Source organism: Rhipicephalus microplus, chromosome 6 (assembly GCF_043290135.1).
Source record: "Rhipicephalus microplus isolate Deutch F79 chromosome 6, USDA_Rmic, whole genome shotgun sequence".
Lineage (NCBI taxonomy): Eukaryota > Metazoa > Arthropoda > Arachnida > Ixodida > Ixodidae > Rhipicephalus > Rhipicephalus microplus.
Window position 1 is genome coordinate 118,513,382 of NC_134705.1, and position 141,722 is coordinate 118,655,103.

The 141,722-nt window shown below is 44.4% G+C and overlaps 1 protein-coding gene across 1 annotated transcript; it reads right to left on the reverse strand.

The window, feature by feature from the left end:
* Positions 1 to 8,822: 8,822 nt before the first annotated feature.
* LOC142766005 (uncharacterized) lies at positions 8,823 to 85,956 on the reverse strand. Its single transcript, XM_075867816.1, has 21 exons — positions 85,829 to 85,956; positions 71,407 to 71,468; positions 71,067 to 71,289; positions 66,095 to 66,245; positions 62,920 to 63,035; positions 61,513 to 61,624; positions 58,202 to 58,369; positions 57,113 to 57,229; positions 54,784 to 54,937; positions 38,100 to 38,168; positions 32,342 to 32,348; positions 31,722 to 31,816; positions 29,459 to 29,541; positions 26,712 to 26,976; positions 22,470 to 22,683; positions 21,280 to 21,457; positions 18,235 to 18,359; positions 13,473 to 13,590; positions 12,354 to 12,527; positions 11,191 to 11,298; positions 8,823 to 9,022 (listed from the first exon to the last, which is right to left on the reverse strand). Exons 1-21 carry the CDS (start codon positions 85,954 to 85,956, stop codon positions 8,879 to 8,881), a joined length of 2,811 nt encoding a protein of 936 aa, XP_075723931.1. The 3' UTR covers positions 8,823 to 8,878.
* Positions 85,957 to 141,722: the final 55,766 nt, after the last annotated feature.

Below are 141,722 nucleotides of genomic sequence, written 5' to 3' on the forward strand. Positions count from 1 at the left end.
AGGCGACATCAACCAAAGATAGCCAGCTGGCTTTACCTCAACGACGTGCCGTAATTTGTTTATAAGTTGCAGAACATATAATAGAAAAAGCACCAAAAAATGTAGAACCTATACCCATATACACAAAACATTTCCAGTGTGCAACAAACATCACCGGGCACAAAATCCGACACTAAAAAAAATATCCTTGTCCGCTGCTCGGTTAAAGACATTTACTACATCAGAACATGGACTACGGGGCAAAGTAAAAATGATATAAGGGTTTCGTTTGGAACAACACACTTTTGTTATCAAAGTCGGGACTTAATTTTGTCATTTATGCACCCAGTGGTCACTATTGTGCTTCTAAGAATAAATACACAGATAATTTGCAATTTCTCTCTTTGGCTAACGTGGCTGCCATCGCTGATGGTTTAGCTAATTTGCTCTATTTTAGCCGCACTCTCCCTCCTTATTGTAAGCTCTCATTAGCGCTAGACTACACTGGTGGGTGAAAATGAAATTAATAGGCATAGTATTTATCTACGGAAAAGCAAGCCCGGCAAGAGACTAAGCTATTTAACACTAACTTGTAGCTATTCATACACTGAAAATCCGAAATACAGGTGCTATTAAAGAAATCCTAAGACTGGAAGGCTCCTTGCACTCGGGTTAAACTAGTCTGAACATATTTGCTGCTGTGGGGGTCACATGGACGATAAACAAATACAAGAGTAAGACCCTGCCTATACGTCACAATTCGCAGGATTCAGCCTTAAACACTAATATTTCTTACTTACTGAGGGCTTTGGGTTCTCTCGAAGACCGGCAAGAATAGAACAGGGCAGCTCAGACGCACGCTAACTGGTTGGTCGTCTTTCTTTTCACTTTAATGATCGCTCATACCCGCCAGATTAAATAAACTACTTTCTTCTGACAATAAAATTAAGCTATGTTTATAATAAGCTTGTTATTGACCTAAACAAAATAAAATCACGGCAAAATAATTTAGACGAACGTATTTCGTGAACCGCCATAAATTAATTTCAAATTCTCCTATGGCCGAGAGATATTGTGATTCCGCACCGGAGGAAGCAGGCACCCAAGAAAGAGTTTGCGCCATATAAACGCTTTTCATTGGTTTCAAACCACTTTTGAAGACTTGGCTTGAGCAGAGGGAACTGATGAAGAAAAATTGAATAAAATAGTCTCCTATGAGCTCCAAATATCGGGCCCAGTGGCAGTAAATCTGTACCAGCAGAGTGATGATAAAACGTGGAAACATATACACGAATACGCACTTTGGTAAAATTCCTTTGTTTTGCTTGCTTGAGAAAAGAAGTCGTCAATATCAGGTGGATTGTTCTCTCTTTTAATTTTTAATGGATGAGCTGTACATTACCACTTCAAGGTTTGCCCAACGTTTAGTGCGAATGACCCCAGTACTGCTCGCAGAGACAGTCGCTCTTCAATGCACTCGATTGGCTGGACAAGCAATTTCTTTCGTGCGCCACGCACAAAGCAAAACTTGGGTTTTCGTTATCTTCCTGGGTCGGCTATTGCATGAATTGACAAGGAGGAGGAATTAACTTTATTATTCAAAAATGGGAGGAGAAACGGGGAAACCGAGTTTCACGGGGACGAGGTTGGGGCCCAAGGGGCCGCAACACGAGCAGACCAGTCCGCCAGCTTGGCTGGTATATGCAAATTTGCAAAGAGTAAAAGCGAGCATGGGTACGCCACCTAGCGGTTGTCTCACCCTTCCTCGCTCGGCCGCGAAAAGGCTCGAGTGGCCATGCTTTCTGTATGTAGTATATTACTTTAAGCGAATAGTATATACGCATATACACTATAGCGCTTACAACGCATAAGCACATTCTATGGGCACAGTCCAGTTTACACAGCGTGATCACATCGTGAATGAAGTTTGTACAGATAATGGCAAGGAGCTATAATAACTGAAATTCAATAATTTTTTGTCCCATCGAGAATATAAAAGGAAGGCTATATCAACAGTAGTATTTTTTGCAGTAAATCATGTATGATTTAAATCACAAAAAGGTCAAATTTCAAAGTGGTGTGCAAAATCACACATTATACAGTGCCACCATGAGAACACACAACCAAACAATTTCATTAACAACAAAATCATGGACGAGATTACCGCTAAATAACCATTTGAATGAGTCAGTGATAAGAAGGAGTATATATATATTAAATAAATAATTGTAGAAGAATAAAATAATCACCAGACGTCACGTGATGCCCGTGAATGTTTTTAAATTGAAATTCCCACCCACTACAAAGAGCTAAGCCACGTATATACTCAGGTATTTGACATACAATCGAGAAACGCATGCCAAAGTTTTATTGTTGCTAAAAAATAAAAATTAACCATACATGTTGGATAACATAAGGCCGATCGCACTAACATCAAGCTTAGTGAAATCGATTGAGAGAATCATCAATGTACGAATTAATAAACTAATTACCATGAGGTCAATTCTAAGCCCCTGTCAAATTGGGTTTAGGGCTGGTTGTTCAATCTGGGATGCCCACGTTGATTTAGAAAGTCGGCCTCAATCAGCTCAGCTACATAAAAAATATGCAGCTTTAGTTACCTTATACATCGCTAAAGCATATGATACCATGGAGCACTGTAATTTGATAGATCGATTAGAATACCTTGATTTTCCATCATACATAGTAGCGTGGGTTCACAATTTTCTCGCCGACAGGAAATTTCATTGCTTTAAAGATGGAAGAGGGGTTTTCATCATCTACTCATACCCAAACGAGGGGAGTACCGCAAGGCTTCGTGCTTTCCCAGGTGCTATTTATTTACTAATGAGCACCATTCCACGTAAAAAGGATATAACAACTTATGTTTATGCATACGATTTCGCATATTTTGCAATGGCAGATAACACTCAGACCTTATATGGACTGCTTCATACTTACCTTAATGTATTGGAGAGCTGGATCGATGGCAACTACTTTCTACTTTTTCCGAGTAAATGTGCCCTCCTTGTTTTCTCGCTGCAATACCATGTGAAAAACTCTCTGTCTTACCATCATGAGGACATACCACAGGTGTAATCTGTTAAATACCTTGGAGAAATTTATCACACATCGCTCAACTGGTGACCTCATATCGAATATATCGCCGGAAAAGGTGTGCGGGCCATTGCCATATTACGTAGGCTAAACAACTACCGCATATGTATGAGAAGTGACATATTGGTAATGATATATCGCACGTACGTTCGTCCTATTTTGGAAATTGGTCGTGTACTTTTCTCTGGAGTTCCAGCTTACAAGTTTCGGCCTCTCATTATTCTGGAAAAAGAAGCTTTGCGCTTATGCCTTGGCCCTCCCAAAACAGTTTCTAACAATGGGTTGTATATGGAATCGATGTTCCCTCCGCTTTCCTGTAGAATTCGCCTTCTGACTGGTCAGACATTTTTAAGAATTTATGAATCGCCATTACGACATTCAAAAACAGGCTTTATTTCCACCCCGGAATTATTTTTTGGTGCTAGATGGCCGTGATTTCACACCCCACAAATTATATTTGGGCAACATTTACTGGAGCCTCTAAACGTACGTATATGCGACATCATGCCGAGTCCTGATAATTCAGCCCCGGTGGAAATCCCATTTGACGACATTTTTCCTAATAATGCCGAAAAACCTTCCCATAATATTTTGGATAGTTTACTACAAGATCACCTGCGCAATATCACAGTGAACGTTATTTTTGCTACAGACGCATCGCAATATGATGAAAAATCAGGGGATGGTATTTTCAGCCTGATTTCGGATTGAATATATTCCCTTCGACTACCCGATTTCATACTCGTTTTTATGGCTGAATTTCTGGCAGTAGTGCTTGCCTTACACAAGTTAGATACAGCAATTACATCAGCTGTCATAATAACAGATTCCCTATCTTTCTGTGCGGCGCTTTCTGTTGGTGCTGATAATCAAGTAACAAAGGCGTTACATGCACTGGTACTTGCGCATTTGAGAAAATTACGATTAGTTTGGGTGCCTGGACATAAAGGTTTATTTTTAAATGAAATAGCCGATTCCATAGCTAAGTCGTCGGTCAGCGAACTGATTCTACCACACTTTCCATCATCGCTTATGTGACTGCTGCTCGATTCCGCAGACGTACGCTCATGAAAGTCTTTAACGGTTCAGCACTAACAAACTCTACAGAATATCACCAATTAATATATCCCAGGTGAAGAGACTTTTGCCGCACTCGTAAACAAGAAGTAGCTATCACAATGCTGCGCTGCCGGGTACTAAATCTAAATTTCTAATAGCACAGGTCTGTAAACACAGAACGCGCACTTTCGCCATTGTGCGCATTCTGTGATGAACTGGAAACAATACATCATTTCTTTTTGAACTGCAGGTGGTTTAACACATTAAGAAAAACCATTTTAGAAATACCTTTCCGTGGTATTGGTATGGACTTATCTGTGCCTGTCATTTTGTCTTTTGTAGCTTCTATTTCTGGTTTCTCTAATGCGACAGTATGCGCGGCCGTCCGGAAATATATTGATGAATCTAATTGGTTGACTAATTAACCAGTTCTATTATCCTAACATGTCCACATAATTATATACGTATAAAATCAACTTATTGCTCTATTCTAAGAATAAATTTGTTTATGTAAATATTTGTATGCACTACATTAAGCACCACACTTTACTAGGCTATCAGTAATCTTTCTGTTTTACCTCCATTATTTCAAATCTTAACAGTAATTTTTAAACCCATTCGATTCTTGGCCAATCCCCCATAGTGGGTATACGCCACTATCAATAGGTGAACAAGAACAACAACAAACGCATATAACGCGTTGCAGTTGTCTAGCAGGTGCCTCGCTTCTCTGCAGCCTCACGAGTAATAACACAGTGGGTACTACCATACTTCCCTAAAATATGATTAATTACGGCATTGGATATCTTGCTTGCCTGTACTTGTAATATTCCATCCCATGAGCGTTCACGGCAAACTCCATTATGTTGTTCCTCCAGTTTCGGCTGTAACTGTGCTGCGTGTTTCTCACAGGCGTACCATATCTTATTAATTTCGCTGTTTACACGTACTCCAAAAAGTTCAACTGGAAAGGAATTCCCCGTTTCAAGTTAAAAAACGAAACGTAACTTTGTCGTGAGAGATGCGCAAATTGGTTGGCGTGGTGTTTTTGAAAACATATCTTATAATAACAAAGGTACTAAAAGCTTGAACATTATTATTCCTGGCAATGACATTGAGGATAGTGGAAAACTTGTCCCTGAAAGGACCGTTTTATATTGTGTATTTTTACAGATGCACCGATTAAAACAAAACAGTAGACGCAACACTCACAATGCAATTAGCCGCCTCTTTTCAGTGGTACATATGCTGAAATTGGTAGTTTGCGACGCCTATACTGCTGTAGCACACTTTGAAAGAATTAATCACAATACAATTTTCTTCTTCAGACCAGCGATTGCCTCCTCCACACTTAATTCGTAGGCGCACCTATAAAGGTCAATCAGACTTAATGTATTCATAAGTCGCTTAGTTGCACGCCTAATAAAATCAACAAATAATCAAGCCAAGGAAGCTGTGGCATCAGCATTTCATTCACCTTCACTAAAATTTGACTCATCCATGCACTTCCAGCCATGCCACCCTCGTAGGTGACCACCTCGACGAAACTGGAAAGGAAACTCAGGGACGCCAACAATGAGTCCACCTGAACTGTTTTCGTCAAGCAGTAACAATCTGATACACCTTATCTGGGACACCTTAATGTTTTAAGATGACGACTAAGGTGCCTTGCGCCTGGAACAGAAACACGCAGCACGAGTTATGGAAATGAAACAACTACTTAAATTAAAACGTAGGTAGCATCTGAAGTCGTAAGTGCCGGCCGGCAGCCCAAATGAACGACGCAGTTGCGTAAGAACACAACCCGTCTGATCGACACTTGTTTGAAAAGCCAAACTTTTTGGCGTCCTTACTGCGGCGTTCATAGGCGCCGCCAACTAGCTTGAAAAATAACGTGAATACTGGAAACACGCGTAGAACACGTGATCACTTCCAGCCAATAAGGGCCCGGCGGGCCTTTTGAAAGTACGCGTTCGGGTTCCTCGCGGAGAATGGCAATCCAAGCCAAGTTTGAATCCAATAGATCCGACCGTTCACCAGCGTAGCGGAGCTCACAAAGCCAGTTTCGCCTCTACACGTTTTCCTAAGAAACTTCATTGTCCTAGGTATAAAGCTCAATACAACAAATGAAAAAGGAGAAGTTCTTGGTGGGAACAACACTTTAGAAGAGCTTGCGGCAGTGACGCTTCTTTGGCAGAAGGATCGGCTATCCCTGACGAAAGTGTGCACAGAAAAGCTCATTCGCTTCGGTCACTCTACCAGGTCTATCTCAACAAAATTCAACTTAATTATTTTATTCAAGTATAAGCGAGGTCACACTTTGGAAAGAGGACTATAGACGTTGGCACCTGAGTGCGTCATTATGCCTGTAACAACAACCGCCCACTCAGAGGCACTGGCAAAAAAAATTAAATTGGCCAAAAGTTTACATAAAAAACATGCAGAAAAATCGGGGGACCCTTGAAGAGTTGAAAGCGATAGTGATATTCTGTCTCTACTGCGTACCTCAAACACTTGGTGTATGAAACCTTTTCGAACTTGCTTGCACCACCTACGTGGCCTTAAAGGTGCAGGAGGGTCTTTCACAAGCAGAGGCATGGCTGTGTGGTATAACACCCGCTTTCCACGCAAAGACTCGTGTTCCCCCTCTAACCCATATATTTTAATAACTTTATTTGAATCATTCTTGATTTTTCGGTCACGCAAAGTATCTTTTTCACTCACAACTAACGACACCAATATCTACGCCGAAACTTTTGCATAGCTACCTGTTTAACGCTATCGCGGTAAAATAAGGGAGCGAGTACAAATTTGATCAACATAGAATAGCCGACGTATTATCATCGCCGCAAACACAAATCACTGAACACAAACAAAAAGCAATACTCATTGCAACACCAAATAGCTATAAAAAAGTATATGATTTATTATCACTCCATTTTTCCTCACTAGCAGTTCTTCCTTTTATACATTTGTTGTTCGACAGTTTTTAATATGGTAGTATAGCATTTGTCAACTATAGATTGTCTTGATCCTTTTATTGTTATTGATAACATGTTCCTTAGTAAACTTTGGAGGTCATCAATATTTTGAAATTTGTGAATATTTTTTCTGTTCAAATAATCTTTCAATAGTGTGTTAGTTTGATCACAGAGTGTTTGTGAACCCTACCTTCTCCTATCCCTATTATTTCTGTATTTAACACGTCGGAATGTATGAAGCAAATTTTTTTGCTAGTCGTGTAAGGTGAGTGAAAAGGTAGTGTTATTAGTGAGAGATGTGTCTCAAAACCCAGCAGCAATGTCTTAATTCATGTATGTTAACTATGTCCAGTTTGCTTAATTGTTATTGAACAAACTGGCCGGAGGACATTTCTACGACGACGAGGTAAAAACGACGCAACAATCTGCCACATTACGAAACCCCTCGGCAAGTTGTACCACCTAACGAGAAGACGAGCTAAGAGAACGACAGCTTTGAAAATACTTTGGCTAACGTAGTGAGGCAGTCTACCACAAGGCTGCCGAATCAAGTAAGGCAGCCGTCATGGTAATTTGCCGCATGCCATTGAAACTGTCGCGACTCTGCTTGAAACAACCTGTACCACAAAGGTGGCATCCGCGGCTACTGCTCTAGCCGATAGAAATAACGAAGTCTAAAACACCTCCACGGTAGTCCTTTGATTTGCTAGAGGTCTATAGATTGTGTGTACGTGGTAGACAACCGAATGTCACCTCGAGAATGTGCAGCGTCAATCTGTTACAAAAAACAAGTCATTAAAACCTTCGTAAAATGTATCGCTCGATAAGCTTGAACCAACACAAGATAGACACGATGCAAACCCAAAACGCATTACTGTGCCGCTGAGTGAAGCTCAAACTTTGGGTGTTGGTTGGTTGGTTAGTTCCTCAACACCTTGGCGCAGCCCACCCAGGGGGATAGGCCAAGAATGGGACGGTCCTTGCTTTTTAAATTATTTCTCTTCTTGAAAGGGAGGGTCGGATTAATTAGGTAATATAGGAAATAATTTCAAGTTGTTAGATTTTTAAAAAAGAACCTTAAAGAAACATAATAGGCACACAAAAAAGAAAAAAGAGTTCTATACCTAAAACCACTGAAGTTATCTATTTTTAGCATTCAATTCTTTTAGATTCTCGACGCTGACTATGGACGCGGGTCGGTGGCCTCGAAGTGCGCCTGCCAGTTGACTGAAACTCTGACGAGTGCCAGAGAGAAGACAAAAGATGCGATTATTCGATGCCACCCTCCAAAAGTGGTTTCATGAAAAGCAGCTGCCGCAAAATAAGACGCCACTAAGGTGCCTACATTTTTCCCTGTTCTTTCTTTAGTACCGACAACCATCGAGGAACCTTAGAAGAATCTCATTGGCTAACGCTCATTTTCGGCAATCATGGTCTTCTTAAGCCTTTGGCAGCACGTGGTGAAACGATTCCTCTGCTCACCGGAGGAGAAAGGCACATCTCATTCACTTAAGGATGCGTCGCTAATGTACTTGGACATAGTTAAACAGATAATTGTGCCAGACGCTGGCTGTGTGTGAGAGAAGGCCGAGAGAAGATGCCGTCTTTGGTGCTTAGGTAAAAGGGAAATATCTAGGGGCTATGAAGGCGGCGCTCACACGTCACTTACACAGCACCAAAATCACATTCTTCGTAAACCTTATATTGATACGTGCCATTACGGGCACTTCCGTGGTTAAGGTTTATGATTTGCTGGCCAGGTGGTCCCGCAGCTTCCGCTCTCTGTCCAAGTTCGAAAGGCACGTTCCGGGAGTCATAGAGAAGTGCGTGTTGTACAAGAGCCAGGCGATCTTTGGTGGCAATTTTAGGCTCAACACAGCGTCTACCTGTCACAAGAAGTCGCAACAGAAGCAGTCAACATGTAATCAATCATTTTTATGTTAGTAAGGTTTAGGTAAGTAACGCTTCGTTTATTCAAACCTACATTTGATACGAAATTGCCGTGTAAGTCTGAGTAATTGCCTGACTATAAAAGTGGAGCCACATCGGGAGCAAAGCAAAACGAACACATCAGTGTACAATATAAGCGGAGAGTTCAACAGTACATATTATTCTACAAGGGTTCCAGTGTCAGAAATAATGGTGAGTAGATAACGCGAAAATGTAAACACATCTCGCTATAATGCAAGCATAATACAAAAATGTGTACTTTAAATAAAATAAACAGTAAACATATCCTTGCTGAAAGTAGAATGAATAAATATATAAACAGAGCTCTCTTTATATACTATATAGAGTGATCGCGATCACTCGAAGTATTACTGGAGTAAAATAGCGTCATATATTATACTACCACCACTACACTCTACTGCAGGGAACGTCTGTCGTGAAATGAACTACCTTGACAATGAGTCAACACAAAAGCATATATATTGTAATGGAATTGCTGGCTGTCAATGTCACCCCAAAATTATTCTGGGATGCTGCGAACAGTGCTAAGACCTGGAAATTTCGGTCACCAGTTGTTTTATATAAGGTCCCCATAGTTCCCGGGTATCGAGCATTTTCGTCTTCATCGCAAATACTGTAGGGATCGAAAGGAGTGTAAATAACAGGGACCCTGAAAGCAAGGCGACAGCGTGCGTCCTCTTCCCCTTTATTCATTGGGACTTACCCACTATTGTTGCCTTGTGCTACCGTTTGGATACTGTGCCATCTTGTATCGCATCGTTGGACCCTATTTTAGCATTTGGCAATGGGTCCAAACAGTTTTTTGATCTATCATGTTGGAATTGGAAATAAAGTGAATTGAAATGAAGAATGAATTAACGAACGATTCTTTCTTGAGTTACATGCCCAGACGCTGCCTGGACTGCGAGCCTTGTTCAGGCTGTCACCTGTGTAGACTATTTTCCGCAAGGCAAATGGGCGCCACCATTTTGGGCTCTTAAGCCCATGTTTTCGTGTTTTTGCACTTCGCGACGGGAATTAATAAGCCCATGAAACATCATATGAACGAACCCAACTGTTTCTGTGCGTATGCGCCTATTCTAACAATGTTCGTTGAGATGTTCAACATACAAAACACTTAGGATAACAAGCCACTATGGCGGCCCACACACACATTCATAAAATAGTCTATATCTGAGCCCTCGCTGCTATCAGGCTTGGCCTAATAAATAAGACAATACTGACACCAGTTTAATTTCAAACTTCCTTAGTACGAAAGTATACAAACTACTAAAAAATGCGCTTGTTCTAAGGCTGCTTTTCTGTCGCCATATTGCCTTTTCGGAAGTATATATTCTGTTCAGCAAATGCAGCCTTTGTCCAAATCTCGAGAGCAGTCTTTTCAAAGGTCATTACCGCTTTTGTCACAATTGGACGCATAACATGGTCTGGTCATTTCATCCTTGAAGCGATGACTTAAGTATCCTGATTTAGCAGCGTCCATTTTTTAAATAGAGAATTTCATGCGTGGAGTGAAATACAGCAGTTGCAGGGATCCAGTGTTAGCGAATTTCCTCATATATGTGATATTATTGGCAGAAAGCATATTTATACCCATTTATTTAATTTATCGAGAGCATGTTTAAGATGACTGTGACACTTCCTGTAATTTCTCAAAGTTTATGTGCCACATCCGCAGCTGCCATGTCACCGGTAACTATTGCATTAAAGCCACTACTGTGCAAAAAGGTGGTTTGCGTTGCGAAAAAATTATCACAATCTTTTGTGGAATACTTGAAACTCTTCTAAATGCGAATATAGCGTTTAAAAAGCAGAATCTTTTTTGCAACACAATAATTTTCCGGTGTCATTCTAAACAGCTGGAATTATTAGTGAACATTCAGATAACCAATTTTTTTCGAATTTGCTCTTTCATCTTCTTAGCTGCATGCATACATTTCAGTTTTCGAAAAATATCTCAAAAAACAAAGTCACCATATTACTAACTTAGTAATCTTCATCTTGAAATATCTAAATTAAGCAGCATAAAAAAAGATCCATCAGCGCATGATCAAAAAACGTCTGCATATGTTCGCAAACTCACCTTCTTTTTTATGGTATCCCAGCTGTCGTAGAAAAAGACATAGTTAGAGACGACTCCCGATTCAACGACGTTGTTAAGAGTTTTCAGTCTCACGTGTGGATCACAGACCTGCGTGTACAGGTATAGGGATATCTAATCACCGACTCTGTGGCATTAGCCAACGCCAATTTAGGCAGTGACGATGCGTTTAACGCCAATCCGGAAACACGCAACTTTTTTGGCGTTCTATGCAACATCGTTCAAGCGAAAAAAACGCATAGGGCTGCGTAAAATTCAGCGTGTCAAAACATGATGATAACAAGAAACAAAGTGCCTACGCTGTCTAAGGAGGAGCCCATGATGAGCTTCTATTCGACATTTATGTCCACGTTGTTGGCAATAATTAGTCTTGCTTCTTGTCAATCAAACTCTACAATAATATATGAAATGAACGGACATCGCCTACTCGATTTCAGCACTAAGCTTCGAAAAAAAATCGTAAAGAATTTAGCATTGAAAAAAAAAGAACGACGTAGTCCAATGCGAAATTCAACACGGTGCGGCGTCGAAAAATGTTATTGTCTGTCGGCAGAAGTTTTATTTTTCAGAAGTGGGTGTTAATTTTCGGTGTGGCATCTCGATACGAGCGGGCTCACGATGGCGGTTTTTTTTTGTGGAAGTTGCTTGGCACTACAAAATTTCGCTGGCCTATTTCAGCGTAGCCGATAGATAGCGTCATTATCAATCTTCACCGCACGACAACTACTACGCTGCCATTTATACAGCGTGGCTGCACTGTACTGAGAACATAACAGACAGTTTCGAAACATGCAAATTCTGATATTCATTTTACGTATGGCAAGGTTTCCACGGCATAGTATTGGTACACTTGCTCCCTGTTTCCGTAAACTACACGGGCACAGCTGAACACTTTCAATTTCACGAAAGTGCCTCCTCCTAAAGCAGGCCTGGTCCTGCTCACACGCTGCGTGAAAGCCTCGAAAAGGGGCTCAACTAAACCGGACCAGTTTACACTGCTGCGTTCTATATCATAGCGATATATGACTGAGCATACGTCATGCGAACTGGTCAAACTATAACATATGTGGGGATCGCTTTACTATTACAGCGCTTTCATATGCCATCAGCGGCTCGACCGGGTCAAGCAGGCTCTTTACACTTACCTGCTCATATCCGACTTGCGTGTACTGATCGCACGGAGCAAATAGAGCATCCTCTATTGCAGTATCATTATGCGTCAGCTGGTACAGATTGACCCCCATCTCGAACGAAAGGCCCACGTACAGACTGCTTCTCGGGTAATGCTGCGAGTCGAGGAGCAGCTTGGAATGCCTCTCCTGCGAAGGCGATAATGTCCAAGCTGACAGTACCCTTCGAACTGGAACCCGCGTTGGCGGCACAACTCGTTAGAATATGTGTAAGGAAGGTACTCGCACAAAAGAAGAATAATTGGAGATCGCCTGGGAACCGTATTATCCACGAATATCAAGAGATATTCGAGTGCCAGGATTGTTGTTCCCAGATATTTTTTTTCACTAAGAACATATTGCTACCAATAAGAATATATTGCTACCATTAATGAACGAGCCCCTGTGGCTCATGCTCGTTTTGGGGCCACGAAGAAGAAGAGAACATTTGCGTTGCTCTTGTTCAGGTCTACTCAGCACTTCCATCAGTAATGCCACGAGCAAAACAAGACCTATAGCTAGGAGTTCACCTGAACCAGAACAACCAAAATGTTTTCTTCTTCGCTGCCCCAAAACGAGTATGAGCCACATCGGCTCGTTCATCAATGGCGGCAGTATGGAAACATGGTGAGCCCAGCCTACTTTCTCCTCAATAAAACTAGAAACATAAAAGCTTATAAAAAGTCAGAGCTACAAAAGTCTTCAAGCACAAATATAGCGACAATCATAGCCAGAGGCCGAAAAACGCGGCCTCTTCGATCTACCGTTTGAGGCGTTGCGTGTTTCATCACATAGACCATTGTGCGCTTGATGGGAAACCATTGCCACTTGTCTACTTTCGCCTACCAGTGTGCGTTTGCTCGTCTTCACTCAAAAAATAAAAACAAAAAAAGTCATGAATACCTTATCCTGAAAGTGCACAGTGCGATCTTCAAAGTGCGCTAGATAGTGCGTGTGCCGTAGGTACTATTTATTCTTGGCAATAATTCGCCAAATAAACAGGCGTAATACGAATCTGTAGGACAGATTATATGCTAAAAGTATGATTTTTTGTGGTTATTCATCGGCGGAGAGGCAAATTTTGCGGGTACTCACGATAGAGGAGAAGTTCGTGTTTGTAGTGTTCCAGACGCTCGTCGGTGCAGCGTAGCGGACCTTGTCTCCTATCTGACCCTCTTCACTGGTAACCGCGATCAGGATATCCACGTCGTAGCTGTTTGTCATTGCGATGGTAGGAAAGCAGAAAGAAATAACAGCATATTTGTCAACCTAAAAGGGCTATCGGAAGGAACGCTTGAGTTTGTTTGTTTGTTTGTTTGTTTGTTTGTTTGTTTGTTTGTGTTCGTGTGCGTGCGTGCGCGCGTGCGGGCGCGCGCGTGTGTGTGTGTGTGAGAGAGAGAGAGAGAGCGTGTTTGACAGATTACGAGATGAACAAAGAACGCCGCTATTGGCACATCGAAAACATGCACTGAGCACACTGAGCATCTTCTAACTACAATACAGAAAAGTAAGATCTGAATAACCAATGAATAATGACGATTCGTCATGCTCCTGATTTAAACACATTCCGTTCTTTCCAGCTTTGTAACAGAAATGAGAAGAAAAAAATACAAAACCGGAATCAAACTTTGTTGTCTCATAAGTTTATTGTTTACTGGAATGCTGTTTTATTTAAGAGGAGTTATGCTTAATGCACCTCAATTTTAGGACGGTTCTCTGCCCAAGGTAATTATAAAATTTTGCATGATGTACTTTAGTGTACCCTAAGAAAAAACAAAATCAAACTTTTCCGTAATAAGTTGATTGTTTACCGGTACACTGAGAGCTATGCGTACTGCTCCTAATTCATTGTAGGCTCTTTGTCTGGGGTAGTCAAAACGTTTTAGATATGTTGTTGAAATACCAGTACGCCACATTTGCCTTCTTATAAGTACACTTAATCTGCTACACCTGTAAATTGCTGCTTCTTGCACGTTTCCTAATTACGTGTACAGTAGTATTTATGCTTTAGGCGGCACTCAATTCATTGTCAAACGTCACAGAGCAATCACCGCTTTTCTACCCTGGAAGATTTCGCCGTTTGCTGCTACTTTTTCTGAAATAAATGAGAAGATCAGGCGCTGTAAGAAGGCATGGCACAGCGTTGACTTGAAGTTTCGTACATGATGATCAATTAATGAAAGAATAAGGGGTCCTACGTACAGACAGCGTTTCATTACATCTATTTCCGGATGGCATAAGTAACATGCGGAAAAACCTCGGCGTAGGATGCCTCTAACTGTCCTGCGAACAGCAGTAAGTTCAAGGGAATCAACAGGTCATCGCTAACATAAAAAAGCGAACTTAAATCAATAAGCTCAAATTGAATCATGCCGAATTTCTTATTATTCTTTGATTGAATTCAAATCGCTGCTGAAGAACACTGTTTAAAAAAATTCGCTGTCTAAATAATTCTTTTTTTTTTGGTAAGACAAACAGTTGTACACTGTCGTTTTTTATGAAAGAGAACACGCGAACGCGTGGCCTGCGCTCTGCAGTGGCTGCCTACAGCACAATATACCGACAGCAAAAGAAAACACGTTCCTTTTCAGCGTCATCTGTTGGCAAAAAAATAACAGCATATCCACGGAGAGAATGATGGATAGTGGGGCGAAGCATCCGTCCGTTTGTTCGTTCTTGCTTCCGTCCATCTATGCGTGCGTCTGTGTGGCCGCCTGTGCGTCCATCCACCCGTCCATGCGTGCGTCTGTTCATGCGCCCGCACGTTCATCTGTGCGTCCGTCACTGCTTTCTTCCATGCATCCACGCCTGCGCTCGTCCATGCGTCCATTCGTCCGTGCAGACATCCGTGCGTCCATCCTCCATCTGTCTCTGTGTCCATTCGTCCACCTAGTCAACACTCTAAGTACAACAATTTTGCATCTTTTCATCATATATTCCTCATATAGAAGCACCGCCATCCAGCGGACATTCCAAGGACTCAACGAGAGGAGGCACACGCACACTTTCTCACGGCTTGCGCTTCGTGTCTACTTCCCACCTTTAACCACCTCAAGTTAATGGTATATACTTGTTCACTGTATTCATGGCACTGTGGCCCGACACTCGTTAAACCTTTCTGAAACCTAGCAGGTTACGCCTAGCGAGTATAACGTTGCAAACCTTTCGTGTCTTCTATGCGTTGTTGAACAATAAAAAATTCGCAGCGTGTGCGTTAACTAAAAGCCGGATTCTCCTGTCTCTCATTCCATCTCAGCAGCCATTGGCATGTACATTGAGCACTATCATTTATTGTTCAACAACGCACAGAAGCAATCTCTCACCGGCACCACCTTGGAGGTCAAAATTTATACTTGTTACACACTACTACTACGGCCACGAGGGACGAACGGGTGCCGCCAAAAGTAGTTTTTTCAAGTGATTTTGTTACACCAGATGGTTGTACTCATCTGAAATGTTGTTACCAGTTTGCAATAAACTTCTCTGTTTCGCCCCTAAACATAATTATAGTGAGTGATGGCGGGTAGACAAGCGCTGCGAGATTGCACTTGCTCTCTGCTCACGCCTAGCGTAGTCCACTGCCAACGTATCAAATATCAAACGCTGTGCTCGGCTACGGCGCAAGCAGCAGTAATCGCCCGATATCACTCACCACGCGCGGAGGAAGGGAACGTAATCTAGCAGCGCTTGTCTACTGGCCATGACTCGTTACATTGCTTGGCAATAGAGGACGCCAAAAGCGAACGTGCTTTCTTCACTTGTCGGTTGATGGTGCTGTAGGCAGCCTCCGCAGAGTGCCGGCCACGCGTTCGCGTGTTCCCTTTCATAAAGGACGACCATATATAGACATGGAAGGCAAAAAAAAGAAAGAGCATGGTTGCGACTCTAAACCTGGGTGAACTTCCAAGCTCAATTAAACTTCAAAGAAAAGTCTTACCGGATTTAAAGCTAGAACTAGATATAACCAAGCTTAAATTACAAAGTTTTCCATCAAACGCAGAAAATGTCATTCCCCGGTAAATATCCGTGGGATTTTATGGTCTCATCAGTAAGCATTAGTGAAAAAATGTGGTCAGCAAACCTACCTAAACGAAGTGCTTTCTTGAAACAGCCTCGAAAGTGAATTCTGCTTAATTTAAAGAGAGACCGGTTTTTCTCCGAGTCAACGCTGTAACGTTGTCGCATTAAAAACGTCTGGGCATCCTTGCCACTGTAGTGCTTTTACTTTGACCATGCTGCACGCCGTATACATGAAGAGAACACCGGACTGCAGATCAATAGCGTTCGTACGCACCACATAATGCTAGAGGCTACGGTGACCTCACTACCCTGATGGTCTGTTTGCAACTTTCTCGATCCATCTACTCGCAAAAGCATCCGTTGGTTTCTCCGCATCCTGGCATATCGGCTGACTGTCAGGGCTTTACATGACTGACCTGCATTCACCTGACCTGCATTTCCGAAGCAGGCCGATTTCGATCCTTGCTTGCGGAATGGGCCCTGACGCCGCGTTCGCTTTTCGAGGTCGGTAAGTTACAATTGTACGGCGATTTTCGTTGAGAGGGCGGGATCACTCATAAACGCGTTTGCCAGAGTGTGTCAGCATATTTTGGGGCTCAACCGGAGTATATGTACTCGTTCAGACCACCCTCGCTCTACCACCGCCACTCAGTGGCAGAGCGAGCTAGAGCACTTTCACGCCGCCAAGAGTAGAGGAGATCAACCAAGTGAACTGCTCTCGCCTAAAAAGCGTAGTAGGCACGGAACGAGAGGGACGACTTGAAACGCCACATTCATTTCACTTTTCTTAAGTTTTTGTGCGGAGGCAATGCGGAGTGCGGAGTGCGGAGGCAATGGTAGCAACCAGGTGTAGTTCGACGCCGCTGAGGCTGGCCGTATATGCGCCATTTGTACGGTAGCGAGGATGACGGCTAGGAATAGTACGCCGATGCTTAAGCTGTATGCGTCATTCGACAATTGTACTACATATCTGTGCATTAAAATAATGGCTAACATCTGACTGGCCAATTATATGCGTACTTTTCTGCTGTCCTGCAAAGAATGCCGGGGCTTTGAAAGTTTTCATCCCATGGTATATTTCACTCATCACCCCTCCCCCCCCCCATCTGCTTTCCCAAAGCATGCCGCGTTGTAGTGGCACATTGAGTGGTCATGCTCTCAGTGACCTGCCAGCCACCCCTCCGTGTACTACAAACTCCTGTTCCCTCAATAAAATTTGTCACTGAAAAAAAGAAACAAGTGACTGCTTGGGTAAATCTGCACTACTTTCATGGCAGCAGGTACACAGAAGTGTGCAGTGTTTGAATAAGCATATATGGTACGTGTTAATTGTAACAAGACGAAAGGGGAGGTCATTGAAGTTTGTACTAATTTAACGGCTGCAGTAGGCGTGTGTGGAAGCGCTCAGCTAATAAGAAATAGCATTGGTCGATAGCGCTCGGCCAAAAAGTATTAAATCTCATGAATAAAGCAAGCTAGCGTCGGTAGCTAGGGCTTCCCTGCGCCTGCTTCCTGATGTCTTAAGTATATCAGCGTAAATAAATCACTACAGGCGGGTTAGATGTGGTGTGATTTGTATGGAATTGTTCTTGTCTGGTCCGGTGCTTCATAGCTTTAAACAATGACGGTTGATTAAAGTTCTGCATTTAGAAGGACAAAAAAAGTTTCCGTCTTGATTCTACGGAATGAACAATTTCATTAACAAAACGACTTGCGAAGGGCGGTAATTTCGTTATTGGGACTTTTGACTGTACACTGAAAAACTATAGCACATCGTTTTGCGGGACGTAATTCTGCAAATCGAACACCTCTAAACAAACGTGCGTGATGTCCTCACTTTCCAATTTCCTGGAAGTACCGCCGATAATACTTTGTCCAGTCAGAAGAGACGTTGACTTGGAATGCGCCAAAGGCCAGGACAATCACACTGTTCGGGTCGCCTCTCTGCAGCGATCTCATTTTCTGCACATGTAAAAAAAGACGCACGGCGCACGAGTCATTTCCATGTCCAGCTCTGGCTTGGACGTTGCGACGAAAGCAGTAAGTTATGCGACATCATAAACTGTGAATGTCAATGCCACCTAACCAAATCACAAGAAAGAGAGGGCAAGAGACGTTTATGCCAAAGTATATGGATGCTTTAACTGTTGAACTGTAATTGGGAAAGGATTGCGGAGGAAGAAAAATCAACTTGCCGTAGGTAGCAACCGAAGCTTTATAGATTTGACTACTTTGTTTCCTAATAAAAATAGCTCATTTTTTAGTTCGTGGCAGTGTGGATTGTGGTAAATGAACTGACGCAGCAGTACACAAGTATACATACTTGAAATCCTAACGACATTATTTTTTACGGGTGGCAAATCTTGTAATTATAGCATTACTGTAATAAAATGATTCATTTCACTAGATCTGTTGAGCTATAGTTTGCAGTACTGTGCACAGTGCAGTAACACTTTAGTCTCTGCTGCACACTCGATGTTGCTGTCCTTGCACCGATTTACTTCTTCTTCATTCCACTGCCATAATGCAAGCACCTCAATGTTCGTGGTGTTTTGTGCATAAGAGACAAAGTGCCTTATTCTGAGTTGAATTTGAGTTTCATAATCCACTGTGGTAGAAAGGCTGCTGATACGTAAATCATTCAATTACCCTGCTTCTCTGTTTTCATTTGAAGAACTTTAAATGGCTTCATATATGAGCTGGTGCAAGTTGCACGTCTCGTTTATTTGAAAAGGAAATTCTTTCAAGAAGTTGTTTTTTTACGGTGGCACCACTATACTACAAATTTTAGCTCCTATTTACTCGCGCTGAGCAAGTAATCAACAATTGAAAAACACCCGAAGGAATTCGGAGGCCTTTCAGTATACGCCGTGTTCAGTTTAAAAGAACAGCGTACCACGATTCGTGAATTAGAACTGTAATGAAACTTCGTGAAAGATTTCAAAACTAGGCATCATTCGATTTGCTTGTTCCGCTGTACAAGTTTTTAGACGCGAAGTTTTATAGGTCTTGAAGTTTTGAATACCATAACAAGGATATGAATAATAAAGACACTGTATTAAATGGCTCCGGAAGTCATGGCTATCTATGATTATGTAATGTACACTTGAATACACGCCTACACGCCTGTAGCATTTTGCTTTCATCGAAACAAGACCGCTACGACTGGGATCGACCTCACGACCATCCTGTCTGCAGCCTAGTGCCGTAATCGCTAATCCACCGCAATGGACTCGGACAAAACAGCGTATAAAGGCTCGTTCTGGCAGTGAGTGTGTTTTTAGGGGCGAAGCTCCTTAGGGCGTGGGCTGTGCGTCCCCTGTAGCCTGTATGTAGCCACCTCTAGTTTAGTTCTTGCAGTGTTCACTAGATGGCGGTACCGTCCCCTGTATGTAGCCACCTCTAGTTTAGTTCTTGCAGTGTTCACTAGATGGCGGTACCGTCTCCTGTATGTAGCCACCTCTCGTTTAGTTCTTGTCATCATCATCATCATCATCAGCCTGACTACGTCCACTGCAGGACAAAGGCCTCTCCCATGTTCCGCCAGTTAACCCGGTCCTGTGCTTGCTGCTTCCAATTTATACCCGCAAACTTCTTAATCTCATCTGCCCACCTAACCTTCTGTCTCCCCCTAACCCGCTTCCCTTCTCTGGGAATCCAGTCAGTTACCCTTAATGACCAGCGGTTATCCTGTCTACGCGCTACATGCCCTGCCCATGTCCATTTCTTCTTCTTGATTTCAGCTATGATATCCTTAACCCCCGTTTGTTCCCTAATCCACTCTGCTCTCTTCTTGTCTCTTAAGGTTACACCTACCATTTTTCTTTCCATTGCTCGCTGCGTCGTCCTCAATTTAAGCTGAACCCTCTTTGTAAGTCTCCAGGTTTCTGCTCCGTAGCTAAGTACCGGCAAGATACAGCTGTTATATACCTTCCTCTTGAGGGATAGTGGCAATCTACCTGTCATAATTTGAGAGTGCTTGCCGAATGTGCTCCACCCCATTCTTATTCTTCTAGTTACTTCAATCTCGTGGTTCGGCTGTGCGGTTATTACCTGCCCTAAGTAGACATAGTCTTTTACAACTTCAAGTGCGCTATTACCTATCTCGAAGCGCTGCTCTTTGCCGAGGTTGTTGTACATTACTTTCGTTTTCTTTAGTTCTTGTAGTGTTTACTAGATGGTAGTACTTGTAGCTGATGATGAAAAGATGCAAGATGTTATAAACTAGAAAGCGGTACTTGTAGTTGATGAAAGACGCGAGATCTTATAAAATAGGAATGATGTCACATATGGCGCGTGTCATTGGTTGAAGGCAATTGTTCGATTTAGTGCGGCGACGTACGCTAGGGGGAGCGATGTAATAAAATCGAGTGGGCAAAATGTACAGAGGATTCATGATTTACCAGGTTTACCTCCGGAGCTTCGCCCACTCATCATCATTCACTTCGTGGATATGGCGGAATTTTTTTTATCATTCATTACCCTGTTTAAAGAGGTGAATTGATAAATTCGCTGGTGGAAATGTATGTAGTTTGCTCTACATATAGTAAATTAGAGATCGTTGGCAGAGGCGTTCAGCCTGCAGTAGACCTAGGATAGGCGAAGGATTATTATGAAAATAATAATGACGACACTTTAAGGTATTTCTTCTTTGAAAACTCAAGAATATGCTTTTGATGAAATAAGAATAATATATTGCCACTTGCTACATTAAGATAGATTTTACCATGGCCAATTAGGCACAAGTATTGTTAATTACCACTAGTGATTTGGTACACTGCACACACAGGAAAATAAATATCAGAAACCTGGCAAAAACAGCGGAAACAAGTAAGAAACGATTGTCCTTGTGCGTGTCGAGAGGCATGACTATACTTCTCACCGAAAACGTGCTGGGCAGAACCGCCACGAGATAGCTCATAAGACCTGGCATTGTGATGCAATTGAGGATGCCGTAGTGTTTGATGTTGCTCTTGTTGTACAGTTCGAGCAGTTCAGTGCGGGCCTCCTCCAAGGCAGTAGGCAGTAAGGCTGCCCCAGTTTTTTCGTTGATGCCGTACCTGGGCACAAAGAGGTTCCACTTGGATTTCCACTTTATATGCATATGAAAACTTGCGAACTCTAAATCGACTTACTGTGGCTTATCACCATACAGAGTGCAGCTCATTGTGCTCCAGAAGCATACCTGCACTACTCAAAACGCCGCGCCTATTTACCAACTTTCGTACTTATGGCCGCCTATTGCGAAAAAGAAGGCCTAAGCCATTTTTCAATCATGAAAAGTTGGTGTGTGCCTGTATGTTTTTCTCTGTAAAGCTTGTGTGGTTGATTCCGGCATCGAATGAAATGTTCAAGGCACCGCTAGTCTTTATCGAACATTTTGCGTCGCACCAACTTTTGATTTTGATAACGAACAAAAAAAGGTAGCCTATATTGTGTCATTGTGACATATAACAGTCGTACGAGAGCCATGTTAAGGAAGACTCAATGTTCCTCACACATACGCCTGAAAATACTAGAGGGGGAAAACCTGCCCCTTTCTCCTCCGAAGGCTTTCGGTGCTCATCGGCGTTTTGCATTGCCTCTTGGATCGATGGCCCTGCAATCTACCTGCACCTCGCCGGGCAGCTTCTCGCACTGCCTCCGTGATGAGCCTACTTTTGACCAAGGAACCACGTCAAGCAATAACATTATCGCATGACGCCATGGTACGTGACGAACTACATTTGGCGATATTATCTACAGGTGTTCTTGTCATATAGATCACCATGGGCGATCACGTCAGAACCGAAACACTTTAAAGAAAAATTATGTTTTGAATTACATGTCGAGTGCGTTAAATCAGGCCAGTTGGTTTTCTATGATCAAAAAATAAAACAGTGCAAAAAACGATGGACTATCAAACAGAAACAAGAGAGCGCAGACAAACAGCGTTATTATATGTCTGAGTGCTGGTCCATAGCTTTTTCCGCTGTCCTGCTTCTTTTTAATCATGGATACTTTGTCTTCATGCTGTCGATGGTACTTTTGGGGGTTTAAAAGGTATTTTCCGAACGTCTTATGCTCACTTACCGCATGTCAAAGGAGATTCCACCAGTGTAGCCACCAGACGCTTCTATGGCGCGAACGAAGTCCTGAAATGCCCCACTGCCATCCGAGGCGTACAGGCGTTTGTTCCTCGACATGACGTGCGTGAAGAAGACGTAAGAGCACACATGCAACTGAGGCAGCAGGATTTGTGCGCTGCCCACGCTGCTCACTGTGCACACGAGGGGCATCTTTGTCACTGCACAAGATGGCAAAACAGGAGTCACTTACTTCTGCAGGCACCAATATGTATATTTATGCAATTTCGTTCACATTACACATTTTGGTCTTCCATTTCCGTTGAATGGCGAGTGCGTTTCTGGCAAACATGCGAGGGCGAGGCTTAGTTATGTGTAGAAATTTAGGGGATTCATTGTAGGAATAGCGTAAAAAATTTTTTGCACGTGCTCTACGTGATTTCGGGTATTTCTTCATAAGTGCTTCTTTGTGAAACTAACGCTTCAATTGAATGTGATTGGTTGCTCGAGTTGCTGTGTTTTATCAGGTTTGGGGTTTTGTTTGTTTTTCACGCTGTGACGACAATACATTCATATGAGTGGGCCCTGTTAACTACGTTCCTGCCGTTTTTTTTTAGGCGCTCCATGCCCGGTAAATCTTGTCAACAATATCTGGAGCAAATTTCTTGCACATTTTTGAAAGAAATACGTTCCGCAACAAAAGAACTGATTTCAGTGCAGAAATCACTAGTAAAAAGTCTATACCGCTGTCATCTGCTCTATTCGTACATTCCACATAAGGTTACCACCTCAAATATTGTGACAACTGGTTTCCCTACACCTGGCCGACTAGCCTCCCTACATCTGTGTCTTCGTGTAGTATTCGCCCCTGCATATTCATAGAACCAAGCAAGCAAGCGTTTTATAGCCGATACCGTCAAGCGCACTGACGGCTTTGGGGAACATGGATGTTAGTGCCCCTCTTTGGAAGATCAAGACTTGAACAGCATGCAACTTAAGCTTACTTCACCGGAAATGCCCTCACAGTTGACAAGATGCGCGGACCACGGGACATCGCAATAGAAGAGAACTGACATGCTTTGACATGCATGAGAACGTTCTGGCGATACCATCTAGTGCACTGACGGCATTGGGGAACATGTATGTCCGTGTCCGTCTTTGGAAGCTCAAAGGCTTCTACTACGTGCAACTTTAGCTCACTTCAACTGAAATGCCCTCAGGTTTACAAGATGCCTGGACCATCAGACATCACATTAAACAAGTACTAACATGGTTTGGAGCTATCTCAAAAAGGAATTTCATTTCCATTGTGTGCACTATCAACACTCTATTCCGCACAACTGAGAGGGACAACACGTATCAAACATTTACTCCAAAGGTTTCTCCTGTAAACATCTCAAACCATGCCCTATCTCAACGTACATTATCGCAAGTAAGGACAGTTCACTCCGCTTCGAAGTCTGCGCCCTGCATGACGCCCGAATCGCAGAAATTGCTGTCAGGGTCTCCGGATGGCAATTAACTCATCGTTGCTAAGGTGAATCACATGTGACTGACAGCAACATGACAATATTGCTAGTGTGTGGTGAGTTGCAGTATTCTAATGACGTCAGACTTCTGTTAACATGTCAGTTCAAAGCCGCCGCATCCTTACCAAAATCAAAATCGATCGTTTAGGTTAAGAGTAGTCAGAATATATTCAATGCATTGTTTTATTAAAGTTCTTTGTATGTATGTATGTATGTATGTATGAATGTATGTATGTATGTATGTATGTATGTATGTATGTATGTATGTATGTATGTATGTATGTATGTATGTATGTATGTATGTATGTATGTATGTATGTATGAATGTATGTATGTATGTATGTATGTATGTATGTGATGCATGTGTGTATGCATGTACGTATGTATGTATTGTAAGTGTAACGATACTCTTTTTAGAGTTCTCGGCACTCGGCTTTTCATTTAAAACAATGCACCAAAATTCGTGTCACTACTTCTACAAGAACAATTCGGAAATTTCTATTAGCTGAAATGTGCAAATGTGCACCAAAACAAGATAGTCGTGTGATTGAAAGTGGGGGCCAGATCACCTCTAAGCGCAACAATGAAGGCCTGTGGACCTCAAAAATGTGTCATGATAAAACAGCTCGTGAGAGTAAAAGTCTGCTGGTACCAACATTTGACGTATCCCTAGCGAAAGCGGCTTGCCAACATGACAGAGATATCTCAGCAACATCAACCTCCGTGAACACACAGACCCGTGTTTGAAGTAAACCTTTTCGTGTTAAAGGAAAGAAGGGGAAATTTGAGGAATCGTGTCTATCAGACTCAATATTAGCAAGAACTAATAGACAATGGTTTAAACATAGTATACAGAATGTTACATCTAGTAAATGCAATCTAAACCGGCAGAAAGAAAAGCAGAAGTGAAAATTCCTTGCGCTGGCAAGTAATTTGTAACACTCTACCACCTGAGCTACAGTGGCAGGCATACCCCGTCCACATTATGAACCATATATATCCATTCAATCCTGAAAAATTCCAGTGCCGCTAGAAGCCACGACGGCGAGTGTAGAACACACTTTTTCAGCCAGTGGGCAACACGTAGCAAGTAATCATATCACAAACTGGCTGCTCACCAATAATCTTTCTCCAATACCTGAAGGCATCAAGTCTGCCAGAATACACGCCAGCATAATATAGCGGAGCACGCAATCTGGAACTCCGTATGAATTCTCAAATTCAAAGAATTGCTTTCTCTTCTCTTGACAAATGACGGAAGATGCTCATTATTCACGCGTCACAGCCGTTGGTTGAGCCATTGGCTGAATTAAACATGGCGCGCTCGGTCGTTACAGAGATCGCCGCAGAGGCCGCGCCTTCTTCACACACACGCCTGCCATCGAACTGAAAAGCCGCGTATTCAAAGGGAAAAATGAAAAAAGTGCTCATAGTCGTAAAGCGCGCTCGACACGCTTGCTTTCTCCATGCCATCCCTCCCTGCTTAGCTTCCAGCGCTTTCATTGGGGCGAGAGAAGAGAGAATGCAATTGCAGCATGCGATAAATCTAACTCCGCTTGTTGGGGGCGGAAACATTTTACAGCAGTGACTTCACGAGGCAAGGTGAATTCACGAGTGCCTGTAGCAAATCTATTCTATGGCTAGTTGAAGCAGTGTTGAGGGCTCCGTTAAAAGACCACTCACCCGGCTGGACAAATACAAAAAGTAAGCAAGCGAAATATTCCCTCCTGATATTTATTGTCCTTCTAGTGCACTTCTGTGACGCAGACAGCAGTTCCCGGGACGTTTATAACGTACATGCTCTCGATTGGTCCATATACGTGAAATATAAAGTGTCATTTGTCTGCTACACTATTTCGCCAAGCAGTCGTTCATCCAATCTTCCTTGTCTCGCACGAATATCGTGCGCGATGGATGAATCGATTAACACTTCATTTGGTTTGTTTAAAACTGCGCAAGCGGTGTCAACAGCACCTAGCCGAGAAGCTTTAAAACCTGATAGGCTATAGCGCATATTGCTGACATTGTTCACTTGCTTTTAAGAAGTAAGGGGTGAGGAGGATGCATTGCTTGTGTGAACAATAGCGAAAGAAGGGAGAAAACCACCTCCTCGTCTTTCAACGCGGGGTGGTGGAGGGCCCTTAAACAATATAGAAAGCAGGCTTGTCCATCGGGATTAAATTAAACGTTGTTCGTGGCGAACAGTTAAATACAGTGCAAACAAAATAGAGGAATATGAAATGCGAGAGATATGATAATACTCACGAGAACATCTTCAGTTTTTTACACTACACCTGAATTACGAATGAGAGGCAAGAGAGAGACAGCAAGCTCGGGAACAAGTGTGTACAGAAACTAATGCGCATAACACCAGAGCCCATCATCTACCAGCGATTACGTAGTTCATTCGCCTACAAATGCTACAGGAGGGTGCTTTGATATTTCTTCGGCGGTATAAGACAGAAAGACGCAAAAACATAGGTACATAAAAAGCGCCCTTTCACATCTTGTTCTGAAAAAGTTCTCGGGTCCCCACTTTTTTTTTGCCTCTGTCCTTACAAAAGTTGATTTAGACAAACTATAGATTATTTAAATATATTTTAGACGGTCTAAAGGATGTATCATTGTTTTTTCGAGGACGCGCATATGCTCATTTGTATACTCGTCCCCACAGCGTCAGAAAACCCTGCTTGCTGTACAATGTCCGGACCTATACAAACCGATGATTGGAGGTGGAGTAGTAGTTGTAGGTTTATGGGCCGGTCCTCTGGGGGCAACACTGGTATGGTGACCGGGCTCCGGTGTGCCTGGCTTTGTCACGATAGGTCCGGGTCTTATGGTCTTTCCACCGTGGGTTGGAGCATGCTCCGAGGTCGTCTTCCCGCCAGGCTTGTGACCTCCCCCAGAAGTCGTCTTCCCGCCAGGCTTGTGGTCTCCTCCAGAAGTCGTCTTCGATGGATCAACCTTTGTAGAACCACCACGGCTCTGCACGCCGTGAAGCTTCGAGTCATCTATATAGTTTTGAGTGCCAAAGTCCCCACATCTCGCACTCGGTCAGAGAGACAGGGATGACTCAAAAATTCATCTACTGTGCCTCAAACACTGCTCGCGGATTGACGTATATTGTGGTGCATACTGACGGATTTACTCGTACGCGCTTGCGCCGTGTGTGCAGAGCCCAACTAGCTTAGGAAACATTAGTTCGGAAGGATGACGCGAAGCAACAACAACCGGCGACATTCCTGCGACAAAGTTTTATATTTCAGTCAGCCTCACAACGCTATTTTGCCCAGTGAATTAAAGTGGCGATCTCCCTACCTATAGTACACCATGGACGCTCGAGAAGCTACAGCTGAAACAAAACAGGAAATGCATGGTGCCAACTGGCACCAAACTTTGTAAGCACATATCCATGGCGTGTGCGCACGGTAAACAAAATTCATGCACACATTCCTGTGGATGCCGTCTAAGGAGATTTGTATATGAAATTTCCCCCTTGCTTCAAGATGTCGCGCTGCGTCATCGCGTTTATCATGGTGCCTCCCTTCGTATTAATTGGCAGTTCATGATCTCATGTGCTTCTCATTACCTTGTGCATTTTAGGCGATTTTTTCTTGTGATCAGTGTCCTCGATAGCGTTTGCCGAAACATGAGCGATGAACGCACTCGACCTCGCAGAACAATCAGAAATCCTGTGCAGGCTTCCACTCGTCATCCTAGCGGGATGATGAAACTGTATAGTGTAGTGTTCTGCGCGTAAGCATCCTCCATCCAGCAAGCATGTGCTCGCTAAAGCCGATATAGTCAAGTGCTACCTTGCCAGAGAAAGGTAGCCCTAGGTCTTCATTATCAATGGGACACGGGTGTCTGGCCGTACGGCGTCTTCCACAGTCAGTGTGGGTGCATGTGAGTGAGTTGAAGTGTGAGAGCCTTCTTCTGTTTGGGTGACATTATGTTTTCATCAGCACTTGCCCTATTGTTCAGTATGTTTATACAGCGCCCGATTCTGACGCGCTTGTAGGGCCCCGAGTTTTTTTGTTTGTTTGTTTTTGTTTTGGGGGGTGCAGGCATGCGCACTTTGAGCGCAGTGTTCATTAGTGGCGCAAGGTGACATCATTGTAGATGCAGTAAAAAACGAGGCTTGGTTGTCACGCCCCAACCATGGCTCTCTTTTTTTCCTCCTGCCAGGGGCAGCCTGCCTGTCGTTTCGAGTCGTTCTGTTTGCTCCTGCCCATAATGTTAAAAAAAACGGCAGAATTGCACACGACTACAACGATTAGCTGAGTGATAGTTGCATTTTTTAAGCCATTATCATTGGCAGAAAACAATGCAACTGCCATTCAGTTACTGCGTTAATTTCGATGCGTTGAGCCTAACGGCGATCAGACAGGAATTATTTCAAACTGAGAAGACGCGCCATTGATGTCGACGACACCGCAATTATGAAACCGATTCTCTAGAAAATCATCAGCGTTGGGAAAAGTAGCGAAGAGTTTAAACAAGCTTGCTAACAAGGAGCGTTACCTATTAAGCCTTATAATGCCAATTGTATCATGTTTGATACATTAAATAAAATACCTCAATAAAGCTACTAAAAGCTACCATAGGTGTCACAATAAACAGCTATTGCAAATTTCACATGTTATGAAAAAGGTACAGTCACTTACATATAATACAGTAGCAACTATTTCAATTTATGCTAAATATATTTATGCCTCAAACTAAATTCCGCTCATATTTTTCCTAAAATGCATTGCACAAGAAAAACGAAAACGTTCAGCGTTTGCTCGCAATTTTCCTGAAGGCAAAATTGATCATGGGTATTACAGGGCTAAAAGCCTCTGCTTATCAAGGCGACATGCGCTAGCGGGGAGCTCGCGTTCCCGCGCCAACGTTGCTGAGTTGAAGCGTGGCAGATTGGGCTAGTTGGTATGACATGATGATAGTTATAGCACGAGAACAGAACGACAATAGAAAACAGGGACACGAGTACTCGTGTCCTTCTTGTCTCTTTGTTGTCGCTCGGTTCTCGCGCTCTAAACCGATGGATGGATGGATTGATGTGGCTGTATCCTTTAGATGTGAGGGGAACGAAGAGGGAAAGAAGAAGAGGACAGAGTAAAGCTCAACATAAAAACAAGCAGAAGAAATAGAAATAAATAAAAGAGAGGAAGATAGATAATCGAAACACGAGATGAAGAAAGGAGAGAGAAATATGTAGAAACAGAGAGGGCACGAAAGACAGAAAGCCAACAAAAACAAACAGGTAAACCAACTGACAAAAACAAAAATAGATACAACAGAAATAAATACAATAAACAAGCAAAAAATAAAAAACGGAGATAAATAAAAAAAGAAGAAAAATATAAACAACGAGGCTACTCGGCTATACGCTTTCTTCATTGTTAGCACCACTAGTTTTTTACGAGTTAAGCTTGCGACCAACGCAAGGGTGACTGTTACTCACAGGAGGGGTTTTTCCGCCGCCAGATGGATCTACAGCGTAGTGAGACTTGTCATCGTTCTCTCCGCCGTTATCGTCGGTCGTTTCTTAAGCAAAGAATAAAGAGCAAAGGGAGTTAAACAGTCGCCATACCAATTCCTAGTGTCTTCAATGAAACGAAAATCTAGAGAAAAAGGACTCACCCACGCGAAGTATAAAACGTCGAAACGAAAAAAAAAATGACCCTACCTGTTCGAAAGGAATCGTGAGGAAATGCGAACGCATTTCTTGCGCCAAGAGAGTGCAGCATTAGCGTCATTACCTTCACCGACTTCTGCCATCGTCTTGAGAGAGACCCAGCCAGCCATCCGTCGAGAGAGAGGAACTAGTGGGCGGGAAAGTTGGGCGCCAGCATTCTCGGCTCGGCGTTGGTGTTTCTGAGTGGCGTGTTCACGCGTTTCCGGATGTTCCTGAGAGGCACCCAGCCAGCGAACGGTATAGAGTAAGGCGCGACCGCACGGGACAGTGGGGCGCAGGCAAGTGAGAGAGCGAACGGTGAGAGAAGGAGTGGCGAAGCACTGCACCTACGCCCTCCTACTCTCTCTCGCATCACATTCTTCGGTTTCTAGGGGTGAAGATAAGTGCATACGTCCGCAGTTGTTGCTATGGGAAAGCAATGAGAGCGGAGAGATAACACCTTCCGGCGCACGGACACCGTGAACGCCTGGCATAGCCCAACTTAAAGATGCACTCGCATTTATAAGGGCGCAAGACGGGAACGGAATGGGAACACACACTAGCGCTAGCAGCTGATTATTTGACGCACTTCATGAAGCATACAGCATATACACGAAAATAAAAAACTGTTCAACAATTTCTTGCTATTTTCATCCATTCATTACAAACGCTTACTTATCTAACTACAGATCGAGAAACTGGTTTTCTTTCACGGTCAGTGGTAGTGGCTTCTTCCTGTTTTTCTATGTTTACCGCTTTCTTGCCTAATCTATACCCCTTAAGAAGTCGGGCAAGTCAAGACGACAGAAGCGCGGCAGCCGACCACCTCAGCGACTAAGGGAATAGCCCCACTCTTGCTCTCTGCAACATTCTCTGCAGGTGGTAACAACAGCCGTCCATCCCATGACGCAAGTCTGTAGAACATGCTCAATGGAGCAGGCTTGCGTGCATCGGCCTTTGAGGAGGAAGTGCTGTTCTAAAGTTGCAACCGATTATAGTGATCTTGTCTGATGAGAGGCTCCAAACTATCATACCTTCGAGGCGTGTAACGCAGCTACAAGCACAGCAATGTAACCCTAAAGGATCTGTTGGGCGTTCTGATAGTGTTCTTGAGACTTTCCTTTAAGCACCTGCCAGTCTGTCCGATATGCGTTCGACCTCAAGACAAATTATAGAACAGATCACATTGCGCGTGCATTGTGTAAAACGTCTGTAGGGCAGCGTGAAGGAAGCCCCACAGACGGTAGACGCAGCCGCTAGCCCATTATTTGTTTTTCCTATTTACTCAGCCACTTAGATCCTGAAGACACTCAGGGGCAGAAAACGCGACCAGCATGTCGACTCTGCTGCCTACCTTCAGCAGGTAGTGGGATATAGGATGCAAGCAAGGTACGACTGCTGCATTGTTCGGTGCTTCTGCAGTCGCCGTCACACAGCCGAACTATAAAATGCACTATAGTCATACCCTACTACCACCGTATCTCCCAACATGACTTTATGAAGGTTAGTATACCACGCGTATCTTAAGATACGCGACCGACTATAACTGCTCGGTCATGGTGCGCATTGTCTGCCAATAGCGCGTGTTCTCCGTACACACTTTGCAGTTTTTTTTTCCAAGGACAAATTACTTCACAGAAGCTCCCAGCACGTTTCATATCTGCTTGAGCAGTATTCGCAGACATCTTGTCGTGTGTTTTTACTCATGCATAGAAACTACGACGTGTGAGGCCATGTTATCAATCCGGTTTTTGTACGGAACACTACAGCGATGGCGGGAATGCGCCTGTTGTTTCGATATAATTTCTTTCCAATTAGAAACGTAATGGTACACAATCAAGCGCTACATTTGTAAGGTCTCTTAGGGGTGCCCCCCACTAGAAACAGCTGCAAATTTTTAAATGCCAGGTTGAAAACCCGACCTACTGCAAATGTAGCCAGAAAGTTTCTCCTCGCGAATTTGTCAAACAAAACTAGTCTCGGGAGCATCGTGTTGAGCCTGAAAATAACAATCGGCACCACTTTGTAAAGAAGACAATGGCTTGCTCACCAGTCGAGCTGTCGGAAGAGGACAGAAGCACCATCCCGAGGAGCAGGATGAGAAGCAAAACACAGCAAACGGCAAACCAATATCGCCGATGGTCTCTGCGAAAAATTATGGCATAATCCGACGTACTCTATGATAGTAGGGGAAATGTAGTCTATAATATAAATACATGCTCCCAAACTCAATATTTTTCAATAGAGGAACATTTTTTTACATTAGTGTAGGGGAAATTCACCTAAACCCATGTCCACAGAATATTACATGCCTCTCGTCCTGAAACTGTACAAGCACACTTCGTGCGCTATCAGCGCAACCAACGTTACCTTCACTAGAAAGAGTTACACTGACCCGAAGTGGTGATTTCGAGTGATTACTCATAACAATTCTCATACAAACAAAAATGATGTCGCTTTTCAATCCGTGCGTACTGTACCAGCCCATCATCATGATAATTTCACAGGTTGACACTTATCTTATAAAATTTATTGATCAACTTCTGTACCATCACCCTACTCCCACGTGGTAGCATTGGAAAACAACTTTATCCCCCTCCCCAGTTCTTCAAATAAAAAAACCTGCTTAATGGCGAAAAACCAAAATTATGAGAAGGGTGCTACACTTACCTTTGGGCTGTAAAAGAGTAGAAGTTGCAATGAATGACAATCTATAGACACAGCCGAACACCAATATGGGTATCATAACGGTGTGATCTCTCTTTTCGGGATAGCCTACAGTTCGTAAAAGTCGTAGCATATTAGCAATAAACCACAGATTTGTGCAGTGTGTAGATGATGAATTTATAAACTTCGGAGTCAATCAACATTTTGGAATATTACATCGACTACCAGCACGCATCAAACAAAGCAAAAACGTGGAATCCGACATGTTCTCAAAACCAACGTCAATAAACGCTTAGAAAAGGGGCCCTGCAGCAGTTTTTTAAGCAGCCATAGAATTTGTACAATACAGGAGTTATCGCCTCCCAGATTGAGTGCGCCAAATGTTTTTAGATTTCGTCCAGTACGAGCGGAGTTACAAACATTTGTCACACGCTGCAGTTACATTCCCTCCTCTCTCGTCCCGAAGAGAGCACTGGGAGATTATCAGGAAAAGATGGAACTGGGGAAGAGTGTATCTCGCGCACCTCTTGACATTGAGCACTTTTTCTGTCTGTTTTGTGTCTTCAATCTCACGGCTTTTCAGTGTGATCACGCGGGTATGCGCTGACAGGCCATGACCTCTCGCAGCGGCCCCAGTAACTCCTGTGCGGGTCATGCTCAAGCCAACCAATTGCGGGAAAAGGGCTTGTGACGCAGCTATTTTGAAGCCTGAAGCGCCTTTTCTCGATAGAAGAGAAAGCATTTTTTTTGCTGTATTTGAGAACTTATCGCAACTCCAGGCCACATACTGCGCAATATTATTTGGCTCGCGTGTTCTCGGGAGCCTCAACTGCCGATTGGTGGCGCTTTTTGACCATGCCTAGAATGTGTGGCAGGACCTCTTCACTTTAGTCTTAAAAAGTGGCTTCTCCACCACAGCGCGTATTTCAGAGGTTGTTCTGTTCGATTCTTTATTTTCTGCAAACTGTATAGGAAGGTTCTCAAGAAAGACACAATTACTCCATTGATGCAGACTGAAATTGACAGCACAGGTTTCAGAGACTCCAAGCACAAACAAAAGCTACGGGAATAACCTATAGTCTCATAAATCTGCAAGAGATAAAACTACAAGGCTGAAGTGCCAACGCGGACTCCCGGCACGACTAAAGAAATAGCACCGCTAATCGGCTGAACATGGAAGAATTACAGCCAGTCTGGTTCATGAATGCGTTCTCATTCATCATCATCATCATCATCATCATCATCATCATCATCATCATCATCATCATCATCTTCATCAGCCAGGCTACGCCCACTGCAGAACCAAGGCTTCTCTTGCATTCCACCAATCCACTCGGTCCTGTGCTTGCTGCTACAACTTTCTACCCGCAAACTTCTTAGTCTCATCTGTCCACCTAACTGTGTCTCCCTCACACGCTTGCATTCTCTTGGAATCCAGTCTATAATGCTCAATGACCAGCGGTTATCTTGCCTTCACGCTACCTGCGCTGCTCATGAACATTTTTTTTTTGTTAATTCCGACTATCATGTCATTAACACCCGTTTGTTACATTATACGCACTGCTCTCTTCTTGTCCCTTAAGGTTACACCTACCATGTTCTTTTCCACTGCTCACTGCGTCGCCGTCCATTTATGGTTCATAAAGGCCTAAATTAACCCACCTTTGAGAAATAAATGACGCTCCCTCATAAAGTTCTATTCAACTGCAAGCATTGTCGGAGTGTGCAAAGGCACTGCCTGTTCGCTGACTATTTTGGACTGTCAGGGTGTCATTTTGCCAAGCTGCAACCACTGCCGCTCTTCGTAACACCTTCGCAGCACCTTGATCACGCACTCGATCGCGTTAGCTTAGTCGGTGATTTGGGCTGCAAGCGTTCTTTTGGTGTGACAGCTGGCTTTGCCCATATGAGCGTTTTGATGGTCGCGATTCGCTGGCAGTCAAGTGGCTTATCTAGCCACGCCTTGATATTGCGCCTGACCATGTGGCCACGAACTTCTGAACTTCAATTGATGACTCCGCGGAGAGGTAAATGAGGCTGTTCCTATCATAAGTGGTCTAGTTAATTTCCTGCAAGGCAGAGCCCGACCACATGATAACGATTCGGAGAGCCACATCTTGTTTCACTTCGAATTATCTGCGCAGCGGCAAATTGGAGACGGAAGGCAAAAAACCACACAGCGTTGTCCGTGTGTGCTCCCTTTTTCCTATTGCCTACTTCCCCATGTACTAATGAATTAAACAAACATAACTACAACGCGACCTATCTCGGAGACATTCTTCATTGACGGCGCTTGTGACAGTAGCCCAATCTACTACGGAGCGCCAACTGGTTTGGCAGCGCAGAAGGTATAACCCGCTTTTGTAATGTATCGAAGCTCAGGTGACGCCTGTACTGTTTTTCGGCCAGCACCTGTTAAAGAGGATGGGAACACGGGACAATGCAAGGAAAACTATATCATGTAACTAGCTAGAATATATTTTATTGGGGTCGCTTTTATGATGATTTTCAGTCGAGGTAAGAGATGCGGAGTTATTTATATTTACGTTCATGTATACATCAACAACAGTTACGATAGGGAAGTATAGCGTAATGCGGTACTATGATATCATATGATATTTGAGATGTATGAACCTACCGCCTCCTTGCTTATCTGTCGTACTCGTGTCTGTGAAAACGAAAAAAAAAGCGTTGTTAGTACCGGCTCACTGCGACTACCTTTTGCTGCATACAATGTTATACGATCCAGTTGCCGTCTGCTTGGATAATAGTTTTCGTTTCGCACTTAAATTTTGTTTATGTACTTTTGAAGAACTCTAAAAGCGTGTCAATTACTTCACAAATTGTCGATTTAATGCCGTTTATTGTATTCCACTGTATTGCGGCAGTTATACGTAGCACAAGTAATCATGTACATGTAATCACGAGCTAGTGCTTTTTTTGGCCGTAAAGGTTAGTGTGGAATAATCTCTTTTGTCAGTTAGCGTTACGTAGCACGCGCTCTTTTCTACAAGATGGGAGCTCAGCATCAAGCTCTAAAAGAATACAGTATCAATCCCTACCTGTGGACGGTCGCATTTTCATCCGCTTCTATTTCTTCACATTTATTTCAAGATCACCAATATACACTTCAAAGACTAATAACGTCTCGATAGCTTCCTTCGCTTTGATTTCTATTCGTTTCATTAGACTTTCACAGCACAGCCGTTCCAGTTGAATCAACAGTGAGGCTCACATGTGATGATAAATAACTGATATCTCGTCGGTGCGTGCATGGTTAGAACTCAAGATATTTTTGACGCCAGATTTCGACTTCGACAGTGTAAGTGCAGAAAACTTTTATGTCACATTCACCAAATGTGCCAACTTGGTGTGCCCTATTACATGGATGGGCAGTCAATTGTTCCCAATGAAGATATCTGCTTAAGCACAATACCGTGTAAGTTGAGCACAGTTTTTATTATTGTGCAACTGTCGCCTAATGCCATGAGTACAACGAATGAATAACAATAGCAAATCTCTATAACCCTTTGCGACACAGCACCTTTCTTTAGGTGTGTGACTTAATTTTGCCGTTTCTGTGTGCTGTTTCCAAGGGATAGACCACGAACAGAGCTAATCGTCAATAAAGCGTTGTGGTCACCCATACTTCATTTATATCACTTACGGGTGACTTATGGGGGATATATCAATATCAATTATGGGTGACTTAAGTTATGTGTGAATAATGGCTTCAATTAAGGCCGTACCACGTCCAATGAGTTGTTCGAGGTGGAAGTTTGCAAACACTTTTTAACCTTTTCAGAAATGCTCACTCTCAGCTGATAATTGTCGCATGTAATGGGAGCGCGTCCTTGAATTCGGTTAAATGAAGAAATACATCACAAATGAGTCTGAATTAATGACATAATTATGTACATTTTCCATTATAATTATGAACTTTAAAATTTCCGGCAATGTTTTCGAACAGTCCCACTCACATAAAACTTTTTTCTCTAGAACTTTAGTGTCGAATTTCGTATATTCGGCACATTCTTGGGGTATGATGTCTGTCGCACAAGGATACGGTCATTTCTTGTCCAGTTTGTGGATTCTGTGTATTAGCGTTGTTATTACATAAACAGTACCACACACTGAAATATAATGGCGCAGTTTGCAGCTAATCGATTGTATATTTCTCCATTTTAATCTGACTTCAGCCGTATGATGCGCTAGTTTTATGCAATGTGCATCTTAAACGTCCACATAACTGACAAACGTGGGTGACTGTAATATTCAAATAGATAATATTCCACTAATTTCAGTTTAAAATATGAGTGTGATAAGTCCGTGTATTTTTTGTCCCTGTCTACATATCACGCTCGCATGTGAAACAAAAATGAATCTTCAACTCGCCCAATCAACCATATTGACATACCTGCCACCAAGTTAAGTTTTCTATTTTCAACTACTACGACAACGTAGTTTAATCGTGATCTTTGAAGGGTGATCAAACTGCGCGGCATATTTAGCAACGCTATTCAAAGCGTCCCAATTGATTGATTGATTGATTTATTGGTATGTGGGGTTTATCCTCCCCGAACTCCCATATGACTATGAGAGACGCCGTAGAGGAGGACTCCGGAAATTTTGACCACCTGGGGTTCTTTGATGTGCACCCAAAGCTGATCACACGGGCCTATAGCATTTTCGCCTCCATATAAAATGCAGCCGCCGCAGGTGGGATTCGATCCCGCCACCTTCGGGTCACCATCCGAGTACTTTAGCCACTAGACCACCATGGCGGGGGGCACACCAGTGCTCAGCTGAATTGGTAGAACATTTCAGTGAATACACGTGAACCATGAGCCTACAGCTTACGATCGCCATAGGAATGGAAGTATTTCCTTATAGCTCGAATTCATTTCTACATTGTGTATTCAATAAAAAAAAACGTCTGCCAGTTGAAAAACATGTCTATTTTGTTGTCGTACTTAACGATACGCAATTTTGCGACTGTGAGAGTAAATTGTTAAAGCCTCAAACAGTTTCATTTTGATAAACAACTTAGCCCATAAGACTTGGCGTCAAATGTGCAAAAACAATGCCGCTGTGGTTTTTTATGTATTTCACTTGCAATTTCGGCTGTACCTGGCACACCCACCCTGGCAACTGTGACTAAAGGCTGTTCACCCTTGAGCTCGCATCGAGATGAAGTTTGAGTTCAGTTTTTGCCACTTTCCTCTGCTCGTCTACCGCTTAGTACGCAACCCAGTCAGTTACGCCCCCTGTATGTGCATCTGGGAGCTGTAGTGGGACGCGGACGCAGACGCTCATCTGTCGTCAGGCCCTAGCTAGAGCAGCTCCACTGTTAATAGAATTGTTTTAGCCTGATGACCTTTTTTTACCACAGGTGTACTGTATCCTAAGCTGGTGTACTGCAGTCGGCGTAAACCTTCTACTTCAAATTTACAGCACTTTCGTTTGATCATGAACTTTTAGCTGAGTGATATGCATAACTTACCAATGTGCAATGAATAATTCTTCCTTGTAGGCCCAATAAACACTTCAGGTTGCTACTGCAGCTACGGCTGAAGTATGGGCATAGCCTCCGTGGTTCACAAAATGTCTTTTTTTTTTAAACAGCATATTCTGATATTTTTTTATTTTTCTGCAACATCACCTAAACCAAAACCATGATGTCGGTGACATTGTGAGATTTTATGTTCGATTCCTCCACGTGGTAGTGTTGTAAGAACAAGACGATGTGCGCCCGTCATACCTGACATGCCTGACATCTCAGATGATTCTACCGAAGACATGGAGGACATTTCCGACTGGTCAGCCATTCCTGGAAAAAAGAGCAAGATATCGTGACATGGTTACATATACTAGACTGAGATCTGTCTCGGACCTTCACCCAATGGCGCAACAAAGGTACCGTTGAAAAGTGAGTGGTATGGCGACTCACGAGACGATCTCCACAGCCAAATTGGTTTGCTGCCTCGGCCATGCATTCCTCATCATTGTATAGCAGTTAGTGAAACGGTGAAGGCGGAAGAACACTTTTTTTCTCTATTGCTTTAATATTATTTGGGCATACCTCGCAATAAGTCTGTAAGCCATCTATTACAGACATTTCTTGAGTGACAGTTGAATGCGGGACTTGTTTACGATGGCGCTTTGCTACGACAACCGATAGCTCTTCGTACATTATGTTCGGTATGACGGCCATTCACGTTACTGTGACTCAGAGTTTAGAAAGAGGTGATAATTTTCACACGTGAGGGAGACACTGCCCAAAGGCAAACGCGTGGTGACGTAGGTAATACTGATTTCTTTAAGAGTGTTATTGTGACGTAACACGAGTGGTATACTTTCATGCTACATCGCAAACAGACAAATAGTCGGCAACACACACAAGTACTAACCCACAACTGCGTTATTGGCGAAATGAGACAACTATCTTCGATAGCAAGCCGAACCTATTTGTTGTGCTTACACACTTGGAGGGGTATCTTGCCTACTCCTCTTTTCGCTTGATATCGATTTCTCTAGTTGATTGAGTGACTCGATGAGCGATCTAGCTGTGATTACATCATTGAGTAATTCTTTTAATATTCACCTTCACTGGGGTCTAGTTTCATTATAAATTACTAATGTTTATGCGGGTTACGGATAAAAACATTCAGGAAAGTTGAAAATATAATCACATCTTTGTTGTGGTTGTGAAATGCAGTAAAAATATTAAATAACGCATCGCGAGATCTGTGACACTCTGCGAAATTCATAACAATGAAAAAACTGCATACTGTAAAAGTAAAAAAAGTTTGACGTTTCGGGTGACTATTTCAGCGTATGCTGTCAGATAACCAATTACAAACCTGCATAACCTTTACAGACCTTTACCTACACGTTCGGCACGCCTCATTTAAAAAGAGTTTTTGATGTCCTACATGCGCGCACTATCTCTGCCTGTATAATATTTCTTGTAGTTTTGTTATTTCGTATTTTATCTTGTTTTTTCCATTACACCTGAAGAAGTCGGACAGGTCACTAATGTCGTTCTTCAAAAATATTCTTCCGTAGAATTACTTAAAATCAGACACTTCAAAACAACCCCAAAGTTCAATGAAATGAGTAGGCTATAAAGGAGCCACACTGTGTAAAGCTAGTATGGATGCCAGTCAACATACAGAAACTTTCTGCTATCCAAAAGTTTCGTTTCATAAATTTGTTTCGCCACCTTTGAAAGTGCTGCTCTGAAAGCTGACGAACGCTAAACGACGTCGCCACTCGAAGACATAGATGGCCCCCCACAAATTTATTGACCAGGATGATCTGAAGACAGACGCACAGACTTCAACCCCATTCGCAACAACGGGTTGAAGAACGAAGCAGCGGCGTCTGGCTCAAAGACGAACCGTCGAGAAAAGGACCACAACCGACGACTGTTGGAGACGCGCATAAAAAGGCAAGAGCTCTTTCAATACGTTTTAGGCATGAATAAAGAGGTCCTATCGAAGAAGCGGAAGACGCTTCGAGCAAATGTGACGACGCTTACGAGCGAAATCGATAAGAAGATGGAAGAAGACGCCGATCGAGCGCAACTTATGACGCTTCTGAACCAGATGAAGAGCGTGTCACAAACGCTAAGACAAGTTAACGAACAGATAGAACCGTTCATTGAAGAAGACGACGCGGAGGCAGAATTTGAAAGAGTTTTGCATTATGAGATGAAGATTGTCGCTACAACGACAAAAATAGAGGAGCGATTACGCGAGTTAGAACAAGCGACGCAACTGACAACGAAAATAGTCACAGAACAGGCGAGTTCAGTGCAAAGTACTAACCAAATCTCGGAGACGCAAGAGCGTGTTAAGTTGCCACGTCTTGAGATGATCAAGTTTGATGGGAAAAAAACAGCATGGCCAAGCTTTTGGCATCAGCTCGAGACATCGGTGCATAACAGAGTGAACATGCCGAAGAATCAAAAGTTTAATTACCTTCTGGCGTCTCTGATCGGGAAGGCTGCGTCCCTCATGGAAGGTTTGCAGTTTTCTGATCAAAATTACGAGCATGCAGTCACTCTTTTGAAAGAAACCTTCGGACGAAAAGATAATTTAAAAGAGACCTACATAAAAGAGCTTGCAAATTTGGAAGCAGTGAAGAGTCCTAAAGATGTAGATGGGTTGAAGAAACTCTTCCAAAAGTTGCAAGTGAACACACGAGCATTGCAGTCATTAGGAGTGGAAATGGGTAGTTACGCCACAGTGATAGCTCCTGGTGTAAAATCTGCGCTACCGGTGGATATTAGGATTGAGATGAAGATGAAGGAGTTAAAGAAAGGTGACAACAGACCAGCAACTACGGAACCGGACTCAGCGTCAAGAGACAGCACGAGCAGTTTGAAAGAAATTATGGAGTTTTTAAACATATATATACGCAGCAGAGAAGAAACTCGAGAGGAAAAATACGACGTTACCCAGTCACCGCACAGTATGAGGTGCACTAGAACATCTGCGCTTCAAAGCACCGCGATGAAAAAATGCGTCTTCTGTGAGATGACTGGACACTACACCGAAGATTGCAGAAGAAGCATTAGTATGCAACAGAAGAAAGAAGCCTTGCAACGGGAACGAAGGTGCTTCAGATGCACCAGACCTCACCACACCGCGAAGATATGCCGCGCTAACGTACGCTGCAAAACATGCAAGGGAAGGCATGCAACATCCATATGTCGACCACGTACGCCTGCAGGAAAGTCAGCACAGCAGCAAACCGGTGATGTTGAGCAAGTGCGTAAAAGCGCGCAACCTGGCCGGTTAGACACCAGCAAGTCCTGCAACATGCACGCACAGCAGTCTGATGAACACAAGTGCATACTACTGCAGACAGCCTTTTTGTGGACGGAGGGAGAAGACAGCGGGTGCTACGCACGGATTCTGCTGGACAACGGGAGCCAGAGGACATTCATCCTCAAAAGATTGGCAAGAAAACTAGCGTGCAAGGTAAAAAGATCCGTAAGAATTACTGTAGGATCATTTGGAGGAGGAGAGATGGAACTAGACATGAAAGTCGTCGAGGTCAGCGTGAGGCAGGATCCCATCTCGGAGCCAATCACGATTGAGGCACTGGAGATGGAAGTTATATCCTGTGACGTGCTACCATCGCCACCGTTGACAATAACAAAAAAGCAAGATCGATGGGAATTCGTTTGGCTGATGACAACGAGAAGACGGACAAAGAAAGAAAAAATATGGAAACTTCTATAATAATTGGAGCAGATTATTACTGGACTGTAGTCACTGGTCGCATTTGCGAGATTCATCCAAAAGTAATGGCAATAGAAACAATATTGGGATGGACGGTCCAAGGTCCTGTAGGACTTCATTGTGTGCCGATGAAATCATCGACGGTTATGGTACTCAAGGTCAGTGCCAAGTCGGACACGACTGCAGACGAACTGCAGAGATTCTGGGACTTGGAAAACATGGGCATCAAGGAGAAATTAGCAACAAAGTTAAGCGATGAACATGTGCTAGACTACGCCCAGACAAACAATGGAATTCAAGGCAGGAAGATACCAAGTGCGGCTACAATGGAAGGAAAACGTGACATTGGACGACAACACCACCATTGAGAGAAGAGGCTTATCCAGGTGACCAAAAAATTATGCAAGGATAAAGATGAACTCCTAGCCTATGACAAAGCTATTCGAGAGTACTTTGAGCAAGAAATAGCAGAAAACGTCGAAGAAGATGCTGGATCCGATATACAGAACAAATTTGTATACTACATGCCGCATCAAGCAGTAATTAAGAAGCACCGAACAACGACAAAAATAAGGATCGTCTTTGACGCATCGTCAAGCCAGAACCCAGGTGAATCCTTAAATGACAACTTTGAAAAGGGGCCAAACCTAAACCCCGACATCACAAGCTTGCTGATGAACTTTCGACATCACAAGATCGCTATGTCAGCCGACGTGAAAAAAGCATTCTTGCAGATCAAGATACATGAAAATGACCGAGACGCACTGCGATTCATGTGGTGGGAAAGAATACCCAGCGAAGATATGCCAACCCCGAAGATAAAAACATGGAGGATGACAAGGGTTACTTTCGGAACTACATCAAGTAGCTTCCTTCTAGCGGCCACAATTCATCGACATTTGGATAAATTCGAAGAGAATATCCTGGTCACGGTACCATGTTTTAGAAGGACCAGAGAGGCCGCAGGACCGATACGTCTTCGGTTTATTGTTGACAGAACAGGAAAAAAAATATGCAGAACGTGACCCTGGCTACTTCTTCCTCGCCTCCGAGCTCCATCTTCAATCTGTTTTCTACACTCTACAATTAGGCATTCTTCGACAACTCCGAAAATTATTTGCAATAAAACTCTTCGATAAGGCATTCCTCCGACAACCCGCAAAAGAGTTTGCGCTCATCAGCTCCACTATACAGTTATCTTCTAAAAGTGACATGTCAATGGGAATTGAACCCAAGCCCTTCAGCTTTGCAGCCGCTAGCCTGAGCTGCAAATCTACCTGAGCCTTCTAATCTACCCTACCAGACAAACACTAATGAGGTCAGCACTGCACGAGATAATGAATCGAAGAGAAAATTAAACGGCTTGGAACCAAGACAACTCGTCGAGAGAAATGTGGGTGCTCAAATGCTAGCATATTTATAAAGTATTTGGTATTAAGGAATCCCATAGCTTGTTCATCGGCGTGTAATCTTCAGGGGAAAAAACTGTGCCTTTACCCTCGTGCCACTGCTTCAGTGCTTCATCCACGTAAAAGGGAATAGCAAACAGATTCAGACCGCGCACTAAGTTTTCCGAGTCGTCCTTAAGGAATGCGTACTGGTTCTGACTTACTGTTATCGATTCTCTTCAAAACCAGAAAGGATGGAACGGGAGAGCTTGCTTTCCGGCTGCTTCGAACGAACGTGCGCCGATTTGATGATGATGATGATGATGATGTACCTTCATCTTTGCTGGCACTCGCCCACAAAGGGGGATCGGCCAAGAACCGGGCGGCAGGATCATCAAGTGTGTTCAGTCAGGCATTCAGGTAGTCTCGTAGTTGTAGGCTAACAGGGTAATCTCTTTGTTGCCCTTATGTACTCGCACACAGCAGAGAAAACCTCCCTGTGGCAATAACCTAATGTAATCCCTCCGAAGGATAAAATTAGTTCCACGTTTATTTTTAAACCTACCTTCTCAATTGCTTCGACCAGGTATCTTTTTCTTTGATAAGCATAACGTTTACAGTATAAAAAGAAATGATCTATTGATTCCGATTCCTTGCAAAAGAGACACAACGGAGATGCTGTTAGTCCAGCTTTATGTAGGTAGTGATTCAGATGCGGAATTCTGCATCGTAACCTGGTGATTGTAGTTTCTAACTGCCAAGATACACACCACTGTTTGTTCCAGCAATATCTTAGATGTACGAAGTCTCTGACTTTATCCAATGATAATTTTTCTATTTCTTTGTTCAAACAAGCCTTTCTATATCTTAGTGCTGTTACGTAGGCGAAATCAGGTAAAATAGGTAAGATTGGTCCGCTTAAAGATGCTTTGGCTAACGAGTCTGCCATCTCATTTGGATAAATTCCGCAGTGGCCGGGTATCCATAGCAAGTGAAATTTTTTCAGGTTTTCTGGTAATAAACTGCTAATCATACTCATTAATGTCAACTTTTGCTGTAGATAGTGCAGTGCATACTGAGAGAGACTCGGTAAGTATGACCGCTTCTGATTCGCTTGCAGGAAGTTTACGAAGCGCTAGAATTATAGCAAATAATTCAGCGATAAATATAGGCGTGTAATCTGGTAATGGAATTGAGAAAGACCAGTCGAGAGAAGTACAGAAGATGCCTATTCTAGCCTTTTCGTTCAATACGGATGCATCCGTCGCAATAATGTTGTTTATGGACAGATGAGTCAAGTAATCTTTTAACCGAATATTTAAATATTGAAGGGGCAGTTGTTTTGCATTAGAAGGAAAAATATCATCAAATTTAATTTGAAGTTTTAAAATAGGTGTCTTCGTTATGCAAATCTAATAAATATTTACATTGAGAGGCTCTAGCAACGCTTGGACGAACCTAATCTGAGGGGAGTGTAGTCTAGACCATTGTGTTCCAAAGAATGCGGTTGGTTCTTGAATAAAAACGTATGAATCTTGTCGCCGAGGCGAATTGTATATATTTAAGAAAGTTTGGACTGTAAGTATTCTAAACCGAGTTAACAAAGGTGGGAGGCGCGCTTCCACATACAAAACATTATTTGCCACAAATTTTTGGAGTCCAAGACACAAGCGCAAAGCTTCTCTTTCTAATAATATTAATTGTCTCATCTTGTAAGCCGCGCTGCCAGAAAATAATACATACCCGAATTCCATAAGAGGCCATACATACATCTTGTAAATCATTATCAATGAACTCCTACGCAATCCTATTTTTCTGTTTCCCAATTTGCGTAACCACCCCAAGGCACGTGACGCTTTACAGCCAACCTCGTCTATATGGCTTTTCCAATTTAGCCTCCTATTATATACGATGCCTAGGTATTTCAGGAAATCGACCTGGGGAATGAGCTCGGTTCGATACATCAGAGAAATGTTGACACGATCCTTAAAAGAGAATGGCAGAAGCGCGCTTTTTTAGGGGCGAAGCTCCTTATGGCGTGGCTTGGGCGTCCCTCGTATGTAACCACCAGTGGCACATACCCGAAATAGGTATAACACTTAACCTCCAAGGTGGTGCCAGTGAGAGATTTCTTCTGTGCGTTGTTTAACAATAAAAAATAGTGCTCAATGTACATGCCAAAGGCTGCTAATGGGGAATGAGAGACATGAGCATTCGGCTTTTAGTCAACGCGCACGCTGCGATCCCCATTAGCAGCCATTGGCATGTACATTGAGCACTATCTGACAAGAAAGGGATGCTACATTACACTCGCTAGGTGTAACCTCCTTAGCTTTAGAAAGGTTTAGCGAGCGTTGAGCCGCAGTGCCATGAATACAATGAACTTGTATATACCATGAATGAACTCAAGGTGGTTAAAAATGAGAAGTAGATACGAAGCGCAAGCCGTAAGAAAGTAAAAGCCGAACTCTCCTGTCTCTCATTTCTCAATAGCAGCCATTGACATGTAAATTGAGCCCTATCTGACAGGGAAAGGTTGCTACGTTATACTCGCTGGGCGTAACCTCCTTGGTTTTCAAAAGGTTTAGCGAGCGTTCGGTCGCAGTGCCATGAATACAGTGAACTAGAATATACCATGAACTCGAGGTGGTTAAAGGTGGGAAGTTGACCCAAAGCGCAGGCCGTAAGAAAGTGTGCGTGTGCCACCTCTCGTTTAGTTCTTGGAATGTCCGCTGGATGGTGGTGCTTCTATATGGGGAATATATGATAAAAAGATGCGAGATGGTGGGATTTGGAGTGTTGAATAGATGAACGAACGGACACACAAACAGATGCATGGATGGACGCATGAACGGACGCAGGGGCGGATGCATGAAAGAACGCAGGGACGGGCGCACAAACAGACGCATGGACGGTCATACAGACGGACGCATGGACGGACGAATGCTTCGCCCCACTCTCCATCATTCACTCCGTGGATATGCTGCCATTTTTTTTTTGACGTTCAATGACATATGGATATTGTCAAGCCATCCTTTTAGCATGTTCATGTAATTCTGTAATGGCCCCGCCGCGGTGGTCTAGTGGCTAAGGTACTCGGCTACTGACCCGCAATTCGCGGGTTCGAATCTCGGCTGCGGCGGCTGCATTTCCGATGGAGGCGGAAATGTCGTAGGCCCGTGTGCTCAGATTTGGGTGCACGTTAAAGAACCCCAGGTGGTCTAAATTTCCGGAGCCCTCCACTACGGCGTCTCTCATAATCATATGGTGGTTTTGCGACGTTAAACCACACAAATCAAAATTCTGTAATGCCTGATACAATGAGTGCAGATCACTGTTTGTTGCAAAGAAAGCAATATCATCTGCATATATGTAAATTTGGATATCCTGATGAGTTGGAATGGAACTTAGTACTATGTTGAATAACACCGGGAATAATACTGAGCCCTGAGGTACACCTCGTGTCTGCTTATATTTTTTAGAAGAGCATCCATCCAAGAAGCAATAAAATTCTCTGTCTTTCACAAGCTCTGTAATCCATGCTGTTATATATTTTGGAAAGCGATGGTCTTGCATCTGCTGGATTAGGATAGGATATTCCACTTTGTCGTACGCTTTAGCTAAGTCTAGAGTGACTAGTGCACAGTATTCGCGGCGATGCCGAGCCAGCTGTATGCGACTTTCCAAATCCACATGTGCACACCAAATGGAGTATCCCGATCTAAAGCCAATTTGTCTGGGGTTTAGTATTGTATGTTCATTGATGTAGTTTATTATACGGGCATTTAAGACTCTCTCTACAAGCTTGACTAGGTTAAGGTTAGATGTCAATGAAATAGGCCTTATGTTATCCAGAGTAAACTCCCTTCCCTGTTTTTTAAGTATCGGAATTATTTTGGAAAGCTTCCAATCGGCCGGAATCCAAGAATTTTTCAGTGAATTAACTATATTACGGATTTCATGTGGCGATATTTCGTATAACACTTTAATCATTGTAGAGGTCACCCCATCAGGTCCGGCAGCAGCGGACGGTAAGCTCTTCATTACATCCGCCAGTTCAGCTAAAGATACCTTCTGGAAATCACAATCCACCCTTGAATTCACCATAGACTTTGGCATAATTGTCGTAAACCTGGTTTTCAAGCCTTTAGCAATATTTTCCAAGAATTCAGAGAGTTCGCGAGGAGACATAATGGTGGAATGACTGCTTTCTGTCTGTGGAATCATTTTTCTCGCACGTAAAAATCTGAAAAGCATTTTCTTATTTTTAGACTTAGACAGATAATTAAATTTATTCATATCATAGTCTTATTTTGCTTTGCGCACTAGACACTTAAAACCGGCGGCCATGAATTTATAATCACTCCAATTTTTAGGGCATTGGTTAATTAACAGCTTTTTCCAAGCTGCTTTTCGCTTTCCATACCCCCTGACACATTCTAGATTCCACCACGGGCTAAAAGATCCCGCTGTGTTCGGGTTTACTGTAAACGTTGAATTTTTTAGTGATCGTTTCAACACCGCAGATAGACTCATAGCCCTAAGGTCTTCCTGCATTTCCTCGCGAAAAGTTAACGTAGATTTTAAGTCTTTTTCTAATTTAGCATAATTTACGAATGAGCCAACTTTCCCTGCCAAACTTAACCTCGGCAACTTAATTTCAAACGTAATGGGAAGGTGGTCGCTGTTTGTAGCCCAATCTAATATATTCCACGAAGATATGCTTAAAGTGGGGCTGGAAAGTGTTAAATAAATAGTCGATTTAGAGTTACCTCTTACAAATGTAGCAACGTGTGAATTCAAGCAGGAAAAGTTATTATCCAGCGTCCATTCCCACAAACGTCTTCCGCATACATCAGATTTGAAGCCCCAAGACACATGGTGAGAATTGAAATCACCACATAGTACTATTTCTTTTCTGCATGAAGCTACCATAATATCGAGGCATCTCGTGTCTTGAACTCCTGTAGGAAAGTATACATTTGCAAAAGAGAAAGGCGAGCAGTCTGGTAGTGTTATGTCTAACACCAGAATTTCGTAATTCTTATCCATACACTGATACGATATCTTGGCTCTGTGACTAAAATTAGTTGATATTAAGAAAGCCAGACCGCCGCCTCTACTCGGCCGATCCAGCCGTATTAATCGATAATTTTTCATGTAAAATTTTTCACCGTTACCAAGCCAGGTTTCCTGAATGTATGCGATTTGTTTGTTTGTTTGTATCCTCTAATTCATGGCTCGTACCCACTCTGAGGGATTGGCCAAGAGAACATATACCGTAGTCTCATATGGAAGATAACTGCCTTATTGTTTACAACGAAAAAAAAAGGAGGGGTTGGGGGAGTTGTATAGTAAAGACAGTATGTTAAAAAAAAGAAAGAAACCAAAGATTTAGATAGTGAGAAAAAAGAATCAACAACAAAGTAGACACTAATAGCTACAACTTGATTTTGGTGCCGACCAGACAGCTGGTTTCGCCAAACCCGATTAATTTGGTATGTCACGGATTTATCCAGAATTGAAAATTACTTCTCGACCCGTTTTTTTTTTGAATATCTGTTAACGTGGGTTTTATGTTGAAAAACGTTCGTTGGGTTTCTTCTTCTTCTTCTAATCAGCACGGGAACCCCCAACATGGAAACGCCTGACATTGGCGTGGCGTTAAAAGTTAGGGTAATAATTTTTTTCAGAAAAGAGCTGTAAAATTAAGGGACAAGCGTGAGAGAAGAATAGTTTGCGAAGAGCGCGCATATACTGAGAACCACCCAGGACAAGTTAGGTGTTCTGCTATGGATAAAGAAAGAGAAAGAGATGTGATGCGGAAATGCAGGGAGGTTAACCGGAAAACAAATATCTGGTTGGCTACCCTGCGCTGGAGAAGGGGAGGCAGAGAAGTAAAGAAGAGAGGAATGAGAGAATTGAGGATGGAGATAGAAACACAGATAAACACACGGGAGTTCCTGCTACGGCTGGTATATAAGTTTGTGATTAAGAAAAGGCGGAGCGAAAGTTCAAAAAACACTGATGCGGAAAACGCTAAGAAAACCGCAACACCAAAAACAAAAAAACATCAAGTTTCCTAATTACATTCCAAGGTTTTAATTACAGGAAGGCGATAGCGGAACGCTGATACACCAATTCTGGGCAATATGCGCCGAGGTGTGTAGTAATGATTCTTTGCGATAGGTTTGTCTGAACTGTGGAGCGCACCCGTATTCATTCCTACGCGCAGCTATACATCATCGGCCGTCCGGACGAGTGTTGACCACGTGTTCTTCTATAAAATGCCATTCAGGCACCTTCTGACCCTTAAAAAATCACTCTTCAGTAGTGGTCGAAACTCCGCTGAGAATTTATTGCAGCAGCCAATTTTAAATCAATTGTTAAAAACTGTACAGCTTGCCCGAAATATATTGAAAAGTTTTCTGATGAGTATGTCATAGAATACGTCGTTGAGGAAAAAAAATGACAGTGTAGCGCAAACATTCAGAATACCATTGCATGTATGAGCAGTAATTACCGAGAGTGTTAAGAGTCGGAAACTTTTTTACGAATGTAACCGGAAAGAGTGAGTGCCAATACAAAGACCTTCAGTGCGTTGGCGGCCACTTTTCGTATCAGTATTAGCTGTCTTCACAGCAGTGATTTCTTGAACCTGTTCGTTCTTATTAGCTAAAACGACGAACTCACCTAGTAACCCTTCTCACGGCAACAATGCATAGCTTACTCCTTCCTGCAGCAGCCAAAGCAACGTATATAAGTGCAACCTCGGAGTGTGCTGTCGCGCTCACTGCTGCAACTAAATACACAAAGACAGCCTAATTAGTGCTGAAACACCCGTTCTGTTATAAGACACTCTGTTCTTCAGGACTTCAGAAATCGGAAACACAATCGGCTTAATAGTGTGCACCAAAGTCAAAGCATGCCTCCAGTATTTTCGCCTCTATAAAAAGAAGGGGGAGGGGGATACCTAAGCTAAAGCCTTTATCCAGGGGGTAGAAAGTCTCTACTTATACCTCCAATGTATTCACTCTCGGCAGCGACAGCGCCGCTTTCACCACTGATGGTTGCCGGGCGTTCTACTAGAAATAACTCAGGAACAAATACTGTCTTTCATGACATCCCTGATAACGTCCTGAAATAGAGAAAAAGGACGAAAAATCGAGAGCAGGAGGGTTGCCGCGGAAGCCCTCCTTTCCCACTTCGCATGCAAGCGGAATGCTCTCCTGCCTTGTTTTAGGTCTGCTCACCGCTCGGGCGATGCGGACATTCTTAAAATTTTCCTAATCGTTATTTTTTAATTTCTTTTTTTGTGTTTTATGAAGAGGTCAAAGTTCAGCTAACTGATTTTTCAGTAAAACAATACACAATCAGCCAAAATAAAATAAACATTTTCATTGCACGTTTTGTATAAAAAACAGATATACACGTAGAGCTTAAGTGTCAATCTATAAAAGCAGTTCAACTTACATACGAACAAAATGAGTAAACTTTTAGCCCGAAATATCCAAAATAAAGCTAAAATTACCACCAAATGCGACTAGGGCACGTCGTATTTGACTCAATCGCGTTTGTTATGGCAGTTCTCATAGTTTTTTTTTTTTTACGGAACTTCAGTACCAAACAAGACGAAAGTTCAAAGGCATGGAGAGGCTTGAAGCGATCAGAAGTTTTTCGAGGAAGAACGTCGCTGGAAACTGTGTTTCGGCAAGACTACTTGTCTTCGTCCGGGCAACAGCGTTGCCTTGTCAAAGAAAAGCTCGCTTGTCAAAACTTCGGCTCCACGACATTCTTTCTAATAATCTTTAGGAGCAAATAGTCCATCACGTGTACTTGAGTGACACTATTAGAATGAAAGCGTAACAAATTTTCAATCCGCTCCTACAAGAAATTCAAATCAACCTATAATTACTTGACATCATTTGAACTACTCGCAGAAATAAAAAGAAACTAAAATCATGTAGCCGAGTCAACTCGGCTACATGATTTCATCAATTCAATCATTTCAGTAAACGCATTTTCTCGACAGTAGTTTGTTCTCTTCACCAATTAGTCAAGCGACACTGCCTTTCTGTCAGTCCAGGCCGGCTTGCAGAGAACTGAGTTTAATGATATGTACACGTGAAAAACCAATACCTGCTCAAATAATTGGTACAAACTTTTTTGCTCACCCGTTGTCTTTAAGAAACGCTGAAGAACCTTCACGTAACTTGAAATCCTCAGGTTAGCACACCGCCGAGTCACGTGAAACATGCGTTGCTCGACTAAGACGTCTTTGACGACTGTCAGGTCGACTTATTTGGCGTATAGCTCACTGCGGCTTCCGTTCTCTGCCTGCCACAACTTGATGTCTTAATCTTTCTTGTAGCTGACGCGCCAACTGATCGAGACAACTGAGCGCGATACAACTTTTCATATCGCTGAGCTAGGGGCGAGAAGGAGCGGAGGCACACGCTATGAATGCAAGCCGATCTCTTCCCACGCTTCGCCTTGTTTAAAATTTACAAAATAAAAAATAAAAAAGGCATATAAACAAAAGAGAAGCGTCTTACAGGAGTATCATTTTTTAATCGTAAAAACTTGTGAAAGCCAATAAATGCGAACATTCACATCAACTTCATTCTGTTCAACCGGATCTTAGTATGCGTTGCAACCGCTGGGAGTGGGCATTTTCCTTGAAACCGAAACTAGCAATGAGCTTCCAGGGCCTGGCAGAGCTTCTGGTGTGTCCATCCACGCGGCCGTTCCTGTGTCAGTTCAGCACGGGGAATGCAGATGTGCAGGTCGCGCGTACCGTATTCATGTCCTCTCACCTTATTCACGTTCTGTGAAAGACGTAATTCCCGGAAAGTATGCATGAACGCCGCAGCGAATAAGCTACTTCAGGAGATGTTAAAGGGGTCGTGGAAAGGTCGCTATAGGCACCTGGCAATGCATTTTACGAGATCCGAGAGTAGCGCCAGAATAGACAGCCTAGCCAGTAGGCGCAGCAAAACCGAGGCTTCCAATGCGTAGCCTAGCGAGTAGACGCAGCAAAACTAAACTTGCACGTGCATATAATTTTCTTTTTTAGTTGTGAGCAAGCCGGTCACGGCTTATTATGCAAGCACTCAGCAAGCGTTCCTTGAAAACGTGTCAAAAAGGGCACTGACGTTTCAGCGTGTCACTTTGTTCAGCCAGCGTTTCTTTTTATTAGTATCCCTGGCGGTCAGTACCAACAACGCCGAGTCAGCCCAGAAAGCTTCGTCGTGCCCTTTGGTCTACTGTTGGGTGCCTATTAAATGACAATGCGGCATCATGGGCAGCCACAGGCGTTAACTAAAGTCGCATCAGCTCAGGTGTACCTGCATAAACTGTCTATCGAGGAACCTGGAAGAAGACCAAAACTTTATTTGCGGAAAAGACCTCGTTGCCACTGAAACAGAACAACGCTGTGTGGTCGGGCCCCTATTCCAAGGCACCGCTGGCTCTCGCCATCCTTTCAGTCTTTCTGTCTGGCCTTCACTGCTGGTCCTCAAGGGCCGGGCTGGAAAGCGTTGCCTCCCACATCTCCCTGTTGCTGTTCGCTTCTTGTCCTTCGGTGTGTGCCGTACAGTCCCGACGTGATGTGGTGGAACTCCACGCCATCTACGATCGCGCGCAAAGAACACTCATCCGTGTCTTCGTACGCGTCCGCGTCCCACAAGAACGCCTCTTAATAAGACGTCAGCTGCAGAGTTCAAGCTAGTGCAGATTGTAAAAGGCAAAAATGCCGATGAGTGCACGCAATCACAAGTACTGTAGAGTTCCGCGTTTCTCGAGTACGAAGTACTCGAAATCGTTAAACATTTTTTTTCTAAACACAAATTTTTGCTAAAGAAAGTGCTTGTATTAGGGAAGTCGTGGCTTCTTGCACACTACTACTTATATGTAGCGATTGTGGGGGGGTGATTCTAGACACTTTTTCACTGAGTGAAAATATAATAGGGAGAGGTGTTGAGCGAGTCCTTTTATGCTCGTTCAAGACGGGTGAGTCGTTTCGTCTCCGCTCGCGAAGCACTCGATGGCAGATCGAAAACACGCCGGGTGATGTTATCGCGTTCGCCTTCCGAGCCGGCTCGTTTGATCTTTGCTATACAGCTGCCATCATCGCACCCGCTCACGGGTTCTTACCCACGGTTGTAAGATACGCTGCGCGAGGTTTATCATGAATTTGGAATGTAGACCGAACATAACAGCGATGGTGACACCAACTTCAAACATCCGTTGAGAATGTCTGTATAGTTCCCATTGCTATAGTATTATTTTTGCGAGACTCAGTAATATATGCACACTATACAGACCCTGCACTTTCGTTTCCATAGCTTCATACACGCATGCATTAATGCCTGTTCAATTGTCTGGGTGTGATAAAACGTGCATTTCGGCAATTATTCAGACATTAATTTAGATCTGGTTTATCTTTCATTATTCAACAGTGGAAATAGCTGATGAATACGAAAAGCCAGACCAATGCCATTTTTTTCGAGGCATTACTTGTCATTCTTTATCAGGATTTAAAAAAAATTATTAGCTAAGGGGATTGAAAGGCAGAAACACATTTATGCTATACGCCATGTATTATGTTTCTCAAGTAGCATGCAGTCCGCGTGAGCACCTCGAGGTGCTAACGTGTACTGCACGCTACTTAAGAAACATAGGACAGGGCGTATAGCATAAATGTGTGTCTCGGAAGAGTTAGCAGTGTACGTCAGCGTACCGCATAACTCAGTCCTCAGGCCTCTTCATGTTTTAGTTTATATTAATGATATTCATCTCTTCGCCGAGCCACCGATCTATATTGCGGACTAATCAAGGATGACTGCACAGTATAATGAATCATAAATTATCAACAAAGCTGAAAAAAAATTATTCTTTACCGTCAATTTATTATATGACTTATAAAGAAAGCAGCATGGTTTCAATGTAGCTCGAGTGAATTAAATTGAATATATTTTGAGTGCCACTTTATTTCACAACAAATTATGTATGTACTTAACAATAATATGACTTTCCAAATGTGTAATTGATAATTACTTAATCTTTGTATTCTTAAAATTATGCCAAACTATTCAATCTATCCACTCCAGCATGGGCATGAGGGGGGAATAAAGTACCTGTAAGTAAAAAAAAACTTCAAAAACATGTGCCATCAACAAGAACGTTTCTCTGTGGAATATCGCCATGAAACAATTTAGCATACATCATAATTTCTGTTGCAAAGAGTAGAATAGTCTGAGTGCGCAATAAACTTATTAGGCAAGCCTACAAATTTTTGGCACGTCACTGTCTTATTTTTTTGTTTCTCGCCGAGAAAGATGTATCCCTAGGATTGCCAGCAGGGAAGAGTGTTCAATTCACTGAAACTTACACCCAACTCGTCGCAAAGGCGATAATCGACTTATGCTTCTGAAAGCTGGCTCGGGCCTGCTGCTTTGTGCTGTCAACCAGTAATGCACATAACCCTATCACCGAAAAACTGCACAAACACAAACACACGCTGCCGGAGGTCTGCAACATTACTTCAATTTATTAAAACCTATAAATCAGGGAAGTGTTATGCTTAATACAAGCATATTGTGAATGCAATGCAATAATGTGCAAAATATTTGTAGAATATTTCGCCTTGGCGGTATAAAAAATATAGCAGTCACAGGTGGACATTCTTAACGTTGGAGAACAAAGTTCGTTGCGGTGATATTTGTAATAGCACAGCCGACGCCCAGCCTCTGTGTTCGAATGAAAGTGGCCATGGATTGAGAGTTTCATACTGTCTGCCAACGCCGGCTGATGTCGTAGTGGAACTTTCTAAATTCTCTGAGGCACTCGAAAGGACCATTGGGACGACACTCCTTGGAGCTGTCTGTCAGGTGCACATTAAACAGGAACCACGTGAAGTTGGCCCTCTTTCTGTTTGTAGTCATGACGAACTTGGCCTGAAAGAAAAGTAATATTGCAGTTTAAGTTTTGTTAGAACTAAAACTCAACTTAACTTTATCTTTCGAGCTGGCGGTCCCCTGGCAATGAAGGTGTCACGGGTAGCTTGAGATGAACAGGCGTACCACAAACAACTTCCCAAATTTCAACAATTATCCATATAAATGCGATTACTACGAGGAATAAATATTTTTCTTGGAGACAAAATCCGCAACTAAACCCAGAAAGAAACTGCGTGAAGCAGCCTTTCAGGCAATAAATGTCGTGCACGTACGCTCGTATCTAAAACATAACGAGGGTACAAGTCATCTCGACATATATTTTTTCAAATCACTTATGCTTGGACATGTCGCAGTCATAAATAGGCCTAATGCAAAGTTGGGCATTTCATTGTATTCATTATTCCAACTTTCTGAAAACCAAGCGTATTTCCTGTCAAGTGCTTTTCCTTCTACTTTGTGCGCTCATATATTTACACATTATGTTATACCAACTGGCCCAGCATTCCACTTTATAGAACCAAGCTTATATTTTCTTTTGTGCAGCTAACTACTTAGTGCCTCATTTCAGCAGCGCTAAATATTCAGCTAATATTCCATTAATTTCGTCATCAATTTAGGTTCATTCGCTACCTGCGTGTTTCCCTCCATAGCTCCAACATTGTACTGGAAAGAATCGGGGACAGTCATCCTGGAAGCTGTAACTGCTGAATTTGCCGCCCACCATGGTGGCCTAGTGGTTATGGTGTTGAAGCCCAGGTCGCGTAATCGAATACCGATCGTGGTGGCCGTGTTTCCGGGGAGGCGAAAAGGATTCAGGCTCGTGTACTTAAAATTATGTGCACGTCAAAGAACCCGAGGTGGTCGAAATTTCTGGAGCCCTCTACTACAGCGTCTCTCATAATCATATCGTCGTTTAGGGACATTAAACTACAACAAATATTATTGCTACTGAATACGCACGCGATGCATGGCCCCACAAACTGCTTTAAAATGCACAGTTATTGTTATACGAGCGTAAACATATTCCTCGGAGTATGAATATATAATGGCTGCCAGAATAAAAAAGAAAAACCAGGAAACGTGCATTAATAATGAAACAGAAAACGTGTATATTAAATTAGTCAGCATTCAGCGCATATATACGAAATACACAAGTAATGGATACGAAAGTGGAAAGCGATTTTTCTTCAGATGTCCTTTGGGCTAAATCAGTGAAATCTCGTAGTATCTAATGCATTTCATTCGTATGAGCTCTTAGTGGTCGCCTTTAATAACATGCATCAAATTTGCTTGCTCATATTCGCATGAGCGTGGATATTATGTGCGTTCCTTCATTCAAAACAGATATACCCTTTTTAACATATTGCATATCAAAGAAATCACTGGCTAATTCATATCTTAAACTGCAAAGATCTAGGGTGTCCCACTACACAGCTTGCAGGGCTGGTATGAGTGGTACATCTGTATTTTCGCTGCTTCTCGGTAATATCGAGTGCGCCGAATCTTGAGTACAAGCTTTAAACTCAAATTTAGCTGTATTCTTTTTAATCTTTGAATATTCTTTTTAATGTGGTTCTTTCTCTATTTCTGGACGTCTTAAGGTACACCCTTTACCGAACACCAGAAGCATCCTATCAAAATATCCTGAAGCCAATTGCGCCGAATAACCCCCATCATTCCCAACAAGATTCGAAGCGCCGATAATGTCAAACAGTTACAGCCCGCTCGGATGAATTTTCTCATCGAACATGAGAACGTCGACAGTCTCACGCACTGGTAAGCATATCGGTTACTATTTTTTTTTCTATTATGTGCTTTGCGTGCCACCACAAAAATTGTAGTGGTTAGCGTTTGTTAGTCCCAAAAGAAAGAAAGTGTGCCATGGGTATACGGACACAGTTGTATCTTTTTCGATGAGACTAATATATTCCAGCGTTAATTTCAAGTACGTTTTCATATATTTCTAAGTTGTCTTTAATGCACTTCTACTAACTCATCATGTATCCACATACCTTTTCACCTACAAAGTACAGATATGAGGATGTGTAGGAATTATTTATTACACGAATAAAATTCTGTCATAAAGTAATTTGGCAGTGGGAACTGTGATGCATCTACATTTTTGTCTGCTTCTAGTTTTTATCGCATAAAAATATGAGTGAAAATATATACCTTTTCCCTCATCGTTTCAACGGTGTCATAGGTGTAGAACAGCGTCCTCCGTTGAACATTAGCGACGCTACCGGCGGCCTTTTCAGCTGTCAGAATCTGTTCCTCAGCTTCGCAGGTCTAGGGGCAAGAAATTGTAAATAACAAAAACATTCACTTACTAATACAAAGATGTCTGGCTCCCCCATAATCACAAGTAGATGAGAGCGCGAAACAGCTGCCGGCTAGGGAGACAAGTTTGAAGTTAGAAGCACTTAAAGTGGGGTTGTGATTGAAAATTACACTGCAAAATTTTAAAATCATTTTATGCATTTAGGCAAGCGTTCACCCGACCACACAGCACCACGTCTAGCAAGCACTGCACTGGTTTTTACGCACGTCATTATTTGCTGTCGCTACGTTAGACAAATCTTGCGTTTCGGTTAGCGTAAGCGGCCATGATGTGACGTCACGCTGGTATGCCTAACACAACGTCATGCCGTTCTCAAAGGAGACCGCAACCATCGCTGAGGAACTCGCTCGGCGCGCTATTTAGAGAGAGTGTGGGCACGGTTTACGATGGCTAGTATCTTAAAGGAACATCGCTAACTTAAGCGATGTAGAAGTAGTAGCTGCAGTGATATTGTGAATAAACATTTGAAAGAACTCGTAAAGAGTGTTTTTATAACCTGTTTTGGTATTCATCAGCGTATGCGTTTTTGTACAACAGGTTGTGGTCAGATTTCACGCTTGTTAGAGGTCATATTGTAACAGTTGTTTTCAGGGGGGGGGGGGGGGGCGGGGGTTCTTTTTTTTTCGTGACAGCACTCGGAATAGCTCGATAAAGCGCTCTATCTTTTGGATAAAGGTAACTTGAGGGTTGCCCACAACTAAACCTAAAACTTTTTATTCTTAATGAGAGAGAATGGCATACTGGAGGTCTTCATGAAATAAATATTGAAACTCTTCAAGTGTGTTGGTTTATGGGTTCCAGTGACCCAAAGCAACTTTAGGCTAGTAGAAGCACCGTAGTGGAGGGTTCTGAATAATTCTGTCCACCACGTGCCCCTTTGATATCCTCTGACACAACACAGTTCATAGAACTCGGCTAACCTGTGAACTGTCGCCGATAATGAAGCCGCTACAGTTCTCGTATACTGCGTCGGCGGGCCGCCGGTGGGGATAAGTCATGTTGTAGATGAGGGTGCCCATCTGGAAGGCGAAGGCCAAAACTTGGCTCGGGGGCTTGAAACTGTCGTTAGCCATTTGCACTACGTAGTCCTGGACCAATTGGAGATGAAAATGCGAGAAAATTGAGAACTCCGCCACAACGTCGTGAACAAACTTCGGGCAATTGCTGTCGTTAACAGAAATTCGGCGAGTGTTGTGAAACTAGTCAGCTTCGTGAGTTCTTTTTTTTTTACTCAGTGGGGAACTCGGTGAGTTGTTTGCCTGCTGCCACAAATTAGAAATTTCAAGGAACCAAGTGCGCGATCAAAAATACGGAGTTATTACAATGATGATGGATAACTGTGAGCTTCAATTTGTTCAGAATAATTACGCTTGCCCCTCATAGAGGTAAGCCTGGATCCTCTGAAGCTGCACTGGTTCATTCGGGCGTAATACTGATACATGCATGAGCAAACCGAATCGTATTTCACAGTTTCTATGAAACAAAAAAGAGCAAGGTCTTCTTGTTCAAGTGTGCAAAATAAAAATAGGTATTTTTCATTATCAATCTTGGGAATCTTTCTCATCTGAATTAAATTTTAAAGTCTTTTATGACTGAGTGACTGAGTGCTGATATGGATTACTGCGATTTTTAAATACTAACAGAGGAATGGCAGTTTGCATGACTCTGTGCGTGTTTGATGAGCCTTCCACATTAAGTAAACGGTCTTGAATATGTGCATTTCTCAAAACAATTTAACGGCATACCTCTTTGTGAAGTTACTAATTCGGACCATAGGTGGCGCCAAGATATTGATAGCATACGTAATTGATTTTGTGTCTAAGCTATCTTGTTCCCTAAATTTTCACAGCTGAAAGGCTAACGATTGTTATAGCGCGAGAACAGAAAGACGACACAGAGAAGAGAAGGTTACGAAGGACACGTGTCCTTCTTGTCTCTGTGTCGTCGTTTTGTTCCCGCGCTATAACTATCGTCATGTCATACCAACTAGCCCAAGCTGCCACACTTCTATGAAGGGCTAACACACAACTAACATTGCGTTTATGGGGTTCAGAAACGACAGGCGTTGTAGAATGCCTGGTGACTAGAACACCTCTAGAAGTACAATTCAACACATCTGGCACCTTGTAAACGTAGCCGTAAAAGAAATGACACTGAGCTAGAATGCATTCTAGTGTAATCTTTTTTTGTTTTTGCAATGAACTGAATAAATTCCCAAGAGTGAGCAGCGCCCACTACGAATTTAATTTCTTGTTAATTAATGGCATTGTGTTGCACCCGGAAAACCAAGAACATTACTCAATTAATCCCATCAAGCCCTTGGGTGCTCAAAAGTCGCCTTAAAAAACATCAGCAAATATTTTATCATCGTATTCCACGATTCTCGAGAGCATTATATCAATAACTCTCGAAAGTCGACTAAACAGCCACCAAATTTTACGAACATTTAAGACATAATATGAAATATAATTGCTACTAAGGCCAATTAATTGCATTCTATTTTAGTTGTTCACCTAGAAATCGAAGAACTGGAAAGTACCCACTCTCATTAGGTCTCACATTCTTTTCAGCATTTAGTATGTTCGTTAGACACGAACACTGCTATACTCTCAGCGTTGCCTTTTTAAGGAGAGTTTTCTGGCTAGCGGCTAATTCTTAAGCGATGAATAAAGTGATCTTGTTACCTACGCCTCATTAGCCCCAACAACTGGCACTCTAAGCACCTGTGTACACTTGCGGTACTGTGCCCGGTGTATAAACACGTGCTTCAGGACAGGCTGACTCGCGCTCAGTATTTGTGTCTGTAACCTAAATGGAGCTATTGTCCCACCCTGAGGACTTGCCTTGTAAGTGCCATACTTGAGGTGCATATTAATGCGAAAGCCTTAGATGCTCATCAGACACGAAAACTGACTATCGGCGTTGGCGTCTGGTGGCGTCGCCGTCGACACGAGTGATGTGAAATACCATTACGTGATGCCATTAACACGTGGCGTCATCGTGACGTCATCAGGGCGCCAAAGATAGCCGAAGCTTGTGATCGTGGCATCGCGATGACATCACATGGTGACAACATTGCACGTCATTGTCACTTGGCTAGTAGTGAGCTCATTGTGGAAGCAGTACAAAAAAAAGAAACGAAAAAACAAGGGGGATGCAGAAAGGCAGAGTTAAATCTTGCGGTTGGGCTGGTTGATAACTCTTCATATTGTAAGTAGATTTAGCGATATACAGGAATCCCTCAAAACTCTCACACATTTACACTCGCTTTTAGTGAATAATAACACGCAGCATACAGAACTTAATCGCTGTGTATGGTGTGTGTGTAAGCGAGTGAGAATGTGTGAATGTTTCGAGAAATTCCTAAGTTACGTTTAACGTGGAAGCAGTTCGAAACCGCCTTACGGCCAGTAGGCTTTCGGAGAGGGGCGAGGTGGGAACAGTACATCGAGTGAGGAGAAGAAGTAGATAGCTTTCGCAACGAGTCGTCTAAGCACAATGCAAAAGAGACCCTGTGAGTCGTATATGCGCGCTCCAAATACAGTGCATGAACAGGAGGAATGCTTCGTCTAATGTGTTATGTATCACAACAGTCAATATTGCTTAGCTGTCACAGCTGGCTAACCTTTGTATGCGCAGCTACAGGTATATTCTCTTACGCACGCCAGGTGGGCGTTTCACTAAAAAGAATGAAGATAAGATGAACGCGCATGTCTGTAGCAGCCTAAAGTATTTTTCTCTGTAAAAGATTCTTCCATAAATTACAGCCAGTTACACCTTAGTTACTGTTATCGATGATGGCCCGTAGAGATATTTTTATTTAACATGGCTGCCCTTAGTTCTTCGAAAGAGCAGCCAAAGCTGCTGGTGAATATTTTGATGCCGTTACGCCGAGCAAAAGGCACAATGCGCCAAGGAGAAATGAAATAGACGAACAATGTGCTCATGAAATTCTAGTAAAACCGAAGTAAATTTACGTTAGACGTACTTTCACGAAAATAAGCAGTTAGTTTGTCCACATAGTTTCCTGCTCTCTTTGTCAGTAGACCTTCCTGCGTTTCTTTCAGGGCCACTTCATTCTAATGTTGCACCAGCTTTCCCGAGTTCAAGCTCTGCTGCAATGAAGACGTACGCCAATTGGCCCCGGTAATATGTGACTATGTCAAAGTTTTGTCCAAAACTTATTTCTCTTTAGCGTGAAAGGGTCCATTATGTGACAGCCCACACTCACGAATCTAGGCGGGTAGTCGCTGATGCTCCTGAATGTCGTCGGTGGCAGAGCGATGCACGCACTGGCGCTGGGCACGCTCAGCACGCAGGTGATGACAACGATGATGTCCTTCCTGAATGCATATGAGGATCACACAATAGACCAAAAAGATGGCTTCACAATTTGCTCTAACAAGAACTTGTTCTACAAGGGGCCTGAGCTATGAGTTATGGAGGTTAGTTAGCCCCCTGCTCAATTCTCTTGCGGAGGGCCGTGGTATATAAGGACGAGCGAAGAAATTTAAGCCAGTGGGTAGAAAAATTACTTACCAAGGCAATGCGTATACCAGACACAATAATGCGAGGTATGGTCTCGATGAGACAGCTACTTAAGTGCAGCTGAATAAAAATAAATTACGTGACTGATGTATCTGTAAAGAAAAGACAGCTACGAAAAGACTCGTTCGACGGGTGCGTTCTGACGAAAATATCATTATTATTGAAGGACCCATAGCGCTACTTTTTTGCATTTCGGAAACTCTTCATGTTCGAGGATTCAGTGCATGAGCATCATAGAGCAATGCGGAATACTGTATGAATAAGTAAAATTATTTATCGAGGAGTCTATAAAGCTGCTCTCCAGCTCAATAAATCCAAAGAAATTGAGATAGCAGGACGAACAAAACATATAGTTCTAAGACGGTAAAGTCTGCGTGGCTCGTCAAGTTACTCCGCAGTGTTACAGTCACACGAAATTATTTATAAGTATGCTTATATTTAATTTGTCGATGACGATTGTTGCTAAATATTTCACATGCCATCATGTTCAGTGCCTCACCCCGATGTTATCATTTCGCTACGAACACATCTGCATTTTGGAGGTGTGATCGCAGTGGCATGTCATCTTGATCTCATAGTTCGGACATGCTATTTCGTTTTTTTTTTCATTTTGTTACAACTATGAAGAGAGACTTCTGCGAAATTCAGTTCTCCTATTCAACCATTTATGCAGTTGTTCATTCGCCTGTTGGTTCATCTGTGCTGCGACTTTCTCTGCGATGGTGCCTTAATAGAACTGAGCAGGGAAGCATCAACACCACTCTTGAGGCATTGGATATTTGAATTGATCAGTTAATGGTGTCCGTGAAGTAGAACTTACGTAGATTAATGTAGTTGCGATGAGTGAAAGGTACAAAGAAGTGCGAAACATTAGGACGGGAGAGAGGGTGCGCAATCTTTCAACTGAGTGTGAAGTTTCAACAGTTGAATTGAACCTTGAGAATTTCAACTTAGAACAGTTGAAAGTTTGCGCATGTGCCACCTGTCATGTCCTCCTGTTTCGTTACATCTTCGTAACTTTCCGCTCAGCGCAACAACATTACAATTCCGTACACCAACTAGCCCAAATTCAAGCATTGCTAAAACTTACGCATTCGACGCGAGGATCAGAACCTGCAGCCTGTTCCAGGAGATCTTTTTGTTGTAGAAGAAGAAGCCGATTCCATAAATAACTCGTGACGTCGGTGCCTTCAGCCTCGTTAGTCTCTGTTAAATAAAAATGAATACAAAGAAAACTGTTATTCGTAAGTGAGACCGAACAATGGGTCAATGTGCGCATATTCGTCGTGGCTAACACTCGAAAAACCCAGACGACCTCAAGATGTGAACACGGCTGAGTCCCCTTCTCGTCTTCGATTTTCTTTTGTTGTTCAAAGGATGAGTTTCTTCCGTCTCAATCCTTACAATAACGCACAACCATAGATACTGAAAAACTAAACCTTTATTTGCATTCGCGATCTTGAACGTTTTAGTGAAAACTAAGGTATGTGTTGCGGCAATGACATCAATCTCTCTAGTTAACATTGTGATATCTTTATTAGTATAGTTTTCGTGAAATTGTCGAGCTGCTCACCGCTTGATTGTTTAGCACGCAAGGCAGGACGGGTAAACTTTTCCTTTGCAAACTCGAAATTTACTTGACATCCGCTTCAGTGGAATAGTGGCTATGGTGCTTCGCTGCTGACCTGGAAGTCGTGGTCTTGCTCCCGGCAGTGATGATCGCATTTTGGTGGGGACGAAATGGTATAATGTGCAATGTCCATGTACGTTAAATAACGCCAAATGGACAAACATTTCCGGAGCCCTCCATTATGACGTCTCCTAGTCACATCATGGTTTGGGACATACAACCTGTGATATTAAAATTTAATCGACAAGGCGTTACAAATGAAAGCGCAGATCTGAGGTGGAATAATGTTTATACGGGGTGTTTTCGCGGTACAGTACTCCGTTTATGCACCAGAACCTTTCCCGTGCAACAGTTCATGGAGCCTCGTAGTCCACCACAGTGAGGCACATCACCACCGCATTACCTCTCGTAATTCCTGCATCACTTACGTCGGCTCGAACCGTCGCAAGTGGCTTTTTGTGGAACTGTGACTGATACAGACGACACCTGCAAACGTGAACTGTTCGAAAGGGGATGTTATCGAGTGTTTAAATCTAAAACACCCTTGATATCGGGGCCTTTTTCGAGCCAACAAGCTCAAAGGCATACAGTTTCCTAAAATTAACAAGAGGGGACTCTGGCGCTGCTACCGATCAGCTACTATGAGAATTATTGGTAATACACAAGTTTACCTATTGTTCGTACTTGCGGGGAAGGGGGGGCGAATTGCTCTTGTGGCTTCGTTACTTTCTGTGTTTACGTTTTGTTTCGAAAGAAAGAACGAACTCTTTTCAAATTCGTTAGTTCATTTGAAATGGTAAGCCTAAAAGTATAAGGTGGTGAAGCGCAACCACTGAACAGTTGCTTATTTTTGTTTCGTGAAAAAGCAGCTCCACGCCTCACAAACACACACGGAGCCACAATTACGAAGACTGGAGAAGTCCTTGTGCTACCCATCATTCCCATGCTCGCCGAACGCCGTGCGTTGCAACTACCTTACACACTAGCGCAAGAGTTCACGCTAGTGTATATATAGGAAACTCTATGCTCAAGAAGACACTAAAGTGAAACGATGAATTATTATAGAATGATGAAGCGCACTCTCAGCACTCTACTGTCTAATTTTCACCATCATAGGTTCATTAATAAAGTATAAAATCAATGTTGAAGTTTCATACCTAAATTTTGCGCCCATATCTCCGCACGTGACGTCACTGATAATAAAATGTATCGTATTTGCGTCACACTGGCGAGATAAAGTTTTAAGAAACATCGTATGCTCAGTCCATGGCGCCCACAAATGACAACGTACTTCAATATTACTTATTATGAACTACGTATGATCTCGCAGACGCCATGAAAATATCCTATACGTCAAGTTGTTTAGTGCTGGAATCTCAAGGTGGTGTCTTCACCCGCATTTTCTTTTCGTGGGCTTGCTCACTAACGAAGTGTCGTCTCGCGGTAAGAGTAACATTTTCAGGAATGTGGAATTATGATTTCCAAACACGCAAATTATCTCCTTTCTCTTTAGTGTGTCTTTAAAAATCATGCTCGTTTAAGCTAATTTTCGCATTTCCTAAACTCTTGAAGCAAACCTAAGCATACTAAAATACGAAGAATGGGTGTGCCATTCTCTTCGGCTTTCCCTTTCTTTAGACGTGATTCACGAAGCCAGCAGTCTGTTTGCGTGACGGCATAATAAGTTCTCCATTGCTGCCTATACATTCGCCATGTTGGATAAGCGATTAGGCTGATTGGCTGTTAAGCCGGAGGTCACGGATTCGATCTCGGCCACGGTGGTCTCATTTAGATGGAGGCGAAAAGGTAGAAGAGGCCCAAGTACTGTGCATAGTAAGTGCACATTACAGATCACGAGATGGTCGAAATTCCGAAGCTCTCCACTACGGCGTCTCTCATCATCACATCATTGGCTTTGGGACGTAAAACTTTATTTTTAATATTAGTATTATCAACAGGTTAGTATACGAGAGTATAAACTTGTTAATTACTGTGCAGCCGTACTGCCTTTTCTCGCATGGCTACACTCGTGATCAGCTTGTTTCAACTCGTTCCGGGCATTTTTTTTTTACTGTGAAAACAAAGATAACAGGGTATTGCCAAAACACTCGGTATCCTGATAGCCTCAACACATAGTGCTGGCATTATGCGCATGTTTCATGTAGAAATATATAGCGAGAAAACGTTAGTGCCAGTGTAAAAGCGAGAAAAAAGACACTCTCTTTTCTTTAAAGTCGGAGTGGCATCGGGTCTTTATAACAGCATACTCTGTAACACATCATGCCATATATTTCCTGATTCCTCATTGGGCGTAGCCTCTGCCACCGTCGAACGGGAAGGGTTGATCTGTCGATAACAAACAGTTTAGCAATAAATCTCGAGCGATGCAATGACTAGCGTTAACATGAAAAGGAATCAACAATTATCAAATTGTGCCAATATTGTTCTGTTTGTACTGAAAACAATTGATCCATTTCTAGGTTTTTTATTTCAAAATACCATAAAACATTTAAGCTGTGCTTTTTAATTCAGCGTCTGTAATTGATCCTTTTATTTGCTTTCTCTTAATAACTATTATTAAGTACTTCGAGGTAGAGAGGCAGCCGGCAAGTCAGTGCTTTCAAATGCGTCTTACATCGAGAGCAGGCTCCACGTAGAGGGACGCCTCCAGGACTCTGTTGTCGTAGTCGTACATGTTGAGGATGCCTAAATGCATGAAGTTCTGCCGCCGTAAAAGGGCGAGCTCCTCTGATATGTCACCCGTGAATTGCGAGGCCTTGACAAAGCTGCGAGGAGATACGAGGAATCCTTGCAAAACTAATGCGAATCACCATGCAAAAGTGCGATATGCAATTGCGTGTTTTTTTTTTGTACCCACTGCCATACGTTTCCCCAGTTCAGGGTTGTCATCGTCCAAGCTCTAGCATCGCTTCTTTCATTTGCTGCAGTGCTAGTGCAAACGTGTCGCGGAAGGGGGGGATTTTAAATAAAAAGAAATGTGAACCCCGTAACTGTCTCTCAGGGGTAGGACACCTCAACAGTAGCTCATGAGGGGTGGGGGTGAGGAGGAATTAAAAGGATAGGATTAAAAGGTATAGAGGTAGAAAGAGAGGAAGGGGAGAGCGGGGCGCAAGGCCAGCGACAGAGGGAAGTAAGGAGAAGATAGGAAAGATGGACACGGTCGCAGGAGTCTGAGGACGGGGCACCACTCGGCGAGAGCTCCTGTCAGCGTCAGGAGATGGCGTAGGGTGAGCCCAGTCGGCCAGAGCTGCGCTGTCGTCGGAGATCGCGAGGGCACAACCAATGGGCACGAAATTCAGAGAGCGAGTATAAAAGTGTGCTCCTCAAACGTATAGCCGTCATTCCGCCTTAGTTTAAGACAGTGGTTGTGATTCGATGGGTAGCGATGCCTGCGTCACACGTGCGTCTGAGTGCTTTCCCATGGAGCTGCGATAAACGTGTTTTCCTCTCGAATATCACACGTCTGTCAGACTTCTTCCTTCGTGCTTCTTCCTCGTGGTTCGAAGCAACCCTGCCACCACCTCACAGTGCTCTTACAGTCGGCGCCTGCAGCAGCGTCAGTGAAGCTTCCCCAATGGTTGCCCGCATAACGCCACGAACGGCGACACGCTACCTCAGATCATCGTATCTCCTTCAGAGCCAACGTGACCACCTACATTGTGAACACAAAGAATGCAGACCCCCCCCCCCCCCGCTCCCTCCCCAACGAATCTGTGTGAAGCTTTAACAACAAATTAGTTCATATGATTTCTGTCGCGAGGCGCCAACGTTGGGTGGTCCCATCCGCAAGGGAAACGTGGAGGCTAAGCGATATGCGAGAGCAGGAAAAGGTTAGAGGAGAGGGTGGTGAAAGGCTGGATTGGGTGCATCTGGCTGGCATTGAAAAAATAGTAGAGGCGCTGGCTCGACCAATACAAGCTGCTTTAATAGACCCTTTTCATAAATACGTCACCTGACGGTGAGCTTTTCGTCAGTTTCGCGTCGCAAAGGAGCGTGGGATAGCTAGCGCCTTCATGAGGGCATGGAAAGCGAGCCATCAAATGCGTGAGTGTTGTGATATTTGTGTTGGCGGCTAGTTCTCCGTATTATCCGCTGCAATCGCACCGCTTTCTAGCTTGAACGAGCTCTTAGCACTCTCCGGTAAGCTTTCTGAGCAGCTTCCGCTGCACAATGAGCAATATTTTGTACCCTTCAACGGGTTGGACGCCCAGTTTGGCTTGTTGTGACTGGCAATGCATGGATCCGGCCTGCAAGACTCTCTTATCGGCGTGCCCTACCAACGTGGTCCGCATCCTGCAGGAACGTAAGAGGTGTCTGTTTGTGCTGCAAGAAACGCGCATCAGTGTCGCTGGGACACACAGCCTGCGTCGTCTGCCGCGGTATCCTCTCAGTGGCGGCAGACTGTAGCTCGCGTCCGCGGCACTTGGGGTGCCCTTTTTTGAAAAGGGTCTATACTTTCACAGGTCGATTGGAGGGGGGGGGGGGGGGGGCGTTTGCGCGCTCTGTTTTCTCAGAGCAACTCGCTCCGTCATGAATCGCTTACACTAACTTTCCCGCAAAGCTGCAGATTCGCATGGAAGCAGAACGAGCAGCGTACGCCACCTCCGTTGTTGGGCGAGCAACCTTGGTCGCACTTGGCAGCCAAGGCCAACGTTGCCATGAAAACGCAAAAAACGCAAGCAGAAGTGCTATGCAAGATTCCGGGCTTGTCGCGCACACGACTTCGCTTCCTTCTCGCACTATGGTGGTCATAACACGAAGACCATGTGGAATGCACGATAACGGCGTTGATAGAAACGGCTATGCAAGAACGAGCGTGGCGTCGAAAACGCATGTGGGCATTTTCATAGTTTATGTAAGAAACACCGCGTGCGAGCACGTCAGCGCCGTCACTCAGTCAACACTTCAACAGCGCAGCCACGTCAGCGTGACGTTCGTGCCTCCCACAAGCGTGTTCCAGGGTGTTTGTCCTCTTTCGGAGAGCTTCTTTATTCTACCTGCAGCATGGAAATTTCCACTTTAAAGGGGAGCAGAGGTGCACACGCATCACTTCCGTGAAGCTAATTTCACTTCTATTAAACATAGCTGACAACTACACGGAGAGGTTGTCAACAGGAGCACTTGCATCATGGTGGTTGGAGCTCGGGATCCAGTGCCTGTATATATGAAGTGGCTAGTGAAGGGTTGTACAGCGTAAGCAGTCGGTTTTTTCACTCAAGAAACTCGCTAGCAGACGCTGCCTGCGTCGGAGCTTCGAGGTGAAAGAGGGGAAGTGGACGCGCATGCGAAGTGATGGTGTAAACGCCGCTGAGAGGAATGCCTAGAGGAGATGTGGAGCGAGCGTACGTAAGCAGACGCTCCCCGCATCGGCGTTGCGAGGTGAGAGGAAACAAGTTGCGCATGCGTAGAGAGAGTGTGGACGCCGACCCCGCGGTACGACATACGACAACCCGAGCAAGAGATGCTCCGCACGTAGAAGTGGTTGATGAGTGAACTGAGGTAGAAACTCTAGATACTGAAATGGCCCCGGAATTCAACTTGCGACTGTCATGGTGCCGGTATGATTGTAAAGCGTTTTATGCAGCGCACACTTAGCAGCATCTTCTCTGCATGTAAAGTAACGTGTTCAGCTTGCACTACTTCTACAAGCCATATGAGCAATACAACAGCTTGTAATCACCTTGCTTCTTTCAGCTTTTTAAGTTTGTCGCCTATTAAGTCTGCTTGGTGCGCTTAAAAACGAAGACTGCAACAGCTCAACTTCACTTCACTTAGATAATTAGAGTTAATAATGACTTAATTTAAGCAGAATAGTGTTCCTAATTATTAGCTTATTAGGCCCTAGTTATGGTTTGTCAAACATCTCTCAAGAGGTAGGTATATATAACAGCGGCATATTATCAGAACTTACCTACGGAGCATAAACGTGGAGGCTTACAAATGGGGTTCAAATAAAATTCCGGAAAATGGGGTGAGCAATCGAATGGAAAATGATAAGTCAATCTTGAGATACAGCAATAATGCAGAGCAGGTCAAGGAACAAATGGAGATTAAGAATATTACATCGATTCTCCTATCTAAGAATCGGTATAACACGAAAGTGAAACGTGTATTCACAGATATAGTTGAGTGCTTTTGTGAGTTGTTTTAGCAACAGCAACAAATTGCAAAGTCACGTGATGAACACCAAGCAGCTCACAGCTTTCAGCGCACATGTCAAGCAGAAAGCACGCAGGAAATGAGCGTACACAGGACGAGTGCGGACTAACTATTGTCACAGCTCGGCAACTTAAGGGGCCCCGCAACACTTTTTGAGCCTGGCCAAAAACGCTGCAGATCAGTAGTATAGGCTCCCAAGTACACGCAAGCCAGATGTTATAGCACAGCACATGGCCTGGAATTCACAATAAAATATCAAAGTCGGCTAAACATTGCTTTATCTTCCCTCGACAAATTACGGATGACGCTCAAAAATCACACGTAGATTGCCCATCTATCAGCCATTGGCTGATTTGAACATGGCGCGCTCGTTTGTTACACAGATTGCTGTGAGAGGCCGTCACTTGTCCAAGTTGCGCCCACGATCACACTGAAAAAAGCCGCGTATTCGGAGAAAAAAAAAACAAAGAGCTTCTCAAGGTCACGAGGCACGCGTGACGTTTTTTTTTTTTTTGCTTCTCCCATCCCTTCCTGCTTAGGCTCCAGCGCTTTCATCGGAACAAGAGAAAAGATAATGCGATTGCAGCGTTTGACATATCTTTGTCACTCCGCTCGTACTGGACAGATTCTTAAAATATTTTGCGGCGTTGAATTTGTGAGGCAATACGCTTTTCCACTGATTTAATTCTATGGTTACTCAGAAAAGTGCTTCAGGGCCCCTTTTAAGTGCGCTCTTCAAACAGAAAGACACACGAAACAAGTGCAAAAGTATACACAGTACAAGCGCGAACTATTGTCAAAATGCTTAACTCGTCGTGTGCATCAGTGCTCTTCCTACATAAACTGGGCTGGGGCAGCCAACGATGTGACCTTTATCTTCTCCCGAATTGCGAGTCTGATGAACGCGTATGCAGGAGCATGGCGTCCGAGATTGCAGGCGCGCGCCGCGCTCCCGCCATCTTGGAGGACATGGCAGGAAAGACCACGTCCCGAGGAGGTGGCACTCCCTGGAGGCGACAACATTTAGAACGATCGCAACGCCCAAAGCTATTTACCCATCGCGAACCCATCGTGCCATCTCGCTACTGATAAGAAAAACGCGCTAAGGTTTCAAAGTTTTGAGCAACGCTAACGGTGTGTGGTATATATGAATGGCTTGCCGTTAGCTTTCCGATAACGCACGCTTAATGGCATAATGGTTAAAGCCACGCGCTGTGTATCGAGAGTTTGCCGGTCCGACTCCGGGTGACAGAATCTTTCCTTCTAGATCTTTTTTCTTGGCGATCTGTTAGTATACATTTTACAACGTCATATGCGTAACGGAAATTTGTCAGCGGAGTCGTGGTGGACACGGGCTCTTTCGTTTTAAAATCCGACCATGCCACACTAATCTTGTGTATTCCTGCCTGTAGGCAAAGTGCGCTCACCGGGCGTCGAATGAAATTCCACAGGTGGTCTTCGAGTATTTTACTCCACACACAATGGTGAACGTCGTGTAGCTGTCCATATCGTCAACCGCCACAATTTGGTTCTTGCTCGCGCGAACGTGCGTGTACATGACGATGTCGCACAGGTTGTCGTCCGGGTACAGGGAAACCAGCGTGGCCGTCTCGGAGACCGAGCACAGAAGAGGTTGCGGCGTGGTTGTGGCTGCACAAAGCACACGTTGGAATAGTATTTGTTCGAACGTGCTCACAAAAAGTTCTGTTATATAAATATTTTGAAACCGAGATGAGCTACCGTCCTGAAAACTTCTACAGGGATCACTACACTTGTGCGGTATCAGGATGACCTCTTTGAAGTCGCCATTGGCCGACACGGAAGGGTATCTTTTTAATATGAAAGTTATAAAAGTACACATGCTTTCAGAAGCATCACTTAGCAAAATTTTAGGAATAATCAACCAGCACTCATTCTAACAGTCTGGAAGATAGAAAAAAACGAGCACGCGCAGCACCCGCTGTCAAATTTAGCCACGTCGCCTTCAGAAGGTAGACTGACTAATTTGTGCTCCCACTGCGGAGGTCTCCGATTTCGCTCGCCACGCTACTCCATTTGATGTTTTCATCAGTTATGTTTACATCCACTTTTCTTTCTTCACATTTACCTTATTATTCGGTCTATTAACCTCCCCTATATCTTCCTAGGCATTATTGTCTGTTAAATTTCATTATTATTGTGTCAAAACACGGAAAAGCAAGCCCTGAAGTATACACTTCTTTCCATCGCGCGCTCGCGCGCGCGCGCGTGTGTGTGTATGTGTGTGTATGTGTGTATGTGTGTGTATGTGTGTATGTGTGTGTATGTGTGTGTATGTGTGTGTATGTGTGTGTATGTGTGTGTATGTGTCTGTGTGTGTGTACGTGTGCGTATGTGTGTGTGTATGTGTGTGTGTATGTGTGTGTGTATGTGTGTATGTGTGTATGTGTGTGTATGTGTGTGTATGTGTGTGTATGTGTGTGTATGTGTGTGTGTGTATGTGTGTGTATATGTGTATGTGTGTGTATGTATGTGTGTGTGTGTGTGCTTGCGTGCATGTGTGTGTATGTGTGTGTGTATATGTGTGTGTGTGTATGTGTGTATGTGTGTATGTGTGTATGTGTGTGTGTGTATGTGTGTGTGCTTGCGTGCGTGTGTGTGTGTGTGTGTATGTGCGTGTGTGCGCGCGCTCTCATCATCATTCACTCTGTGGATATGCTGTCAATTTGGGTGGACGGACGAACCAAACGCATAGATGAACGGCAACCACGGATGGACAGACAACGGACAAACGTAAGCACAAACGCACGGTGGAAGCACAGATGGATTGACGTACACGTACAGAAAGAATAACGCACAGAAGCATGCAGAGACAGAAAGACTGAGAACAGGCGGACGGACGGAAGCATTGACGGTTGGACACACGGATGGATGGACGGATGCTTCGCCTTACTAATAGTCATTCACTTCATGGATATGTTGTGAAAATCACTAACGCCATTAGGTATACTATTCCCAAGTACATGTATACATAACGCTGTTTATTGAGAGAGTCATAAACTAGTGGTGGCTGCATACTACATACAGAGGAGGGAACGACGACCAGCGGGCTAAGAAGCTTCGCCCCTAAAATGCTGTTGATCTGATTTAGCCTCGGTGCGGTGCTCCTATAAGGAGAGGCACGTGACACGTGTCTACAGGTGAAAGCGAATGATGATGGGAATGTTTTGCTGACTCTGGCTACTGGGACAGTGGACTTTTTGGAGAAAGACGAAAAAGGCGTCTTGCTGTACAGCTGATCTCGAACACGCTCTTCAGCTGCGGCAAGTTCTTGTCATCCTTTGTTTTCGTTGCAACAACATATAGACATATTGTTACACCGCGACAATATGTGCATACATCAAACGTGGGAGTTTAAGTCAGCACCGCCTGCAACCTTCACGGCGATTGTTGAACACTTTTTCTGCCTGTTTAGCGTCTCGCAGTATTTGATTACGAGCTGGCCACGGACGCATATTCCTCGTATGCTGCCTGAAGGCACCAAGTCTGCCAGAACAAGACCGTTGCTATGAATGAAGGAAAGAAGTGTACATTCAAGGCTTTTTTCTTTGTTAGAAACCATATATATATTCACGCATCTATCGGGAATGATGGGGGGATAGTTTAGGTTGAGGGTTGAGGATGTTGTAGGTATCCGGCGGATCTAGCCTTGCATAATTTGCAGGCAATTGCCCCACCCGGTTTTCTCTTTGCTAATTGTAGCTAATGTGCTTTGTTTTTTAACTAAGCACGAGCAGGCTTTTAAAATAAAAATCGTGCATAGCACGACATAATCCTGCATAAGACGGCGGCCTTTGTTCTATTCCAGTTGCAGTGTTGTTCCGGTACTCTATCTCACTGCACTATACCTCAAACATAATTGTCACTTATCACCAGTCGCATGCGAGGTCCCTAGCAATCAAAAATTTCAAGAGAAGTCATGACACCTGTTTTCTGAAGATTGAGGAACCACACGGAAACACAAAATCCGTCGCGCTTTCACATGGCGAGCCTAACTGTTGCAGTTCCTCAAATAAACCTTGCCGTTCCTTCTTAAGCTCACGACATTGAAGCAAATAGTGTTCTATATCACCGTTTTCCTTGCACTTCGAGCACCAGGGAATCGCGGAGAGTCTGATCTTGTGGAGCCATGCGGGTGTACGCGCTGATCCCGTTCGGATGCGATGAAGCAAGCAGGCCTCTTCCCTTGATAGCCCTTGTGTCACACATGGCTGGTGAGGCGTCAGCCATAACTTGCGAAAATGCTTATTCACAGCCTCTCGTAAGACACACTGATTGTCTTTGGGAGCCTCCTTCGTTGGTGTAAGCTACAGAGCACTCCGGGCAAGTCTGTCAGCCGCTTCATTACCCGCTATACCCACATGTGACGGAATCCATTGAAACTCAATGCTTATACCAACGTCACGCAGGTCTTTAAGGATTCGCAGTGATCTTTGAGTGCATCGATACAAAACCAATCTATGTTTTAACCGCTGCAAAGCGGGCTTACTGTCCGAAAACAGCACGACTTGTCGCTGCCTACAAAGCTTCGGTTTTTTCAGGGCTGCCTGTATTGCCACGCTTTCACATGCTGTCGATGAAACGACGCACTCCAGTCGCGCTGCCCAGGAGGCCTTTAGAGACGGGATCACAAACGCTGTAGCGCTTGCTCCACACACTTTGTCGACTGATTCATCGGTGAAAACTTTCAAATGATCGGCGTACTTTTCTTCAATATACTCTAGTACCAAAGAACGTATTTGTGCTGTGGGTGTGGAACGCTTGCTGTGCAGCCGTAGAGTCGTAGTCCCACTTCTTGCTGGCGCTTACGCGTTCGTACAAGGAGAGCCAGTCTTCGACGTCTTGCTCACCACTGCCGCTGAAGATTGGTGTGTCTCGTTGGCGAGTAGCGCCGGGGCTGGTAGACGGGACAGCCGATGGTGCTGGATGGGCTGGGATAGACTGGTTGGCGACTGCGTCAGTCATGTTTCGCGTGTGTGTGTATGTGTGTATGTGTATGTGTATGCATGCGCGCGCGTGCGCGTGCGTGTGCGCCGCAAGGGGACTGTTTAGCCACTTTCACCCTCGCCCTTCATTTTTTCTCAGAAGTTCGGGCAGAAGTTCATCATCATTAGCAGCAGCAGCCTGGCTACGTCCACTGCAGGACAAAGGTCTCTCCCATGTTCCGCCAGTTAACCCGGTCCTGTGCTTGCTGCTGCCAATTTATACGAGCAAACTTCTTAATCTCATCTGCGCACCTAACATTCTGTCTCCCCCTATCCCGCTTCCCTTCTCTGGGAATCCAGTTAGTTACGCTTAATGACCAGCGGTTATCCTGTCTACGCGCTACATGCCCGGCCCATGTTCATTTCTTCTTCTTGATTTCAGCTATGATATCCTTAACCCCCGTTTGTTCCCTATTTCACTCTGCTCTCTTCTTGTCTCTTAAGGTTACACCTACCATTTTTCTTTCCATTTCTCGCTGCGTTGTCCTCAATATAAGTTGAACCCTCTTTGTAATTCTCCAGGTTTCTGCTCCGTAGCTAAGCACCGGCAAGATACAGCTGTTATAAACCTTCCTCTTGAGGGATAGTGGCAATCTACCTGTCATAATTTGAGAGTGCTTGCCAAATATGCTCCACCCCATTCTTATTATTCTAGTTACTTCAATCTCGTGGTTCGTCTCCGCGGTTAGTACCGGCCCTAAGTAGACATAGTCTTTTACAACTTGAAGTGCACTATTACCTATCTCGAAGCGCTGCCCTTTTCCGAGGTTTTTGTACAATACTTTCGTCTTCTGCAGATTCATGTTAGGACCCACCTTTCTGCTCTCCTTGTCTATCTCCTTAATCATGAGTTGCAATTCGTCCCCTGAGTTACTCAGCAATGCAATCTTATCGGCGAAGTGCAGGTTACTAAGGTACTCTCCATTACATCTTATGCTTAACTGTTCCCATTCTGGGCTTCTGAAAACCTCCTGTAAGCACACGGTAAATAGCATTGGGGAGATTGTGTCCCCCTGCCTTACACCCTTCTTGATTGGTATTCTGTTGCTTTCTTTATGAAGCACAATGGTAGCAGTTGATCCCCTGTAGATTTCTTCCAGGATGTTTATATATACTTCATCGACGCCCTGATTCCGCAGTGTCTGCATGACAGCTGATATTTCTACTGACCCAAACTCCTCCTCGTAATCTATGAAAGCTATGTATAGTGGTTGGTTATATTGTCACCAATCTTGTCTCACTCAAGGAAACCTTCCGCAGAACTGCTCGTCAAGCTAGGACAAAAAGAAAAACTGCTCCAACCCAACCTCTTCGTCCTCTTCCACACGAAAACCACGCGAATTCATGCGGCATTAAAAAGCGGCTCAATCCCAACCTCTTCGTCCTCTTCCACACGAAAACCACGCGAATTCATGCGGCATTAGTCCCCCCTTTTAAAAAGCATCGACTCGATGCTTCTAAATAAAAAGAAGAAGAAAAAAAAACCCATAATTAGAACACGCGTTGACGCAGAGAATGACAAAGTGAGTGCCAGGGAAAACAAAGAGGGCGCACAAGCACTTGGACCATGCGCGAACACAACAGCACCAGTGGAAGAGTCAAGAAAAAAAAACACCACATGAGATCACTGTCACGTTTGCGAAGTAACTCGCAAGCACAGAGACTATTGTGTGTAGTACGGCTTGAGTCGTACGACATGCACAGTTTCGGGCCGATGTTGTCGACGTGACGACACTGTGCCGTCCGGAAGTACTTCGTATGTAAGGTCACTCACACGTCGGATAACCTTGTATGGTCCGAAATAACGGCTCAGAAGCTTTTCAGACAAGCCTGGTCGTCGGACAGGAGTCCACACCCACACTCGTTCACCCGGGTGGTATGCGACGTTTCGACGGCGAAGGTTGTAACGTCGTGCATCTGCGTCTTGTTGGTGACCGATGTTCACGCGAGCCAGTTGACGAGCCTCTTCGGCGTACTGCGTGTATTGCTCGGCTTCTGGAGAAAGAGCATCGCTATTATCGTACGGCAGCATAGCGTCAAGCATCGTTTGTACGTTGCGTCCATAAACAAGGTGGAAAGGTGAAAATCGGGTTGTTTCCTGCATTGCCGTATTGTATGCGAACGTGACGTATGGGAGGATATCGTCCCAGGTTTTGTGCTGCACGTCCACGTACATTGACAGCATGTCCGCTATGGTCTTGTTGAGCCTTTCCGTCAGTCCATTACTTTGTGGGTGGTAAGCCGTTGTTTTTCGGTGACTCGTGCAGCTCAGTCTGAAAATGTCCTCTAGCATTTGTGCCGTAAACGATGTTCCTCTATCCGTAATCACACATGACGGCGCGCCGTGCCGGAGGACGATGTGCTGCACGAAGAACTTCGCCACTTCAGACGCCGTGCCGCGGGGTAATGCCTTTGTCTCAGCATACCGGGTCAAGTAATCGGTTGCCACTATAATCCATTTGTTACCAGTGGCCGACAAAGGGAAGGGTCCTAGAAGGTCCATTCCCACGAGGTCGAAAGGTGTCCGTGGTGGTGTAATAGGGTGGAGAAGGCCCGCAGGTTTCACGGGTGGCGTCTTGCGACGCTGGCACTCGCGGCAGCCTTGCACGTAGCGGTGTACACTGGTCGAAAGTCGTGGCCAATAGTACTGCTGGCGCACTCTGGCGAGAGTCCGCGAGTAGCCCAAGTGTCCCGACGTGGGCTCGTCATGGCACGCGAGGAGGATGTCATCCCGCATGTCGGCTGGTACAACGAGGAGGAAGGCTTTGTTGCTACCTCGAGCATTTTTCTTGTAAAGAATGCCCCTCCTTAGACAAAAGGATGACAATTCGCGAGCGATGCGCCGAGGAGTGTGAGAATTTCGGCCTTCTAAGGAATCAATAATAGGGCGCAATTCCTGATCGGCTCTCTGTCTAGACATAAAGTCAGAATCACTGAGGGCTCCGAGAAAACCATCAGCATATTCCGAGTCCATATCAGGATGTCCCACGGGTGCTCGAGAAAGTGCGTCGGCATCTTCGTGCTTGCGCCCAGACCTATACACAATCATGATGTCAAACTCTTGCAAGCGCAAACTCCACCGAGCGAGACGACCAGACGGGTCACGGAGATTGGCCAGCCAACACAGCGAATGGTGATCGGTCACCACCTTGAAGGGACGGCCGTAGAGGTAAGGTCGAAACTTTGCCGTTGCCCACACGACTGCGAGGCATTCCTTCTCTGAAGTGGAGTAGTTGGCCTCGGCTCGAGAGAGAGTACGACTGGCGTAAGCTATGACATGTTCTACGCCGTTGTGCCGTTGTACAAGGACAGCGCCAAGTCCGACGTTGCTTGCATCCGTGTGAACTTCGGTATCAGCGTCCTCATCAAAATGCGCAAGAACAGGTGCCTCTTGCATTCGCTGCCGTAACTCTGTGAAAGCTGCTTCTTGCTCTGTAGTCCAGGCAAACGGTACATCATCTCGGGTGAGTCGCGTGAGCGGTTCGGCTATCGTCGAGAAGTTGGTAATGAATCGGCGATAATAAGCACACAAGCCGAGAAAACGCCGTACCGCTTTTTTGTCTGACGGCACAGGAAAGGTGGCGACTGCTGCAGTTTTTTCTGGGTCAGGCCGCACTCCATCCGCACTCACAACATGTCCCAGAAATTTCAGCTCATCGTAGCCGAAATGGCACTTCTGGGGTTTTAGCGTGAGTTCGGCCGAACGAATAGCTTCCAGAACCATTCTTAGACGCTTCAGATGTTCTTCGAAACTCTCGGCAAAGATGACCACATCATCAAGGTATACAAGGCAGCTTTGCCACTTCAAGCCAGCGAGGACGGTATCCATCATTCGCTGGAATGTTGCGGGAGCTGAACAGAGGCCGAAAGGAAGAACTCTGAATTCATAAAGCCCATCGGGAGTTACAAACGCTGTCTTCTCTCTGTCTCGCTCATCGACCTCTATCTGCCAATAGCCGCTCTTCAAATCTATCGATGAAAAATACTTCGCGTGTCGTAGCCTGTCGAGAGAATCATCAACCCGTGGAAGCGGGTAGACGTCTTTTTTGGTGACGCTATTGAGTTTCCTGTAGTCAACACAGAATCGCAGCGTTCCGTCTTTCTTCTTTACTAGAACGACTGGCGAGGACCACGGGCTGCTCGACGGTTGTATCACCCCGTCGTCAAGCATCTCCTTTACCTGCGTCTGTATAGTCTCGCGTTCTTTAGCCCAAACACGGTAAGGTTGCTGGCGGATTGGGCGAACATCATCGTCGGTAATAATTCGGTGCTTTATGAGGGGTGTTTGACCGACTCTAGATGAAGAGGCGAAGCAAGATTTAAATTCCTTCAGCAGGGTATGCAGTGCGGCCTTCTTCTCGTCCGAAAGCTTCGAACTGACGTCGATGTGGTCCAGAAACTTATCTCCATCAACCATTTCCTCGGATGCGAAGCACTCGGTGACATCCGCTACACGGTCTCCGAAGGCCACGGTGGTGCCGCGGAAAAGATGTCGGTGCTCGAAGTTAAAATTTGTGACGAGTATCTGCGACCGTCCGTCACGCACACGCAGAATGCTTCGCACTGCACACACACCTTGAAGCAGTAAAAGGGATACGTTGCTCTCGGCGACCACGTCACCGTCTTGGAGGTCTTCACAGGTGACTTCTACGAAAGCAGTCGCTCGGGGAGGCAACGTCACGCTTTCGTCGGCAACACGCAGCGCAGGTCTACGACAGCTATCAGCGCCTCGATCGGTTGCAAGTTGCGTCGAGAAAGTCACCATTCGCTCGCGGAGATTTATGATCGCGCCATTCTCTCGAAGGAAGTCCATTCCAAGGATGAGCTGACGAGAACAGTCGCGTAGTACGAGGCAGGTTACCACAAACGTTGACTCGCGTATTTCCACTCTTGCGGTACAGCGACCCAATGGAGTAATAACGTGGCCTCCAGCAGTGCGAATACGCGTCCCATTCCAAGGTGTCATCACTTTCTTAAGACTGGTTGCCAATTTTCCGCTCATAATAGAATAATCTGCACCTGTGTCCACCAATGCGCTGACCTGAAGACCGTCTATCAGCACGGGAATGTCGAGTGAGACTCGGCCACTGGGTTCAGACGCACAATCCGGCATTTCTCTCGCACTGCACTCAGACGTCAATTCAATGTCTGCAGCGTTTTGTGGAAGCGTCGATAGGAGGTCTTCCGCACTTTTAGTCCCAGCGACCTCGCCCCCGAAGGTCGCTGCCTTCAGTTTTCCCGACGAGGGCTTGGGGAACGTCCCCGTGCCATCGTACTGAGACGTGGTCCAATAGCTGCGGGTCGTCGTGGAGATGGAGACCGCGATTGACGCCGTGGGAAAGGCAGACGTTGCTGCGCGAGGTAGTCCTCAATTTCTCTTGGCCTCTGACCAACTAGGGGACGAGGCGAATGAATAGAGAAACCGCGCAGTCCAAGTTGTCGGTATGGACATTCCCGGTAGATGTGACCGGCTTCACCGCAATGGAAGCAGAGGGGTCTTCTATCCGACGTACGCCAAATATCGGACTTCCGCGGAGGGGCACGGCGACCGTCGATGTCCAAACCAGCATGCGCAGATTGAATTGAAACTGGCGGCATCGTCTGGATTGGGACTGCAGGGCTTGAGACCGGCATGGAAGTGCGCAGAGCTTCGGCATATGTGCGGTTCCCAACATCAGTGGACGCAGGAGGTGGTTCTAGATTTGTAACCGTTGGTTGAGGGCGACGGCTGTGAAGCACCTGCTGGACCTCGTCCCGAATAATATTGGTGATGCTGCTTACCTCCGGCTGTCTCGCCCCGTGTAGTTTCGCGATTTCCTCGCGGACGACGGAGCGGACGATTTCGCGAATCCACTCAATGCTGTTGCTCCCGAAGCTGGCGGAAAATTCAGTAGGTGATGCAGAATTCATTTGCCGGTTGAGTAGGGCTGACCGCTGATGAAGTACCCTCTCCATCGTAGTGGCTTCGGTCAGGAATTCTGCTACACTCTTCGGAGGACTCCGCACTAGACCAGCAAAAAGCTGCTCCTTCACGCCTCGCATCAGATAGCGTAGCTTTTTTTCTTCTGGCATTGCCGGATCCGCTCGCCTGAAAAGCTGCGTCATGTCCTCCACGTACATGGTGACGGTCTCATTAGGCATCTGGATGCGTGAATGCAATGCACGTTCAGCACGATCGCGGCGGTCGGGGCTCCGGTAGGTCTCCAAGAGGCGATGCTGGAACTCGCGCCAGGATGTCAAGACATCACTTCTGTTCATGAACCACGTTCGGGCGCCGTCTTTCAAACACGCGTAGACGTTGCGGAGTTTGGCGGCTTCGTCCCAGTAGTTGATCGCTGCGACGTGTTCGAACTCGCTCAGCCAGTCGTCCACATCCTCAAACAGCTCTCCGTGAAAGGGACTAGGCATCAGCGGGTTCTGGACAGTGCAATAAATTGGTGCCGACGACGTAGGAGTTTCCATGACGCCTTGAGGCGAAGTCATAGTCGCTCTATGGATAAGCTGTGCCGGTGTCTCTGGTGGTAGGCCTCGTTGGCGGCGGCTTGTTCTGTGAACTGGCGTGTCCACGGGCACAGGGCTTGTGTTCCGGCTCCTGGATGGGCTCTTGTGCATGGGGTGCGTCGTCAGTTGTCGTACCCAGCACCTCCACCAATCTTGTCACCAATCTTGTCTCACTCAAGGAAACCTTCCGCAGAACTGCTCGTCAAGCTAGGACAAAAAGAAAAACTGCTCCAACCCAACCTCTTCGTCCTCTTCCACACGAAAACCACGCGAATTCATGCGGCATTAAAAAGCGGCTCAATCCCAACCTCTTCGTCCTCTTCCACACGAAAACCACGCGAATTCATGCGGCAATATTCTGATCACATCTCTATTACCTGATTGATAGTATAAATGCGGTCGATTGTTGAGTAGCCTGTTCGAAATCCTGCTTGGTATTTCCGTTGATTGAATTCTAATGTTTTCTTTACTCTGTTAGCAATTACCTTTGGAAATAGCTTGTATACTACAGAGAGCAAGCTGATCGGCCTGTAATTCTTCAAGTCCTTGTCATCTCCTTTCTTATGTATTAAGATGATGTTAGCGTTCTTCCAAGACTCTGGTACTCTTCTCGTCAGGAGACACCTCGTAAACAGGGTGGCTAGTTTTTCTAACACAATCTGTCCTCCATCTTTCAGCAGGTCTGATGTTACCTGATCCTCACAAGCAGCTTTGCCTCTTTGCATGCTCTCCAAAGCTTTTCTGAGTTCTTCTATCATTACGGTATCATTACTGGTGGGGTGTCATCTGGGTTACTGCTAGTTCTTATAGTATTAAAGTCGTGGTTGTCCCGGCTGCTGTACAGATCTCTGTAAAACTCCTCCGCTATTTTAACTATCCTATCCATATTGGTAGTTATTTTGCCTTCTTTGTCCCTTAGTGCATGCATCCGATTTTTGCCTATCCCAAGTTTCTTCTTCACTGCTTTGACGCTTCTTCTTTTTTTCAGGGGTTCAACCAACTCATAAACCGCAAAACATAAAACTTTGCCTACAAACAGTACATAACCAGAAAGATGTAGACGGTACCAGCGCAGACTAACAACCTCGAAGGCAAAGAATAACACTGGATAGCTGAAGTTACTACTGCAGGATCAGCCTACATCGCAATCCTGCGACCAAAATGTCATTCGCGACATAAGTTCGGCCTTTCCTTACAAGTTGTAGGTGCTGGCGTGGTGGCATGGGTGAGCCAGGTTACTTCGCCTTTGGTCGTCTCGGTTGCGTGGCTTTCGGTGCGCTGAGTACTACGAGCGAGCGTCGGCAGAACCTGGAAAATGTCATCGGTAAATTAAGACATCGAGCACGCATTGCTGTACAGTTGTCTGCCGTCTGAAACTTATCTTTACCTACACGACCTCCTGATAGTAATCTTTTTATCACTCTAAAAAGTTCAGTGTTTGGGGAGTGTCCAAGTTATATGTATAAGAGCCCATGGATTCAGTAGTCGGCAGCTGGTTGTTACCGTTGCAACCTACGTGAGGAGGAGCCAACTAACTGCAAACAAACAATGAAGAATAAAATACGACGTCACAACTGGAAGCGTTTGCGACCTTACACATTTGCCTTACATTGCACGAAATGGATTTTTTTCTTAAATGCCGACCTTTCAGTTGTCATTCTTAATACGCGCTCTTATTCTGCCTTGTTGCTCACTAAATGCGTGCGGGAGAAGAAAAACAAAAAAACAAAGCTTGAGGAAGCAAATCTGTTCTATTATCCAAATGATGTACTTACAACATGCCCGAAAAACTCCGCCGAGGCAAGTGTGAGACAACTTTTCCGAGTGCAGTAGCACAATGGTTCAAAACCTCACAATGCCTAATCGCCGAAAACAACTGCAGCGAAACAGCAGCTTTGAAAATATAGCTTTGTCAGCCGTAAAGTACAACGTCTCGTTGCTTTACCGTCACCAAAGCCAAGAGCACCCCCTCTTCACCATCACCGAAGCCGAAGGCACGCCGGCCGTACACCAGCGAAATTAGTTGGCTGTCACAGGAGTGGCTATCTACACATTCTGTGAGCTAGTTAAGCTCTTTATTGTTACACCAGTAAAGATCACATAAGAGATATATCAAGTACTGAAGGAACGCATGAAACAACCACGGAAAAGTAAGCTATGCCTTGTTGACCTGGCACTGCGCTGAACCAAAGAACACGCCGAACAAAACGCAAGCTCTAATAGCCAATCGCCTGGATAAGCCTCCCTTCTCCCCCTTCAAGGCAGTCGACAAACAATTGAGACAATCGACTATTTAGCCAAGGGTGGGATACACTGTAAGGTAAGTTTACAGTTACTTAACTTTACGATATATACAATTACGAATATTTGAAGGAAACATTGTATTGAGTATTCAGCTTTTGTTGTTCGTCCCCTCCTCACCTAGTCGCACATCAATCGTCGGCGGGCGTTGACGCCTGTGGCAATAGGTTTCCCACACTTTTCGATCCAAGTTTTCCGACCCATGTAATTTGACCATGGAGTGTCTCTGCAAGACAACAGCATTCGTCATCTACTTCGAGTACTTTCCTCACGCTATCCCCATGGTTCCTGTGTTCACGGTCGTGAACGGCGTGCACGTTACAAGTGTGACATAGCATTCCCGACAGCAAAGTGGTCACGGCTGGGTTTTCAAGAAAACAAATGCGAGCAAGTTTGACGACAATTATTGTTGTGTAGCAGAACTTTTTAAAAAATAATTCATACTTTTTCTTGAAGTGTAGTTAAAAACAAAACAACAGCACCATTTCACTTGCTTTCCCAAGGGTCCTTGAATGATTTGTTTTGCTTAGAAATGATTAGAATAAGAAACAACAAGAAATAAGGCTACCGGCACTGCCTGAGAACGAAGTGAAAAAAATACTAAAACATCATTTCTCACCTTGTTCATTTGCAAAATACTTAGTTAATAGATACACTTTTTTGGAGGACCTGAGAGTTGGTGTGCTGTGTAAGATAATTGCCAATATGAAAGTCGCATCACCAATTTATATGCCTTGGAAACGTTGGATCTATCCACGCATGTTACGGGAGTGATGAGGGGAGGGCACAAGAGGACCTATTAGCCAGTTTCACTCTCCCCTTTCATTTTTTCTCAGAAGTTTGGGGCAGGGGCTCAACCAACTTATGAAGCGCAAAACCTAAAAATGCACCTGCAAACGGGGCACAAGTAAAGAGATGTGGATGAGACCAGCACAGACTAACGATATCTAGAAGCATCTTTCTTCATGTCTCTTGAATGTAGTAGTTTTATGTTTTCAGTGTCTAAGCGACTAGCTCTCCACCGTACGCTTTTTGAATTATAAAGCGGTCTTCCACGCTTGCCAATAGTGTGGCGACATTTTCTGGCAGCAAAGAAAATAATTGGCATTACCTGACACCACGTGCATATTTTGTTCGCTCGCGAGTGGTTGTCATCTTTATTTCAACTAGCCATGTCTTTCAGCTGACTAGGTAGCCCCGTTCACCTGCCAGACCTTGCCCTTGGTGTCTACGTCGCTTCCCCGATGCCTCTACTAATCGTGTGGGTTCTAGATGCGAAAAGTCATGTGGTCGAGCTTAATCCGGTGTGCGGCGTGACTATCCTTACAGCGCATGCGCGCCCTTTTCTCCTCTCCCTCGCTTCCACTCTCTCGCCTCGCAAGGCCGACGCATGCTGCTTCTCCTCGCTCACCGTTCACTCTCCTCTAGGCATCCCTCCCAGCAGCGTTTACACCGCCAATACGCATAGTAGACCCTTACCCGTCTTTCTCCTACCGTACGCTTTTCCTCTCACCTCACAGCACCGACACAGACAGCGTATGCTAGCGGGTTCCTTGATTGAAAAAAAAAAGGACTGTTCACGCTGCACAACCGTTCACTGACCACCCCGTATATATAGGCACTGGATTTCAACCTTCAAGGTAGTGTCAGTGGGAGACTTCTCCTGCGCCTTGTTGAACAATAAAAATTTGCAGCGAGCGCGTTAACTCAAATCGGACTGCGGGCTTCTGTGTCCAATTGGAGTCTCCTGTCTCTCATTGCCCTTTAGCAGTGATCGGATGTTCCAGTAGAAAACACCAGTCCATCACTGCGTGCTTTGCCCATCTCAGTCTTCTGTATCTCATTGCCCATCAGCAGTTATCGGCATGCTCCCGGCATCACCATCTACGTCGTCTATCCTGTCCTTCACACTTATCAGACTCGTGATTCGGAAGAGTACGAAGTCATTTCGCTCGCTGCCGCGGCCGCGGTACAAAAGACACCCGTTGCTCACAAAAAAAAGAAGTTAGGACTGTGACTATTCTCGCTTACACTGTGTAGATTTGAGCGCTCGTTTCGTGCGTCTTCCTTCCTGTTTGAGCAGCGTGCTCTAAGTGTTGAGCTGTAACAGTCGTTAGTCCGCGCTCATTTTCTGTATGCTCATTTCGTGCTTGCTTTCTACTTGAGGTGTGCGCTGAAAGTTTCAAGATGCATGCTGTTAATCGCGTGACATTGCGATTTGTTTTTGCAGCAATCATTCCTTCGCCATTGTATTGAAACAACGCACAATAAATGCTTAAGTACCTCTTCAAAAACACGATACACTTTCGTGTTTTACCGATACCTAAAAGCGGGCTCAGCTTGGTGAATTTGTGAAAACTTACGGCGGTTGGGTGACTTTCAGGTGCGTCAGGCACAAATAGTTCAGGGATGGGAGAGCCTCCACCTCCACCGCCCCCTCCACCGCTACTGCCTCCGCTGAGAGCGCCAGAGCCACCGTAACCGTCTTCATCGCTTATTTCCGCTGCAACAAAACATATTAGATAGATAGATAGATAGATAGATAGATAGATAGATAGATAGATAGATAGATAGATAGATAGATAGATAGATAGATAGATAGATAGATAGATAGATAGATAGATAGAGTGGGCCAGGCAGCAGCACTACCGGCGGGATGCTCAGTAATCCCTTCTGCTTCGTTCTTCAGGTTTTGGCTGTGCTTCAAGAAATTCGGCTATCACAGCGCGGCTGCCTCCCTGGAATCAAGCAAGCCGAACTGCTACGCTGATATGGACCGGAGCCATCGCCGCTTGCCGACTACGGTATCAGCAGCATCAAAAGTCCTCACACCGCAAGATGGCCATGCGACCATCTTCGGTGACGTCACATCACGTGTCCATCTTGGAAGCTACAAAAGGGCGTGAACCGGCGAGCCACCCCAGTGGGCCAGGCAGCAGCACTACCGGCGGGATGCTCAGTAATCCTTTCTGCTTCGTTCTTCAGGTTTTGGCTGTGCTTCAAGAAATTCGGCTATCACAGCGCGGCTGCCTCCCTGGAATCAAGCAAGCCGAACTGCTACGCAGATATGGACCGGAGCCATCGCCGCTTGCCGACTACGGTATCAGCAGCATCAAAAGTCCTCACACCGCAAGATGGCCATTGCGACCATCTTCGGTGACGTCACATCACGTGTCCATCTTGGAAGCTACAAAAGGGCGTGAACCGGCGAGCCACCCCAGTGGGCCAGGCAGCAGCACTACCGGCGGGATGCTCAGTAATCCCTTCTGCTTCGTTCTTCAGGTTGGTGATAACCGGCCATCGCATTGTTTTCGTAGTGACAACCCTTATTTGTTGCTGCTGCCTTGCCCACACTTTGTACTAAATGTTGTTACTTATATTTTCACCCTAGCAAAAAGTTTAATACTTTGTGGCGACATTGAAACAAACCCCGGTCCCTCCCAAAGTGATACGCTGCGTGAGTTACTGGCTGGACAACAAAAAATAATGGAAACCATGGCATCTATGCAATCTTCTCATGAGAAGATAGAAAAGAAATTGTCATCAGTAAGCGACAAAATGGAGGCATTGGAGAAACAGCTGTCTAGTCTTGCCACATTGGGCGATAAGATTAAAGACTTAGAAGACCAAATGTCCCACCTTGATAAAAACTTCGTGGCGCTGAGGGACAAAGTAGATGATTTAGAAAATAGGAGTCGCCGAAATAACCTAATCATCTATGGTCTTTATGAACCCAAGAATGAGACACATGAAGAATTGGAAAAGAAATTTAATAAGGACATTGTAGAAGAAAAACTGGGACTTAAAGCGGTCAGCATTGAGCGAATCCATAGGTTAGGCCGCAGTATGGAAAATAAAAATCGTCCATTTGTAATAAAGTGTCTGGATTATAAAGAAAAGCTGTCAATTTTAAAAGTTTCGCATAAACTTAAAGGCACTTTATTGTCTATTGCGGAAGATTTTTCGCATCATGTCCGTGAGCAGCGAAGGATGCTTTGGAAAACTGCTCAAGACGAAAAGGAAAAAGGGGCTAAGGTAAAGCTTATCTATGATAAGCTAAGTGTAAACGGCGTTATGTACGGTTGGGACAGTGACAAGAAATGCCGCTTTCAGTTGAAAAGTGATAGGCGGGTTTGACAAAGGCAAAATGATGATCGATTCTTGAAACTTTTTAACATCAATTGTAGGAGCGTAGTCAATAAAAGCACAGAGCTTGAGGGGCTAATTATTGCTAACGATCCTGATATTGTTATACTGACTGAGACATGGCTCAGTGATGAAATATACGATAGTGAATTCGTTCCATCAGGATACCGAGTTTACAGGAAAGACCGTGGTAGTAGGGGTGGTGGAGTTTGTATAATCTACAAAAATGCGCTTAACGTATTCTTGATGCCTGAAGTTGCCTACATTGAGTGTTTATTCTGCAAAGCCTATAGTGGCGGCCTTAGGTATATTGTTGGTGCCATGTACAGACCCCCTAACTCTGATGCTTCTACCATGGATGTGTTGAAGGAGTATTTATGTGACCATGTCAAACCTGATGATCGGATAATCCTATCTGGTGATTTCAATTTGCCTGATGTTGACTGGCTAACAATGTCCCCCAAAATTCGCAATGACAAGGTAGGAGAGGCAATGCTTGATATTGCTTTTGCCTTTGACCTTACTCAAGTTGTTGAAGGCTTCACAAGAATTCAGGATAGCAGTAAGACTCTACTAGATCTTTTCTTCGTAAGCGGTAGCATTTTCGAGAACGCCACATCTCAAATCATGCCAGGAATTTCCGATCATCAGGCCGTCTTCCTTAGCCTCAGCAAGGTTAAAGTCGACAAAGCTAACGAAGCTTCGTATTTTCGAAACTTTTCCAGAGCTGATGACGAAGCTATAATAGACGTGCTTTCGTTTCATTTAGATAATTTCTCTCGCAGTGATGCAAATGTTCACAATGTTTGGGCTTCTTTTACGAAACTTGTACATGAATGTATTGAACAATTTGTGCCATTGAGACGCAAGAAAAACAAACGTGTGAATGCCTGGATAAGTCGTTCTACTATACATTTGCAGAGAAAATTAAAGAGGTTAAAGAGAAAACGTCGATCTGTAGGCGACTGCGTAAACCTGGAATCCAAAATTTCAGATTTGTCTCACAAAGTTAAAACACAAGTTGCAGCTGACAAAGAAATATTTTTCAGTTTCATTACCTAGTTTCATTACTAGTTCACCGCAGAAGTTTTGGCAAGCAATTTCCCCATCTTATACTGATGTGGATGCTTTTACCATTAATGGTGTCCAAATTACTGATGCCACAAAAATTGCAAATGCATTCAATAGGCAGTTTCAGTCCTGCTTTACTAATGATGATGGCAAACTGCCTAATTTTGTGTCACCATTACCGCCGATGCCTGACATTACCGTAAGTGAAAAGGGAATTTTCAACATGCTCTTGAAACTTGATGTAAAAAAATCTGGTGGTGCTGACGAAATACCCAACGCCTTTCTCAAAAGGTACGCTGAATGGGTCGCCAAATATCTTTGCATTCTTTTTACAAAATCGTTGAAAGAAGGACAGCTGCCAATCGATTGGAGGACAGCCAAAATGAAACCACTTCATAAAAAGGGTAAGAAAGATGAAATTAGTAATTATAGGCCAATATCACTATTGTCAACAGTTTGTAAGTTGCTCGAGCATATAGTTCATAATCATATTTCGGAATTTCTAACTGCTCATAATGCCCTATCCGAGTCTCAACATGGATTCAGAAGAGGCTACTCTACTTGTACCCAATTAGTTCAGACCGTTTACGATTTTGCATTGACAATTAATAATGGTGAGCAGACTGACGCAATTTTTATGGATTTTTCAAAGGCGTTTGATAAGGTTTCTCACAAAAAATTAATTTTCAAACTAGACAACATACTCAAAAACAAGCAGTTAACTAAATGGATTTTATCTTACCTTCATAGCCGGCAGCAATATGTTGTATTTAAAGATAAATGCTCTGAGAGGGTTTCTGTGGAATCTGGCGTCCCCCAGGGTTCGGTACTTGGACCGCTTCTTTTTCTTTTATATATAAATGACATTGTGAATGACATACCCGTTAACATAAAACTCTATGCAGACGACTGCGTTATTTACTCCGAGGTAAAAAATTCTAATGACCAAATAAAGTTAAATGCCGCATTTCAAAAAGTTAAATCTTGGTGCGACAGTTGGCAGATGCCCATAAACTTTGAAAAAACCGTATTTATGCGCATTTTACACAAAAAAGAGCCCCTCTTGTTCCAATATTGCTGTAACAATATATACCTTGCTGAGGTGCAGTATTACAAGTATCTAGGGGTTTACATTACAAACAACTTGACGTGGAATAAACATATCGATTATGTTGCAGCTTGTGCTAACACAAGACTTTCATTTCTTAGGAGAGTTCTCAAGCACTCCACTCCCACTGTGCGCTTGCTGGCGTACAAATCAACAGTTCTACCCATTCTAGATTATGCAGTCGTTATATGGGATCCTTTTACGTTGACTAATAAAAAGAAGATTGAAAAAATACAAAGAAAGGCAGCCCGTTTTATATACAACAGTTATGGTCGCACATCTGTTAGTGCACTGCTAGCGAGAGCTAATCTTCCACCAATAGCTGAAAGAAACCGAATTGCCCGTCTCAAATTTTTATATCAACTAATTAAGAAGCACTATAAGATAGACACTAGCAAATTATTGTCTTTCTCCTCAGGGTATCCGACAAGGCATCGCCATAACCTCTCCATTACGCCCTTTCAAACACGCAATAACTGCTTCACGTATTTATTTTTCCCGAGAACAGTCGGGGAATGGAACAACCTAACTAATGACGTTGTTTTACAGCCATCACTTGAAAAGTTTGCCTTGTGTTTAACTGCATAATATATATGTGTGCATATGTGTGTATGTTTATGTATGTATATATGTGTATATATTTGAAATTGTGTAGAATTATCACCCGTGTTTTTTCCAATCCTTGCGTATGTGACTCTGTTTCTGGAATATTTATTATCTTGTACATTTTGAATTGTATTTTGTCGCCATGGTTGGTCATGTATTCGTGAATTTTGTATATCAGTTTTTCCCTTTTTTTGTAATTCCGAGAACTGTACTTTGCTTCCGTATTTTTGTTCTTGTTCACCTAGGAATATTTATGATTGTACTTCCCACCCTGCTATAATCCCTCATTTGGGATTGCAGTATCTACAAATAAATAAATAAATAAATAAGATAGATAGATAGATAGATAGATAAAATCTCAATTTGAAGCATCGTCATGTACTGGGACAGCGTTGGCGTTGTGGAATTCACTGGAAAATCAATATCTACAGGCACCTAATGGGCTCCAAAGTGCAGTAGCTGTTTATAGTGGAAGAAGAAAAGAAGACCGTTTATGGCGGATATTTCTTTCTTGTTTCATACAAACATCTCAATTTGTAAAAGAGTGCTGCTGTTGCACCGGTTGCATAAGTTCTCCTTTCAAGTAAAGCATCGTATTCCGCGAATGGTAGCAATAGCCATTGATTGATTTGACGATATGTGGGGTTTAACGTCCCAGAACCACCATATGATGACAGACGCAGTAGTGCAGGACTCCAGAAGTTTCGACACCTGGGGTTATTTAGCGTGCACCTAAATCTAAGCACATGTGCCTACAACATTTCCGCCTCTATCGGAAATGCAGCCGCCACAGCCGGGATTTGGTCCCGCGACCTGCGGGTCAGCAGCCGAGTACCTTAGCCACAAGACCACGGTGGCACCACCGGAAGCCATAGCCATATAAAGGCCTGGTTCTAAACATTACCCTTTCGAATTATTCGAAGGTACGTTGTTTTCGATAGCAAAAGACAAAGAAAACATAGTCACCATCTTTGCCGAAGATGAAGAGGACCAGGAATGCTAAGATGAGTGCGATGGCCAGACAACTGCAAGTCATGACGACCCACACCTTGCTGCCGCTAATGGAATGAGGACAAAAGTAAATTAGGACTGGTATTGCGTGTTAACAGTAACTGTCAGTGTCACAACGCGATACGTTACGGAGCTCTCTATACCTAAAGACCATAGATTATCGCAGAAATTTCTGTCTGTCTGTCTGTCCGTTGCCCGAGTAAGTCACGCAGTGAAAGTTCAAGCCCTTGCTCAGCACCCAACCACGTTAATCTGTTGGCTGCGTTCATACTTGTCAACAATGTCGAACAAAATGCAAACAATATGCATATAGTAGGCGCAACATTAATCCGTAAGTGTTTCGCTCATAGCATATGCAAATATGCGTTGTTCATAAGACTGCGGCTTCTTTGACACTGCGCTGACAATGCAACGCAGTGAACGAAAAGCGGGTGTTTTCTACACTTGGCTGCGAGAACATTGTAATGCCACCTACCAGTGGCTCTGCGTTCTACACAAACTCTCGTTTCCCAACATTTGTGCCAGATGGCGCCCATTTCTCACGCAGTGCCTCCAGACGGCATTTGCATAATCTTTCGACAGCATTTGCAGCAAAGCACGAAGATACACGGCCAATTATTTGCTTTCTTTTTCGGTATTACTACATACGGCCGCTCATTTCTGGCTATGGTATTAGTGCGGCAGCACCAAGTGTCAAGTTTCAGACATCAAGTCACTCGACAAAAAGCGAACATTACGCGTTATAGCATTGCAGTGTTAAATTGTTGCGAAAAAATTAGCTACATATGTACACGTCATATGTAGTTACCAATGGTGCAATATTGGTTTGGTCAAGCTACTGGCACAAAACGTCGAATAGACTTTAGGCCTTTATAAAAATGACTAAAGCATAGCGAGTTAATTATGTAACGGGGTTTATTTGCAGCGCAGAACGCAGAAAGCGAAGCAGTCAGCAGCGTCCGGCCAAGCACAGCAAGCACGAGCTTATGCTGATGGCGATGCCCCTGATGCGCCGAGAAATGCCACTGAAGCTCCTCTTCTTCACTACGATCGCCCTCCGCACAAAAAGACGCCATCCTGGCGAATTAAAGAGAACAAACGACTAATGGGTCGTAATATGGCTTGAGACGAGAGACGTGGACCGTGTCGCGGCCGTGGTAGCGTAGGTCTGTGGATGGGATGATGGGCTCCACGATATAGTTGACGAGTGACGTTTGCTCTACAACACGGTATGGCCCGATGTATTTGGGAAGAAGTTTTGCAGAGCGGCCAGGCGCGGTAGCAGGTGCCCGAAGCCATACCAACGAACCAGGTGGAAAGTTTGGAGCCGAACGGTCCCCAGTCTGGCTGGATTGCTGCTGCCACTGGTCCTCGGTAGAAAACGAGCGAGCAAGCTGGCGGCATTCTTCAGCATGTCGGGCAGCTTCGGACAGAGTTGTACTTTCGGACTCATAAGGTTTATATGGAAGAATAGTGTCTACTGTATTTGAAGGTTCTCGTCCGTACAAAAGAAAGTATGGCGAAAACCCAGTAGTAGCTTGTACGGCGGTATTATACGCGTAGGTGACGAACGGGAGAACTTGGTCCCAATTTGAATGATCAGAGGCGACGTACATCGACAGCATACTTCCAAGAGTACGGTTGAAGCGCTCCGTCATGCCATTAGTCTGAGGGTGGTACGCTGTACTTGTGCGGTGCACGATTCGGCATTCGTTGAGTAATGCCTTCAAGGCGTCAGAAAGGAAGGCACGGCCTCTGTCACTTAAGAGCTCGCGAGGGGCACCATGACGCAGAACGAAACGTTGCAACAGAAATGTTCCAACGTCACGGGCTGTGGCAGTCGGCAGCGCGGCAGTTTCGGCATAGCGTGTCAGATGGTCTATCGCAACAATAATCCAACGATTATCAGCTAGAGTTGATGGTAGTGGTCCGTAAATGTCAATGCCGACGCGATCAAAAGGTCGACTAGGACAAGAAAGAGGTTGTGAAGGGTAGACTTGCCCGGGAGGTAACTTTTGTCGTTGGCACTCAGAACACGAACGAATGAATTTTCACACGTAGTTATACATGCCACGCCAATAAAATCTTAGTCGAAGCCTAGCGTATGTCATGAAGAGGCTTGCGTGGGCGCACTGTGGGTCCGCGTGAAAAGCTTCGCAGATAGCAGCTCGAAGATGGCGGGGTATCACAAGGAGACACTTGCGACCGTCAGAAAGGTAGTTGCGTCGATAAAGAAAATCATCCCTTAGGCAAAAGTTGCTAGCGTGGCGGCGGAGAGCGCGAGACGTTGAAGGAGTGAGAGGATCAGAAAGAATGCTTATGAGGCCACTGATCCAGGGATCCTTTCGTTGTTCCACCGTCATGTTGCGCAAAGCGGATGACGCAAGTGCAGGCTCGAGGGAAGAGAGGCAAACGCCTTCATCCGATTTGGGTGAGCGAGAAAGGGCGTCGGCGTCCGTGTGCTTACGACCAGATCTGTAAATAACGCGGATGTCGTGTTCCTGAAGTTTGAGCGCCCAGCGAGCAAGTCGTCCGGAAGGGTCTTTAAGTGTGGATAGCCAACAAAGGGCGTAGTGGTCAGTGACGACGTCGAATGCGTGACCATACAAGTAGGGGCGAAATTTTCCAAGGGCCCAAATAATAGCTAAACACTCTTTCTCGGTCACGGAGTAGTTAGCCTCGGCTTTCGTTAAAGTTCGGCTTGCGTAGGCGACGACATATTCATCGAACCTTGCCTTTCGTTGCGCGAGCACAGCGCCAAGTCCAACACCGCTGGCATCAGTATGAACCTCCGTGGGAGCGGCAGGATCGTAGTGGCGGAGGATGGGTGGTGAAGTCAGCAGGTGGCGTAATTTGGTGAATGCATCGTCGCATGCTGTTGACCTGGTGGAAAGGTCCTTGTCGCCGCTAAGAAGGTTCGTAAGGGGCGCACATACAGAAGCAAAATTTCTAATAAAGCGTCGGAAGTATGACGACAAGCCGACAAAACTTGTAAGTTCCTTCAAGTTCTTTGACTTCGGAAAATCGGCGACTGCTCGAAGCTTGGCGGGGTCAGGAAGTATGCCGTCCCGCGGTACGACGTGGCCAAGAATGGTGAGCTGCCGGGCACCAAAACGACACTTCTTGAGGTTGAGTTGAAGGCCGGCGTCGGTGAGACGTGTGAGGACGTGCTCGAGACGATTTAAATGGGTGTCAAAATCGGTGGAAAAGACAACTACGTCATTGAGGTAGCATAAACACGTGTTCCACTTGAGGCCTCGTAAAATAGTGTCCATCATTCTTTCAAAAGTGGCTGGAGCGTTACAAAGGCCGAAAGGCATAACGGTAAACTCGTATAACCCATCAGGTGTGACAAATGCTGTTTTCGGTCGGTCAGATGCTTCCATAGGAACTTGCCAGTATCCAGACCGTAAATCCAGCGAAGAGAAGTATTCTGCTCCCTGCAAACAGTCAAAGGCGTCGTCTATTCGCGGTAACGGGTAAACGTCCTTGCGGGTGATCTTGTTTAAACGTCGATAGTCCACACAGAACCAAATGGAGCCGTCCTTCTTCTTAACAAGAACGACCGGTGACGCCCAGGGACTGTTAGAAGGCTGTACAATACCCCGCTGGAGCATGTCAGCAACCTGGTCGTCAATAACACGGCGCTCCGACGCTGATACTCGATAGGGGCGCTGCCGTAGAGGCATATGGCTTCCTGTGTCAATCTTGTGAGATATGTTCGATGTGCGACTGAGGCCAGAAGCGTGGCTGTCAAAAGAAGTACGAAACTTTTGCAGCAGGTTCACTAACTGGCTTCGTTCTGAAGAAGACGTTGCGACATCGATGGAGCGGTGGAAAGCGTCAAGGAGTGACTGGTCAACAACAGAGTCAGAAATGAGTGCGCTGAGGTCCGTAGAATGTAAACTAGATGGAGCGTCAAAAATGCGACGGGCGTCGATCGGTGCACGTGACCGAGACATTCGCCATAGAATAAAGGTAAAGGCCCTTCTAGCGTATTGTACACAAGCGCCTTCGTGACGCCATGGTGGAGAGTAAGGAGAGCAATGGGCTGTGGAGAACATTTGCGTTGAATGAACAGGGCAGAGGGCGTAAACAAAACATCACCGTCTGAAATAGCGCCACACGACACAGTCACCAGCAGAGAAGAGCGCGGTGGTACGGTGGTGTCGTCGGAAACAGTTTATAACGCGGCAGGGAGGCTTCGACAGCGTCTACATCAGGAAGTGCAGATAGCTCAAGTTCAGCGCGACAGCAGTCAATCGCGGCATTATTATTCGCAAGGAAGTCCCAGCCGAGTATCATGTCATGGGAACACGAGGGCAGCACTACGAATTCGACGATATACACAATCCCTTGGATGACGACTCGTGTGGTACAGGCTGCGAGAGGTGTTACACTTTGTGCGTTAGCCGTTCTAAGAGAGAGGCCGGGTAATGGCGTCAGAACTTTGCGGAGTTTGCGGCACAGGTTGATGGAAACGACGGATAGAGCGGCTCCGGTGTCGACAAGCGCCATGACGACGATACCAACGACTGACACTTCAAAGACGTTAGCTGGACAGGAGCGAGGACTTGTGCATGGCGACGGGGACGCAGTTCGTTCCTCGGGAACTGCGGCCGTTAGTTTTCCTGGTCGGTGGGTCCGGAACGGCGACGCATAGGGGAAAGCGAACGTCGACGTGGAGATGGGGAGCCGCGGGTCGCGCCGTGTGGACGATCAGAAGGAAAGGAAGAGGAAGGAGGGCTTGAAGGCGTAGAAGAAAACTGAGGGTCGAAAGAGGGCATCCGTCGAATGTTCTGAGCAGCCTGGCGACGACGACAATAACGTGCCACGTGGCCAACACCACCACAAGCAAAACATATGGGACGGTTGTCGTGGGCCCGCCATTGGTCGGAGTAGACTCCGACTTGCTGCTGGGGGGCAGAAAACTGCGGCCGAGGTGGTATCGGCATAGGCGGCGGTGAATAGATTGGCGGCGAAAAGGGCGGCGACGAATACGTAGGCGCTGGCTGGAACGCAGGCTGTTGAGGTCGAGCAACGGCCTCGGCGTACGTGAGAGGTGCGGCGACTGGCGGCGGTTCACGAGCGGGAGGAAGAACTTGTGTGACCTGGTCTTGAATGAAGTCGCGGAGTGTAGACGTCGATCTGCGTGGTTGATCGGGTACGCAGGACATCAAAGAGAGCTGACGAGCGACCTCAGCGCGGATGAACTCTTGGATCTTGGAGAGAAGAGGGACATGGTCTTCTCCTATGCCAAGGGTGGACAGGCTGGACAAAGAGTTGTCGAGCACCGAGGGACGTCGGGTGGAAAGACGTTGCCTGCGCAACTCGTCAAAACTCTGGCATAACTCGGTCAGTTCTAGGACAGTGCGAGGACTCTTAGAAAGCAACATTTGGAAAGCGTCGTCCTCAATGCCCTTCATGATATGCTTGATCTTAAGCTCTTCGGAAATGGACTCGTTGACTCGCTTGCAAAGCTCGAGAACGTCCTCAATATAGCTTGTGAAATTCTCACCAAGCTGCTGGGACCGAGTATGTAAGCGTTGTTCGGCACGGCGTTTGCGTACCTCAGGCCGCCCGAAAACTTGTGTGAGGCTCGTTTTGAAGACCGACCATGTAGGGAGTTCCACTTCGTGGTTTATAACCCTACTGAAACGTTCCGTATGAAATCTTACGGAAAATATATGGACTCCGTAACATTTCCTTATGCTACATACGGAAAAAATATGGAGTTTTATTGAAATATACGGAAGTTGTATGGCATTTACGGAAAGCTTCTTATGGAGTATAAGGAAGGATAAGGAAATTGTATGGCGTATACGGAAGGCTTTTTATGGAGTATACGGAAACATAAGGAAAATGTATGGCATATATGGAACGCTTTTTATGGAGTATATGGAAGGATAAGGAAAGATAAGGAAACTTATGGAGCATACGGAGAGTTCATGATGGAAGATATGGAAGGATAAGGAAAGTGTATGGAGTGTACAGAAGCTTTCATAAGGAAAATGCAGAATGTAAGGTCTTACGGAAATATACAGATTTTGTAAGGTGCTTACGAAAATGTGCAATAGTGTATGAAAGCTTTCATACACTATTGCACAGGCATGTGGATTGTTGCAAAAATGTGGAAACTCTACAGTTGTTGTCACATTTTAAGCAGGAAATCCGAGCTCTATAAAGTTATAAATGAATGCACAGTGACATATATAGTACAAAAAATAATGCAGGCTAGTCTGTGTTGTCAGTCACCGCTGTTCGCCCTTTTCCAGAATGAATACAACTTCTGCAGATGACCAGGTGCTGAAGTCTGTCACACGGAAAATGTGTCATTCACAAGGAATGACAATAACTGTCATTTTACTTGCATGCTGTCACACGAAAACAAATCAATCAAAAAAGCATAACTTCAAGGGCTCGTTTTTTGGTAGAAACAATAATAATGAGAACTAAATTCAATGTGAATGAACTTGTCAATATTAATGAAACTGTTCTCATTAACATTGGCAAAGACAAATGTCACTTTAAAATATCGACCATGAGCTTAGCTCTCCTGAGCACCGACAAAAGAAATGAAAATCTATGAAAACTAATTGCATGTAGCCTAAAAATAATTTTTTATTGATAGTATGTGCTCCTACAATATAAATACAGCTATACACAACTTGCCACAGCTTCACGACAGAAACGAGGTAGGGGCAGAGGGAGTGGTCAGAAAAATAATTAAGTATGAGAGCACAACTGATATGTACAAACACATAATGGTGCTTATCACTGATGCACGGATGGTCGTGTATAGAGCTGGGTCGTTTTGAGATTTTCAAAAGCATTGTTTCAGACCACCATGCAGATTACGCTTCAATTGTAGTGCTACATAAGACACAACTTATGGGCCAGCTTTAATGAATAAGAAGATTATAGGTTAAACAAATGCTTTAAAATATATCATATCATGGCTGCATGGACGCATACAAGCTATGTAAAGTGCAATAAAGTGAGGACGCATGAGCTTCTCTTGATGCTTCAGTTCTACATAGATGCTTCAACTGTGCTGCAAAGAAATTTAACCAATGTCTGTGTGTGCAACATTGTCTATTTTAAACTATCTATATGTATATATAAAATTCCTACTGCGAGTTAAGCTACGTAGCACTCCATAACTCTTCCTTTTATTAAGGGCAATTTTTCAAACAATCAACATTATTCATTTTCTGTCTGATGACTTCGTGCCCGCAATTCTTGGTTTGGCTCGATCACAATTGTGCAGCCCTTATTTTGGAGGAATCAAAAAACATCAACCAAAATATATTTTGGAACTGCTTCTCGGTGATATTGCCTTCCCTCAACTGCCACAGCTTGAGATGAGTCATATAGCAAGTCTCGCGCATACCTAGGGCCTACCCTTGAAGAAACTGGTCCGGCTGTGAAATGCTGTTTTTTCTCAAATAAATTTTTTGGTTTGAGTTTTCTCACTTCTCGAGTCCCTTCACAATCAAGCATACCCATTGTTCCCCTTAGTCCTTAATTTTGTTATATTATGAAATAAATAAAAAAATTAATAATGAAAATAAAAATACTAATAACTGTTGCGCAAAAAACACAGTCCCACATACGTACTTGAACGCAATATTGCTTTTATTTTGTTTTAGAACCTAAGGCATTAGAAAAGATAGCAGTACAATGAAAACGTTGAAAAAAAACAAAAAAAAATTAGACGTGGCGGGACTCGAACCTGCGCCACTCAGTTGTGCTCGCGCACGTGAATTGAATGCGTTAGCTTGCTGAGCTATTCACGCTGAACGGTGCAGTGAGTTTAAGTTATGTATATAAATTTGCTTTTTACACGCTATGTGTTGGCATATCTATGTACGATATGCGATCGTATCTATTGTTGTGTGCATATGTTTTGGGATTGTATATACGTCACATGCTTTTCGCATGTCTTTCAACTATAGATTGCTGCCCCGCCTCGGATGAAAACAAGTATTTTTACACCCACACACAAGCTTGAGCAGTTGAAAGTTGTTTCCCGGGGCTCTCTTGCGATTGAGTCGGCCACCACAGGGAATTAGAGTGATACGCCATTAATCCCTCCATCTAGCTGTATTCAACTTAGTAGCTCTATCGCTTGATGACAAATCGAGCGTGGGGCGCGACGCTATTGCGCACGACCATGCCTCGCGTAGTGGCGACATCAGCTGATTGCGCCGGCCGGCTTGCTTCGATTTGCTTCAGAGCAAAGAAATGTCATACCTTGAAAGATTGCGTACTGCACTATGTCAAAACATTACTGCTTTGTAGCCATTCTATGATTCATTGAGAATTGATAACTGTGATATCACTACTGTAGAGCTTTGCGTCGGCGACACGCACCGAACGTGAAACCGCACTACGTCTGTCGTAGAAGCAGTAGGAGGCTGTCGTCTGCTAGAACAAAAACAAAACAAAGACCTGGAAAATATTCATAAGTTGTAACTTGTTTTTTGAATAACCGTTTATTACTTTTAAAGTTATTTTGCCAGATAACATACAGTTTTTTTTGTTTATAGCAGCGACAGAGGTTTTTTTTTTTTCCTCACACAGATATCCAAGTCAAATCCATTCACAACTAAGCCACATGTTGTTTGTCTTCTTTGTTTTCGGGGGCATGCCGTGTCGGTGCGTCTGTCATGTGTTCGCGCTGCTACACACGAGAGCACGAAATGTTAAATTTACGCAAGGAAGCGCCGTTCCTCGTTCGTGTGATGTGCTAAGATTGCGCCCTATTCCCGCGGTTGTTCGAGTGCGGATCAAGTGCGAGTCGTTCAAGGAATCGGTGGGTCGGGCGGGCGCTCGAAGGACTCCGAGGTGACGGCTGACGCCTGTGGTCGCTTCCGTCAGGACAGTGTGAAAGAAACTAAAGGTAAGGGGGACACTTTTTTATGTAGACCAAGTCTGCCACTCAGTGCAAGTGTGTGTTGCTGCACTCGAACGAGGCGTCGTGAAACGGCAACCTTACGCGCCTTTGCGAGTGCGGTTGCCGATTCGCTTTGACAATGCTAACGCCAGCAGAGCCATGGCGCATCGGCGCGGCCTTACTGGAGCTAATTCGAGACAACTGCGGCAACATGCATGTGTATGGTGATCGATTTTTTTCGTATGTGCAATGTAGTGAGGAAGACGCACATGGCGCTTGCTACGTTGTTGATTAAACGAAGCCTGCAGTGCCATTTGATGCAAAGCAGCATTTTGTTTACGTTCGCGGGCGATACAATTTGTAACTTGGCTCGATTCACCTAGCCAACCGCCTAAGTGGGTTGATTAGCATACGTTCACGGTAGAGTGTTATTATGCCCCTAAACAGTGGCGTGTGCTTGTTAAAAGATATAATGTGTGTGCCTAGTGGAGAGAGAGAGAGGTGTTCGTGCAATCTGCATGTGTACCTGCAAGACGCCTTTGCTTGTAACTAATAATGTACCGGCCAGCACCTACATTGTACGCCTGACTTTGAAGAAAACTTGCATGCACAATGTGAGATTTTGTAATCTGCCAGAGTTGCTTTTTATAAAATAATACACTGCCAGCATGTTCAAAATATGTTTCGCTGCTGTGTGGCAGGGGTGCGGTTATCACGCTGTTGTGTAGTTGCTGATGCAAGCACTTATAGTTTTGATGCGTTAATATTTCTCATCTAACTCATCAGGTGTTTGGCTGTTTCAGCACAAACAAGGCAAAGAGAGAAGGAAGACTGGTAATGACAGGACCAGTGCCGACTTTTGTTTGCAGGAGAATACCCATGTTGGTGTATTTATTGTGACAGCCTTTCTGTGTTGCTTTTTGTCCCAATTTATGCAACAACACAGTTGTCAGCAATATAAGAGAGAACACTGAAATTAGCTTTTAAAGATCATGGTGACTAAATGCCTAGTGATTCACAGCACAAAGTAACAACAAAAGACATCAGTATGATCAATGTGGACGAGTACAGTCTTGCATCTAAAAAATATATTGTGCAAAATGTTGCCTAAGTAAGAAACCTCTCTATGTTTGCAAATAGTGTGACGTCACTTTAAGCACCGTGCCAGCCATTCCCTCCCTCTGTGCAAGGGCTGGTTGGCAAGGAAGTTGTTTGTGACGTTCCTGATAGACCACTGAGATGTATGCGATTCTAAACCTGTAGCCTAATATATACGTAATCTTTTGTGCAGTTACATCGCTGCATCTGACACCTACAACTTATTTGCATATTTACATTGCTCCCTTAGGACCTAACACACAAACTTGTTGTTTGCATTGTCACTTCATGAATATCGAGCGGTAAAGGTACTGAGTATATGTGAAACAAGAATCTCTGCTTATTACATGAAGACATATGAGGCCTTCGATAAAACGAGTTATACCTTTATTGGGCTTGCGTACTCGTCTGGGCGATTCATACATGCAGCTTCAGCAAATGGTATCTTCTAGCCCGGTGACCATGCAATTTTTTTCTGCACACGGCGCAAACTCCGAGATGTACCCACTCGCATATGGTCGCGTCAAGTGCATATTTACCTTGACTAAAATGTCGAATCAAGTTTTTTCATCGACCGGTCCCTGTCATAAGTGCTAACGTCTTCGCAAACAAGACACATTGTTATTGACACTGCACACACTACACACAATATTCTCAGTTGAACCGATATTCTCAATACCTTTCAATGCACACTACATGCCGCAATTAACAGTGCACATTTTTGAAGACTATGCCGCTGTTTCTCGCACAGGCCACCACGTGTGTTCACTTCTTCAAGATAAACAGACAGCGTGGCAAATATTTTACCACACAGTTTACCACACAGCTAGATGTTTGCTGACACATACTACAGCTAATGTCGACATTGTAACGTGAAGTGTAAGCTTTGGAAAATTAAAACTTGCCCCAAACTCCGCACGACTGTACCGGGCTGAGCCACCAGCGGGAGTGTTTTTACCAGCCACACCTTTTACATGTGCCAGTGACATCATGCTGTGACGTACCTCGGTAGGGGCCTATCGCTGCATACTTTATGGGAATTAGGGTCCTGTTAGTGAAAGCAGGCATTGTTGATTTCGTAACTTGTTCATTCCCAACTAGACCTTCATTTGCACGAGTTGTCTGACTGATATTCAGGCGAACTTTTGTGCAATAAATTATAAAGTTGGCAGTCTGTGCTTGCCCCATACTGTTGTTACTGGTGTTTCTTGTTGTTACTTTGCACTGCTCATTACTGCTCACCTATAGAAACTAGCCTATCTTGCCGCTGTTTTGGTCAAGATGCAGCTGGCAAGTGCGATAGTGTTCATAACTCTAAATTCTCAAGCAAAAATTATCGTTTCATATTCAGTTAGTTGCATTCATATCAGTACAATATAAGAAATCATTGATTAAACATGAATCCGTGTTCCTTCACATAATGCTCACAACTTTTATATCAAATTGAATGGTTGTTTATAAAAAACATGGGTTTTAGCTAAACTTCATGCTCTTTTCTCGAACAGCTGACAAAACGCTATGCATGCTTACTTGCCATGAATTGGACTGTGTTTGGAATACATTGCAATTTTTCACCGGACTGCCAGTACACTTCACATTGGGGGAACATTTATTAACCATAGATTGATTAAATAAGAACGGAAAGAAAGAATCGGCAGGCCGGGCTACTTGATATTGGCATCCGTTTTGCTACCCAGCGCATTATCATGCAAACTTCCTATAGAGTGGTTATGCGTCTTGCATGTGTCTCTGTAAACCAAGAACTTTGGGTAGAACTATATTTGTCCTACAAATGGTTGCAGAACTGTGGAGGCTGTAGGGCTGCTTAGGAATGGTGGAATCCCTGGACATGTGTTCAACCTTGCTGCATCAGCTGCTTGGTGTTTTCACAGCATCTTTACAGGTGTGTTGGGTGAGTAAAGCAAGCAGGTTTCAACACAAGGAAAAGTATAATGGGGCAGCACCTCTTGTGCGTGCCTTACATCCCAAGTATATCAAATATTTATCTTGCACCTTGTGGGCTGTAATTTTTAAAGAGACACTTCTTTTTGCTTTATATTTGAGTCTTGATGCTTCGACAGCAATGTATTTGTGTTTGACAGCAAGTGTTCTTGAACAAATAACTGATCTCAATAATGACAAAACACCCTTCATACTTGGTCCTTAGCATAAGCTAGCACATATCTGTAGCAGATTCAATTATTCATTTTTTGCTGGGATGATAATGGGCAAGTAGCAAAGGCAAGTTCAGATTGGAGTGGTCGGTGACGTCTCTTTAGGCTCTGCCATATTGCTTTGCAACCAGAGTTACTTGTGGCCACATATACAATGAAGCCACATGATGTTCATTCTAAATGAGATTACCATATCACATTTCACTGCATCTTAATATGTGCCAAACAAATGCAGATATTATTAGCTTGCCACTATAAAGGTATCCTAAACCAACACAAGGTTGAAATTTAGTCATGGTGTTGCAGCTGTGTATGACTCTACAATGGATGCATAGCCGTGATAATTTGTCTATATGTGGTCGCAAAAGTAATGTTACACACATTGTACGATACAAAAAAGGTCCTCGCTTATTTCGCTTTTTTTCGCTATGCTTCTTTCTTGTCTCTTCTTGCCATGTGCTCCTCCTCACTGTACAAGGAGCAAGAGCAGTGGGCACACAAACACGTATTTAAAAAAAAATGTTGTAAGGTGAGCACTGAGAAGCTGAACACTTCCAAAAGGCTCAAAGAGGTAAAGGTATTGTTTCTAGTTACTTTTTGGGCACCCATAGCTAGTTGTGCTGCTGCAGTTAAAAAATAAGTTAAATGTTAAAAATATAATTGGAGGTGGTTTGGCACCCATAATTGCAGTTACATACAGAACTAGGTTTCAATGCGTAAGCAAAATCTGTTCACTCTAAATCAATCCTAATGATATCTGAAATTCAGGAAATGTTCACAGAAAAGCTCAGGAAAAGACTAAGTGGTTGCCCTTTGAACGTGAAGGAGATACCCTTCTTCTAAAAGGTCAATAGACAGTCTAGTAGTCTCGATATAACATGCACTATAAAATATTCTGGTGTGGTGCTTTTCATGCATGTTATAATGAGAGGGGTTTTTAATAGAACTGTTGTCACTTTGCCCTGTGTTGCTGAAATTGTTCACATAGTTATAATACATGAATCACTTTATGCCTTTTGATTTTATGCAAATGGTTTTCTTACCCAGTCGGTTTAACTTGATTTGGATGAAATCATAAATGCTCTAAAATTTTTTTTATTATACAGCAGGTTTATTTTTAAAATACGCGACCATTGATGTGAACGCAGTTGGTGGCGTGCTTGATTAATCCTTCACTATCACCACTCTAACTACACCTGCTACAGTGCACAGTGTGACAAAAGTAATGGTACTTAACATTACTGGCAGCATACACTTTTATGTCTCAAAATGTGTTAAAAAGCCTGGTAAAAATGTGTGTACGTTTTTTTTTCGCTCCAACTAAATATTCTGGTCTACTCAAAGTAGCTTCCGCTCTTTTAAGGTCCTCAAACTATTAGGTGTTCAAAAGAAGTAGCAATGCCATATACTTTCTTTGTCAGCCTACTCACCACTCTAATAATGAGAACTACCCGACAACATTACCCAGTAAAATATAGGGATGCTATAAAAAGTAATGTCAATTCAATTGTCAAAAAACGTTGCCAAGTTACGTTTTTGTTCACTTTTCTTTTCACAATTTTGTTAAAGTTACTTTTGATAACATCCCCTATAGTTTGTTTGCATCATTTTCTGCTAGTTCTCATTATAATGTGTTCAACAAAGACAACAAACCCTTCAATTTATAGTTCTTTCCTTTACTCATGAATCTGAAACAGTGAATCTCAGTAATCTTAGCGGTGTGTGACTTGTTTTTTTTTTATCAGTTGTGCATGTGTTCAAGTACATGCATTTAGGTGGGAGGGCGAACTATTGCCTCCTCCTGTGACTAGCAGATTTTCTGAGAACGGACAGATGCATAATGCTGCCAAAGAAGTATAGGGATATTGGAAGTAATCGTAACGTAATTGCAATCGTAATGTAATTGCCAGTAGGCAAAAAAAGGTGTCCCACACTCGCCATAATGGTAACAGGCAGCGCTGACTGACTCTTCCATGTATAAATGCACATATATACCGTACAAAATGGAAGAGGGATAGCCGCCATGGTAGCTCAGTTGATAGAGCATCGGACATGTTATTCGAAGTTCGCAGGCTCGGTCCCTGTACAGGGCAGGTTATCTTTTTTTTTCCTGCCCCGCCACGGTGGTCTAGTGGCTAAGGTACTCGGCTGCTGACCCGCAGGTCGCGGGTTCGAATCCCGGCTGTGGCGGCTGCATTTCAGATGGAGGCGGAAATGTTATAGGCCCGTGTACTCAGATTTGGGTGCACGTTAAAGAACCCCAGGTGGTCAAAATTTCCGGAGCCCTCCACTACGGCGTCTCTCATAATCATATGGTGGTTTTGGGTCGTTAAACCCCACAAATCAATCAATATATTTTTTTCCTTCTACTTTTCTTTCTTCACAATTACAACACTTCTATTCTTCTTGAAGATTTTCTGGTGTAAAAAAGGTACCTTATAATCTGAAGAGGCAAACAGAATGTGCCAGTGTATGAGTTAGCTCTTGTAGTGGTTACAAGTAAGATATGTTTTGATGAATAAATCATTCTGCCACTTGCCTAAAGAAAGGCTACAGGACATGGCACTGGATGCACTTTGTTATTTTTGAATCAAGCTATCTTGTATTCTATTTTTATAAATTACATGGGATACACATGACGGTATCACACACTTTAACGCCACAAAGATTATGCAGCGAACAATGTTATAAATGCGAAATTGCATAAGGATAAGGTGAAAACTGCACCCTCAACGATAATGTATAGAAAGCACAGGGTGCAGGCGTCATTCCTTCTGCCCGTGCTTTTCAAGTGCGAGCTGTTTTCACCTCGTTCTGACCAACTAACTAGATTGAGATGTGTTGTTATAGTGCAAGAGGATGCTCCACGGGAAACTAGGTTTGTCTCAAAGTCTGTGTGTGTCTTTCAACCTATATGGTGCCCGGTTCAAGAGTTCATGCAGACCAGATCGTGTAAAACAGGACCGTGTAAAATGGACCGTGTAAATAAAATAAAATGGACCATGTAAATAAACAGGATCGTGTAAAATGTCGTTTTCGTGTGCAACTGTAGTTGTGGTTGTGCTGAATGACCTTTCTTTATACACACTACATAACAAATTTGCTTCTTTAGAGTCGAGTGCATCTTCGGATCGATTGTAAATGTTTGCATATGCGAGGCCTTAAGTTTTATAAGAAATTCCTCAGTGTGCCACGAGGAAATGTGTGTTCAGCGAAAATTTGTATATCATTATATACAACTCTTAAAGCCTCGTCTACAACTTTATGCAGGTTGACCTTGAGCAGAAAACGAGGAGCGGCAGCAGCCCCCAGAAAAGAGCAAGCACCCTCCAAGCTCCCGAAGCTCTCTTCGACAGGAACAGCAAGGTCACTGTGTGGCATTGAAAACCATTGCAAGGAGTGCCTTATCAGTACACTGTGCTGCTCTTTCATCGCAGAAGACGAAGTTGACCACTCCAGAGGAACTTCACGCTGTGTATTGTGAGTGCTTCAGTGGTTTTTGTTTTTGTCCAGCCAGCAGTTAAGAAATCATGTGTCAGATTCAGCCAGGATGGCTAGAGGGAGTCGGGCAGGCATGTTTGGACATTTGTCTAGCCAAGTAGTGCCAATTTTCGCACTGGTCCTGTTGGAGTTACTGCCACAATCACAGAAGCTACGTCACCTCTCTAAATGTACAGATGTGTCGGGGAAGATTAGCTGCATTAGGTTTTTCTATAACTGATAGCTGCCAACATTCTTCATTATACAGGAGTTTTGTTCCTCACTTATGGGTGTAAAGCCCTCTAGAGAAAAAATGCAACACGTCTACTTCCAGAAGACTCCAAGGCCCTACTTGTAGGTTTTTTCGGCTTGTATCATAAGCACCTCGTTTGGGGTACATGAACATTTTATAAACATGTACAGCGAAAATTTTGGGTGGCTGGTCGTTTTGTCGTTATCTTGTTCCTCGCAGTATTCTTAAGCATGTTGTGCATTACGTTGTCAATTTGGTTCATGTGCATAGAAGACATTACGAAGTTTCAGGCTACAGTATAAAAAGCCTGGAAGCAAGCTATCAATAATTTTTTAACAGAGTTGCTTAATCTGATACATGATACATCACTAAACTTTCGTGCGTATTCATCAATGTAAGCTCGTCTTAGTGTTATCCAAAATGAAGATGTGAGTCGACAGATGGAAACATCTAGTGGGGTAATCAGGGTGAACAGTAGAAGTGCTTCAGACAGGCTGGCCGATGTTGCGATAGGAGGACCTATTTTTTAGAAGTCACCTTGTCATCCTTGGCGTGTTAGTTTAAATGGGGTCCGTAATGACATCATCTTTTGGTATAGGCGTGTGTGCCTGTTGGAAATGTTTGTCTGAAAAAAAAAAAAAACCTCTAACGCAGAAGAGTGCAGCCCTTGCTTCTTTTCAAGTTAGGTTGCGCTGATACAAAGTGTTCTCCTGTCGGAGGTTGGGGGTAAGGGAAGCAAAAAAAAGATAAATGATAGAAAAGAAGAAAAAAAAGAAAGAAAAGGGGAATGCAAAGTAAAAGTAGTGCTACACTGCTCCTACTTTGCATCCCCCCTTTTCTTCTTTTTTTTCCCTTGTTTTCTTTCTTCACCTTTTTGTTACATTTGCATTGTCCCATCTAGTGCATGAATCAATGACACATGGCTTTGCTATAGCAAAGATGCCTATGTGGTGTTGGATTGAACAGTGCATTGTACTTCATTTAGTTAATTACAGACTGATCAGTCTTGCAATAAGTGCTTCCTGTCTATCACCACACATGTTCAATTGAAAAGTTTGTGCTTGGCTCTTAGTATGCTGGTATATAGCTTGTGTCTTGGACTACTCAAAATGAATGTTATTTTGCTGCTGTTTATGGTAATGAATATATCCAACATGAAAATATCTTGCCTTGTGAACTTTGTCGGACCTGCCTTTCTTTTTCTTTCCTATGCAGGCATTGTGTGTGAGGGAGGCAGTAACAGAGAGGTGATAGCTTGAGCTTCGGAAGAATAAATGCTGGCAGTGAGGCAATTACGCATCAAACATCCCAGCCATTTTGCCAACCGTCCTAAATGTGTTTTGAAAAAAAAAAGTTTTGTGCTCGTTTACTGTATTTTTCTGAAAACAGCAAAATGCTAAAGTATATCGCAGAGAAGAAAATATTAGGCCACGTTGGTGCCTTCTGGACTTCCCAGGATGTCGTCTGGGTGTTGTTTGTAAAAAGTAAAGTGTTTCAAAAATACTGCCTCTTCTACACCAAATTCGGTCTTGGTATTAAGTAAAGGTGATTGTGTGTAGTGCATGAAGCTCAGTAATATTAGTGCAATTTTTTCGCCACATCAAAAGCAAGGAAGCAGTTCTCTTTATATGGCAAGTTATATGATTACACTTTGTCTTAAAGTAGAAATGAATTTTTGAAGGTTTCTTATGATGGCTGTTTTCTGCATTTGATGTACGACAGCTTCCGTTCTGAAGTTCCGCATGGCCCTCAATAGGAGACTTCAAAAATCATTTTCCTCATTTAAACAAAAATTGTTATGATAACACTTGCCATGTAACAAGAACTGTTTATTTGCTTTCAACTTACATATAAAAGTAATTTTCAATTAGACAAACACACAGCTCAAATTGCATCTCAATGTGGACAAAAACGATTATATAGTGATATTTGTAATCTGGACCTAACATTATTTTTTTTCGTAAAATATAACTTCTGTGCAGTGAGTATTTGTGGCTCAAATATTCATACAAAATGCAGTATTGCCATACAAGAAATGCAAACGATAAACAGTTTGGCTGAATTCTTCAAAGCCTATGTAGCAGAAAAATTGCACTAATGTTACTTGACTTCAAATACTTTAAGAAGCATCTTTACTTAATATGTAGATCAAATTTGATATGGCAAGAAAAAGCGGTACTTTGAAATTTTTCTCACAAATAACACCCGCACGACATTCTGCGAAATTCTGAAGGCACCCACGTGACCACTACTCTTTTCTCTTCAAAACATTTCTGCAAATAACTATTTTCAGAAGAGTAAATTACCATCATTTTTTAAACTATACATCTGTGATGGTCGCCAGGCAGTATGGTTTGTATGTTTGGTGTAGAATAGCCCAGTGCAAAAAACAACAAATGGCTGAGCATCCTTTGACGCTCGGGCAATTTCGAAAGCATTTGTTTGTTAGCAGCAATTCAGTTAAGCCCTTGTCTTTATGCTTAGGCCCAGAAACAAAACACAAGTAACTAAAGTAGTCCTAAGAGTCATGTAGTCTCACTGTTCCAAGGCTTGTGGAGCCTAATTTAGTGCAAGCTTCACCATTTTTTAAAAATTCAGATTCAACCAACAGGTTTTGGAGGCACAGTGCATTTTCAGCTAACTTGTTTCACACCAGTTGCTTAGATAAAAAGCGAAAAGTAGAGGTAAAAATACCATTTTAAAGGCATTGTAGGTAATAACAAAAAGGACTGCTTTCTTTTTTTGTGTGGTGCTTTGCCTGAACGCTGTGCTTTTTGTGGTATAGCTCATTGTCTAGTGAACATAGGCCTTAAAAACTAACATTAGCCATGTTGAGGTCGATTTCTTGGTTATAGTCATAGTAGCCATATAAATAATTATGACTTCAAACTTGATTGTTCTTTTGAAGATTTTTTCCTTGCATAATGATATTTGAGAGTCTTAGTCAATTTTGTTATAAGAAAACGTGATGTCGTAATAGGGTCACTTTTTGTAGAGTCGTTCAGTTCTACCTTACCTTTTACATTCTTAATAGAGCAGTTATTTTGATATCGGTATTTAAAATGGAATGAGCATGCTGTATGTAGTAAGGTGTAAGCACTTACAGATAGCACATGCACCCAACTTTTCTGTTGGCAGTTTATTTCTGTTATTCTTGATTTATATGTGGGGTTTCACGTCCGAAAACCACTATATGATTATGAGAGACGCCGTAGTGGAGGGCACTGGAAACTTCGACCACTTGGGGTTCTTTAACGTACATCCAAATCTGAGCACACGTGCCTACAGCATTTCTGCCTCCATCGGAAATGGAGCCGGGGTTTGATACCGCGACATGCGGGTCAGCAGCCGAATTTCTGTTACTCTTGCTCCCCTATATGTGTGCAGTTCGGTTATAGTTATCTGGCTTGTACAGATTTTTAATGGCACCTGCCTGGTCCTGCTTGCTTTCATGGTGATTTTAACCTTCATAAGTTGCAATGGTTTAACTCTCAAAATTGTTCAAGATGCCAATTTTGTGCACAAACTGTATAGTATAAAGGCAGCAGATGTACATGCACACACTATTAAATGAACATTGAGAGCTTTCACTTGCAATTCCTAAAGTTTTACTGTGCAGGAAGCATTTAAATTATAATTTCATAAGGACATATTAATCGATTATCTCTACCATTGAAAATCGTGACAACCTAGTTATTTTCACTGTGATAAGCATGCTGTTTTTTTTGATGTGGCAGAACTAATTTATACACTCATTCCTTCTATTATTCACATATGCATAACAAGAAGGATTGTGTGCCTTAAATTTTCAGTTTCATTCTGTGTGTTATATTTCTTGTGCATGTAAACTATTGTGCTAACATGTGTCTCTGACATTATTTGTGCCAATTATTTTCATTTCCAGGTGCCTATGAAGGACACATAAGTTCTATCGCAGTGACCTTCGAAATTTACAGTGGTGCCAGAGCCTCAAGCAGCATTTCGCCGATCTCCACAAGGCATTCATGAGATAAACACAGCGCCACACTTTCACAGTGCTATGATTATTATTTATGTTTAAACATTTCGTTCTAAAATTGCTGTTACATTGTGCCACCATCCTGTGGCTTAAGTGGAGCTCGTGAAATTGCGGTGCAGTCACCTCATTTGTGTACGATCAACACTGCAATGTCACTATTCACAGCTGGAGCATACAGACAAATAAAAAAACATATTGATTGTAGCAGGGCTGATGTGTATATTAATGCTTCTCTATTGATAATAATAACTTTATAAGTTCTTTAAGTCTTGCATAGAACACTGCATTAATGTGTTGCAATGTAACCAACATTTATGATCGCTAGCATGTTAATTTAGTAGTTTTGTAATGTATTTTATTTAAAAGGTAATTTTGCTTCTGCATCACGACAATTAGTAAGATGCCGATGATTCAATCCCTCATCATGCACATTTAAGAAATATTGTGATTTGTACACAGTATTGCATGTACTCAAAATGTGGACGTCTATTCAATTTACACATTTTATTGCTTTGCACTAGATTCAGACGTAACATGCACACATTTAAGTAATTTCCGCATAATACGTCTTTCCATAAGATGCGAAGTCCGCATCATACGTCTTATGCGGAGTCCGCATCATACGTCTTCCATATTCCAATAATTCCGTATGTGAGGTCTCCGCATCTTACGGAACGTTTCAGTAGGGAAACCACAGCTTGGCCACGTCCGACAGGTAGAAGGAGACGTAGGCCAACTTGGCGGCGTCATCCCATTTGTTGTGAGTACTCACTCGCTCGTACATTGAAATCTAGTCGTCAACGTCCTTGTCTTCTGTGCCTGAGAAAACAGGGGGATCTCGCAGACGCAGAGAACCGGCGCAGAGAACAGTAGGCGGTGCCGATGGAGGAGTTGGAGCGGCGCTTGCGTCGGTAGGCATAATGGATGGTAAAATGCGATTCCGAAGCTCCAGGGTGATCGAAACCCAGCACCTCCACCACTTGTAACGGGGTTTATTTGCAGGGCAGAACGCAGAAAGCGAAGCAGTCAGCAGCGTCCGGCCAAGCACAGCAAGCACGAGCTTATGCTGATGGTGATCCCCCTGATGCGCCGAGAAACGCCGCTGAAGCTCCTCTCCTTCACTACAATCAGTTCAAGTGCGTGGGAACTTTCAGCTTTTGTTTTGACAACGCGTGACCAGATTCGTTATATATGTTGTGGCTTCTGCGATTACCAAAAGGCCGTAAGCTCGTATGTCAGTGACAGTGTATAAACGAAGTATTATTTAAAACAAACATTCAACAATCATACCCGTGTGCAACTATTGTAGAAGTACTGTTTAATAAAATAGGGGGTGGATCACAACTTTTGTACCCACGTATCGCGAGATAAACGAAACATGTCCAGACGTTTTACACGAGCTCCATTATGACATGCTAAACTCAAACAAGAAAGTGTAGATCAAAGCGTTGATGACTTGAATATTCATGTATCAGGCATTTTTTAATTTTTGATGTGCGCTTTTCTGTGAAAGTATCGAACGAAATTATCAAAGTACATTTAATTGGAAAATACATTCTTATTACAAAAACATAAAATTGCTCTGATTCGGCAGTTTATTCAGAGAGCACTGAAGAGCAGAAAACTGACACTTTTTAACTGCACACTGTTTTTACGATCTCTTCAACTATTAGTCCTCACCGTTTTCGCTAACTGAGCATGACATGCGCAAGTTACGGAACTCGTAGATTTGCACAAGCAAAAAAAGAGAGATATAAATATTTTGATGGAGAGCTGGAGAAGTTTGTCTGGCATTTCAAATGACACGCTACTCCAAGTAGCGGGTCATGACCATGATATATACAATGATAAATGCATAATACATACATGCGCACACACGCACTACCCTGCTTACGTAAAAATATGTAATAAGCTAGTTGTTTAATAAAGTGGGGTTTAAGATGATTAAGCGAGGTTTATGATGATTAAGCGGGGTTTAGGATGTTGCCGGGGTTTAAGATGATTGTACGTAATCTACATGCATATAGCAAACAAGCCAGTTTTGGCACCTGCAAACGCACATTTACAAATATTTATAAATATTTCAGAATATAGGGAAGCACGTAAGACACCAACGTCATCAGAGACATTACAAAAGGGCATTCCAGATACACGTTGCTCAGTGCTCTGATACTTCGCTTGCAAATCACTAGCGAGCTTTTCCGGAAAAACAACACGTAGAAACACTGACATTGACATGGCACGTACATTTCTCTCGGTAATTCGTCGACAACACGTCTCACTTCCGGTACTCTGTTGGCCTCCAGTGCAATCCTGCGAAGTGATTCGTGCATCCAATAATAGCAATCAACGTGCAGTAGCGTAAGCTTGTTACACAAACCGGAAGTATTACATACTCGCAAAAATGCAAAAATGTCATCAATAAACTATATTCAGATATAAAACAACGTTTCGCTCACCGCTACAACAAAACGCCCGTAAATGCTCGTAAACGTTCGGAAACAAATTATCGAACTTCCTAAATACCGAATGTTGCTACAAGAAAACTACGTGGCAACTTTTTCGAAAGTTGCCACGTATTTGCTTTGTAGAACCGTTCGAGACATGGTGCGCTTTATTCCTTAACTTTGGCAGTAGAAATGTTACAGATGTTTCTTTAATTTCACGTATACTAAAAGAGTAATCCCCACATACATTTCATTTTGCATTATCTCCTCTATGTTCCTCTCCGCCGGCGGTTTATTGGACACCTGTGGTATCCTGCAAAAAAAATAATAATAAACATGTAGTTAACGTGCTGGGAGGATACAAGGAAGCTTGCACTCATAAAGACGACTCAACATGTTTTTAAACACAAATATATGAGAGATTCGATTTTTGAACACAAAAAGGGCACAGCATGCTTCCCTCTCAAAATCTCGGATATCACTCACTGGTATGAAAAAGATTTAAGCAACGCCGGCCTTAGGGGGAGTGAAACTCAGCGTGCGATATGTACTACAAGAGCAAGGTCGTAAAAAAATGCAGTTGCACCAGGCGAACCTGGAGCTATGTAGCAATAAAAATAACGTAGGTTGAACAAAAAAATTAAAAATGTTGAAGCAAGTGTCGTAATACTGCTTTGATTGATTGATATGTGGGGTTTAACGTCCCCAAACCATCTTATCATTATGAGAGACGCCATAGTGGAGGGCTCCAGAAATTTCGACCACCTGGGGTTTTTTAACGTGCACCCAAATCTGAGCACATGGGCCCACATTTCCGCCTCCATCGAAAATGAAGCCGCCGCAACCGGGATTTGAACCCGCGACTCGCGGGTCAGCAGCCGAGTACCTTAGCCACTAGACCACCGCGGCGGGGCGCAATACGGCTTTGCTTCGCTTGTAAAGAATCACAGCACTCTCAAAGTATATATATATATATATATATATATATATATATATATATATATATATATATATATATATATATATATATATATATATAGAAAGAGAGAGAGAGAGAGAGAGAGAGAGACGTCACAATTCACGTGACAGAACACGTACCATACTCCTGGTGTTTGGTAGACACTGCTCGCCGCCCGTGATCTCTTAGGCATCAATAAAGGCCTGTGGTAAAGTAGCAGTAATAATACTAGTTAACGTGCGGCAATTATGTAATCAGATCATACAACACGTACTTGGTCTACCGTTCTCGCGTCTCGAACCGACAAATGGGCAGCGAAGTATTATCGAGAAATTCATGTGAAAATGCTTTCAGTGATCTTTAAAGGGACACTAACGGCAACTATTCAGTCGACGTTGATTTCTGAGTTAGCGGTCCAGAAACCTTGTAGTATTACTTTGGTGCCAAGGAATGACTTATTTTGAAATAAAATGGCGTTTTAGTGACCTGCACCGCATTAGCGCACTTCAAATTACCCGTCTTAAAAAGCGGACCGGCTCCCGTCACTGTTGCGGTGCACAGTGTTGCTCAGATTTACTGCGTGGTCATCGACACTAGTAAACAGAACGGAAGCAGTGGGAGCCACAGCAGCAACAACGGCCATTGATCAATTTCCTGCCATTGGCTCCAAGATGGCGGACGCGTTTTGCTTCAACTGCGACACACTAGATGTGACGACCTGCCCAGTTTAACAATAGTTACTGCTGAGTTATCGATATGTGGTGTTTAACGTCCCAGAACCACCATATCATTATGAGAGACACCGTAGTGGAGGGTTCCGGAAATTTCGACCACCTGGGGTTCTTTCACGTGCATCCAAATCTGAGCACACGGGCCTGCGACATTTCCGCCTCAATGGGAAATTCAGCCACCGCAGCTGGGATCCGATCCCGCGACCTGCGGGTCAGCAGCCAAGTACCTTAGCCACTAGACCTCCGCGGTGGGGCACAAGAGTTACTGTATATGCTTCCTTTATGGTACAGTGACTCTAAATTTAACCACGCGAAAATTGAATTTTTGAACCACTCGCGCCATTCTCCATAGTACCATTCGGTGGTTCTTTTTTTCTATAAATGAAACAGAAACGAACAAGCAGCATTTTTTGCGTGTCTTAATGCCCAGTGGGTTCTTTATTTAGTGCAGGTAGAACAAGTGATTAGTTGTAGGTGGTTCGTCTGACGTCATCGGTATCATTTTGAGAATGTGCTATTGCAGCGCATGTGTTCTTGTGCATTTACCCTAATTTCTCAGTAAGTATAGTGCACTGCTGTTGATAATATAATCGTTTATATGTGTTTATACATTAAGCTTTCACTCTGAAGAAAATTCTTATTTGACTTTAGTGTCCCTTTCACAAAACAGAATAGAGTGCCGTAAGAAGTTAAGGATTGTTTCCGTGCTTGCTGCCTTCCTCAATAGATTGTTGTTTCGCTGTCTACTAAGGTTCTTTTTAATAGCTACACAGCTACACAGCGATGCATGGTCATCGAAAGCAATGCTGCACTGAAACTGCACTTCTGGAAATAAAAAAGTAAAATTGTTTCAAGGCGTAGCTTATTTCCTTATCGTCTCTGATATTCGACTCCTGCGAGTCAAATATCAGAGACAATAAGACAATAAGAGCACGAAAAATTGTTCGTAATGTTCCAGTCAGATTGAATGTGCCTTAATGAAACTTGTATACACTGAAGCTCCTACGTATTAACGTAACGACGTGAACGAAGTGATGTCTGCAGCTCACTCTTGTGTTTCTATGTTAGTTCCCCAACATTACACCTCAATAAACACCACTGAAAACTGAAGGCAAGTTGCGCAATACTGCATTGTTTCGCTTGCAAGGAGTCACAGCATTCTCAAAGCAAACATACAGACGTCAGAATTCACGTGAAAGAATACGTACATATCTCCTGGTGTTTGGTAGACACTGCTCGCCGCCCTTGATCTCTTATGCGTCGATAAAAACCTGCGATAAAGTTAATAATAATACTAGTTTCCGTGCGGTCATGATGTAGTAAAATTATACAGCACACCCTTGGTCTGCCGTTCTTACGTCTTGAACGGACAATGTGAACGCAACAAAATAGTGTGCAGTAGGAAGTTGACCATTGATTCTGTGCTTGCTGGCTCCTTCAATAGATTCTCGTTTCGTTGTTTGTTGATGGTTACTTTTGACAGCTGTTCTGTTACTTTGTGATAGAAGTGCTGCATTGCCATCGAAAGCAATGCTGCACTGAAACAAAAATTCTGGAAACAAAAATAAATATGTTTTGAAACTGAACCTTATTGTCATATCGTCTCTGATATTTTATAGCTATTTGACTCACAAAGGCTTAAAAAATCATTCGCGATGTACCAGTCAGTATAAATGCGCCCTAATTAAACCTATATACACTGAAATTTCTACGTATCAACGTCTTCTACGTGAACGAAGTGATGTCTGCTGGTTACTCTGAGGCCTCTCAGTTCCCCAACATGATAACTCAATAAACACCGGTGACGTTGCCCCTGCAGGTTCATTTTCTTAACCGTAGTAGCAATCATAGTCGTTGTTTGTGAGCTCTACATGTGCTCTGCTTCGAGGCACCGTTCTTAGCTGGCGTTAGCATCTCCATATCGAAAGTATTGAACATGTACGCAGGAGACATAGCAGGTAGTTGGCGTCATTGTATAACCATCATTCCATTCCTAACAAATCAATCAATATCCCTGATCACTCAGCGCTTGAAATAATAGTACGCAGAGAGCGAGACTTCATTAGTGGCTTTTCTCAACAACTCAATTGCAAGACAAGCAGATTTCTGTCACAGCATCAACATTTTAGAAAATCTCATTTGAGCACAAACCAAGCAAGGTACGTACGAAGTACCAGCAATGCTTTCATGGTTAAAATATGCGTAGCTTCGTCGGTCAGGTAGTGCCGTCAATGTGACATATATAGGTGAGAAGTAGTCAGCACGAAAAGAAGTTCGCTTTAGAATTTGTATGTAGATTTGTCTCAACAATTCTTATTGCGCGACAGCCTCCAGGATGATGCACATTTGGTGCGATCTTTGAAGTCTTGATTTCGCAAGTGCTTCTGTAGACTTTCAATGTGCACATAAAAATTTTTGTGGCAAGCAAGAAGACACTAAAAAGCTTACTTGGGGGATGGAGGTTCATAAGGAGGAGCTAAAAGAAAACAGAACAAGAGAAACCCGAACATTTTTAACATCACTTCATAGGGTGGTGGTCTGGTTGGGTACAAGTTACATTTTTACTATTCGAAAGAACAACTACAGCACCATTTAGTCGATGTCACTTGTAAACTTCAGAGCCCCTTCAACGAACTTCTAACGTCATAAACTTTGCGTGTTAAAAGTCTCGCTCAATGAAGTAATGCGCTCATATTGATAACTGAAGTGAAACACTAATGAAATCAAAAATAGATGAAATAAATAAACACCAGAAGACATCAACAGATTAGCGGATATCATGGAAACCACGTGCTGGAATTTCAAGAAGGCGTTGTCACACTAGTATCGGCATTCATTTTCTTATTGCTCTCATAATTCCGATTGCACGCAATTAAACTTATTTTAGAAGATGTGTAATGAAGGTCCCTAATGAATCGCTTCAGGTCTCGCTATATTGCGACATGATCAATGTGGTCAACTGTAATGTAGCAAGGTACCGCAAGCCACTTTCGCACGCATTGTCAAACTTGTTACTGAAAAATTGGGAATCGAGTATTTACACTTGTTTCACTTCAAGAATGATCCGAGGCACGCGGCATTCCTAAATATGAAGAAAGGAACATATTTTGACGTAGACAAAAGATTTGGAGACAATTTAGGAAACACCCGGTGTGAACTGTATCAATGGTGTAGGTCGGCGTAGTTTCAACTTCAGATTACATGTATAATATCAATTTTATTTATTCATTTACAAATACTGCAGGCCCTTTCCGGGCCCAAGCAGGAGTGGGTACATAACTGTGTGTGAGAATAAAGGAAATCAATAAAGGTACAAAAGTTACGAGAACTTACAAAATGAATGAAGAATGTAATAAATATATAGTATTACAAGAGTACCATTGTCAGCACCAATGAGGAACATAAGATATAGCAGCATTTGAAAAATCAAGAGGGAGATTATTGACGAGATGGGCGAACGATTCTGTCGTGTCAGCAATAAACACTTCTCCCGCCAACTTCTTGCATAATTGAAGTTGAAGTTGAAGTTTATTTCAGGCAAAAGCAAAAAAAAGAAAGGTACATTTGCCTAGGGGACCGGCGAAAAGGCATAAAAGCCTGACAAAGCGCCTGCCCCCTGTAAACCCAAAACCCACCAAAATAACACAGTGCTCAGTGTTATTTAACACTGAGCACTGTGTTATTTGAAAGAGCACTGTGTTATAATGAAAGAGAATGAGAGAAAAATAAATAGTACATATTATATATTGCCACGTTCCATTTCCCAAGTTTTTGTTATCGTCCCAAAACACCACACGATTCTCAGCGCAAACCGCGCCTGCAGTTTTCTAGAGGGTTCCGGACTGTAGTAGATCATTTCGATAAGATCACGCCCACTGTGCGAATGGTACAGATTGTTCTGGAACGCACGCCACCGCCAGCGATAGCGCTAGAACATTCGACGGCGGGAGTATAAATGCCGACGCGCTTCGCCGCTTGTCAGTTGTTGATCGAAGGCCGACGCTCCGTTCGCCGCTATCAGTCTGAGACTGCTATCTGTGCGAGACTGCTGCTGTAATTGGACTTTCTGTTTACCGGGCATAGGTTCGCCCAAATAAACAGTTAAATTCCAACAAGAAGTCTCCTGTCTTCGGCCACGTCACGACCACGTGACATCTGGTGGAGGTGCTGCTTCGTTCATGTACCGCACGCCCCCGTCAAGCCGTGAACCCAGCCCACGTCGCGGAGAAGACACCGACGCCAACCAGGAGCAGCGAACAAGCCGCCGACAGCAAGGGCTACCACCGGAGTACGGGCTTCTACACGACAAGCCGCGGAAGACCAAGGCCATGACCGCGACTGCAGCGACAATGACAACCGCAGCGTCCCAGCCCACGATGGTCATGCATCAACCCAGGGAACCACCAATTTTCCATGGGTCATCGTTCGAAGACCCGGAGTCCTGGCTAGAGACATACGACCGTGTGGCCGCCCTCAACCACTGGGACCATGACGAAAAGCTGCGTCGTGTGTTCTTCTATTTAGAAGACACCGCAAGGACCTGGCTCGAAAATCGGGAGTCCACGCTCCGAACGTGGGATGTTTTCTGCGGCGCATTCCTGCAAACGTTCGCGAGCGTCGCTCGAAAAGAGAGGGCCGCTGCTTTATTAGAGACCCGGGTTCAGCTACCAAATGAAAATGTCGCCATTTTCACAGAAGAAATGACCCGACTATTCCGTCACGCTGACCCAGACATGCCTGAGGAGAAAAAAGTTCGTTTCCTCATGCGAGGGGTCAAACAGGAGCTCTTCGCGGGGCTGATGAGAAACCCACCGAAAACCGTCCAAGAATTTGTAGCCGAAGCGACCACTATTGAAAAGACCCTGGACATGCGCACCAGACAGTATAATCGTCGCCTGACTGCAGACTGCGCTGCTGCTCAAGCCAGTAACTCCGGAGACCTGCGTGAAACGATCCGAGCGATCGTGCGGGAAGAGCTGCGCAAGCTGTTGCCTTCGGCGCAGCCTCAAGTGGATTCGATCGCCGACATTGTGCGAGAAGAAGTTCAGCAATCGCTTCAAATTCCCCACGCACCGCTGCCCGAGCCGGAAGCTATGAGCTACGCCGCTGCACTGCGCCACAACGCTACTCCCCGTCCACGCCAAAACGCCGCCCCATCGCACTTCCGTCGACAGACGCCACCGCCGCCACCACCCCCACCGACGTCATACCGTTCGCCAGCGGCCCAGCGCAGTGCACCGAGGAAGACTGACGTCTGGCGCACCCCTGACCATCGCCCGCTCTGCTACCACTGCGGCGAGGCCGGACACACATACCGCTGTTGCCAGTACCGACAGATGGGATTGCGTGGCTTCGCCGTCAATGCACCGCGCCCACAGCCAGGAGAACGACCCCGTGACATCGCCGACTACCTGACAGGAGCTCGGTGGACACCACGAAGCCCTTCGCGTTCGCCGTCGCCCAGCCGCCGCACGTCACCGCACCACCGACAGTAAGTACTCTGGCCCAACGCGGGGCCGGTCTCCTAGCCCGTATCCGGGAAACTAAGGGCAGCAACCGGTGGAGGTGCGGTTGCTGTGCGACGAACTACCGAAGATCCTCCGACGACGACGAAACCGCGACGGAGCTTTCCGAACACAACGCCAACCCGGCAAAGCCCTGACGACGAAAGCTCACTTACCGAAGGTGGCCTGACGACGCAACATGGAAGCAGCGGAACAAGTCGACGCAGCCGTGACCCGACGCCACGCCCTAACTGTAATGCGAGACGGCGAATTAGCGACCTCGACGTTCTTATCGACGGCCACAGTGTGACCGCTCTCATTGATACTGGAGCCGACTATTCTGTCATCAGTGGGTCGTTCGCCGCGAAGTTAAAGAAAGTTAGGACAGCTTGGAAAGGCCCTGAAATCCGCACAGCCGGAGGTCATCTCGTAACGCCTGCAGGAATCTGCACAGCGAGAGTCACCATTAACGGCCGCATTTATCCTACAGACTTCGTAGTCCTACATCGTTGCTCGAGAGATGTCATCCTTGGCATGGACTTCTTATGCCTCCATGGTGCTGTCATCAACCTAAAAACAAAGTCGATAACGTTATCCACAGAAGAAGCACTACCGCCGCGCACGCCGTCTAGACACCATGACTCGAATGTGCTGGAAGAGCAAGTCACCATTCCGCCTCGCTCAAGCGTCATTATTTCAGTCGGCGCTCCTGAATCACCTGACTTTGAAGGCGTCGTTGAAGGCAGTCAGCATCTGTTGGTCACCCGAAATATTTGCGTCGCAAGAGAAATTGCAGAGTTGCGGGGAGGCAAAGCAACGGTTATGCTCACAAATTTCAGCAATGAGTACAAACATGTTAACAAAGGAACAACGGTCGCATACATCGAAGAAATTGTCGAAGCCACCAGTGCTTTCGCCCTCGCCGATTCTGCGGAACCTGCTCAGAGGAACCAAGCCCCTCCCATAGCTTTCGACGTCAATCCCAGACTTCCGAACGATAAGCAAGAACAGCTCAAGGCCCTGCTCCTGCAATACGAAGATTGCTTTTCGTCGTCATCGAAAATTCGGCAGACCCCAATCACGAAACATCGCATCATAACCGAAGAAGATGCCAGACCACTCCGTCAGAGTCCGTACAGGGTTTCGACGCGAGAACGTGAGGCCATCAAGAGACAAGTTGATGAAATGCTGCGGGATGATATTATCCAGCCGTCCAACAGCCCATGGGCATCCCCCGTGGTGTTAGTGAAGAAAAAGGATGGGACCATACGTTTTTGCGTCGATTATCGCCGCCTGAACAAAATCACAAGAAAGGACGTGTATCCTCTCCCACGAATAGACGACGCACTTGATCGGCTCCATAACGCCAAGTACTTTTCGTCAATGGACCTCAAGACTGGCTATTGGCAAATCGAAGTCGACGAAAGAGACCGAGAGAAGACGGCGTTTATAACACCGGACGGCCTCTTCGAGTTTAAGGTGATGCCCTTCGGCCTTTGCTCAGCGCCTGCAACTTTTCAACGCGTTATGGATACAGTACTGGCAGGATTGAAGTGGCAGACTTGCCTTGTGTACTTGGACGACGTCGTCGTGTTTTCTTCGAGTTTCAACGAGCATCTTCGGCGCCTTGAAGCTGTACTTCAAGCCATCAAAACTTCCGGACTCACACTGAAGCCAGAAAAGTGCAGATTTGCGTATGAAGAGCTCTTGTTTCTGGGGCACGTTATCAGCAAGTCTGGAGTTCGTCCTGATCCACGGAAAACGGCCGCCATCGCCGAATTCCCGCCGCCCACTGACAAGAAAGCCGTGCGCCGATTTATGGGCCTGTGCGCCTATTATAGGCGGTTCGTGAAAAACTTTGCCCGCATCGCCGATCCTCTCACTAACCTTACTAAGGCCGACGTGGAGTTCAAGTGGGAAACGCCACAGGAACACGCTTTCCAGGAGCTTAAACATCGCCTCCAGACGCCTCCGTTACTTGCCCATTTCGACGAATTCGCCGAGACAGAAATACATACTGACACAAGCAGCGTAGGTCTTGGCGCCGTTCTTGTGCAGAGGGCTGACGGACTTGAAAGGGTTATTAGTTACGCCAGCCGATCGCTATCCAAAGCAGAAGCAAATTATTCCACAACAGAAAAGGAGTGCCTCGCCATCATCTGGGCTACGTCGAAATTTCGCCCATACCTCTACGGCAGGCCCTTCAAAGTTGTGAGCGACCACCACGCCTTGTGTTGGCTAGCCACTTTGAAGGACCCTTCAGGTCGCCTCGCACGATGGAGCCTGAGACTTCAAGAATATGACATTACTGTCATTTACAAGTCCGGCAAAAAACACTCCGACGCCGACTGTCTCTCTCGTGCGCCTGTCGACCAACCGCTACCCGACGACCCGGATGACGACTACTTCTTGGGAACGATAACTACCGACGACGTCGCTGAACGACAGCGGGCCGACCCGGAACTTAAGGCCCTAATAGAATACCTCGAAGGCAGGACCGCCGAAGTCCCGAAGGTATTCAAGTGCGCACTTGCGTCGTTTTTTCTACGAAATGGTCTTCTACAAAAGAAAAACTTTTCACCGCTTCGGGCTAAGTATCTCCTTGTGGTGCCTTCAGCTCTGCGACCAGAACTCCTGCAGGCCCTGCACGACGATCTGACGGCAGGGCACCTCGGTGTTTCTCGCACGCTCGCGAGGATACAAGAAAGGTACTACTGGCCGCGTCTTACCACCGACGTCACTCGTTATGTGAGGACATGCCGGGACTGTCAGCGACGCAAGACACCGCCGACAAGGCCAGCGGGACTTCTGCAGCCAATTGATCCACCTTGCCGACCTTTTCAGCAGATTGGTATGGACCTATTGGGGCCGTTCCCGACGTCGGCTTTCGGAAACAAGTGGATCGTGGTAGCCACCGACTACCTCACCCGCTACGCCGAGACAAAAGCCCTGCCAAAAGGCAGTGCATCCGAAGTAGCTAAGTTCTTCGTCGAAAATATCGTCCTACGTCACGGCGCCCCGGAGGTCCTTATCACCGACAGAGGAACGGCATTCACTGCCGACTTAACTGAAGCGATCTTGGCATACAGCCAAACAAACCCCTTGCCGGACGACAGCGTACCACCCACAGACCAACGGCCTCACCGAGCGGCTTAACAAGACGATCGCCGACATGCTGTCAATGTACGTCGATGTCGAACACAAGACGTGGGATGCCATTCTTCCGTATGTGACCTTCGCATACAACACGGTGGTGCAGGAGACGACGCAGTTATCTCCATACAAATTGGTCTACGGAAGGAGCCCGGCAACGACGCTCGATGCCATGTTACCCAACGTCACCGACGAAGAAAACCTCGATGTGAGCGAGTACCTTCATCGCGCCGAAGAAGGCCGACAACTTGCGCGTCTCCGTATCAAGAATCAACAGACGACCGACAGCCACCGTTACAACCTTCGACGACGCTTCGTGGAATACCAGCCCGGTGAACGTGTTTGGGTGTGGACGCCGATACGCCGACGTGGACTAAGTGAAAAGCTTCTGCGACGGTACTTCGGACCGTACAGGGTGGTTCGACGTCTCGGCCCACTTGATTACGAGGTTGTCCCCGACGGCATTACGAACTCTCAACGGCGCCGATCGCGACCTGAAGTCGTCCATGTCGCGCGCCTCAAGCCGTTTTATGCGCGTTAACAAACTGAACCAGTGTTTTTTGTATTATTGTTGTATCGTAATTTATTCATTGTACTTTCTTGCATTATTATTGTACCTTCATCTTTAGTTAAAGCATCGAGACAATGCCTTTTTCAGAGGGGGGCAATGCCACGTTCCATTTCCCAAGTTTTTGTTATCGTCCCAAAACACCACACGATTCTCAGCGCAAACCGCGCCTGCAGTTTTCTAGAGGGTTCCGGACTGTAGTAGATCATTTCGATAAGATCACGCCCACTGTGCGAATGGTACAGATTGTTCTGGAACGCACGCCACCGCCAGCGATAGCGCTAGAACATTCGACGGCGGGAGTATAAATGCCGACGCGCTTCGCCGCTTGTCAGTTGTTGATCGAAGGCCGACGCTCCGTTCGCCGCTATCAGCCTGAGACTGCTATCTGTGCGAGACTGCTGCTGTAATTGGACTTTCTGTTTACCGGGCACAGGTTCGCCCAAATAAACAGTTAAATTCCAACAAGAAGTCTCCTGTCTTCGGCCACGTCACGACCCCGTGACATCTGGTGGAGGTGCTGCTTCGTTCATGTACCGCACGCCCCCGTCAAGCCGTGAACCCAGCCCACGTCGCGCGGAGAAGACACCGAATGTATATATATACATCCTATATGAATAAGATATGAATGTATATTATTATTATTATTATTATTATTATTATTATTATTATTATTTCTACATATGTACATATTGTTATGCAAGACGCAATACGCTTTCCTAATTCGTATTTTCAGCAGCACCACATTTTTATCCGGTTACGAAAATAAAGACGCGTAGCCGAAATATTTGTACATTTCGTGCATCTTCCATTGAAGACACGTGGTCTTACCATTCTCACGTGGTGGATTATCATCTGTCAAAAAAGACAAGTACACAAAACTTTCAATTGTAGCGAGAACGCGAATGGGTAGTGTTATCAAAACAGGGGGTTTGTTAAGTTTAAAGTTTAAAAGTTTATGAGTTGGATTTATTTGTTCTCACTTACTGACTGTATGGGAGTGCCACCCGACCGGTTCGGCCTCCGTCATCCCTCGCCACGCAGACGTTTCTGAAAGCAATGCAGAACGATTTCTCAGCGTGCAGGACTGACTTGTACGTATGACCCAAATATATAAGAATACATAACCGTTAGCGCGAAAGCAACTCGTACTGTTCACCAGAGGATACTTGAAAACACTGGTTCAAAGGCATCTCGCTTTTCAATTAAAATGAAGCACAAAATGCTCACTGGGGTAGATTTAGTTGCACCTAAAGAGCTCCCCACCACCCCGAGTTTGAAGGCGAAGAAGTGGTTTGTTTGTCATCTCCGCAAACATAGCTACTGGCGATGTCTCTTCCTCGCAAATTATTTCTTAAAAGTACAGAGGCGGTCAAAAGTTCCTAGGACATTATCCTATGTGCGCCTAAGGCAGTGTGGCATGGGACTTTTAGACACCCCCCTTCTTTCTGTACATAAAGTGTGGACCCTATCAGGATTCGCGCTTGAATGTGCAGACGAAGAAGAAAAAGAGTGAGCCATGCACGATAGCCAAGCAAGACAAAGAAAAGCAAGTGGATGCCTGCATAGCGAGGGATTCTAGGAGACAATTCACAGTTGGTGTTTTGCGTATTTAGACGGATCAAGAGTACGCACCGAGAAGATGTCAAGTGAAACACTCCTCTTGTGTCAGGAAGTGCGCCAGAAGGACGAGAAATGCCAGGGCAGAACAACGCGTATGTTTCTTTGATTTTCTTTTATATTTTTGGAGGCTAGTGAAGGGCTCTTTAAGGAACCATTTAAAAAAACAGTTATACTAGCGAATCACTTGCCTCCGCGCTGTTACTCCTGTCTCTGTCTCTCTGAACAGACGGGTAGTTACGTTGGATTAATTTTCAGTGACCTATGACTTCGCTTCTAATAACAATGTCGTCAACAGAGTGGTTTGGAAAGAGATAGACCAGGCCGTTCACCAAAATAAAAAAAGAAATGCCGACTGCTTTTGCGCAGAGCTCGGTTCATGTCCGAAGCTGATCTAATCGTAACAGATATAATCTCGACAGTTACCAATGGCATACATGTAGTCAGTCTGCTGGTGTGCCTGCAAAAAAAAAAGAGCGGATAAATGAGCGGTACGTGGCGTTTGGTGCCCTGCATAGCTTAAATAAAGCAATATGCCATCTTTTCTTCCCACCTTATCTTTCTCAAACTAGATTGAGGTTATGCGACACTCAACTGTGCAGTGCGAACTGTCCGTATATGACGCTAAAAATGCACACTCCTGCAAAACTTATTCCTATTTGGGTGTTTATCTTGATTGTAAGTTCCGCCACCTCTACAGTGCTCGACACGTTTCACTGCATGCAAGCCTTCACTGGAGCCTGTAACCGTGTAGGCTTATGCCACAGGAGCGAAAGAAACACACGCCTGAACGATAACCGATGCCAGCCCGGAACGTGAGCCGTAGCTTCACGTGCCACGGCCTAGCGCCTTCTTTATTTTCTTCTGTCGCCATCGCGCGCTCTCTGGTTTGCGCGCCGCCCGAACGAGGGCGCTACAGGGCCCCCCGTGTAGACTGGAAGTCGGAATGTGACATGCCGTTTGTGGTATTCCAACGGAAGATCAGTCGTAGATGAGAGGCTTTCTAGGGCGCTCTCCAGGTACGCCGGCTTGAGTCGGTCCAAGCTGACTGTCTCTTCACGGCCGTTCTGAAGTAGAGTGGCAGTTTTGGGGGTGCGGTGAAGGACGCGGAATAGTCCGTCGTAAGCTGGTGTCAAAGGTGGTCTGAACGCGTCGTGGCGCACGAAAACATGTGTTGCAGTGGCCAGATCAGGGTGGACGAATATGGTCTTTTGTTCGGAAGGTCTGGGTGGAGTGGGCCGGAGGTCTTGAACGCAGTCGAGGAGGCGTTGTAGGAATTGCTGTGGCTGGTCTGGTAGCTTCGTTGACGTGAAGAAGTCTCCCGGAAGCCGTAGAGAAGTGCTCTGCTGTTGAGCACTGCAGGTCTGCCCGGATGACAGCTCGTAAACCTAAGAGCACCAGTGGCAAGGCATCAACCCAGGTCGCTCTATTGAGGAGGGTAGTCAAGGCGGTCTTCAGTTGTCGGTGAAGGCGTTCCACCATGCCGTTGGCGCAGGGATGATAAGCCGTGGTACGGCAATGTCTGGCTCCGAGGATGCGATTAAGGCAAGTAAACAGCGAGGACTCAAACTGACGTCCACGGTCTGTTGTCATGGTGCCCGGACAGCCAAAACGCGATACCCACGCAGAAATGAAAACGCGGGCAACTGTCTCGGCTGTGATATCTTGAATTGGAACAGCCTCTGGCCAGCGTGTGAAGCGATCGACCATGGTCAATATATAACGGTACCCCTGAGACACTGGTAGAGGGCCCACAATGTCTAGATGAACATGGTCGAAACGACGGCCGGGTGGAAGGAAAGGTTGGGACGGCGTCTTAGTATGACGGGAGACCTTTGTCATCTGGCAGGGCAGGCACATGCGCGTCCAAGCGCGCACATCACCGTTGATTCCGGGCCAGACATAGCACTGGGTGAGAAGACGCTGAGTAGCCCGAATGCCAGGGTGACAGATGTCGTGTAAGGAGTGGAAAACGGTGCGTCGTAATGAAGCGGGAACGAAAGGGCGGGGAAGGTCAGCTGAGACATCGCACCACAAGCGCTCAGATGATAATGGATGAGGCACCCGGCGTAGTCGGAGAGAACGGGGGTTCTCCCGAAAAGCGGCAAGCTCTCTATCATCCTGCTGTGCCGAGGAGAATGAGGCCCAGTCGATGGTTGGCGGTGGAGAGTCAACCGCGGCTATACGAGAAAGGGAATCTGCGGCGGTGTTGTCAGCTCCTTTCACGTGGCGGATGTCAGTCGTGAACTCCGATATATAAGCCAGATGGCGGAGTTCACGGGGCACGTACTTGGATGAGTTAGTGCGGAAAACATACGCCAGTGGCTTATGGTCAGTCAGCAAGTAAAACGAGCATCCTTCCAGGAAATGCCGAAAGTGCTGTATTGCAGCGTAGATGGCTAGTAATTCCCGGCCAAAGACGCTGTAGCGGGTCTCAGCAGGAAGTAGCTTCCGAGAGTAAAACGACAAGGGTCTCCACTCGGAGTTAATGCACTGCTGTAAGACGGCTCCGACGGCCACGCTGGATGCGTCCACCATCAACCGAGTAGGGGCGTTGCTGCGTAGATGAATGACAAGCACGGCGTTAGCGACCACTTGCTTAGCAGCAGCAAAGGCGGCATGGGCCTCTGACGACCAAGGAATGGCGGAGGACGGGCCGGCGGTCGACCGAAGGAGGTCAGTGAGCGGTCGTAGCAGTTCAGCACAGTGTGGTATGAAGCGCCTGGAAAAATTCACAAGCCCCAGGAATTGGCGTAATTGGCGCAGTGTTGTAGGCTGAGGATAATCCTGAATTGCTTTAACGTGGGACTGGAGAGGGCGTATTCCTTTGGATGATATGTGATGGCCCAAGAACTCGAGCTCAGATGCGCCGAAAGTACACTTAGAGGCGTTCACAACGAGGCCGTACAGCTGAAGACGTTGGAACAGAGCGCGTAGATGGTGCTCATGATCTTCAGGTGTGCGGCTGGCGATGAGGACATCGTCAAGGTACGCAAACACAGTAGGAAGACCCCGTGTGACCTCAGAAATGAACCGCTGGAATGTTTGAGCCAAATTGCGGAGTCCAAAAGGCATCCGCACATATTCAAACAACCCAAAGGGCGTCGTGATGGCAGTCTTAGGTATGTCGGCGGGCTCGACAGGAATCTGGTGGTACGCCTTAACAAGGTCCACTTTGCTGAAAATTGTGCAGCCGTCGAGGCGCGATGTAAAATCCTGGATGTGAGGTAGAGGATAGCTGTCGTGGACAGTCTTGGCGTTCAACGCTCGATAGTCCCCACAAGGACGCCAGTCACCAGGATCACGCTTTGGCGCCAAATGCAGTGGGGAAGCCCAAGCGCTTGACGATGGGCGGATAATGCCGAGCTGCAGCATGTGGTCAAACTTCCGTTTAGCAATAGCTAGGCGGTCTCCGAACAGGCGGCGTGGTCGAGCAGCTGCCGGTGGACCCCGGGTGACGAAGTGGTGTGTCACCGTATGTTTAGGCGGCTGAGTGAGGTTGCACGGTTTAGTCAACTCCGGGAAACTCGCCAAGATTTTTTCGAATGGTGAGGAAGGTATCAGCATGCGGATGGCCATTGGAGCGATGTCGGACAGGACTCCCGAGATGGAGAGACGAGTCTTACCATCTATGAGGCGGCGCCGCCGCACGCTGACGTCCAAATCGAAGTATGAGAGGAAGTCCGAGCCGATGATCGGTTGAACCACGTCTGCGATGACGAAAACCCACCGGAAAATGCAGCGAAGGGCGAAGTCGAGGGTGAGAGATCGGAGCCCATACGTTGTTATAGACGAGGCGTTGGCAGCACGAAGCACTTGCCCCTGTGACTTTGAACGATCAGCCTTAGTCGGGGGCACAACGCTCATTTCCGCGCCCGTATCTATAAGGAACCTGGCGCCCGATAGCTGGTCCGTGACCATGAAAAGGCGGCTGGGACGAGACGGGAGATCACACGCCGCCGTCAGTGATCCCGGCAGGCGTTTCCCTGCCACGAACATGGGGGTGTACACTTCGTGGCTCGGTGTCGGAAACGCCGGTGGTACCAGCAGAGGGGTGGAGGGCTGGGACTCCGAGCATCTCGTGTGCGTGGAAGAGCTCGACGACCGGAACGAGGCGAACGAGTCTCCTGCAGGGGGCTCCGGGGTGCGGCAATAGAGGCGGCGAGTTCGTCGATGCGGGCCTCAAGGTGCGAAATCGCTGTGTCTGCTGGTGGTAAGACAGCGTTGACAGATGGGGAGGTCGCTTCATGAACCTGATCGGCGAGCTCCGCCAGGCGGTCGAGATTGACGTCGCCGGCCGCCGCGAGGACGAGGCGGATTGGCTGAGAAAGGCGTTGGAGGAAGAGCTCGCGAAGCAACGCTGAGTGGGCAGAGACGTCGTGTTTCCCAAGAAGCTGTCGCATTCGGCGCAGTAGTGGGGAGGGGCGCCTGTTGCCAAGGTCCCCCTCTGCAAGGAGCTGCTGTAGGCGGACGCGTTCCGAAGGCATGAATCGTTCCAGCACCTTGGTTTTAAGGTGCTGATATGGCGTAGTGTCCGAGGGGTTGGAGAGGACGTTGGAGAGCTCGCTGGCAACGTCAGGAGGAAGGACGGAGGCTACGTGGTAGTAGCGTGTCGTTTCCGAGGCGATGCGGTACAGGGAGAATTGCGCCTCGACCTGATGAAACCAAACTTGCGGGTCTTGTGGCCAGAAAGATGGGAGACGCAGTTGCACGGCCGAGACGTCCTGCGAACGTGAGGCTTGTTCGGTTGAGGGTGCATTCGAGTCAGTCATTGTCTTCGTCCGAGGACACCACTTGTAGGCTTATGCCACAGGAGCGAAAAAAAGACACGCCTGAACGATAACCGATGCCAGCCCGGAACGTGAGCCGTGGCTTCACGTGCCATGGCCTAGCGGCTTCTTTATTTTCTTCTGTCGCCATCGCGCGCTCTCCGGTTTGCACGCCGCCCGAACGAGGGCGCTACAACCGTATTTCTGGCTGTCATTCGGACATTCCCACGGTTTAACAGGCTCCAAACAGTCAAGGGCTTTGTCGTACCTCATCACCGGTGACTTCTTGTTAACACTAGAATGCGGCGCGATATAACTTACCTCTCATTGCCTGAAATATTCAAAGAGCCGTCGTAGAAGCAGCCGCTGCTCGTGACAAGGTTTTCTTCTTTTCAACCACATATTATTGATACCCACTACAATGATGGCACAATGTTGTTTTTATTATGGAAAGCCAATGATGTTGTAATGAAACTTCAGACGTGTAAATCACCGGACCAATGAATAATGAGTTCGTTCCTTTCTTAGTACTGTTCACATATGGCAGCCACTTACGAAGTGCTCGTATAATGCCCCCCTCGAGGGGTCCTAAAGATGTGGCACTAGTGTTTCGAGGCGCCACATTGTCATCTTCATCGGAAAACTAGTAAAAAAATCATATTCCTCATCCAGCGTACTTCAATTAGCAGCCCCAGAATAGTTTGCTACGGTTTCTGGAAATTCCGCACTTCCACATTTCGCTGTGTCTGCGCTGCGCCCTTCGCGCAGGCCTGGCGTTTATTTCTTCACTGCTGCGCTATGCATTTTATTGCAACATAGAGGTAAAGATACTGCAGTGGCTTCACGTTGCTATTGCCGACTCTTAGCTGGCGAGTGCTCGAACATTCTTTTAGGAGAAAGAAGTTGTTCACAGACGCGTAGAGGACTTTGGCCATAAAGCCCACAAAGCCACACGTTAAAACATTGCCGTTGTGTAATTGTCGCCGGGATATCTGTTCTGCTGTAGAATATTCCTTGCCGAATCAAAACTGTTTTGATTGCAGATCTCTCAATTAGTTAACCTAATTTTTTTCAACCTTCTTTTATAATTCATTAGATTTAAAAGCAATAAGTGATCTCCTCTATGTAATCGTTTCTTAATCGATTCCCAAGAGTTGGTATGAGCCATGCATTTAAGCCATCATCTACATCATTTTTTTTCTTTGTTGTGTGCAGAACGCTGTTCAGGCTTCCACTGCGGTCACGAGCATTTAATACAATCGTTGATAGTCTTCTTGATAAAAACGTCTGTGTTTCAGCAAAGCAGCAAATGTGTTTTTTTTTGGCTAAGAAAGTCGAAGTGGGTTTGATTATCAACCAGGTTGACCGTATTTGGTTGAGGGCGTTAGGCAAAAAGCGTGCATGTCGTTACATTAGGTTGTATTGTTGTGACAAAAAAAAAAATCGGTGTCTTTCACTATGGCGTACCTGATATAATTTCGGCTAACAATATACGAATATTTTTGGATAGCTTGTTATTTAGCTGTACATGCCCTCTGAGGGGGTAAAAAACGTGTTTTTTTTATTGTGCACACAAAACACTAATGGTTTTTCATTTCTATATTATCGCAAATCAACTATGCATCTTTACTCAGTTTCTATGCCTCTGAGCAAGGGTGGCACATTCGCCAACTCAAAAAGGTGGCATTGACCACGCGAATTCAATGAAATCTGTTTACCTTTATAGCACAATAAATTGCGCGGTGCCATTATACGCAAAATATTCAGAAGGGACCTTCGAGGCAAAGGTCCAAGCTTTTTTTGACGACGTCCTCAACAACCATACCAATGTGACACCTTGTCTTTCACACCTTTTGTAAGTGGGCGCCATTGCTAAAAGTATCAGCTGAAACAACTAGACGCAAAAAAAAATCCCGCTGCTGATTTGCAAGATGTGGTAATGAAAGTTGACTTCCACGACATTTTTCTTCCTTCAGCGCAGTAGTCTACTGCCGCACATCTCGTCGCCGATTCGCCGTGGTGGGTTGACCCATTTTTCCGGGAATAGTCACCATCATTGTCATCGCAGTCGCTTGTCACTGTAGTGGGTATAAACTAGAACTGGTAAAGAAGAAGAAAAGCTTTCCAATTACAGCTGTCCCTTCGACTGCGGCTCTTTGGTATTCTGAAGCACTGAGCACAGTAAGCTCTCTTCTCTGCATTCCAATTGAAACAATAGCTATAAGTGATCGTCCAGTTGACACATTAGAGGTGACGATTCGTAGTAGCACGTTAAACAATGTCATTTTTGAGATGTCTACAGACACTCGCCATCCAGCTAGAGCTTCTAGTGCAGGCTTGCTTAGAGGTTCAGCCCTCGCTAAGCGATTACACATTTGGGCTAGATAGTTGTTGGGATACAGATCGTTGTTGCAGGAGTGTGAAATACGAAGATCATGCAATAAGTCTTAGGATTCCATAACTCGGGTGGTCAACTTCCACATTCTTGTTCCAGAACGATAGCATGGGAGCAGTATTTTTCATGCTGTTGTGCTTGGGCAATTTTCATCATGGTACGTGAAATGATAAGTCGTGTTGCACTTCTTTTTTTTTTTGCTTTTTCTTGCAGGTACGACAGCGGGCAGCATGAGTACTCAAGGTAACAATCTAAATCAAATCAAATCAGAGATGAACTATATCGTACGTAGAACCGATCAACGTTGATATTTGTTTTATGTTGGTACAATTCTTGGTGCACGGGTTACCTAAAGCACTCTGTTAGGGAAAAAAGAAGTTAAGGAGTGCATTATTAATATTAAACAAAGCGTGCCTATATAGTTTACCTTTTCACAACCCACCATAGCACAAGGAGAATGCCATAGAGGCAGTGACGTTAGTTATTGTTCTCCACCTGTGATTATTGAGCTCACCTAAATATGCATGAAGCAGTGTTCTTGTGCCCATCATTTTAATTTCAAGAGCGCACGAACCGGCGACTTCAGATACAATCTGAATGGAATACCGACCACGTCCAAGTCTGAGTTGTTTATGTAACTTTGTTTTTATAGGGTTATGGCTAGTTACATGAATGTGTTATTTTTCACAATATAACTTACATTCGCTGAGATGAAAAGGTCAACGAGGTGGTAGTGGTTTTTTTAAGTCATTCTTGAAGACACTCAAGACAAACAATTTCCTAAGATGACTGGAAGGTCAAATACATCTTGACCATCTTCTCCTTCAGCACATCGCCCCCCTCACCCCCAGCCCCTCCTCTCCGCTTTGCCTGAAAGTTTTCTGCACGTTGCTGGTTGTCTGTTCATAAAAAATAAAATTAGAAGCCAAATACACGGCACATTCACACATGTACACACGTACACAGCCAGACACCGAACACGTACAGTGATCATTTCCATCTGTTTCTCCTGTACATGTTTGGTGCCTCGGTGTGTGTGAATTGGATGACCTTTGAATAGTTGACGGAGCCATCTGATGGCGTCATTCTGAGACATCATGACGGCGTTATGATAATGTAAAAATAAAACGTTGGCGACCTGTGACGTCCTGTTGGCTTTACATAGTTACGTCATAACATCGCACTGACTTTTTGCATCAGGTAATATTTAGTGCGAACACCCAACAAGGGCGAGAAGGGAGGACACCCACCACGTGCGCTAACTTTTAACAGTGTGTTAATGTTTTGTTGGAAGTGAACGCACACGTTGTGTCCTCCTTTTTCGTCTTTGCGTGACTTTGCGCTAAGTCTCACAAACAAGGCCGAATTCGTCCCCTTTCTGCATCACTGGGGTCGCCAATGCTGCTGACAGTCACTTTTCAACTTGGATGAGGCATCTCACACTTGCGCCTTGCAAAAGAGCCATGTTCTTCTAGTGTGAGTTTCTAAAGCACAAATACATAGGGGGAGGGGGGGATAACAGGACAGAGACAGGAATGTGATTCTGGGTTCAATATAACTGCCTCAGTACGAGATTTTCGTCCCGTCCAAATTGTCTTTGTGCTCATGCTCTTGTGTTCCACTGAAGTCATAAGTAATACCCACCCCCATTGTTCGTGCACGCTAACAATTGTGTTCTTTTTTTTTGCAGGAACGTCGTCCTGGCGAGCGATGAATGAGGCTGAAATGATCGCTTGGCACTCGCACATGTCGTGTAAGCGAGAACAGCAATTAAGACGTCTCATCCTACTCCTTCGCTTACTGGCCCGTTTTCATGCTCGAACCAGCGTTTGAAACGCTGTTACACGTTTCTACGAGAGCCTAAAAGAATGGAATACTAAATGTGTGTGTGTGTGTGTGTGTGTGTGTGTGTGTGTGTGTGTGTGTGTGTGTGTGTGTGTGTGTGTGTGTGTGTGTGTGTGTGTGTGTGTGTGTGTGTGTGTGTGCGTGTGCGTGTGTGTGTGTTATGCCATTCATTTTAGAGTTTTTTTGAAATCCTACAAGTTTAAACTATTCCATGTAATACCTAATGATTTGAACTCTTTTCTTCAATAAGTGAATTATTTTAACAAGTAAGACGCCGTCCCATTCATGACCTATCCCCCTGTGTGGGTTGCGCTAAGCTGTTGCGGAACCAACCAACGAACATTTACAATGTCTTGCCCGTTTTTATCGACTCTTTTCCGCAGATGACACAGCACCGCCAGGGGTTGGTAAGGCAAACGCTGCAATCACAAGGTTCTGCCATGTGCAATAATTTTTGCCACATGTTCTCGCTCTGCAAGTGAAAGAAAAATTTGGCGCTAAGGCCTATAGCCGACTTTTGAATAATATACATAACTTTTTTTAAAATATTTACAGTATAAGACTTATCGTGTGTAATCTCTTACGTAATGAGTACAGCCACGTCGTCTCTTCCGTGTGACGAGAGAGGCAATGAACAAAGAACATAAGGCTGACGATTCAATAATGTCACGAAGGGAATTTCAAGTTTGGTATTGAAGTTACTGTAGTTCGTGCGAACGATAAGTAGACGATGGTTATCAGGCTCAGAATACCTAAAAATAATATAATATGAAACTTTTTTATGGCAGCACAACTTATATCTAAACACTAAAAAGAAACTAATGCAACACAACTGAATGCTTCAGCTGTAAAAGGTGATGAAGACGATGTATCAGTAAGACTTATTGTTGAGCTGGTTGAGATGTATATTTGAATTGATTGTCAGTTTAAAGATGCATTGAATTCAATAGTTTAAATGCACATTAACGACATCTAAGATTCTTTGTTAGTCAGTATAAACTAATTTGTAAATATGTTTTCTTCAAGGGGCTGTCGCTCAACCGTCATCCCCAAAGTGAGTCACCAATCTTTATCGAGGCATTTCTGCTTTACGCTATGATGTTCTCTACGTCCCCTTAGACAAATATGTACTTTCTCAATGTTCGCAAGTACTAGCTCATAAATATCACACCATCGATGCGCCAGTATGGAGGTGCTCATGCTATAAAAATGATACTTTCAAACCTGTACGCATATTCGCGTGCGGAACTCATAACATTTATTGTCTAGCCTTTAATGCTGCAAAGCATGTGCTTTCTTACCTGACAAGCTTACTAATAAGTTTTCACGAAAATATTTGCTGGTTTTTCGTGTATTACCTGAATTTTTACCAAGTTGGAATTCGTAATGTATCGATTCTATGATCGAAGGCTCTTCGCATTGCTAGGAAGCTAACAAGTGGAAGAATGAACTGATGTCGGCTGGTTTTTTTTGTTTTTCTTTTTTTGTGGGACCAAGTCGTCCATTGTTTAGCGTTATCTCACGTATCGAGTCGTCATCACAGATGTTTATTGACTTCATTTCATAGAACAGAGAGAATGGTTGTAGACCAACCTGAAAGTATTATTTCCGACCTTCATATTCATTGCTTTGAGACTGCGATAGCCAGGCCCTCTGGGAGATGTGCGTTGCAACAGGGGTGATTAAGCTCACTGATAGGGATAGCTGCTCCAGTAACAATAAGTAAACTTTACAAAAACCACCTGACACCTTTCCCGGGGAATGCATACTGCCGAAACGAAAGGTACAGGAGGGTCGCTTCCTTCGCAGGGGTCGCTTCGTTCACATCAAAGACGCATATTCGAAGGTCTTTCAGGAAGTGTAAAATCCAATAAGCAATGTTGAATTGGTTCAAATCTTAGGAATAATTTCTCATGCTCTTCCTACTGTAATAAATTTCTTTCGAAACGTCGGGGAAAGGATATAGATAGAGCCCGTATTTGACAGTAGATTTGCAAATTGTCTGCTGTGTTTCGATTTGAGTTATTTAGTGCTTCCAAAAGGATGGCGAAGCTGTGATGAATATGTTAATTAATATTTTCGCGTAAAAAAGGTCATCACCACTATTACTTTTTTTCACTTCATGAATTTTCCCTCTACTCACGCGACTTGCATGGTTACTACTACTACTACTATCACTACTACTACTACTACTACTACTACTACTACTACTACTACTACTACAACTATAACGACGATCATCTTTCATAGGATACTTGTACAAAGAAATTTTGACCTATCTATTTATCTGGCACTCTAAATGAGTAAGCCACTCGGCCAATGCTTAAGCACTTTCTCAGTGCCCAGCCATCTTGTACTGGGAGTGGCGTTCATATTTTTGAGCATTCTCGAGCAAAACGCAAATATTAGGCATATCTGATGCACGACATCCGTATTTAGGTATTAGGTCGTGTGTTACTTTTCTAAAAAATAGACAGACATGTAATTCTCAACAGCTTAGTGTTTCTTATGCTGCGCAGAAAATGCGACGCTACGCACGAAAAAGTGCTCTTCTGACGATATGATGCTGCCACCTGGCAGTGACCCTGGGTTCTGCACAAGTTCGTGTTTCCCGATGACACTGCCAGATGGTGCTCATATCCCACGCAGTGCCTCCATTATTTTATCAATGCGAATCAGATGAGGCCGGTTCAAAATAGAGGAGGTGCTGTCTGAGGCACGGCAAAACATATATGCGGGGCCGGCAGAAGAGTCTTTCGGTGACATTTGCACCGAAGCATGCAAGTACGCAGCCAGTTTTTATCATTGAGGATGTAGATGCGGTCACTGACTAAGCCAAAAAGGAAACTCGCTGAGACATTTCGGCACTCGTATGGCTTCCTCGTCCCGTGAACAAAGAAGCCGAAGGTATCCCGAAACGTTTGTGTTTTATCACCTTGACTTGGTCAGTGACCGCATCGACATCATCATCATAATACCTGATCAGAAGAACATTCGTCGAGCTCTTGAATATTACATTATTATTATTATTATTATTATTATTATTATTATTATTATTATTATTATTATTATTATTATTATTATTATTATTATTATTATTTATAATCCATGAAACCATGACGATGACAGTGGCAGAGGCCGAAATGACAGCACAGGGTAGCCTAAAACAGATTCGCAGTAATACATGGCCAAATAAACAAAGACAAGAACAAAATTTGTTGTTTATAGCCAAGCGAACGTCATTTTTTTCTTCGAAAGGAAGAAATTGACATCTGCGGGTTTGAATACTACCAAGGAAAAGTGTGTTTTTTTTTCTTTTGCCTGATTCAATTCGTTTCATTTTATGACTTAATTGGTACACTCTTATTAAAACAGATATTTTTCCTACTGTTCGCGTTGTCTCAATGCTTTTTTTCTGTATTCATTCTTTGAGTGAGCACTAGAAGATTACGTTCATTGAGAAATCATGGGTCTGCACCAAAACAGGAGCTCAGCATGTCAGAGTGGCTAGCGGTAGACGTGTTAAATGGTCTTCGCGATTTTACTCCGCAGTGCATAGATATTAATATTTTTATGATGTTTGCAGGCCTTGGGTGTATAAAGGACCATCGCCGGGCAGCAGTGCCACCCCAACACCGGGCACAGTGTATGTGTTGTCTGTGTTACATCAGTATCAGTTGTTTGTTTTAAAGAAGAACATTACGTTTTCAGAAGCGAAGTATCCAAGTATTGAGCAATTTTCGTCTAGGGTAGAGAATGATTTTGTTGTGGCCAAACGTTAGTTCTATTGCGATGATCCATAGTCGTCTGATGTAATTGATGTAGGTTCTATCTGATGATCCATAGTCGCCTCATTTAATTATTTAACACTCGATGAGAATTACTTAGCGAAAGAAAAAACAAAGAACACGAGTGTTATGTTTTCTTTGTGTTCGTTGCTAACGATCATCCAAGCCAGCCGTGCGCGCGCACGTTCGTGCACACTATTCTGTTAACAACGCTCATATCAGAGATCTCGTCACGTTACTATTTTCCTAATCCCTTCACCCCTGCACTATATATGCTGGCGTGGTGCTATCAATAATTGTTGTTCCACCACCAGCTAGCGTGTCGTTCATGCGGCGGCTGCTTGTCGCAGTAAGTTACTACAACGGGAAAGGGACAAGCGCTTGTGCCAATTACGTGCCTTTCTCGTGTACTATGTTTTTTTTTTTCAGTAAGCAATGCTCGGCAATATGCGATAACTAGGGCCTCAAGAAGTCCGCCTATTATCTAACACTTATGACCTTGCCTTACCGCGGCCCACCACAACCTCCTTTGGACTTATAATAAATATCCCGCATGCCGGTGATTGGTGTTCTCTCTTTTATCAGAAAAGCCTATTACGCGCTTGTATGTTCACAAATGAACGCTTTCATTGATTTATTAATAGCATTTTTCATCAAATTTATGGATGCATGTTCCAATTTATCCAAGGGTTGAATAACCTGTTATAATCCATACCAATTTTTTTGCAGGAGTCCATGGGAGCCCAACAAAACGCCGCTAGACAAGAATTTAGAGCAGACATGGCAAAGTGAGATGTACGTGGGATCACTGTTTCTATACTTTAACCTTTCAAAAAAGTTACATGAATTTCGCTCATGCGATGTGTTGGAGTAATGCACACCAAGTCTTCGGTGTACCAATATTATTTCTGACGCCACTAGCTTTTTTTTTTTTCGGAGCTGCATACTTCTCTGATATATTTACAATTATTCTAAACATCGCTCTCATAGTAGCTGATCAAAACTCGTCTTTGATATGTTTGTTCATAATACTGTTATATTCTGGCAAGAATGTAAGGTTTGCTGCTTTCATAAACAAGCTTATTGCGCTGCCCAATAACTGTTATAAGTGATTCTGCGTGTTCTGCAGGAATGCATTGGTGGCCGCTGAAGTGCCGGTAGTGAGGAGGATCGAACAGCCTGAACCAAGGGGAATGTACGTGTTATCTGTATTTGTAGGTGTTTGGCTTTAGCGAAATATGATGTGTTTACACCAGGAAAGTGAGGACCTGCTGTCCAACGTCACCCTCGACATACAAACTGCATTTTCTGACAACCATTTTTTTCTCACGATCCACATTTTTCCGATAGAACTACTGACATTTACAGTCATGCGTTAGTGGGTAGCAACTGCAAGTTTTACGTTTGTGTTTCTATTAGGCATACTGTTATCATCATCACTCTGACAATGCCCATTGCAGGGCAAAGGCATCTCCCATTTTACTCCGATCTACCCTGTCTTGTGCTCTCTGCTGTCACGTTGTACCTGTAAACTTCTTAATCTCATCTGTCCAAGTACGTTTCACTCTCCTTCTCACGCACTTGGTTTGTGTTGAAATCCAGTCAGTTACCCTTAATCACCAGTGGTTATCCGTCCAACGAGCTACGTGTCTGGGCCTTGTACATTTCTTCTTCTTGATTTCAACTATGGTATTTTAAATCCCTGTATGTTCCCGGACCCACTCTGCTATCTTCCTGTCTCTCAAGGTTACTCCCATCATTTTCCTTGATACGTCCTCAATTTGAAATTAAAATTGAAATTTATCCTGCAACAGACAAATGTTACGAGGAGCGCAGGTAAAAGCTATGAGAACAGCTTGAGTAGCCCTGACCCCCTAGTATACAACGTAGCACAGAAGACGTGTGGCTAAGGACAACCGAAATAAAAGTGTTTCGCAAAGGGCATTAAAAAGGAAACAATGTAAGAATACAATACAGGAATAAAAAGGTAGTCATGAGGTTGCATGATTATGTAAACACTAATCGCCACTGTTTTAGTGCTATGCTATATATGTCAGTGTTATGTTCCCTAATTAAGCAGTTTAGAAGTGTAGGCAGTTGAGAGTTTGATATTTGATTTCCGTATTTCGTTCTACATTTTTTTATGTACCACAGTTCAGGATGACCCCGCCGTGGTGGTCCAGTGGCTAAGGTACTCGGCTGCTAACCCGCAGGTCGCGGGTTCAAATCCCGGCTGCGGCTGCTGCATTTTCGATCGAGGCGAAAATGCTGTAGGCCCGTGTACTCAGATTTGGGTGCACTTTAAAGAACACAAGTGGTCAAAATTTACGGAGCACTCCACTACAGCGTCTCTCATAATCATATGGTGGTTTTGGGACGTTAAGCCCCCCATATCAATCAGTCACTTCAGGATGACGTACATTATAAGCAGGAAACTCTTTCTCCAACCTAGCCATTCTAGCCATCATATCATTTTTAAATAAACCAAATTTATATAAACGTCTTATTTTCTAATCATACATTGATTCAACCCGAATGATTCAGTGTTTCTTAATCAATTCTGCTGTGTCGCAGCGGCATGGCACTTTACAGGCAAAACGCAAGTAGAATATCAT

Bases quoted from the DNA above. Each gene is read 5' to 3' on its own strand.
- LOC142766005 (XM_075867816.1), bottom strand. From the start codon at position 85,956: ATGAAGACGGTTACGGTGGCTCTGGCGCTCTCAGCGGAGGCAGTAGCG. The intron at 13,591-18,234 runs GTGAGGACATCA...AATGACAAACAG, and splicing joins TACTTCCAGGAAATTGGAAA to CTACGACGTGGATATCCTGA. The intron at 9,023-11,190 runs GTGAGTTTGCGA...TTCTTGTGACAG, and splicing joins GGGATACCATAAAAAAGAAG to GTAGACGCTGTGTTGAGCCT.